The sequence below is a fragment of the Hylobates moloch genome, unplaced genomic scaffold, assembly GCF_009828535.3.
Source record: "Hylobates moloch isolate HMO894 unplaced genomic scaffold, HMol_V3 SCAFFOLD_4, whole genome shotgun sequence".
Classification (NCBI taxonomy): domain Eukaryota; kingdom Metazoa; phylum Chordata; class Mammalia; order Primates; family Hylobatidae; genus Hylobates; species Hylobates moloch.
Genome location: NW_026652279.1, coordinates 155,408,723 through 155,532,952, shown reverse-complemented (window position 1 = coordinate 155,532,952; position 124,230 = coordinate 155,408,723). Strand labels below are relative to the sequence as shown.

Below are 124,230 nucleotides of genomic sequence, written 5' to 3'. Positions count from 1 at the left end.
AGGAAGGAAGGAAGGAAGGAAGGAAGGAAGGAAGGAAGGAAGGAAGGAAGGAAAAGAGACAGAGAGAAGGAAGGAAATAAATAAATAAATTGTTATTTAACTGGGCATCTTGTATTTTATCTGGCAATCCCAGGTGGGCACCTGAGCTCAAATCAACTGGGAAGGTCCTGGATTGGGCCGGAGCCTCACCACTTTGGAGGGGGTGAGATGTCTGGCATGAAGTGATGGAAGAAGGGTATAGGTGAGTTGAGGTAGGAGGGCCAGGAGCCCAAGATTACTGCGTGGCTTGTTGACATGATTCTTTCATGCCATTGATTTTGCCTAAAGCAAAGTTTTGCAGCACATTAGTCAGAGGCTAATTTCAATTTAATATAACTTTTCAATTAATATAAAAACCTGAGAAACATTCTCAACAAATGCATGAACTGTAAACTCCAGCAAGATTTGCTAATTTTCTTGAAAGATAAGTTTAAATAAGGCCTTAGTGGATAAAGTATGTGTATGTTCAATCTCTGCTTTCCACTTGGCTATTTTACCCAGAATTGGCCCAGTCTGTCACTGTACATGTAGAGGTACTGACAAATGCTGTTGTGGACTGAATACATGTGCTCCCCCGAATTCACAGGTTGAAGCCTAAATCCCCATTGTGATGGTATTTGGAGGTAGGGCCTTTAGGAAGTGATTTGGTCATGGGGTTGGAGACCACATAAATAGGATTCATGCCTTTATATAAAGAGACCTGAGGGAGACGATCTCTCTCCCGGCCATGTGAGGATACCATGAGAAGACAGCCATCTGTGAACCAGGAAGGATGTCTTTGCCAGAGCCGGGATCACCAGACCCCTTGATCTTAGACTCTCCAGTCCCCAGAACTACAAAAAATAAATTTCTTTTTGCTTTTTAAAACAGTCTCACTTTGTAGCCCAGGCTGGAGTGCAGTGGCATGATCTCGGCTCACTGCAACCTCTGCCTCCTGGGTTCAAGCGATTCTCCTGCCTCAGCCTCCCAAGTAGCTGGGATTACTGGCGCCTGCCACAACGCCCGGCTAATTTTTTGTATTTTTAGTAGAGATGGGATTTCACCACGTTGGCCAGGCTGGTCTCGAACTCCTGGTCTCCAGCAATCCGCCCACCTCGGCCTCCCAAAGTGCTGGGATCACAGGCATGAGCTATCGTACCCAGGCAAAAAATAAATTTCTGTTGTTTAGGGCACCCTGTCTAAGACATTCTGTTATAGCAGCTTGAATGGACTAAGACAGATGATGTCTGGAGCAACAGAAGGTACTGGCAGGCTGAGCTGCCCTATGGAGGCATTTGACTCAACTCTTGCCTATTACAGGGCTGTTCACTTCAGCCCCTTGGGTAGTCTCACATAAACCTCTCTGAGTAGCACATATAATTTAGCCTTTTCAGATGTTTGAGTCAAGAAAACATACTAGTCTCTGTTTTGTAATATTTTATTTAGTGTTAGAAATCATATAATTATACAATCACCTCCCCCCGCCCAGTGGTTATCCCCACAGAAAGTATATATGTCACAAGTTTGCTCGTAACATTTAACTGGTAGCTTTTTGTTAATATACTGTTAAATATTATCACAACGTTTTTCATTCCAACCACAAAACAATCTAGAAAATATTACAATTCAGCTATCTGGGGAAACTAGGAAGCCAGAAGTTTAGAAAATAACAACAAAAAACACCATCAAAAATACACAAAGTAACTCACAAAAGAATATCTGCATTCCATATGCTATGGGGGAAGTGTGTCCATTTCCCAGAGCAGCTGTAACAGAGGACCACCAACTAGGTGGCTCGAACAACAGAAATTTGTTGTCTCACAATTCTGGAAGCCAGAAGTCTGAAATCAAGGTGTCAGCAGGTTGATCCCCTCGGAGGGCTGCAGGGAGAATTTCTCCCAGGCTTCTCTCCTGCTTCTGGTGGTTTGCTGGCAATGCCTGGTGTTCCATGGCTTGCACATGCAGCCACCCGATCCTCTGTCTTCACATGGCCTTCTCCCTGTGTCCCTTCATATTATCTTCCCTCTATGCATGTTTTCTCCTTTTTATAAAAACGACACAGTCATATTGGATGAGGGCCCACTCTAACAACTTCATCTTAACTTGATCCCCTACAAACACCCTATTTCCAAATAGGTCACATTAACAGGTACTAGGGGTCAGGACTTCTTCAACATCTTTTGGGGAAGACAATTTGTATTACTCCATTTTCACGCTGCTGACAAACACATACCTGAGACTGGGTAATTTATAAAGAAAAACAGATTTGATGAACTCACAGTTCCACATAGCTGGGGAGGCCTCAGAATCATGGCAGAAGGCAAAAGGCACGTCTTACATGGTGGCAGACAAGACAGAATGAGAGCCCAGCAAAAGGGGAAACCCCTTATGAAACCATCTGATCTCGTGAGACTTATTCACTGCCACGAGAATATGGGGGAAATCATCCCCATGATTCAATTAGGTCCCTCCCACAAGAAGTGGGAATTATGGAACTATAATTCAAGATGAGATTTGGGTGGGGGCACAGCCAAACCATATCACAATTCAACCCATAATGGGGAACTGAACAATAATGGAAAACCTCTGGGTTTAGAAAAAAAAACAGGCAAATAATGCTAAGCTGGTACTATTTTCTTAACCTCGGTTTTGATTACTAAGGGGTCTGTGTTTGAGTCCAAAAGCATCTTAATCTATGCAGTCCCAGGAAGACAAGTTTTACACTAGATGACATGATACAAGATGCTGTTTCAGCAGACAGTCACCGGGGAGCTGATTACAACTCACCCTCCTGACCCACTGACCAAAAATCAATGATCAAAAGCTTCAAAGGGACCCATTTTAAAAGCTAGAAGTAGTCTGATTTTTGACAAATCAAGATTCCATAGAAAGATAGATTGCTTAGTTATGCAGTGAAAAGCTCTGGCTCCCTGGTTTCCCCAGATAGCTGATGGCTTTGGTTTTGGGCAGATATTTAACTTTTCTTTTTTTTTTCTTTTTTCTTTTTTTTTTAATTGAGACAGGGTCTTGCTCTGTTGCCCAGGTTGGAGTGCAGTGGTGCAACCCTGGCTCACTGCAGTCTTGACCTCCTGGGTTCAAGTGATCTTTCCGCCTTAGTCTCCCTAGTAGGTGGGACTACAGGCATCTGCCACTACACCCAGCTAATTTTTCTTTTATTTTTAGAGACAGGGTCTCCCTATGTTGCCCAGGCTGGTATCAAACTCCTGGGCTCAAGCAATCGTCCTATCTCAGCCTCCCAAAGGGTTCAGATTACAGGCATGAGCCACTGCACCCTTTTCTGTCTCAGTCTCCTCATGAGGGAAGTAGACAATGACCCCTAAGTTCCTTCCCAGACCTATGTACCAGTCACCACTGAACACTGAAAGCCGTGATATGATGTGTTCATGCATACCCGAGACAGGGAAAGAAGTAGCTCTGTCTCATACTCCAGAGTAAGATCTTCAGGCCCTAATCCATGTCTGCACCCTGTATGTTCCATTGACTTAACATGTGCCTGCCAATAAATATGACATTAACTCCTACACAGTGGTAATGTGCAGGAGTTGTGGAAATATCAATGCACCAATTACAGGAAATGGAAGAACATAGAGAAACTCTTACTAGGCAGCACATCTCTGTGCTCCCTTTGCCCTGTATAACTTCCTCTCCACCCACTCAGAGACATGGGGGAGTCACTATGTGAACAGTGTTACAAAAAAAAATAGGGACCAAGGCCTTTGCCTTTGAGCAATTTGTTGGTCCCTGTAGAAGGTTTACCAAACAAAGGCATAAATGAACTAAAAGGAAAACGAACATTGAGAAGTAGCGATCTAAGTATAGAGGAAGAACCATTCTAAACGGAGCAGCAAGGCCTGGGACACTAGCCACACTCAGAATGTGGACACTAGCCACACTCAGAAATGCCTAATGGCAGGATTGAGAGACTGTCTTTTGTCTTTTCAGAGCAAGGATCTTACAAAGTGCTTCATAACACACACATTTGTGTGTGTGTGTGTGTGTGTGTGAATGTGAACACACAAATGGCAGTCAGTAGTGGAACTACTTCTTTAACATGTTTTCACAAGAATTTCAGCTCACAGAGTGTGGAAAGTGTCTTGAGAGTCTCAGAAAAGTACCCCAAATATGACTCCTTTTTATTCTTCAATATGTCCTCAAAATACAGAAGATCCAACTGGATCTATGTAGATCTGTGGATGAAGACTTGGCAAGATCCTCTTTGTTTCATCTTGGCTCGGTTAGTGCTAGGATTTTTGTAAATCTATCTAGAAAACTATGTCTTTTCACCTTCATTTGGCTACACATTATTGCAGAGGAAGGTAAATCAAATTTCTTGATGGTGATTGCTCTAGAAGGATGGGGATGAAGGTGAGCTTGGTTTGGCAGACTTCTTTGCATTTCCAAGAGGTTATGTAAGACTTGCTTTCCTCTGGCAATGACTATTGGAAGACAGACTCCTTTCCTCTGAGAAGCAGTAACTGCTACTTCCCTATCCAGTACCACATTTGAAGGGGCTTCTCTTTGAGCAACAGTCACGAAGCTTCCAGCATTCCCTAAAGGGAAGTAACTCTTTTTTGGCTGGATGTTTGAACTGGCTCCTCGGATATTCACATGGGCAGACATTTTTCTCTGAGAATAAGTTGCTGTTTTCTGCTGAGTGAGGAGGTTAGAATGAGCTACCTCATGTCACTACTTGCATCAGTAAAGCTGAGATTGACAAATGATTTGCTCCCGTCACTAGGATAGCACGTTGATGCTGTTGGCGAGACTTTCCCAGCATGGGGCACGCTGCAGAAATCAGCGTTGAGTGTGTGTGTATTTGTGTCTGTTTTATAATTTGGCTCTTTTGGGACATACCATTATATAAATAGAAAGGCTCATAGTGTGGAGAAGTAATCTGCTAAGGGATTTGTTGCACCTTCTTCCTCATCAAACATCTTTATCAAATGCTGAGCAATGCTGTGTCAGGTGTGTTTTGGGGTTTGCAAGGGGGCTTTAGGCTTAATAGCCAAAAAACAGGCCACACCAATAGACACGGGAATCCTTTATGAACCTCTGCATATATAAATCCTGAGTACCCTATTCAAAACAAGCTGGTGATGTGTTTTGTCAGTTGCCATAAACTAATTCCAGCTGCAAGTGTGTGCAACTTATCCCCGTTACTTCCTCTGTCACTCAGCTTACCACAGCAATGACAGTCACTGATTATAGATGCACTTCAGGGGTGGTTTACGCATAGAGGTAGCAGCATACTAAATGTTGCTTTAGGGAGGAGGAACTCATGATCATTAATGGCAAGGATAATAACGGTAGGTGTAAGGCAAAGTTGGGGTTTATCATATTTCTTAGTGAAAGAGGAAATAGTCCTTTATCACCAGCTGATCTGTCCCGTCAAAGACAAAGGGAGTCCTTTGGATGGGAAAGTTAAATGGGTTGTCATCTTGGCTGCATCTCACCCCATGCATGGTTCCATTTATCTTTTCTCCTGACATTGTCTGTAACCTAAAGACTCCCATCCACAATAGAGACTTCAAATGGGTAGGGAGGAGAATTAAGAGCTTATCAGACATCTGGTGATAGGCAACTTGGGTTTAGGTTTAAACGTTATAGGATCTCCATTTAGAAACATCAAAATGTTCATTTTGTGCCAGTTTGAAATGTGACTTTCAAAGATGACCCTAATCTTAGGGGAGTAGATAGTCTGTCTGACATATGTGAATTTCACTAGACAGAATGGTTTTGCTTCCCTGTGAGGAATTAAAGTAGATATGCTAAAAGGTTGTACCTCTTTCAAAGCCGATTCTCCCTGTAAGAAAGTGTTAAACCGCAGTTGGCGATGGAAATGGCTGATAAGGCGTCTAGTCGGTGCCACTGCCTCCGTGGGTGGCTGCTCTTTTGACTTATCTGAATTCGAAGTGAGGGGCTGTTTGTAACAAAGTCTTATGGACCAAATTTACCTGGTCAGAAAGGTTTATAATATAACGAACATGCTTATCATCACTAGAATCTTTACAACAGCTTGGATGACTTTTTAATTGTGGCTTAATATAGTTAATTATGGCAACCCTTCCCCATTTTCCAGGATGATGAATTAATATTACAGATCATTAACGTTACTAAATTGGCATAATGATATAGTAGATTTAATGTCCCAGTTACGTTAAGACCTGCTTTATAATTTGGCTCTTTTGTTATTTGCCTTAAACAGGAGAAGCATGCAATGTACTTGCCTCTTACAGTAGGCTGCATGTAACCACTTGTACTATTTTCCTTAATAAATTATTGATATAGAAAATCCCAAACGGAAGACTTCTTCATATTCAGACTCCATATGAAGCCAACATTTTCTTTCTAATATCCACTTCATCAGTAATAAAAGTTAGAAAGCTCTGGCTCTTCAGCCAGGTTTTATAATTAGACAAGACTGTATTTTACATCTGCAAAATACTCATGCTTAGTGGGAAAAAAAATGAGAAACGTGATATGTTCCATTCTGTTGCAATGGTTATACCATTTTAATCTCTTAAGTTCAATATATATCCTCTAGCAGGCTATACTTCTAGGATTTCATTTTTAGATCCTTAAGGCTGCATATATCTGTCAAACTGACATAATGAATTTAAAGTGCTAATGCCTAGAAGACCAGAAAAACATTGAAATATATCCTTGGTTGATTAAATTACCACCTCCAGCTACTTTACATCCTCATGTCCAAATAGATTTTCTTTTTACTTACCAAGTGCCGGATCTGCAAGATGTGGAAGATGTAATTTTATGGTAAAAACATGCACATGTCTTTAGACAAGAGCATTTTATTTAAGCATCTTTTTAAAGTCTGTACAGTACTTCTGTGATAGGACTTGCAATTTGATTATGGTCCTTTCAATTATGCTCAACCTGCAGGTTAACCTTAGGATCTAACATGTAACTTACAATTGTATACTTAGAATGAAATTTATGTCAAAAATCTGGGTACTAATATCCAAATGTTCGTGATAACAACATTGAAAATAGGTCAACTTGTTTTGCAAAAATAAAAAGGCAATGATGAATCATGTTAAAAGTTGATTGTTCAGGAAGTGCTTAGATTGAGAGACTGACAACTCAAGGCAGCAAAAATGACTGAGAGGCATTCCTTGCTCCCAAATGGGGTTGCCTGGTCATCTAACTAGTCTGTCACAAAAGGGAGACCTGGTGGAAAATCTTATTCCTGCCTGTAAAAGTAGCAGTCAAAATAATCCTAAAATAAAAATGCTACGGACCTGAGTGGGGAGAAAATATTGGTTTTCCACCCAACTTTTACTTCTGGAATTTAGGGTAGAATCAAAGCTGAAAGATAATCATGTCTTTCTATATGCCTGTATTCACAGACCTACACTGCCTTAAATAACTCCACACAACTATGCACACTGTCACAAAGTCTAATTCACACACATGTACAAACACACATGTATATTCAAGCAAACCATCACAAAACTCATATATACACATTGTAGTATCAGTAATCACTTTCTCACCATATTTAACAGGAAAAGTAACAGCAAACTCAGCAGCAGTTTTGAGGGCTCGTTTTCTATTGGAAGATGACCCATTATAAGTATCAACTACATGACACCCTGTCCTGACCATGAGCCACTGGAAGGACCAATTCTGACCCATCGGTAAGTTCACTGTCCATACCAGTCTGAACTTGACTAAGGGTGGAAGAGAATGATTCTGCCATTTCAAGGTTAAGTTTCTAGAACCTTGTAGTGCCAACATACAATGCAAAGACAGTGAGTATCAGTGGTTAGACATCAGGGTACTGTGATGTCTGGGGTGAAACTAAAGACCACGATGAATGTGAAATAAAATGACAAGTATCAGAGGAAATGGGGGAAGGTACTGAAGGCAAGAGAGCAGATTTGTAGTGCTTTCAAATGAAACATTATAATCCCTTTGACAATCCTGTTGACTACGAGCTATAGCACTAGGAGTACAACACAGAAAAAAAGATGCATTGTGGGATAAACAGCTTCTTATAAGGTAAAACTGAATGGCCAAAATAGATTAATAAGGAGACACAAAGGAGAGAAAAAAAAGAAATGAGTCAGTGGCAATATAAGAAAAAGGTAAAAGTGAACAGAGGACAGAAAGGCAGGAAAGAAAAAAAAATGTAAATGAGTGAGACAAAAAAGCCAAAAGATGAAAAAGAAAAAGAGAACAAGAAGGGGAAAGAAGTAATATTTTCCTTGATAAAAATGCACAAAAGGGAAGATGAACTTTGTTCTTTTTCTCTTTCTACTCTCCTCTCTTTTTCTGCTTTTCGCCTCGCAGCACGCCAGCCTAAGCTGAGAGCTGTAATGTCATTAAATTGCAAATGCTTTTTCATTTCCGACACACACTGTTTACTTATCTGGCAAAAACATATGTTGGAAGGAATCCGTTAAATTCTGCCCATTGCCTTGGGTAAAAGTGCAATGGAAACGGCCTCACCGAGCGTCCTCTTTCTTCTTCTTTAGCACTCCCCTTATCTACAAGACGGCTTCGCAGAAAACTGGCTAGTTCAATGAAAAATGAAGATACAGCGGGAGATTAGGGAAGAACACTGAGCACAAAATTCCTGGAGAGAGGGTCACTCCATTGCAAATGATTTCACTCCTCTAGATCTGCATAAATTACTATTTTTAAGGCATCTCCAAAGTCTGTATATTTTTCTCACTCTGTCAAACATTTAATTTCACGCCCCGTGTTCTGAATATGCTAAAATGCATATCTCTGATGCACCTTTAAGCCAGAAAAACGAATGCAAAATTGAAGATAAAATGATGTGATTTGCACTACAAGCCTATTACTTGAGGTATTTACATATAGTTTACCTCTGCAGTTCTGAGGATGATTTATTAAAAAAAATCTGGATTAAGCTCATATAAATATGTATAAATCTTTGTTTAGAAAATAGATTTTGCAGCTGTTGTGTCAAAAAAGTTCTTTAAGATTCTGTGAAGAATTTTCCTTTTAGCACGCTTTAAGAGGGGAAAAAAGGGGGACAGAATTTGACATTCTGCTTGGCGGGGAGAAAAAAGCCTATTCCACCATTCGGCAGTTATAAAGATTCCTTTTATTGCCCTTCTTTGCCCAAAGCAGCTGGTTCCTCCTTGCTCTTTTATTATACTCATTTCATTTTCTTCCCCCCCCCCCCCTTTTTGCTTGGGACCAAATAATAGTGTCCTGGATTACAAAGCTCAAATTAAATATCAGTGTTTAATGACTGAAACAATCATGAGTTTCTGAGATGTACCCCCAGTTCCTGCTCTCCTTTTTCCAAACAGGCTGCCTTCTGCTGCTTCCCACACAGAGCCTCTGCACTGACACCGAGCCTTGGAACTGCTGAGGGAGTCGACTTCTAGCTACTGATTTGAAAATGATTATTAACGTAGGGCAAGCAAGATATCTGATCCGCTGGAGAAGCAATTCTAAAAACACTGGAGTTTTGTTTAAACAATCTCCGCATGTGCATTTCAGCATCCCCTCATTTTTTTTTTTAACTCTAGAGTTTTGCCTCTTTGTCTGAAAAAAAAAAAAAAAAAAAAAAAAATGCTTCATTTAGTCCGGCCTCTCACATCCTCCCTGATCCCCATCCCTCCGTAATTATTATGGGGGAATTACTCTTTGCTATTTTCTTGTTAGGCTTTGGGTTTAGGAGAATTTAGATAACAAAGTTGGCTAATTCAGGACTGAACACACATTGGACTCTGCAAATATACCGCCCGCTACATGATAAGGGCAGGGCCCAGCTTCTGGGCTGCACCTGCCGTGATGCTGTGGGAACAGCTGCTTCTAGAAGCAGGTAGTGGGAACAGCTATTACTTCAAAGCCCACAATAATCCTTTTGCAATTAAAACTAGAAAGGGATGTTTACAGGCATTTGATCGCTTTAGGTGGAGATATGAGTTTGCTTACAAAGATTGAATTCCAGTTCTGGTGTGCTGTGCCTGCTTAAAGTTGACTAATGACGATTTAAAATAATGAAACTGCAGTCATTTTCAAAAGTTGAGTCATTATTTTTGCACAAAATGGCTTAACAATCCCCCCTAGTGGTCTGACTCTTGTTACTATGATTTGTGAATACTCTCCTTTCCAAAACTGCCCTCTTGGTTTGTTTATAGGTTCATAGCAAAGAAACTGCAGATAAAACCAAAGTCAGATCATTTAGAATTGAACTGAGCTTCCACTAAATTCCTCCTTTTTTGCTCCTAGACAGTGGCTATTGCTCTTAGAGCAATCAGACTAAAGATTCCCACAGAGCCAGCTTTATATCTTGAGGGTTTTCTTAAAACTGATGAATAGGCCGGGCGCGGTGGCTCACGCTTGTAATCCCAGCACTTTGGGAGGCCCAGGCGGGCGGATCACGAGGTCAGGAGATCGAGACCACGATGAAACCCCGTCTCTACTAAAAATACAAAAAATTAGCCAGGCGTGGTGGCGGGCGCCTGTAGTCCCAGCTACTCGGAGAGGTTGAGGCAGGAGAATGGCGTGAACCCGGGAGGCGGAGCTTGCAGTGAGCCGAGATTGCGCCACTGCACCCCAGCCTGGGCGACAGAGCGAGACTCCGTCTCAAAAAAAAAACAAAAAAAAAACTGATGAATAAACTCAGGTTTCCCACATTCACACTTTCATTGCTGAAATCAGTGAATAGCGGGGTGTAATGCATTCTATCTTCTCAATATTGCTGGTGGGAGATTTGAGTTTCTGAAGGGAAAATGAGTAAATCACAGAAATGTTCTATGTCTTGTTTTCAGGAAGGTTTGGCCCAAACTGGATTATTTCAATCCTTTAGGATAGAATTATCTTTAAATGATTGAAAAACCCTATATGTTTTTCAAGTGTAACCTCCAAGAAAATGCCTGGTCATCGTTGCCACACCAGTGTTTAATCCTTTTTCTTCACTCTGCATACAAAGGGTGGACCATCCATTTACTTCAGTGTTTACAGGTGAGATGAACTCTCTTCTGCTTCCTTCAAGGCCCCTGTGGACACCCAAGGGAGGCTGTAACTGAGCTGAAGCCATCTGAATATTTTAAGCTGAGAACATGGAGACAGGGAGAGATTTCCAAACCCGAAGGCTAACTTCCTTTCCTTTGACAACTTTGCCAGTCACATTCCTCTTCTGGAGTATGCAGTTTTGGAATCTAGCACTTCCATTCATCATGGAAGGGGCTATACAGTTTTCCCCCTTAATAGCTCACATGGAAACACTATCAAGATTTCTTACATTACTGGAATATTAGAGAAGAATATTAGATATGTACTAAATGTGCATCTACAAAAAAATAGTGCAAAATATCCTAAAACCCTAAATCCTGACCTGCAAGAAGCTTATGACGTTAGGAAAAAGTAACATCAAAATGAATCCATTGCCAACCTCTGCACTTCAGCCTTGAAAACTTGCAGACCTTTCAGTCCTGTTTTCTTCCACATATTTAGACTATTTCCTTCAAAATCACTTGGATATGACTTCATTTCCTTCCTTTCAGTTTCTGCAGTCTCCATCCTGGTCCACAAAATCATCATTTCTTGCTACAAATATTTCTAGGAGCCCTAGTACCTACTTTTATTTATGGATTAATTAATCTTAGACCTAGTGGCAAGAAATTTTTCCCTAACCATGCAACTTTCCTTCTTAGAAATCTGCTCCAGTTCCCAATTTACATAATCATGAAACTTAATCTCCTTAGCTTTTAGGACCCCTGAAATGATCGGCCTTTTCAATCAATCAGTTAGTAATGTAACTGTCATTTCCTCTATCTGCTAGCTTTCCTTTCCCACCCTAGTTAGTTAAACCTGTTTGTACTTCCTTGAACCACCACTTGGGATTTTGCACATACTCAGACCTCTCCTGCATAGGCAGATCAACCCTGAAGCTAACAAATCTTAAGCTTCAGGGCCTTGCTTGCAGCAGCTAAGACCTTATGCCTAACTTTGCATTTGTTTTCTTAAGAGGACCCTTATATAAATTGTATAAGCTTCACTTCCCACAAAATCAAGATCCACTCCAGCCTTTCTCCTTTATTATTTCACCTAGGTGTGGACATCTACTCAGTTCAGAATGTTCTTAGGATATACACACATGCCTGTTCATTCTCTCTCTCTCTCTGAACTATGTATTGCACTTGTGTGTGTATGTTATCAGTTTTAGGAGCCTGAGGGTTTTCCTCCCTCCAATTGTGCTATCTTTCCCATTAGATGATATCATAAGCCATTCTAAAATAGGGAATATTTCTTATTTATATTCTGTAAGAGTACTGAGTACCAGAATATAAGAGCATTGGTTTAATATTTTAACATATTGAACAAACATGTTTACCAACTGCTTCTTGAGGAAGCTTGAAAATTGTTTACTTGTGTCTATTTTAAAAATTATTAGAGGCTAAACCTATAATTTCACAATAGCAAGATCATTCAAACAGAAATCAAAACAAACATTCATAGAACATGTTCATTGCTGTATCTTTAACCCTAGCATGGGCAGGTAATAAATACTTTTTGAGGCCACATGCAGTGGTTTATAGCTGTTATTCCAGCATTTTGGGAGGCTGAGGTGGGAAGACTGCTCGAGCCCAAGAGTTTGAGACACGCCTGGCCAACAAGGTGAAACCCCATCTCCACTAAAAAAAAATACAAAAATTAGCAGGGCATGGTGGCAGGCACCTGTAATCCCAGCTACGTGGGAGGCTGAGGCAGGAGAATCGCTTGAACCTGGGAGGTGGAGGTTGCAGTGAGCCCAGATCACGCCACTGCACTCCAGCCTGGGCAACAGAGCGAGACTTCATCTTGAAAAACAACCAACCAACCAACCAACCAAACAAACAAACTTTTTGAATAAATTATACATAAGTCAGGACTTGGAGTGAGAACAGAGAGACTTTCTCATTGGTTTATGTAACTGAAAAGCCAGGGGCTTTCACTGGCTCCTGGCACAGCTGGATCCAGAAATCAGTCTCTTCCCCCATTTGGTGCTTCTTTCTTCTGTGTTGAATTCACTCTAAGGCAGGTCTACTTCATGCAGTTGCATGATGACCTTCAGCACCTCTAAGCATCCTATTGGTTCAGAAGCCACAGAATAAAAAATCAAAACAAAACTTTCCCAAAATTTCCAACAAAAGTTGCAAAATTGAGTCTCACTGGGCTGACCTTAGGCACAACCTAGGTCATGTGTCCCTGCTGACCTGTGCTCAGAATAGACATGCACCTTTGGGGATGGGGAAGGGAGTGAACCTCATTGAGACTATGGATTGAGAGAGTGGCTAGAGGTGATTCTCTAGAGGGAAATTGAGGTGCTGCTTCCAAAAGAAGAGAACAGATGCTGGGTAGGCAAAAATGATCATACCTGCCTCCTGGCCCTCATGTAGCTTTTAATCTAGTTGGAGAGGAAAAGACAAATGCCTGAAAAACTAAATAACAATATAAATAGATATGTAATAGATATGTAAGTAGTATTGCACAGCAAACAAATGATGTACTCACATGTGTGAGTAGGAATGAGATCATCCTGAAGAAGTCCTTAAAAACGAATTCTAAAAGGCACCTATATAAAGTATCTTTGTCATTCTAGGCCACTTCCATTTCTTTACAGAAAAATATGATGAATACTTAAAAAGAAACAAAAATTTCTATAAATTGATGGTTGGGGTATAATTTGGTAGAACCACTGTAGAAAATAGTTGGGGATTACCTTGTAAGGTTGAATATATGTGTCGTCTGTGACCCAGTGGTCCCACCCCTCAGTGTATGTCTTAGAGAATTGCTTTCATAAGTGTACAAGAATATCCAATGTCTTTATCATCAGCACTGAACACAGTCACAAGCCAGAGGTTGTGCCAGACATGCACAGATGTGTCTTTAGCCACTGTGTTCCATGCATTGGCAACAGCATATACAGCATCCTTCACACTAAACTCCTTTTCAAAACCTTTCACACCCACTTCTTTTCACTGCTCCTAGCATGCTGTTCAATAAAGTGTTTTTATATTTACTCCTCATTCACCTAAGCATACCCTGGTTTCATGGCTGAATTAATGAAGTCACATATTGGGGAAAGTATATGGCATAGACATTATTTCTGAGAATTTCAGCTGGAGAATGAGATTATTTGTCAAGGAACAACAAAATCTTGCAGTCATCATCCAGTCCAGCCTCCCTGCAGTGAGCACAAGCTACTGGTAAAAAATCTTTGTGAAACCAAAAAAAAAAAAATGTCCCTGTGACTCATACCTTTCTGTAAGCATACTAATGGACTGGTAAGAAATTCACTCCTTGAAAACAGCAAGGATGCAAGTATTTTACTATCACAGCAAGTTTACATTTATGCATGCCTGCTGCATTAACACATCCCAGCACATTTGTTCTGTCCTTGGCCTTCTTAATCCTGTAAGGGCTGTCACATCAGCTATAGTCAGTGTCTTTCTGGGGCAATAAAAATGAAACAGTGATGTTTCATCAGCATTATAGACTTGTTCAGCATCAGGTTTGCATCAGTGATGACCTTGGCAAACCCATCAATGAATTTCTTATTTTTATTTATTATTATTTTTTAATTTATTATTTATTTTTATTTATTTCTCACTCCATCATCCAGGCTGGAGTACAGTGGCATGAATACAGCTCACTGCAGCCTCAGCCCTCTGGGCTCGAGTGATCCTCCCAACACAGCCTTCCAGTTAGCTAAGAAGATGAGTGCATGCCACCATGGCCAGCTGATTTTTTAAAATTATTTTTTGTAGAGACAGGTTCTTGCCATGTTGCCTAGGCTGGCCTCAAACTCCTAGGCTCAAGCAGTCTTCCCACCTTGGCCTCCCAAAGTTCTGGAATTACCACAATGCCCAGCCCATGCATCAGTGAATATCTTTGCTGCTTCATCAGCAGCAGATGCTTTAGCACCACAAATATTTAAATATTTAATGCTGTGTCTTTTCTTATATCTGCAACCAGCCTGTTGAATATTCACAAATCCCTTCAATTTTCAGTTCATCATGATAGATATTTGCTTGTTTCATGACCAGCATACCAATAAGTGGCATGTGTCTACCATAATGCAGACAGATCCACACTTTCAATACACCATCAAGATCCTCATTTTTAGTTTTATGCAGCATTTCTCTATTTTTCAATTTCTGTTCATCATTTTCAACACAGAACTTCAACAGTTCATCCTTCCGTTTCTTCAGGTCCTATATGGTGGTCACTCCAATATCATACTCTCCTGTAAGATGCTTCTCATTTACACAGCTGTCCAGTTTCTCCAACATCTTGACTGTCTATGCTATAGATAAACATAAATGCTTTTTCTTATCACTGTTACCCAGAGGGGTATCTGCAGGCCTTTTTTCTAGTACTTTCAACAATATCTTTACACTGTAGAGGACAGAATAAGTTAAAAAACAGGCTGGGCATGGTGGCTCACACCTGTAATCCCAGCACTTTGGGAGGCCAAGGCAGGCAGATCACCTGAGGTCGGGAGTTCAAGACCAGCCTGACCAACATGGAGAAACTCTGTCTCTACTAAAAATAAAAAATTAGCCAGGCATCATGGTACATGCTTCTAATCCCAGCTACTCAGGAGGCTGAGGCAGGAGAATCGCTTGAACCCGGGAGGTGGAGGTTGCGGTGAGCCGAAATTGTGCCATTGCCCTCCAGCTTGGGCAACAAGAGTGAAACTCCGCCTTGAAAAAAATAAAACAAAAACAAAAACAGAATGAGTAATGCACACAGGTCTTGGCCCCATGTGGGGCATCATGGGGAACCTGCCAGTGGAGCATCCACCCTGCACATATACCATTTTATTACCCTTTGTGGGTGTGTTTGCATGGGGGAATTTCAGTGTGTGTTAAAAAGATACAACACAGCTGAAAGAGGGTGGGAAGGTCTTTTTCCTTTGGGGACACTGAGTAAATTCTATGTGTGGCCTTTGTTTTGACTGCAACCTGTCACATGAGACCCAATGTGGAATTTTTTACTTGTGGTGTCACATTGGCACTCAAAAAGTTTTGGATTTTGGAGCATTTGGGATTTTGGGTTTTTGGATTAGGGATGCTCAACTTGTAGTATATTCATACAATGAAATACTATACAGTGGTGAAAAATGAAAGAACTACAGAGACACACAACAACAAAATGTATCTTGAAAACCTGACTGAAGAAGTCACATCCAGTATAACACCATTTTTACAAAGCTCAAAACCATGAAAAATGAAACAATATGTTGTGTAGGGGTATTGTTGTCTCTATATAAAATATTACACAATAAAAGGTTTTAAGTGCCTTCAGTCATAGCTTCAGGAGTCAAAAAAGGTAAAAATAAAAAAGAAAAATCCATATACTCTTATATTTGTGCTTCCTAAAAAATTTATTTATGGATTATTTTCTTCGAAAGGAAAAAATCCTCTCAGTTTTGTTAGCCATTTAATATATTTTTAAAAAGTGATTGCAGAGAATTTTTAATCTATAACAGTAGACAGAGTAGAACAGCAAAGCCCCATGTACTTATCACCTAGCTCTAGCAGATATTAACCCATGGCAGTTCTTCCCCATCTACACCTCCATCAACTATCCCTACCCTGTGTATTAAGTTGAAGCAAATGTCCATGCATCATCATTTCATAATGACACTCATCCATACATATTTCAGTACGTAGCTCCAAAAGTGACACTCTTAAGAAACCCACAATATCATTCTTACACTTTTTGAAAGCCACAATTCCTGGCTGGGCACAGTCGCTCACGTGAGCCTGTAAACCCAGCACTCTCTCAAGCTGAGGAGAGCAGATCACCTGAGGTCGGGAGTTCAAAACAAGCCCGGCCAACATGTTAAAACCCCCTCTCTACTAAAAATACAAAAGTTAGCCAGGTGTGGTGGCACTCGCCTGTAGTCCCAGCTACTCGGGAGGCTGAGGCAGGAGAATCACTTGAATCCAGGAGGTGGAGGTTTCAGTGAGCCAAGATCGAACCGCTGCATGCCAGCCTGTGAGAGAGAGTAAGACACTGTCTCAAAAAATAAATAAACAAAAAGCCACGATTCCTTAACATCATAAAAAATATCTAGAATTCAAATTTCCAATTATCTCTTTTATGTCAAAAAGTTGTTTTGGTAGGGTTTTTTCATTTTTTATTTTTGTTTTTGAGACAGGGTCTCACTCTGTCGCTCAGGCTGGAGTGCAGTGGCACAATCTTGGCTCACTGCAACCTCCGCCTCCCGGGTTCAAGCGATTCTCCTGCCTCAGCCTCTGGAGTAGCTGGGACTACAGGCATGCCCCACCACGTCTGGCTAATTTTTGTATTTTTAGTAGAGACAGGGTTTCACCATGTTGGCCAGGCCGGTCTCAAACTCCTGACCTCAAGTGATCCACCCACCTCCGCCTCCCAAAGTGCTGGGATTACAGGCGCGAGCCACCGCACCCGGGTATTTTGGTAGTTTTTTAAAAGCAAGATTCAAATAAGGGACACTTTTTCTTTCTTTTTTTTTTGTTTGGTCTAGTTGATATATCTATTGAGTCTTTATTGTTTTATTTTGTTTTTCTGTAGTCATCTTCCATTTCTTTTTTCTTTGCAATTTTTTTAAATTGAACAATCTAAGTTGTTCTGTCCTGTAGAGTTTCTCTTCTTCTGCATTTTGCTGATTGCATCTTCTGATAAGTCTATCCTGTTCCTTTGTCTTCTGTTTTTCTAGGAAATTGAACGTTGGATCTACAGACTTGATCAAGTTCAGGCTGTATTCTTTGACAAGCCCACTTTGTTGGGTGGTTGTATCCTTGTATCAAAAAGCACCTGATCTTTGGTTATTTTTGTGATGTTAGCAGGCATTGATGTTCAATGCATAGATCCATTCATTATTTGGAGTTGCAAAACAGGAATAGTTTCTTGTCCCATCCCTTCTTCATTTATTAGCTGAAATACTTGCATAAAGAGAAATGTCTGCTCATTCACTAGCACAGTTTATGCAGGGAAGGCATGATAAATGTTTGATTATTTTTCCCTTTATCAATCTTCAAAATTATGATTTGGTTTCCTTCAGTGACTATCATTTTTGGTATCATTACGAACTAATGTATTTAATCTTGTTTGATGCATTTCAATTCATTGCAGTAACTATTCTTGTCCTTCATTCTTTTTTTTTTTTTTCTGTATTATTTTTTATCCAGTGGAAGCAGTTACTATTTTTACTGATGCTGAAGTTCTCCCATCTTTGGTTATTGGGAGCCTTTTCAAACCGACTCCTAAGTCCATTAGACAAGATCCCAGTAGTCTTTGATTATGTCCTTTCTTTCTGGTTTGACAAGATGTTCTGGCATCATCTTATAAATTTCCTGCTCCAAACCTGTGACACATGCAGCTGGCATCCTGGGTGCTAGAGGTGCTCACTGTTACCAGACTCACCATTGTTTCTTGGTTTTTGCAGTGGACGGCACTAGGAAAGTATACATATTAAAAATAAACTATGTGTAGAGTTCATAGCAATACTTCTAGTTTAAATTCAGAGCTACAGGGTTTTACTCAGTCTTGGCTGTCTTTTATTGGTAAGTTTCTTTTTCCTTGTTAAGAATGGTGGTTCTCAAAACATTTAATATTTAGTTTAAAAAACTTGCTTTAGTAGTTGATCATTTTTACTAATTAATAAATTTAATTGGCAATGTTTCAGTTTTTGTCACAGTTCTAATTAAACTCCCTTTAAAAATTACCATAAACATAGGATTATTTTCCTAAAGAAAATTTTAAATTATAATATTTTATATCTGACTAGTTCAAAACATTATTGGGACATTTCATGTCTTTTCTAGTAGTGTTAGTAATACGTAATGTTGGTAATGTTAGTATTTTCCAGTTTGGGGTCTGAAAGTCCAAAAAATGGTTTTTGACTTTTGAACAGTCAATAGTCATCCAGCTTGCTTTGTTTAAACACTCCACGTTTTGTTCATGTGAAACGTGATACTCAATCAGAAAAGTTATCTAGTCTTGCATTTTAAAAAGTGTCTTGTAAGAGAGCTTAGTGATGGCTTAGAATGGCATCATCATATGAAAAGATAGGCCCAAACATTCAGTTGCGTCTAGTAAGATAAAGATATTATCAACCCTAACTAGTAGGTTAGTGGGGAGCTGGGATTAAATGCCAATCTAGGATTAAATACTTGAAGGGTGCTTCCCAAGTAGGCTCTTCTCAATTCTCTCTTCATAAAAATATAGGAATTGAACAACTTGTCCAAAGTCACACCATTACTTGATAGAGCTGGAGAGATCCTTGACTATAAAGGCCAATGTCCATGCGTGTTCTTTCCACCAAGACAAACTGTTGTGACTTTAAAGTACGTGAACTATACACTTGACTAGATCTCTACAAACTCATCGTTTATCTTATTTGTGTGCATATGTTTATACACATCTACATGTGTATATGTGCATAAAAATATACATACATATATACATACGCACACACATATATAAAAAATGTAAGGGACGAGTATGTAGAAGGCTAAGCATGTATATTACTCACAGGTATAACCAATATACAAACATGGCTGACACAGCTTCTTCAGATAATGAGTTCTATATATTTACTACAGGTTTTAACAATTTGTCTTTGAAGTACATGCTTAATTTGGATCATAAATCCAAAGACCAAGTTTACTTTCTAGTCTTGACCTTGTTTAATTCTAGGCTTGTGCTCAAGAAATATTAAATTGTGGCCATACCATACCATGCCACCCCGAATGCATCCAAGATCAGACAACATTGTCTGATCTGGGAAGGTTAGCAGGCTTGGTTAGTACTTGGATGGGAGATCTCCTGGGAATACCAGGTGCTGTAGGTTAAAAAAAAAAAAATGTGGCCATGGTCGGGCGCGGTGGCTCATGTCTGTAATCTCAGCACTTTGGGAGGCCAAGACAGGTGGATCACTTGAGGTTAGGAGTTGAAGACCAGCATGGCCAACATGGTGAAACCCCACCTCTACTAAAAATACAAAAATTAGCTGGGCACGGTGGCACATGCCTGTAAACCCAGCTACTCGGGAGGCTGAGGCAGAAGAATCGCTTGAAACTGGAGGCAGAGGTTGCAGTGAGCCGAGATTGTGCCGCTGCACTCCAGCCTGGGCGACAGTGCGAGACCCTGTCTCAAAAAAAAAAAAAAGTGGCCATAATGTTACAAGAAACAAAGTGAACAACTCAAAATCAAAAGTCATATCAAGGGAAAAATTAAATAGGTCATTTATGGAAAAGTAAGCCAACAGTCATTCTGATCTCAAGTTTTCCAAGCAAAATAGATTGTAAGAAAAAGAACGATGTTCCAATTAGGGCATTGTTAAACATACTACAGTAAATGTTCTGATTTCTATAATCTTTACTTACATAGCTGTCTAATGGAGGAAAATCTAGCCCTTGTATTATACATTCCTAAGGCAAGGTGGGCAACTCAATTCTAGCATTTCAGTCATTAACTTTAAATTTCTTTCAACTCTAATATCTACTGGATGTACTTGTTGGCAAACCTGTTAGCTTTTCAAATATATTACACATCATACCTAGTAACTATGAGGACTCATTTGTCACAATCTGGCTAAAGAAACTGGTGCTAACTTTTGTGCTTCTGGGTAGATGAAAGGAAAGTGAGCTAAAGTGTACAATTCCAATACCATTCCACAAATGTGGAAGCCAACGGGTGAATACTAAAAAATATGAAATGAGACATATCTGAAAAGTAGCTGCTGTACTTATGAGCTAATCACACCTCAAAGCATAACATTGTTTTTTTAAAAAATAACAGAAGCAATAAAATCCTATTATGGATTAATCTTGTGCCAAATTTTGTTTTTTAATCAAATCTATTTTGAGCTAAAGAAAATACAAAAATGCAAATGAGGGCCCTGATCCTCCAGATCTTGCAAACATGTAAGGGCTGATACACTTCAAAGATTTTTTTTAACTCATAAATTTAAATCATTATACGACACAGCAAAACATACTTATTTGTAAACCTTTTAATTTTGTATTCCATGTAAAGTTTCAGCCTAATAGAGGTCTTTAGGAGAGAGAGTTTTAAAAATCCTAAAATTAGATGTTTGCTCAATACATGCTGATTTAATTTCTCAACAATGTCCTATGCTCCTAGAGTGCGAGTGAGAATTCAGTTGTTTCACAAGACAAGCAAAGCTAAACGACAACAGCAAAACCATGTTTGAAAAGAGTCGTTGCCATCAAATATGCAGCCCCATCCTCTTCAGATACACACACCACTTGAACACAAAGGGTGAGCGAGTTCATGGACCGGTTGTTTGTGCAATATTCCCCTGTGTGCTTTCTCCATCTGAGATGAAATATTCATTAGTAGACCTAAACAAACTCTTCGGAACATTTTTATCTCAAAGTGAGAAAATGCTATTCAAATAGGCTGCTAATGAAGCCATCTACCATCTTGTTTGATGTTATTCTTGTAGTTAAAGAGTGTCTCAAAGGCTTCAGGCAGTGCCTCCTCTCAGTTGGCAACTGTTTTAACCTTTGTAGGGCAGTTGTATAGCTTTAACACAGGCTTTTCCTATAAAATGCCAACCCACGTGCTGTAAATGTAAATATGGCAATATTCACCAACGTCAACTGTGTAGTATCAGGCATCACATAAACTATATTTTACTGCATGAGATTACACTCTGTAGCAGTACATAATAACATATCATTATAAAGATACTTTTTCTTAAAATTCAAAGCATAAGAAAGAATGTGTTTTGGTTTCTGTCCTGAAGCCAGAGAATCCATTAGTATTGGGGAATAAATGTATACTGTTGGTAAAATATGTAAAAGAAGAATTTTGTACATATACCTTTCACAGGAATATCTCACACTACCTGCAAGCAAATATGTAATGTGAAACAATTTTACTTTATTTCAAGATGTGTGTCTATGTGTGTCATAGACACAAAACTATAAGTGAAGTGAAAGCATATAAGACGAAATTTTTACATTAAGATTGTAATGATGCAGAGACATTTTAAGATGCTCGTCATCCATGCAATTACTACTTTTGTTCCATTGGGTGACTACAGTGATTAGGAAGATGATTTTGTAGGATTTGAGCTGACACAAAATGTGTGCCACAGCCCATAGGTACTATGTAGAAAGTCACCAAATACAGTATTCTCTACCACATGACACAGATATTTCAAACAATATTCATTTGAAGACAAAACTCAATATTTAACCCCAGTGAAATTGCTCCTCTTCATGTGCTTTCTGTTTTAATTCATGACACACTCTCTGTGGTAGGCAGAATTCTAAGATGCCCCCCAGGGACCCACACTTTCGAGTATAAGCAGGACCATGAATGTGATGAGAGAGCAGTCCAGTGATACCCCGTGTGGCAAAAGTGAAGGGATCATGCAGATGTAATTCAAGCTCCTCCCTGGCTGGCCTTGAGTTAATCAAAAGAGAGATAAGCCTGGGTGGGGCTGATCTAATCAGGCGAGCCCTTTAAAGAGGGTCTAGAAGTAAACTAAACTCTAGAAGTCAGAGAGATTCTCCTGCTGCCCCTGAAGAAGTAAACTGCTATGCTGAGAGAGGACCTGTGAGAGGGCCACATGGTAAGGAACTGGGAGCAGCCTCTAGAGGCTAAGAGTGGCCGTGGCTGACAGCCAGTAAGAGAACAGGGACTGAATTCTGCTAACAACCACATAGGCTTGGAACAACATTATGGGCTGCAGAAAAGAACACAGCCATTCTGACACCTTTGCTGAAGCTTTGTTAGACCCAAGGCAGAGGACCCAGCTCACTTGAGCCTAGGAGTTCGAGAGCAGCCTAGGCAACATAGTGAGACCTCATCTCCACAAAAAATTTTTTTAAATGAGGTGGGAAGCTCATATGAGCCCAGGAGGTTGAGGCTGTAGTGAGCTGTGATTGTGCCATAGCACTTTTGCCTGGGTAACAGAGCGAGATCCTGCCTCAAAAATAAATAAGTAAATAAGAAATAAAAAATAGGCCAGGCAGGGTGGCTCATGCCGTAATCTCAGCACTTTCAGAAGCCGAGGCAGGTGAATGGCTTGAGCCCAGGAGTTCAAGACCAGCCTGGCCAACATGATGAAATCCTGTCTCTACCAAAAATACAAAAATTAGCCAGGTATGGTGGCAGGCACCTAACGTCCCAGCTACTCCAGAGGCTGAAGCACAAGAATCACTTGAACCCAAGGAGGCAGAGGCTGCAGTGAGCCAAGATTGCAGCACTGTACTCCAGCCTGGGCGACAGAGCAAAACCCTGTCTCAAAAATAAATACATAACTACATGAATAAAATTTGTATTCCTTAGTCTGTTATTCAAAAGGCTTTTTGACTGACCACCTTGCAAGCCTCTTCTGGCACTCTCCAAATTGTACCCTGCCCTCTGGCATTACCAAACAACATGTATTTCCCCAAATAAGCTCATTCAAACCTCTGCTTTGCATGGGCCATTTAGTTTGCTTGGAATGCCCTTCCTTCCTTGGGCCTTCTGGTAAACTTCCTGGCTCATTCTTCAAGATTCCAATATTTTCACTTTGCCTTTCAACACCATGAAGCCCTCTCTGTCCATCATCAAAACCCTGCAGTTGCTTTCTCCAGTCTTTCCATTAAACTGTGTGCAGAACTCCTCTGGTACTTACTGTAATGCCCATATCTGATTCCATGCCTATCTGTTACCTGTAAGAGCTTCCTGAGGACAGAGCCTCCATCCCCTTTCTCATTCCTTTGTATCTTCACCTCTAACACACCCCTTGGGACATAGCAAGCGTAAGTAAAACTTCACGAATGAAAAGATATAGTAGGAACTCAATAACATCATCAAATGTTATTTATGAAACTTCTAAAAATGCTTGGCATTGTACAACGTGCTATGTAAAGTTTAAAAGGTACAATGAATTGAGATCATAAACTAATATTGCTGATAAAGATAAACCATGAAAACACTACAGGCAGGAAGGAAATTAAAACAAACTAAAATTAACAGCAGAAATACTACATTTGTGCTATGAATAAATGAGTGTACTGCAAAGTAAAAAGGTTAATTTGGGCATGAAACAGAAATCCAGAATTGAATAAGAAGTACAGAATTTCACTACAGAGGGAAAGGCTACTATCCTGGAATCCTGCCCTTTCTCTCCTTTGCTGTCTTATAAAACTCACCTAGTGCCTACTACATGCCAGATGGAGTGCCCAATAAAACAGGTCCACTCCAGTCTAGCAGAACTTTTAGTGAAGATGCATTTCTGTTATGTTACCTTCCCCTTTGATGAAAGAGGATACTTGCCTTTACAAATCTGTAAGAAATGATTTAGCATTGTTTATAAAAATGAAAAATCCACATGTCTAGGAATTCGTTAAATAAGTTATGTTCACACAGTGGACTAGTGTTCAGGCATTTTAACTGGTGCTAAAAATTAATATATCCTGAACATGATGAAATAGTATTATAGAATTATCCCATTTAATATGTGCATGATGTTTATATTATACTTAACCTTAAGGGGAAAAATCTGCAAGAATATACACAAATTTATTAACAGTGGTGTCTAGTTGGTAGAGATAGGTTTTTCTGTTTTTTGCTTGTAATATTCTTTGCTTGATTATACTTTCTAATTTTCCCCTATTAAATTCCTCTCATTTTCTTGTGTATTTAGTTTTACAATGGAGTATGAGAAAAAAGGAATTTTCAATTAAAACGAAAAAATACTTCTTTTTTCTTTTGAGACAGGGTCTCTGTCACCCAGAGTGGAGTGCAATGGTGTGATCATGGCTCATTGCAGCCTTGACCTCCCGGGCTCAGGTGATCCTCCCACCTCAGTCTCCCAAACAGCTGGGACTAATTTTTTAAAATTTTTGTATATTTCATATTTGCCTAGCTAATTTTTGCAGTTTTTGTAGAAATGGGATCTTACTATGTTGCTCAGGCTGGTCTCAAAAACTCCTGGGCTTAAGCAATCCTCCCACCTCAGCCTCTCAAAGTGCTTCATGTAGCCGTTAGGAAGTCATTTTTCCCATTAGCAAACTTATTTAGGCCGGTGGTCATCTTTCAACAAATATCTATTGACAACCTGTTATGTGTTAGACTTCCTGCTAAGTTTTGAGAATAGACTAGTGATACAGTTCTTGCCCTCAAGGAGCTCAAAGTGTAGAGAAGAGGAAGAAAATGGAAAATTGAAGTGCAGTATGGCAAGGCAAGAACCACAGGAGTATAAGGGAGGGGTATCTAACCCACCTGGGAGCCAGGGGAGCCAGAGAGGCTTCCCAGAGGAACTCACACCTAAGTTGAGCCCTGAAGATGAAAAGCCAGGGGATTCTTATTAATCATTTTCTTAAAAATTAACAAATAGCTTCCTTCCTTCCATAGTTGATGAGAGCCAAAATGAATGAGGATGTGTACTGACTTAGAGTTTTTTTTCATGGATTCCATTAACTAATACTCTCAGACGTCCTGTGGTCCCCAACTCAGGGCTGAGAGAGGCTGTCAGTGGCCAGTTGTCCTTTCCTTTGTTTCCAGGCAGCACCATCAGCATTGGACTATGGCGACTGACTTTTGGCAGCGGGGAGCATGCCCAATCACTAAGTTCTTTCTAAAAGTCTAACCTAAATTGCCTTTACCATAGTTTTGAATTATTGCACATAATGCTGTTATCTGTGAAATATAAAAGAGCTGTGTCCTCCACATCACACAATTCCCCTTCATTTACTTAAAAAAAAAAATAGAATCGGGGTCTTGCTCTGTTGCTCAGGCTGGAGTGCAGTAGGGTGATATCATAGCTCACAGAAGCTCTAACTCCTGGGCTAAAGTGATCCTCCCACCTCAGCCTCCTGAGTAGCTGGAACCCAGGCGCTTACCACCATGCCCAGATATATATGATGTTGGTTACATGGATGTATACATCTATCAAAATTCACCAAAATGTATACTTAAGATCCACGCATTTTACTCTATGTAAATTTTACCCAAAAATATTTGTTAAAGATGGCATTGTAATCACAGTTATGAAGGGAGCTGACAAATAAAGTTGTTCCACATAAGATGGGGGCATAACTAACTAGGCACAAGGCATAGAAGCAAAATTCATATTGGACTTTAAATCCAATGACTAAGTTATAGACTAGTGATACAGTATATCACTAGTGTATACTAGTATAGACTATACTAATCTACTAGTGTGTGTATATATATATATATATATATATATATATATATATATATATATTTGTAGAGATGGAGTCTCACTATGTTGCCAGTCTGGTCTTGAACTCCTGGGCTCAAGCGATCCTCCCACCCCAGCCTTCCAAATTGCTGAGATTGCAGGTGTGAGCCACCTCACCCAGCCTCATTTACATTTTTGTTTTTAAGAAGTCCCCTCAGCCTTTTCTTTAATCCTTGTAACTATCTGTCGTTTTACATTTCCTCATAGGATCTACTTTACATTGTTTTAGCTAATTTTCTTCTACTCTCTTCAACAGTCCTCTCAAAATATTAAAATCCAATTTAATCTAACATTCCACTGGGTGTAGCCTAGCTAGACTAAGTAAAACAAAATAATACATTTCCAGTTCTTCCACATAATGCTTCCATTTAACATATTCAGGTCTTATAAAGTAAAATCTACTCTATAATTTAGTCATTGGATTTTAAGTCCAATATGAATTTTGCTTCTATGCCTTGTACCTAGTTAGTTATGTCCCCATCTTACGTGGAACAACTTTATTTGTTAGCTCCCTTCGCAGCTGTGACTACACTGGCATTTTTAAAGATATTTTTAGATAAAATTTACATAGAGTAAAATGTATGGATCTTAAGTGCACATTTTGGTGAATTTTCATAAGTGTATACATCCACGTAACCAATATTCAGTCAAAATAAGAATATTTCTAGCATCCCAGAAAGTTCTCGTGTCCCCTTCCAATCAGCTCTCACTGTTCTTATTTCTATCACCATAGATCAGTTTTGCCTGTTGTGGTCTTGGTTCTGCTTCTATGTGACCACGTGTTTTCAGCAAATTTTTATCCCTGGAGGCTTTAGATTCCTGGTCAGTAAAACAAGGGGATTATTTTAATAGAATCTCTAAGACTCCTTTTCAGATCTAAGATTTTTTTTCTTTTTTTTTTTTTTTGAGACAGAGTCTCACTTTGCCATCCAGGCTAGACTGCAGTGGTGTGATCTCGGCTCACTGCAACCTCTGCCTCCTGGGTTCAAGCGATTCTTCTGCCTCAGCCTCCCGAGTAGCTGGGACTACAGGCACACGCCACCACGCCTGGCTAACTTTTGTATTTTTAGTAGAGACGGGGTTCCGCCATATTGGCCAGGCTGGTCTCGAACTCCTGACCTTGTAATCTGCCTGCCTCGGCCTCCCAAACTGCTGGGATTACAGGTATGAGCACTGCACCCGGCCCAGATCTAAGATTTTAAGAATTGCCACTCTGATCTGATCAAAATAGTCAAATGTTTAGGATAAAACGTTTCACATCCCCTTGCTGCACTCTAGCACTTAGGGAAGATGCTAGGGCTGTCAAAGTACTCTTCTATGTACTTGTAAAAAAATGACTAGAAAAGAAAAAATAAAAAAATAAAAATAGGCCAGGCGTGGTGCCTCACACCTGTAATCCCAGTACTTTGGGAGGCTGAGGCAGGCAGATGACCTGAGGTCAGGAGTTTGGGGCTACCCTTACCAACATGGTGAAACCCTGTCTCTATTAAAAATAAAAAATTAGCCAGGTGTGGTGGTGCATGTGTGTAATAATACCAGCTACTTGGGAGGCTGAGGCAGAAGAATCACTTGAACTTGGGAGGCGGAGGTTGCAGTGAGCTGAGATTCCACCATTGCACTCCAGCCTGGGCAACAAGAGCAAAACTCCATCTTAAAATACATAAATAAATAACTAGATAATAATCTTTGATTTTTAAATATTAAAATTCTTTTGCAATTTTTCTCATTAGAAAGAGTAAAACATGATCTTTGTAGAGTATTTGGAAAATGAAGAAAAGGATAAACAAGAAAATCTAAATTCCACCACCCTGAGATAATCATCAAGATTTGGTTGTATTTTTTCAGTTCTTATATAATACTATATATAGTAGCGCAAAGTTGGAATTGGAGAGTGTTGGCATATATGAAGTTTTCATTTTTTTTAACTTAATGTTTATTTTATCATGACAATTTGTACATCAGTATTCTTCAAAAATGTCTTTGCAGGGTGGACTGGAACAATTTGGAAAAAGAAAATGTTGGATCCCTACCTGACCCTTTACACAGTGGTTCTTGAGTCTGGTTGTACATTTCAAGTCACTTGCAGAAATTCAGAAACAATACAGTGATCACATCCCACCCTCAGAGATTCTCGATGAATTAGTCTGGGATGGAATCTAGGCATGAATATTTTTTTTCTCATGTGATTCTAATGCATAGCCTGGATAAGAACTATTGTTTTATATAAAAATAAATTCCACGTAGATTAAAGATTGATTGTAACAATTGAAGCCATGGCATTAGTGTATACAGATGCCAGTGAAGATGGAATCTTGGGTACTGAAGAAAACCAAACGCAGGAACCCCAGAGGAAAATATTCACATACTTGATTACATGAAAGCCTTAAATTTCTGTATGCCAAAACAATTATATAAAAAACTGAAAAGCAAATCACAAAGCAGGAAATATATTTTCAATATGCATTGTAGGCACAGTTCTTAGAAAGTGTAAAGAAAAAGATGAAGAGCTAACAGAAAAGGCCAACCATACGCAAATAACCCAGAAAAAAGTCATTATATATATGGAGATAAAAAGCATTTCCTTTTCAAATAAAAAATAAGCTGATCTTCACTTCAGAATCTATTCCTATTTTTCTGACTCCTCTGTGGCCACCACCTCCGCCCCCACCACTTATAACCCAGGGGCTGTACAGCAGTGTTTACATTCCTGCCCAGAAGCTCCTTAAAAAAAAAAAATCAAACTCAAAGCAGATATATTAAAACTAAAACATGAATATATAAAGAAGAAAGTCACACTGGACACATAAAGATCTCATAAAACCAGATGCAAAGGAACGTAGCATCATGTTATTACTGCCTGAGTCCAGCTTTGCACAGGTTCAACTTGCAATAAAAGGAAGTCTTTTCAATCTGCTCTAGTGACTTTACCCTTATTAGAATGCATACTCATTATTTTCTGATTACTCCTCTACATAAAACATATCATTTTGTACCTTGGTTTCCACACCCCTAGTATGGTATTTATATTTTATCTCTAGAGATTGTAATAAATCACTTCAAACACAATAACCCATTTAAGAATGGATTTCATAGGCAAAAAGGTGCACCTTTAGTGATGTGATTGCAATCATCAGATGCTCCAATTCTCCTGAAGCATGTATTATACAGTGTGTACACAAATGCTGCAGCAGTGTAGAAGAGGCTATTACAGGCTGAGTGAGTCAACTCAACTCAGTATGTACTTCCTAGTTTCAGGATGTATCCATAGGAACCCTTTGAAATGTTTTGTTTTATTAATTTGGCTCCTTTCTAGTTTTCACTAGAGCCAATGCTTTCAAGATAATGCAGTTTAGACATGTCACAGCTGTTGAAATTCAGCATAAGCTTGAGCTGACAGTGGTGTATCATCAAGAATCAGAAAAACCAAAACAACATTATGATAAAGAGGAGAAGTATGAAAAATACGGAGAAGACAAAGGGCAGGAAATATTGCCTTACCGACTTAAAGTAGAGCCCTGGAGGGAAACATCTGGTTTGGAGCAAACGGTGATCCTTTTAGCACACTGAAGAGTTCTCACTGGATACAGTGAGGAGTGGCCGGATCTGAGAGAGGGGTTCCTGGAAGCTGAAGAGCTGGCAGGGTAATGTTGCTCTCTGGAAGGGAATTCATATTTTAAAAGGTGAAAGACCTATGACCTTAAAATCTAGATAGAAGACATAATCTGCAATTTTTGCTATGTGTTTAAAACCCGACCTTCCTCTGCCAGGAATGTTTTCCATCTTGAATTCTCAGGTTAACTCTATGAACCACTCTACATTCTTTGAAGAACAATCAAAGATAGAATTCAAAGGGATTTAAACGGATTGCTAGTTTGGAAATATCAAAATTTAGCAACTACCGGTATCATTTATTTCCACAAAAGCTGCTGTCTTTACAAAATGAAATAAAACATAGTCTACTAATTTGATGAGGAACATAAGTTAGAGCAATTTGTGGTGTACCCAGAAAGAAACCACTTTGCACTGAAACAATCCGTCTCTTACTTCCCCTGGCTCCCTTGCAAAAAAAAAAAAAAAAAAAAAAAAAAAAAAGCCTTTTACAAACATTGAGTTCTGAGTAAGTCTTAAAAACTAATCTTCTGAAAGATCTATAAGGCTCACAGGCTAGGCAAGAGATTTAAAAGTTTATTTTGTGTGGGAGTAACTTGGAATGCAGTCATGTGTGAATTAGATAGAACCTTGAACATATCCCAAACACACCTACTTTCTGTTCTAACCACATATGTATGATTATTTAAAACAAACACCTCATCTCATGGACATTTAAATATTATCTCCACGAACAGACAGATTAGGAAGAACATCAGGCTCACTGAAAATTTTACACACAACCTTCAGGTCTATAAACAATGAGCATAGCACTGAGTGGGAACAAGCACCATACATAATCTTTACAGCAATCCAATGACCTCCTAATATTAGAACTCATCTCTCAGATCTGGCCACTTCTCACTCTATCTTGTAGGACCCTTTCTTGTACTAAAAGAATGACTGCTCTGAAACAGATTACAAATAAGAAAATCATTGAAAAATGGCAGAGCCAAGATTTGAATTCAGGTTTGTCTTGCCACAAACGCCATGCTCTTTTCCAGTATATCATTAATAGATTCTAATTGTGAAAGGTTTCAACATCTTTTATACCTAACCAGCCATAATTTACAGCACCTAGGCAATAAATCTGAAATATAAGTGATGTAAAAAGCAAAAATTCAAACAGTACAACTTGCCGGGTGTGGTGGCTCACGCCTGTAATCCCAGCACTTTGGGAGGCTGAGGCGGGTGGATCACTTGAGGTCGGGAGTTTGAGACCAGCCTGGCCAACATGGTGAAACCCTCTCTCTATTAAAAATACAAAAATTAGTAGGTCATGGTGGCGGGAGCCTATAATCCCAGCTACTTGGAAGGCTGAAGCAGGAGAATTGCTTGAACCCGGGAGGCAGAAGTTGCAGTGAGCTGAGATTGCGCCACCGCACTCCAGCCTGGGCAACAGAGCAAGACTGTCTCAAAAAAAAAAAAAAAAAAATACAGCTGATTTTAAATAGACTTTTCAAAGCAAACAGATATGACTTGAGAGTGAATCTGAATGTTCTCATTCTTCATACTGCTAGAGTTTATACCCTATTAAGTACCCGGATTTTTTTTTTGAAATGGAGTCTTGCCCTGCCATCCAGGCGGGAGTGCGGTGGCACGATCTCGGCTCACTGCAACCTCTGCCTTCTGGGTTCGAGTGATTTTCCTGCTTCAGCCTCCCCAGTAGCTGGAATGACAGCCACATGCCATCATGCCCGGCTAATTTTTGTATTTTTAGTAGAGACGGGGTTTCGCCATGTTGGGCAGGCTGGTTTCGAACCCCTGACATCAAGTGATCCACCTGCCTCGGCCTCCCAAAGTGCTGGGATTACAGGCATGAGCCAGCGTGTCTGGCCTTTCTTTAAAAAATCTCATCAGTTTGGGATGATAAAATTTTCCAAAATGTATTGAATGATGGTTCTACATCAGGAAATCTATTACTACTGCTCACCATATTAATAGAACAAAAGAGAATAATCATATCATCATACTCTTGGATGATGAAAAGGCATTAAACAACATCCATTTTTTATTTTATTTTAAAAAATCATGAGTGAACTCCCATTCACAACTGCTTCAAAGAGAATAAAATATCTAGGAATCCAACTTACAAGGGATGTGAAGGACCTCTTCAAGGAGAACTACAAACCACTGCTCAACAAAATGAAAGAGGACACAAACAAATGGAAGAACATTCCATGTTCATGGATAGGAAGAATCACTATCAGGAAAATGGTCATACTGCCCAAGGTAATTTATAGATTCAATGCCATCCCCATCAAGCTACCAATGACTTTCTTCACAGAATTGGAAAAAACTACTTTAAAGTTCATGTGGAACCAAAAAAGAGCCCGCAATGCCAAGACAATCCTAAGCCAAAAGAACAAAGCTGGAGGCATCATGCTACCTGACTTCAAACTATACTACAAGGCTACAGTAACCAAAACAGCATGGTACCAACAGCATGGTACTGGTACCAAAACAGAGATATAGACCAATGGAACAGAACAGAGGCCTCAGAAATAATACCACACATCTACAACCATCTGATCTTTGACAAACCTGACAAAAACAAGCAATGGGGAAAGGATTCCCTATTTAATAAATGGTGCTGGGAAAACTGGCTAGCCACATGTAGAAAGCTGAAACTGGATCCCTTCCTTACACCTTATATTAAAATTAATTCAAGATGGATTAAAGACTTACATGTTAGACCTAAAACCATAAAAACCCTAGAAAAAAACCTAGGCAATACCATTCAGGACATAGGCATGGGCAAGGACTTCATGTCTAAACACCAAAAGCAATGGCAACAAAAGCCAAAATTGACAAATGGGATCTAATTAAACTAAAGAGCTTCTGCACAGCAAAAGAAACTACCATCAGAGTGAACAGGCAACCTGCAGAATGGGAGAAAATTTTTGCAATCTACCCATCTGACAAAGGGCTAATATCCAGAATACAAAGAACTTAAACAAATTTACAAGAAAAAATAAAAACCCCATCAAAAAGTGGGCAAAGGATATGAACAGACACTTCTCAAAAGAAGACATTTATGCAGCCAAAAGACACATGAAAAAATGCTCATCATCACTGGCCATCAGAGAAATGCAAATCAAAACCACAATGAGATTCCATCTCACACCAGTTAGAATGGCCATCATTAAAAAGTCAGGAAACAACAGGTGCTGGAGAGGATGTGGAGAAATAGGAACACTTTTACACTGTTGGTAGGACTGTAAACTAGTTCAACCATTGTGGAAGACAGTGTGGCGATTCCTCAAGGATCTAGAACTAGAAATACCATTTGACCCAGCCATCCCATTACTGGGTATATACCCAAAGGATTATAAATCATGCTGCTATAAAGACACATGCACACATATGTTTATTGTGGCACTATTCACAATAGCAAAGACTTGGAACCAACCCAAATGTCCATCAATGATAGATTGGATTAAGAAAATGTGGCACATATACACCATGGAATACTATGCAGTCATAAAAAAGGATGAGTTCGTGTCCTTCGCAGGGACATGGATGAAGCTGGAAACCATCATTCTCAGCAAACTGTCACAAGGACAGAAAACCAAACACTGCATGTTCTCACTCATAGGTGGGAATTGAACAATGAGAACACTTGGACACAGAAAGGGGGACATCACACATCAGGGCCTGTTGTGAGGTAGGCGGAGGGGAGAGGGATAGCATTAGGAGATATATCTAATGTAAATAACGAGTTAATGGGTGCAGCACACCAACATGGCACATGTATACATATGTAACAAACCCACACGTTGTGCACACGTACCCTAGAACTTAAAGTATAATAAAATCATGATACAGTAAAATTGACTTCTTTAATGTACAATTCTTTTAATTTTAACATACACCTAGACTGAGATAACCACTACACAGTCAAGATAAAGAAGAGTTCCATCACCTGCCTCAAAACTCCTTGGTGTTACTCCTTTGTAATCATATCCTGTCCTCACTTGTAACTCCTGGCAACCACTGATGTTTTCCCCATTACTGTAGCTTTGTCTATATGAGAATACCATCTAAGTTGAATCATACAATAACATGTAACTTTTTAAGACTAGCCTCTTTCATCCAACATAAGGCCTTTGATTCTCATGCAAGTTGTGTGAATCAATAGTTTCCTTTTATTACTAATAATATTCCTTTGTAGGGATACATCATACTTTATCAATTCAGGACATCTGGGTCATTAACAGTTTTTTATAATTATGAATAGAGCTGCTATAAACACTATGCACAGGTTTTTGTATGAGCCATTCATTTCTCTAGGGTTAATACCAAGGAGTGGAATTGCTTGGTCATATGGTAATTTAACTTTATAAGAAACTGCAAAACTGTTTTTCAGAATGGCTCTCCTATTTTGCATTCCCACAAGCAATGTAGGAGAGTTCCAGCTGCTCCACATCCTTTCCAGGACTTGGTAATTTCAGTATTTTTATTTTAGCTATTTTAATAGATGTGTAGTAGTATCTCTCCATCCTTTTAATTTGCATTTCCCTAATGACTAATTATAGTGAACATCTTCTCGTGTTAATTTGCTAGCTGTATATGTATTCTTTGGTGAAATGTCTGTTCAAGATTTTGGCTCATTTTTTAATTGGGTTGTCTTCTCACTGTAGAGTTTTAAGAGTTCTTTATACATTCTTTATATGGAATCCTTTATTAAACTTTATCATATTTACAAATATTCTCCCAGACTATTGCCTGTCTATTCATTCTCTTGACAGTGTCTTTTGCAGAATGAAAGTTTTTCATTTTGAAATCAAATTTGCCATTTTTTATCTTCTGTGGATTATGTTTTAGGTGTCTAAGAATTCTTTGCATAACCTCATCACAAAGATTTTCTCTTGTGTTCTAAAAGTTTTCTGGTTTTGTTTTACATTTAGATCTATCCTTCATTTTATGTTAATATTTGTATGAGGTATGATATGATTTGGCTGTCCCCCCATCCAAATCTCATCTTGAATTGTAGCTCCCATAATTCCCACATGTTGTGGGAGGGACCCAGTGGGAGATAACTGAATCATGGAGGTGGTTTCCCTTATACTATCCTCCTGGTAGTGAATAGGTCTCACAAGAGCTGACGGTTTTATAAGGGGAATCCCCTTTCACTTGGCTCTCATTCTCCCATCTGCTGCCACATAAGACATGCCTTTTGCCTTCCGCCATGATCATGAGGCCTCCCCAGCCACATGGAACTATAAGTCCATTAAACCTCTTTTTCACTGGCCAGGCACGGTGGCTCATGCCTGTAATCCCAGCACTTTGGGAGGCCAAGACGGGCAGATCACGAAGTCAAGAGATCGAGACTAACCTGGCCAATATGGTGAAACCCTATCTCTACTAAAAATACAAAAATTAGTTGGGCATGGTGGCACTGGCCTGTAGTCCCAGCTAGTTGGGAGGCTGAGGCAGGAGAATCACTTGAACCCGGGAGGCGGAGGTTGCAGTGAGCCAAGATCATGGCATTGCACTCCAGCCTGGGCGACAGAGCAAGAATCCATCTCAAAAACACAGACACACACCCCTCTTTTTTGTTATAAATTACCCAGTCTTGGGTATCTTTATCAGCAGTGTGAAAACACACTAATACAAGGTGAGAGAATGAGGTTGAGGTTCATTTATTTTGCATATGGATGTCCATTAGTTTCAACATCATTTGTTGCAAAAGCATCAAAAGCATTCCTTTCTTCACAAACTTGCCTTTGCACTTTTCTCTCCCATCTCTTCTATTTTTCTGGAATAGATTGTGTAGAATCAGTGTTATTTCTTTAAATGTTTGGTGGAATTTACCCATGAAACCATCTGGGACTAGAGATTTTTATTTCAAAAGTTGTTTAAGAATTCAATTCCTTTAATAGTTACAGGACTATTTTGGATATTTACTTCTTGAGTGGGTTTTGGTAGTTTGTGATGTTGGGAGAGGCAGTCCACCATCCTTTTGCATCCCTGCATGTTCCTAATGGGGAGACCAAGAATACAAGGCTCTAACTACTCTTTATCTAGGCCATGTCTCAAGGTTGCATATACAGTGAGCAGGATGAGGAAATGTTTCCCCCTTGACAAAGAGCCAGTTATAAAGGAGATAAACTGTCTAGGTTCAGTGTTCCTTGGGTGCAACACAAATCCACTGCATGTGGAATATTCATGTAGTCCTGCCTGTATTGCCTCCATAAACTTCAGATATATGTATAACCAATGTAAACCAACATGAAGCTCATGGTGCTTGCTGTAACAGGTTAACTAGTTAGCTTGTAAGTATGTAAAATCTCAGACCTTTTATAGTTCTTGCCATATAGTCTTCAGAGAATTGGTTATTTCATCTAAATTGCCATATTTATGTTAGTAGAGAATTTTGTTTGTTTGTTTGTAGTATTTTCTTCCTGTTCCATTAATGTCTGCAGTCTGGTATCTCCTTTTATTCCTGATATTAGTAATTTATGTCTTTTTTCTTTTGTCAGTCTTGCTAGAGGCTTGTAACTTTTACTAATCTTTTCAAAGAATGAGCTTTTGGTTTTGTTAATTTTTCTTTATAGTTTTTCCGTAATCAAGTTCATTGATACCTGCTCTTTATTATTTCCTTGTTTCTGCTTGCTTTGGAGTTTTCATTTTTAAGTTGAAGGAGCAACAATTAGAGGTAAAAAATTGAATAGAAAAGACAAAAATGATGATTATTTGCAGACAATACGGTGTTTGCCTAGAAAACACAAGAGAGCCAACCAGAAATTTATTACAACTGTTAGAAGAATTCAGTTAGGTGACTGGGAACAAAATTAGAATACAGAAATCAATAGTTTTCATGCATAAAACAAAAGCCATATGCAACATATAATGAAAGAAAACATTAACATATTCATATAAAGAAATGTACAAGAGCTATATAAAGAAGTCTTTAAAAGGTGATTGAGAAACACATACTTCTGATTACTTACTATATAAGTATATATAATATGTATTATATATGTATATAAGTTTTAAAAAGTCAGAAAGGCATTTCGTACTAATTTCTTGGATCACTATGGGAAAGACTAGTTTCTGACAATTGATAATATGCTTGGCTGAGGAGTCAATGGCATGCTACCACTTGTGGGTTTAACACTCAACACGTTAAGAAAGTCAAATTTCCCTAAATGGCTATGGAAATTTAATTCATTCCACTAAGAATACTAAACAGGATTTTTTTTCTTTTGAAAATCAGAAAAATTGATTTCAAAGTTTATATAAAAAATGAGCAAGACTAATTGGAAAATTATAAAAAACAAAAACACTTAGCAGAAAATTATCCCTACCAAAGAGTACAGCAATTTTAAGACTACAATAATTGAAATAGTGTGGTACCAGATCAACAATTCATCAGCTAGCCTTAAAAGTCCAGAAATCAATTAACAACGAATCAGTAAAGATGGATTATATAACATATGATATTGCAATAAGTGAGCAACCATCTGAAAAAAATTAAGTTGGATCTCTAATTCATATTTTAACAGCAAAATAAATTCCAGGTGGATGAAAAAAAACATAAAAAAACCATAAAACCACTAGATGAAAATACAGGGCATTTAAACATAATCTCAAAGAGCTAAGGCTTTTCTACCTGTGAAACAGGTAGAACACAGAAGAAAAAAATAAAAGACTGATAATTCCACCTGCATTAAAAAAACTACAAGAAAAAGATACCATTAAAAAAGTAAAAAGAAAAATCACAAATTGAGAAACACAGTTCAGACTCGTATCACAAATGACTAATTTCTGTTATAAAGAGTTTTAACAAATCAATAAGAAAAAGACAACCAACCCAATAGAAAAGTGGGAAAAATATGTTAACAGATCGTAGAACTGGAAAGAAAATGGTTTTAAAACATATAAATTAATAAGAGAAATGCAAATTAAAACGATAATGAATAAAAGTTATTTATCAGATTGACATCTAGTACAATCCATGGAAAACAAAAACACTTAACAGAAAATTATCCCTACAGAGAGTACAACATAATTTTCTGTTAAGTGTTTTTGTTTTGCACCGATAATCAGGATATTTGCAATGGCTTCTGACACCAACTACCTGAAGTTAAGCCAAACTTCACAGGTTAAGGGCCCAGTCCTCCATAAGACTGTCCTCACTTCAGAAACTAGCAACTTTGGGCATTCCCAGGGCCATCCTTACTTCTGACCAACTGGCTGCAAGTTCAGGGGTCCCCACAATACCTTCAGGTTCTATAACTAAATAGAACAACTCACAGAACTCAGCAAAGTGCTATGCATACAATTATAGTTTATTATAGCAAAAGGATACAAATCAGAACAGCCAAAAGAAGACATACATAAAGCAAGGTGTAAGAGGATCCCAAACACAAAGTTTCTGTGTCCTCAGGGACATGTCACCCTCCTAGAACACACCAGAGTATTGCCAACCAGGGAAGTTCACTTGAGCATCACTGACCAGAGTTTCTCTCGGGGTTTCATTACAGGCATGATTAATTGACTCAATCTCTATATAAAGCTGAACTCGATCTCTAACCCCTCTTTCCACCTCAGAGGTTGGGCTAATATCATATGACTCAAAACTCCAACCCTCTAACCCAATGGTTGGTCTTCTGGTGTGGCCAGCCCCTACTTGAGTCATCTTGTTAGCGTAACTATCAGAGCTCACTATGAGTAACAAAGATACTTCTATCACCTAGAAAATCCCAAGGATCTAGACCTGGAACCTGGAGTGGAAGCATTTTGGGAGAAGGGGAGGAAGTCTTGGCAAATTCTTGATTACAGTCTTAATTTCAGCCTTGTCTGTATTAGCAAGACTGAAAACCAACAACATGCAGTAACAGGACTGATTCTTTGAAAAAATCAAAATACATCCATATAATGGAGCTCTATGCAATTGGCGAAAAAAATGGGACAATTCTAGGTAGGGCTACAGAATAAATTGCCGAATGTGCAAAAGTCTGTATGGTATGCTATAATTTGTGTTTCATATATGTTCATATGTGCATGGGGCCATTTCTAGAAAGATAACTGGTAACAGAGGTTGGATTCAGGGAAGGGAAATGAGTGAGAGAAGGACTTCTTTTCCCCACCTTTTTCAACTTTCTGATTTTTGTACAATGCGCACGTATTACCTGTTTAACAAGAAGAAAATATTAGAAGGTTTTCGCGTACTTCTTGGAGGCTACTGAACATAATTATAACTTAATATTTTCTTAATTACCATCAGTCACTGTCATGAATACATTGAACAACAAATCTCTTAAGAGTCTACTGAGATACACAACACAGGGCTGCTTTCACCTACACTAAATGACCCCAGGCTGCTGCAATTTGAGTGTTATTGTCATTTCTAGTTTTCCTATCTTTTCCCAGCTGCTTCCGACTACTGTCAACATTCCCTCCTCTAGCTGACTAGAAACTTCTCTTTTAAATTGGTGCTTCTAGTTGTGGCAGGCCAGAAACCAGACACATGGTCCTATTACAGGACTACATAAAGAGAAACTGCCTCTGTGAGAATTTGAGAAATCCTCTCGTAATTGATGTTTTATGATAACTACTTGACTAGTCAAGATTTTTACACACTACCAAGTTCCATACAATTGAACAAAGAATAGGCAAGGCATTATTGAAGTCACTATGGGCACTTCTATTATATAATTAATACTACACTGTTAAGTACAGATTTGGAAATTTTTCAGCATTGCGTTCATTCACTCAAAAATATTTTGAGCATCTAGTATGCACCAGGGAGTGTCCTAGTATTAGGCATACAGCAATGAACAATAGAGACAAACTCACTTAAAATTTATATTCTAATTTGAGAGATGACAAAGATAAACCAGCTCAGTAAAACAAACAAAAAAAGGGATAATATGATAGAACTAGGATGGGGGAATAGCATTAGATAGGATGGTATGGTTAATCAGGGTCTGATCAGAAAACAACAACTAGGATCTAATACACATACACATATCTTAATATTCAAAATAAGGGACTTACAGGGATTATAGGAGGTGGTTTCTTTTGTGTCTGGCAGCTGGAAAGGGAAGACATGGGAAATGGGGGAAGCAAGGAACTTGCTAGGATGAGTAGAACCTGTGGGAACTGAGTGGAACTTGTCAGGATGGACTGGAAGCCATACAGGTCTCTCACTGCCTCTAATCCTCCAGTGTGAAAGATGGAGTTGTCCAGCAGAAGCTGGCACCCTTTGTCAGAGTAAAACGCACACCTGGCCCAGGAGCCAGAGAAGCTGAAGGAGCCATTCTGGCAGGAACTGGTGTTCCTGTGGGCCTGGCTGTTGTCCCACAGGCCAAGATGAGCCAACAGATAAGCAATAATGTGGATAAGCTGCAACAGTGCCTTGTGCCTTGTCTGGCGCTTCCACTTATAAAAAGAATCCAGATCTGGCTGCTACTTTACTTCTGCCTTCTATACCTTGTATCAAACATTTCTTATGGCCTACATTGTCCTGAAATTATGCATGGAAAAGAATTCTGCGGAACGTATCTCCAGGTTGATTAAACTGCACCATATAAATCCACCACAGATGGTGTGAGTTCTCTAAAAGACATCTGAGCTGAGAACCTGAAGGATGAGGATTCAGCCTTCCAACCATGCCAAGATTTGGAAGAGAATGTCCCAGGCAGAGAAGATGGCTAGTGTCAAGTATCTGAGGCTGTGATATAAGCTAGATCTTTTTTTGATGAAGGATAATGAGGCTGGGATATGTGTGTGAGAGAGTGGTACAAATTAAGAGATAACCAGAATTCATATGGGCCTTGCAGAACATAGTAATGAGAGAGGACTTCTTTTCCTAAGTGTAATGAGAGGCACATGGAGGATTTTTGTCAGGGAAGTAGTAGTTTGGTATGATTTTTAAACTTTTTGAAATAATTTCAAACTTACAAAAAAGTTACAAAATTAGCACAAAGAATTTCTGTATGCTCATCATCCAGATGATTTCCATTTTTAAGAGACTGTTTTGGCTACACTGTACAGAATGGCCCTAGTGGGCAGGACCACTTCTTTCCTCACCTCCAGGCTTCATGGTACTCCTACAGCACAACACATATGATGCCCCTGGAGCTGTGCAGAAGGCTGCCCAAATGTGGAGGTGGTAATATTACTTGGAGACCTATTGCAAGAAATCAAGCTACGGTGCTTCTACCACACTACTTTCAGATCACAGAGGAAAACCAATCTCACTATTTTAGTCTCAATTCACAAATACATGTTGGAATAAAAACCAGTATTACCTCTTCAAATCTGGCTACTTCTAACAATCATATCAATTCTCAAAACAAACAAAAAACAACCTCAATGATTTGACAACACAGAAGCTAAGAAAATGTTTCGCAGATAATTCCAGATTTTCAAATTCCAAAGAATGTGCAGTCTCCTAGAAGAAACATGCTGAAGGAGCCCATGCTCATGTTGATACATAGGTTCTAGTCTCATTATTTTAGAGATGATCTCAGATTTGTGTATCTCCTATGTTCATCAGATGTGACTTACTTTACTGGAGACAATAAATAATTACCCTAAAGCAAGCTCTTCTGCCTACACTAACTCTCCTGCTAGTAATACTGTCTGGCTAAAAGCCAGGTTCAAATTCTGAAGTGTGCTGAGGTCTTACAGATATTCAAGCTCATGTTCTGATTTTAGCACAATTCCAGTTTTAATGTTCAAATCAACAGCAAAAATTATGATGGATAGCAATTCATTCTCACTAAGACACAGATAATATGTGTTCCTTAACTCATGAAGGTAAAGTGGAAAAACTAAATAGTTTGGTGACCTTAGAGAAATCATTTATTCTCTCTTATACTCAGTTAAATGGGAGCTTGGTTATTACAATAGAGATTAGTAATAATGAAGGTAAAAGGCCCGGTAAAATGCATCACAGTAGGCACCCATCTTATTATACACACGTCAATAAAAATAAACATCTATTTTTTAAGGGAAGAAAAGAAATGCTTCTTAATAAAGCTCTGGATGAACCATTTATCTTCTTTCAAAAAATATAAAAACACATAAAAAAGCATTATCTGACAAAAAAAAGTAGAAAAGATTTTTATCTTTAATTAGAGTTTGCAATATACACTTAACTTTCTGTAATCTGCAGTGATGAATCTCTGTGTAAACATTCAGAAAAAGAGGGAATACTGTGTCATGACTTATGAACTATAAATTTTGTCCCTGATTACTAGTCAAGAACAGTTTTATACATTTATTAACAACTACTTTCCACCACTTAACAATGGCTCTTGAATAACAAAATAAATTATCAGCAATTCCAACCATAAATTTAAGAATTAAAGTTTAAAAAACTGGTTAGTTTCATAAATGCAAGCGGAGTAATAAATTTCATATATGTTAATCACAGTTACTTATGTTCTTTGAGTGAAGTAACACAAAGATTTTTCCCTTCCCCTTTTGGCAAGTTCACAAAATTTACGAAAAGGCTTCACCTTTTTCTTTTTTGCTTAATTTCTTTTTTGCATCTCAGCTGAACACAACAGACAATAGCTGGGGTTATTAGCGAGACATGATAAAAGAAAAGGTTATGACCACTCAGATGATCATGTATACCTAAAACATAACTCAGACTTTCTAGTCTTAACCTGTAGCTCTAATGTACTAAATGATTTACAAAGAACTAACAGACGATTTAATGAGCAGATTGAACCTTGTAACTTTGTCATTTTGGGTCACAAACACATATTCTGCCCTGAAAATGAGGCAGAATACTAGTCATTTCCAATGAGACTAGGTACAAAAGAAAAACAAAAACAAAGCCATAGATATTTTTAAGTTGCACTACATTATTTTAACTATTTAATTAAAAAATTTAACTACCAGATCAGTGCACTGTTTCTTGCTTAAACACAAAGTAAGTAGATAAAAAATATTTTTAAAATAAGCCAGAAGTAAAAAGGAAAAGGCCTGAACAGCTTGACAAACAGCAACAGAATAATTTCCAATCAGTGACTATTAATGGGAATACTCATTTTATACAGCGAGTATTGACAACCATTTAGCAATTCTTTAATCAGGCACTTGATATTTTTTAGCTAGCATACTCAATACTGGGGCATCACACACACACAAAAGTATGGCTTTATTACAAAGGATTCAAGATGGCAACTACTTAGAATCCAGTGCCAACACGGATTATAACAAATCCAGTGAGTGTTTTGTTTTTCAATTATTCATAGAAAATTTAATCCTGATTAAGTATCCTTGGGCAGGAATTCATGGGTAGTTGATGACTGAAACCAACATTTTTGTGAAATGCTTCTGTTAATTTAATCTGTGTATACGGCTTAATTATGATTGGGGATTCAATGTAAGAGAAATGAATTCTATTGGGATCAAAATTTCAGTACCATATCACATAGTACGTTTTCCCTTCTTTCTTTTTAAACACATAAACCTGCTTGTCCCTTCACCTAAGTGCTCAGATTTTAAAATCCTTTGTCCTTACAACCCATGTAATGTATTTAAGTTTTATTTTTTCATAAACTGTTTGTCAAAAACCTTTGCTAATCAAGCTAAAACCTGAACTAGAGCCAAAAATGGCAGAAAAAACTGGAGAATAACTCCATCCACAAATAAACAACAGCTTATTCATTTAACTGTGAACATATTTTATATTCATTTCCTGAAATAATTTCAATTCCTTTAAACTCAAACATGAAATACATTTTCCTTAAAGCATAAAAAGCAGCAGTTTTTAAAATCAATGTATTACACTGATTTCATAACTGGACTAGTTTAGATATTTATAAGCAAGTAATCATTTAACTGATTACTTTTTATAAGACTATTAAACCTGAGTTAGCTATTAAGATGAGGCATTATAAGTGGTGAATATTTTACCAAAATATCACAGTTATTTTTCACATTTATTTCCATATAGAAATCGCTTCAGTCATTTTATAACAACACTTTCTTCAAAGTTTGTTGTTTAAGTATATTTCAAAACATTTCATTTATTACCTTTTTTTTCAGTCTTGGTACTGCTTAAATGCAGTTATATAAATAACATGCTCTGCTTTCGCTGTTCAAGTTTTCATACTAAATGTATGAAAAAAAGTCACTGTATTTGGATCCTTATTGCACTCTTTTAACCAATTCACTTTTCCTCTCAACAAAAATCAAGCATCAGAAATGAGGGCGACTTTTGTGTCCAGATGGTATGGTCAGTGGTAGTGTTACTGAAGAAAGTGAAGAAACTTCCCAATATAGACTGTGAGATAGAAAGAGTCTGTAGAGAATAACCATGGAAACAGACTGGCAAAGGATAACACCTATTGTAATAACCTGAAAAGAAAAGGAAAGGAATGCTTTTACTGCATGCAGAAATAGAGAAATAATATTCAATATATCATGAATCTATATATGCTTTTTATATAAATACAATACTCTGTCTTTCATCTTTATCATAGGTACATTTCATCAAAAAAATTTTCTGACTAATGTTCAGAAGTCTGATTGTTTAAGGATAAAAATCCCTTTAACAGTTATTTTGTAGATGACAAAGTAAGGCACAAAAGAATAACTTGCTAAACTATTCTCTCCTAAGGGTATGCACTACAGACAAGAGTTTCAGTAAATAAGAAAAATCAGGTTCCTAGCTAATTTAGTAACAGGAATAAAGCATGCTCCTACCTGAACTTTAAAGAGTACTCTAAAAGCCCTTTCAAAAATTCTCAAGTTGCTTCTCTATTTTTGTAGACTACTGTCCTATCTATTCACCCTTTGTAAATACCTGAGGCTCAATAAACATTTGTGCATTCAGGCACATACTGCATTGCTTGTAAAGGGCTCCTGGCAGACCTCTATTTTGAAATGATGGAGCCATTCACCTAAGAAGGTAGGTATCAACACAATCAAAATGCATCATACTTGAGCATGGCACTCTGGTTTGTAGTCTGTTAAATAACTAGACTGATTTTTACAAATCTTGATTTTTACTATTATGTAAGAAAAATTTTAATCATTTTTTAAAAGACGTATTATAAATTCTCTAATTTATAAAACAAAATTTCTATTTTAAAATTCTCTATTGTAGTTTCTAAAATAAGCTAAAATAGAATCAAGAAAAGCCATTTCCACCATTTTGCTTATAAATATTTTTAAAATATTTTAAACTTCAAATTTATCCACTTACTGGTTTACTATTTTGTTTCAAAGTTTTAAATAACCCAGAAAACGTCTTAAAAAATAAATAAGTCCCTCCTATTTAAATATTCTCCCAATTAAGACAATATTTTCATTAAAAAAACTACTTTGATCATGTATATTTCTTACCTTGTCTCTTTGGTAGTCGCTAAAAATGACAGAAATGCATGCAAGAACTGGATGGCATAAAAACCACAAGATACAGCCCTGAAACAAACGAAAAAGGGAAATAAGTACAGCTGTGTATTTTTTTTTTTTTCAGAATGTACCAGATAAAAACATGTTACTAGCATTTTTAGGTTCTGATTAACCTCAACAGGCCTTTAGAGTAGAGCTTGCAATAAAATGTAGAAATAAATTTACTGTTTCTAACCAAATGAGTATTTTTGGAGTATTTATAATCTTATGTTTATAAATCTGTTGCATACACATTTTGATACACTACAAATTATTAATGTAAGTAACAAATTATTAAGTGATAAAAGCAAGGCACAAATGTGTAATATTCCTGTAAAAAGAAAAAAGAATGCACATTCATATTTGTATGCTGATACACAAAGAAATCCTGTAAAAATACACATAAAACATTAATAGTCATTACCTGTTTGAGGGGTACAAGAGAGGAGGGGGAACTGGGCAGGTAAGAATGGGTAACTGTTTATACTTTTCAAATATTTTTCTATTTTTCCTTGAACCATGGCAACGTATTCTCTTTTCCAAAATTAAATTTGAAATAAAAAGTAAGTTAATAAATAGTAGCTGTTGAAATGTTTGGTACATTGAAGATATAGGGAGAAAAAAACAAGATATAGAAAAATGTTTAGTATGTTACTATTTGTATAAAAAGGAAAGGAAATATATATAGACATATATACTTAAAACTCTCCAGAAGAATAAATTAAGAACTAATAGCAGCAATTGTGTGAGGTGGTGAGACTAACTTTGCTACTCCTTAAATACTTTCGGATGTTTGATCCTATTCAGAAAGTTAAATTAAAACATAAAATACTTTAAACTTTGCACTGCTTTAAGCATAAAGCAAAATAAGAGGCTGGGAGCGGTGGCTCATGCCTGTAATCCCAACACTTTGGGAGGCCGAGGCGGGCGGATCACCTGAGGTCGTGAGTTCCAGACCAGCCTGACCAACACGGAGAAACCCCATCTCTACTGAAAATACAAAAATTAGCCAGGCGTGGTGGCACATGCCGGAGACTGAAACAGGAGAATCGCTTGACCCTGGGAGGTGGAAGTTGCAGTGAGCCGAGATCGTGCCACTGCACTCCAGCCTGGGCAGCAAGAGCAAAACTCCATCTTAAAAAAGAAACAGGCCGGGCGCGGTGGCTCACGCCTGTAATCCCAGCACTTTGGGAGGCTAAGGTGGAAGTATCACGAGGTCAGGAGATGGAGACCATCCTGGCTAACACGGTGAAACCCCGTCTCTACTAAAAATACAAAAACTTAGCCGGGCGTGGGGGTGAGGGCTGTAGTCCCAGCTACTCGGGAGGCTGAGGCAGGAGAATGGCGTGAACCCGGGAGGCGGAGCATGCAGTGAGCCGAGAACACGCCACTGCACTCAGCCTGCGCAACAGAGTGGGACTCCATCTCAAAAACAACAACAACAAAGCAAAATAAGAAAACTTAATGCCTAAACACCTCAAATACATATTAACTTATCAAACGAGCACTACTATCCCTGTGAAAAACTCAAAGGCAGGATGACATCTTCTTGTCTTGTGCTCAGAAGCCTGAAGGTGGTTCCTAGGGCTGCAGCAGCAGCTTTGGAATGCTCAACACTAGGAATAAAGCAGGAATCTGGCTCTCCTTCCATAGCTGCCTCAGAATAACGGTCAATAACTCTGGACAAGGTGGGCTGACTGAACAGAATCAGTCTGATCAGAATGCTGGTTTGCGGTGTTAAAATGAAGGGGTATGGATTCTCTCAATCTGACAGAAAAATGAAACCTTCTAGGGAGGGAGGGTTCTATAATGTTACTGCTCTAACCCTTCTCCTGTATAGAAAAAAACCGCATTTGCTTTTAGATCTCACTAGCAGAAGAAGGACAAAGAAGGAGGACTAAAGTGACACGATCTCATGTGGATGGACTGAGGCTGGCTGAAACACATGGACTCAGCCTACTGCCTCCAGCTGCTTATGCTGAAGGATAGCTCTTAACAGTTTGTTATAAAACACTGCGTAACTCTGAGAATAACAGTTTATAGTCAATTAATAACTGTTGAGAAATCCAAACCATATTTGATTTTAAAAATTTAAAATTCTGTAAAAATTACAGAAAAAAATGTAAAATCCCTATTGGTGAAACTATGAACCAGGCAAAACTGACCTGCAAAGAGTATATGGAAAATACTGTCTCACAGGTCTTGTAAAATGGGGATAATACCTACATCACATAAGTTGCTAAGGTTAAATGAGTTGAACCACATAAAGAACTTACGGTAGTGTCTGTCGCATAATAGAAGTGTTTTTTTAAAAAGAAGGTCTAGCCCTGTTACCCAGGCTGGAGTTCAGTGGCCCAATCTTGGCTCACTGAAGCCTTCAATGCACAGGCTCAAGCAATCCTCCCATCTCAGCCTCTCGAGTAGCTGAGACAACAGGTGCTCGCCACAAAGCCTGGCTAATTTTAATTTTTTGTAGAGATGGGGTCTATGTTGCCCAGGCTGGTTTCCAACCTGGGGGCTCAAGAGATCCGCCTGTCTTGGCCTTCCAAAGCACTGGGATTACAGGAGTGAGCCACCATGCCCAGCCCAGAAGTTTAATAAAAGTTAGCATGTAGTTGTTTATTAACTTCCCAAAGAAACCAGAATGAAGTGGATAATCAGAATAAACCATTTTCTTTCCAAACCCATACTTTGGCAAATGTGATGTAGAACTCCCTTTTGAGTGTACTTCTCTCCACTGTGATGATCTGATAGAGTCCACAGCCTAATGACAATGCTAGGCAAATTCTTAGAATGATTAGGAGGATCCCTGCTAAGTTGTGGTGTGAATGGTAGCTATGATGACTGGTATCTTCAAACTGTTCCCAAAGTAGCAAAACACTCTGCAAAAGAAAAACAATATTACATTTAAGAAAAAAAAGATCATACCTAATTACAGTATTTTTTTCAACTCTTTAGTAAACATCCCTTTAAACGTTATATAAACATACCTATCAGACCACAGAGGTTGTTAATTAATAAAGTACAGTCTTCTCATCACTCTAATACCCTAAGCTAGACAAAATGAATTTTTATCAAGTGAGACTACAGTTAAGAGATTTTTAAAAAATTCTGTTGCTGCCAGGAGCAGTGGCCACGCCTGTAATCCCAGCACTTTGGGAGGCCAAGGCGAGTGGATCACCTGAGGTCAGGAATTTGAGACTAGCCTGGTCAACATGATGAAACCCTATCTCTACTAAAAATACAAAAAATTAGCTGGGCGTGGTGGCAGGCACCTGTAATCTCAGCTACTCGGGAGGCTGAGGTAGCAGAATCACTTGAACCCAGGAGGTGGAGGTTGCAGTGAGCTGAGATTGCGCCACTGCACTCCAGCCTAGGCAATAAGAGTGAAACTACATCTCGAAAAAAAAGGAAAAAATAATTCTATTGCTGTCATGATTCAAATAAGATATCTCTAAGGATAAAAATGAACTGAAAGGGTTAAAAAAACAAACTTCTAAATCCATTTCCTTTTTACTTCAACAACATTATTGAATGTAAACCGTTCTGCATTCAAACCGGCTATCTCGGGGTAACTTTCAAACATTTCAGTGTTTTTTTGTGCAATTCAGTCAGAACTGTTGATTTCAGACTTTATTCTTTTTCACGGTAATCCTGCCTCAGCCTCCTGAGTAGCTGGGATTACAGGCATACGTCACCATGCCCCGCTAATCCCTTGGTAAAGGACAGCATATTTTTAATATTCACTATAAATCCTCAGGGCACTGTTATTCATCACTGTTTATTGACCTTTTCTCCCATGTTGCTAACAGTAAAAAGCTCAGCTAGTTCCTCATTAAGCTATTCTGTTTATTACTATTCAAAAGAAATTAGTGTCCATGTTGCCTCCATCTTTACTAAACATCAATCACTTAACTTACTCTAATGTTTTAACCATTACAACACATGTCTGTAGCTCTCTGCACTTCTTTCCTTTGTCAATTGAGCCAGCCCTCAGAATTGAGTCTTCGGTGACTTCCAAGAACTTTTGGAAGACATCAAAACTCAATATCAAATCCAATTATTAAGTTTTATGGGGTTTACCAGCAACCTCTTGCTTTCCTCATTCTCACATCCTCTACGCTAATTTTACTCCTGCTACCACTCTTGTTAGGTAAACTCCTTTGTCACTATAACATGTGAAACTCCTTCTTGGGCTCAATATTTGCTCTGTTACTGAAAGTGTTATTCTTCCAAACCACAAAATTATACCCATCTGATTTCTTTTTTTTTTTTTAGACAAAGTCTCACTCTGTTGCCCAGGCTGGAGTGAAGTGGCACGATCTCAGCTCACTGCAACCTCCACCTCCCAAGTTCAAGTGATTCTCCTGCCTCAGCCTCCTGAGTAGCTGGGATTACACGCATACACTACCATGCCTGGCTAGTTTTTGTATTTTTAGTAGAGATGGGGTTTTACCATGTTGGCTAGGCTGGTCTCGAACTCCTGCCCTCAGGTGATCCACCCACCTCGGCCTCCCAAAGTGCTGGGATTACAGGCATGAGCCACTGCGCCCGGCCTCCCATCTGATTTCTTAACCCACATTTCTAAACTTCACTTTTGCAACACAGAAGTGCTACCACAGAGCTACCACAGCCCATGGTTCATATTTTTACATATTCAAACTTCCCTGTTGTCATATACATATGCTAATATGTGATCTGTATAAAATATGTATGTATTTGTATAGTCTCTGCCGGCCTGTCTGATCTGCCTTGTCTGGGTTGTTGTTGAAGATCAGAACTATGTTTAATATATTCTTCATAAATGCTCGTATAAGCTCTAGTGTAATATCATCTCCGTTCTCAATTCATACTTGTCTATGACAGTAAATTAAAACTATAATGAAATAATAAAAATGAAATTTTTAAAAAGTAAGTGAGAATTTAACCTGACATTGACACTACTCTCCATGAGTCCTGGCTCAAAAGCATTAAGTTGGTAGAATCTCAACCTTATTTTAATCAAGTCTTCTAATTCAATTATTTCTGGTCATCCCCTTTCCTGGCACTACCTCCTTTACTAAATATCACCACCTGTGATATGGCCTCTTTCTCAAATCATTTATGTAAATTCAATACTCCTATTCCACTCAAAAACTACTATATTAAATAAATACTAGGGATAGAAAGATGAATAAAGCACTGGCCCCATCCTTAATTAATACATTTTTCAATTTATTTAATGCATTACACTTACATTATAATGTCCTTTACAGAGCCTAAGTATATAGTTCATTTTCATCTATAGCTAATGCTCATCAAAACTCAGTACAAATTTTTATCTTCCTATCTTTCTTCTTAATTTTTACAAATCCATTGAACATAGGCATATGGATATCTTAGAATGTCAATACTATTAATAAAGAGGAAAATAAAAAAAAGGCATGCAGGACCTTTATAAAAGACCGGTTTTGTTTTTGAATTTGCTTTCAAAAACAAGATCCCATTCTTTTTTAGTCTATATTTTGCCTTTTAATTAATCTTAGATAATCACCTGAATTCTTTTATGTACAAAGTAGCCAATCCTAAAGATTCTTGACAATGGATAAATCTCAAATTCATTGAATCACTCATTCAGTGTTAAGTACTTACCATGTGCTAGAGAAATATGAAAGAAAGGTATTATTAAGTAGGAAATAAGACTCTAACCTAGTATTAAACATACTGTGCTTAAATAAGCTGATAGGAAGCTCAAATTCAGGTAAATTATAATTAAATTCTATAGTCTACATATAGTAGCATCCAGATAATTAAGATTATTTGATGTAACACTCTTTAAATTCATACTTTAAATGACACAAATTGTAGAAGCTCAGAAATTTCAAGAAAAAAAAATGACACAAATTCCTCATGGGTCCTAGGTTTCAATTTTGAAATGAGGTATGCTCAAGTTTGCATTTCTGAGGATTACTAAGCAGAAACACTGAGTATCAACACTCACCTGTGTCATGACAATGAATACTGCAATGCCAGTGGATGCAGGCGTAGAATCCCACTGGAGAGGTCTGCTTTGAGACTTCTTCATTCTGACTATTGTCCAACCCATGCATAGACTCAAAAGTAAGTATAACATCTGAATTTGGGAAGCGATGTCAAAAACTAATGGGACATGAAAACCAACGTCAACCAAGTTTTCACAATATAAAAAATTTAGTGCTTTTTGCATTAAGATGAGAACATCTTTTTTTTTTTTAAACCACAAAAAGACAGCCATTTTCAAAGAGACGCTAAGGAAATTCATTAAGAGATATTCGCATGTAATAATTCTAAAGATTTAAAAACTGCCATAAATTTTGTGTATATTTATAAAAACAGTTAAAAGCAGCAATACTATTTAAAAATACATATATATGCCCATACCATATGTCCATTAAGTCCAACCTTAACTCTCTTTGTTTCCCATTTTTCTTAGCTTTTCTAACTACATAATCCTGTTCTCTATAACTCACTGCTTATTAAAACAAATTCTAAATATGATTTCTGCAATGTGGAGAATACTAGTACCTTCATTTCTGGGTTAATTTTTTTTGATGGGTGAACTATAATGTGAAGAGTATTTTCTAAAACTATTAACAAGAAACAATACAATGAAATGCATAGCTCCAAACATTGGCTTTACTTTCAGAATCCTGAAGACAAATGAGAAGCTCCATGCATTAGTGTGATGTGCCACCAGGTGGCCATCACCTACACTGCAGGAGAAGCCTGCTACTTCAAACAGAAAAGATGTATCAAAACCACCTGTATCCAGGTTAACACTACAAGAAAACAACAAAAATCTATAAATGCTTCAAGTTCCATATATATATATATTTATTTTATGAGGTAGTATTTAATGATTTTTAAGAAAGCTTATCAGCCGGGCGCGGTGGCTCACGCTTGTAATCCCAGCACTTTGGGAGGCCGAGGAGGCGGATCACAAGGTCAGGAGATCGAGACCACGGTGAAACCCCATCTCTACTAAAAAATACAAAAAAAATTAGCCGGGCGTGGTGGCGGGCGCCTGTAGTCCCAGCTATTCAGAGAGGCTGAGGCAGAAGAATGGCGTGAACCCGGGAGGTGGAGCTTGCAGTGAGCCGAGATTGCGCCACTGCACTCCAGCCTGGGCGACAGAGCAAGACTCCGTCTCAAAAAAAAAAAAAAAGAAAGCTTATCACTTTTCTTCACAGTGTATTTTGATGTGAGTTTTAGGCTTTGGGTCAGAAATAGAAAAGAGTGAGTTATAACAGAGAATGGAATTATAATAGGAAGAAAACCTTCAGCTTTGAGGTAAGAAAATTTAGGTCTGAGTCTAGTCTCTACCACTCAATAGCTGACTGACATTTGGAAATATGTTTCACATCACTGAGCCCAGATCCTTTATCTGCAAAATGAGGATATGCAGACCACTTTTCTATTGAGGATAAGATGAGAGAATGTATATAAATATGCCTAAAAACAATGAAAAGGCAGAGTGTGGAGACTCATGCCTGTAATTCCAGGACATTGGGAGGCCAGGGCGGGTGGATCCCTTAAGCCCAAGAGTATAAGGCCAGCCTGGGCAACGCAGTGAGACCCCATCTACAGAAAAGGAAATTTAAAAATCAGCCAGGCATGATGGTATGTGCCTGTAGTCCCAGCTACTGGGGAGGCTGAGGCAGGAGGATCACCTGAGCCTAGGAGTTTGAGGCTGCAGTGAGCCATGACTGTGCCACTGCACTCCAGCCTGGGCTACAGAGTAAGAACCCTGTCTCAAACAAACAAACAAAAAAACAATGAGGAGCTGTACGCATTACCTATTATTAAGAAGAAACCAAGTAGGACATATGGGAACTTAAACTATAATCCTGTTCTGTCAAGCTGATTTCTAAACAATTTTCGACAAAAAATTTATACTATGACAAGAAATAATTTTAAAAAAAAGCAGATAGCAAGTGTAAAAGCTTTTTAAAAAATGCTCAGAAAGATACTCACATTCTGCCAAACTTCCCATAAATGGTACCCCTATTCCATCTTTGGAGTAACTGAGGAATTGAAGAAGATTAGTGTAAATTACAAATGTGAAAAAAAATTGTTCATAATCAAAGCAAGCATAATTTTGGTGGACTAATTAGGATTAATTAGATGTAATGATGAACACAGTTTTAGTGGTTTTGAGTTACCTGGAGAAATGAATGTAATTAGCTAAAGCTGAACCAGCTTGTAACAGCAATGCAGTTGTCAGAACCTTTAAAATCATGTGCATGGGTCCTCCTTTCTTAATAGCCTGCCACAATGATTGAGCATAAATGCAAGCAATCACAAAGTACACTAGGACTAGGAGGAAAAAGAACTCATGTAACCCTGTGAAGAGAAGAAAGGGAGTTTGCTTCAGTAAAACAAAGCCAGTTATCGTATTGGGTTGCTTTCAAATCTCCCTGTCAATATATTTCTAGAACTTGTTTTTTAACTGGAGTCATAGCATTCACCTTTGTAAGAGAAAAAAAATTATTAAAACTTAAACAATTTTGTACCTTGGGGCAATATTTTAACTACAAGAAAGCAGATTAAACCAAACTAGTTAAGGTCAATCTGTACGAAAGCATAATGGTCAAGGGAACCCAAAGACTCATCATAAAATCAGTTTTGTTTGAAAAAAGTAAATTAAAATAATGATTTCAGCATTCAGTTAGATATACGTTTTACCCCTAACGTGAATTTCTTTTGTAAAAAATTTAGAAATAGATTACCTCAGTCAATAATAGTTTAATACACCCTGACAATGCATCTCAAAGTGTGTTCTCTTGCCCAGCAGCATCACCAGGGAACTTGTTATAAATGCAAATTCTTGAGTGCCATCCAGTTTTTGATCTACTGAATCAGAAACTCTGAGTAGAGCCCAGTAATCTGTGCTTTAGTAAGCCCTAAGCATGATTCTGATATAGCTAACACGTGAGGACCACAGCTCTGGAATGTCCCAGTACCTTGAATTTCCATTTGGACAAACCTTCAAAATATCTGTCATGTCCAGAGATCTCTTCTGAGATAAACTGTCTGCAGCTCTTGCCAAAAAAAAAAAAAAAAAATCCTGTGGCGATCATGCGACTCCATGCCAGAATTGGCTGAAAATTTTAACACCTAACCAAATGGCTACCAATGCAAGGGGCCAACAACGTAACAATTCTGAAAGCTGTTAGGCTAATCATCTCTTAGTAGATCAAACTATAACTATAAAGCAGAAAGGAAAGAGGCCATAGAGATTGAAGTTGAAAGGAGATGATGTTGGGACAGGCCAGAGGAATCAAACTGAGCCATGATAAAAACCAAAGTTTTGAGGGAGTAGAAATTACAAGTGAGGAAAGACAGATGGCTGGCAAAGAATAAAGAATGTGCAGACTTTATATTAAAAATGGAACCAGTCATTACAGCAGCCTCTAGTGCCTACTAGCAGCTTTTTAGTACAGTCTTCATGTAACCTTATTATGAATGTCACTTTTTCTGTGTTAATGTGAAATCTTTTGACTGAGTCTCCATTTTTCAGAAATTTCAGAAAATTTTTATAATAAAGCAGCAGGCTAGCTTTCAGTTTAACAGCTAACATTTACTTGGTTACATGTCAAGACAGTCCCTAATATTAATGCCTTTATATTCTATCTAACACCAGACTGCTCTAACAGTGGTGTGAATAGAGCTGTCTTAACTGAGTCTATGGATGAACTTTAATTCCAATAGTGAACACCAAGGCTGCTCTAGTTTCCCATTTGGGTAAACTCCAATTAACAGTCAGAGAAGAAAATATTTCTATTATGTGGAAAATAATTTTGTAAAAGCAATTAGAAGACACAAATCATAAGAATCAATAAATAGCTCAATCATGCTTTTGGCCTGGTTAGGGGGAAAAAAGCAGCAAAAAGTATTTCTGCCACTGGGTGTCTCTCCTGCTCTATGAATATAAATGTGGACAGTTAACTTTTCTAGTGCAGGTGAAAAAGCATGTTTAGACTTCAGGAAGGGAAAAGAAAGAACATATTTTCTTTTTAAACTCCTTACATAGAAAAGCATTCCAGCCTTAGAAATAATGGCAACATAATCCTGGGATTATTATAGTACTGGAACAAGACAGAAAATACAAATGCTACATATACTATAAGAACTGTGGGTCAGTAAAGTTCCTTATGCTATCCTGTGTTTTGAATCTTAGTTTTTATCTTTCCTTCTTAGTATTAAAGAATTAAACATGGCATTCAATTTAAAGTTTTATTTATTTATAATATTTTACAGAATATCTTTAAAGTTTCTGACTTACAGGATAAAGTTTCTGACTCCATTAAGTTACAACTCTACCATGAAAAGAAAATCCTCAGGCTATTTACTGAGGAATCAGAATAATGTAGAAGGAAGGGACTCTGGAAAATAAGATATATGTCACCAGCAAAAAATGTTTTAGGATTATTCAAAGTTAATAATCTTTCAGAAAAAGCTAACATTATAACGAACACAAAAATTATTTCATTGACATATTAAATAAATTGAACTGGGTCTGTCCCACACTTTATTCCCTGAGTTTTAGATGATTCTTACCTTGAACCTGTACATAAAATGCTTAAAAGATAAAATGCTAGCTCTGCACTCAATGTTCTTTTAAACAAATCATCTCTTTAAAAAAGTCTGGTTTTTTTCCTCTCTTCAGCCACCAATTTTTTGTTTTGCCACAAGCAAAAATTGTTCACTTTGAAATTAAACTCAATTTGTGTTCACTTTGTTCACTTTGAAATTAAAATCTAATTTTAAAACAGGTGGATACTAATTGTTAAATCTTATTATACTTAAGACTTAACAATATACACTAAAAAAGTATACACTGAAGAAGAAAAATACTCTTAATGAGCATACAACAGGTGGTGAACACTTGTAAGGAAATGTGTAAGGTTTAAGGCAAGCTTAAAGGAAGCAGCATTGGCAAAATAAAGTAGCAAGAAAACTTGAGGACAGCTTCAACAAATGTAGCCCCAGCTAAATGATGGTAAATAAGAAAGGAGGAGAGCCTAAGCGGAAAGGGTCCTTGGGTTCTGGGGCAGCACCTGGAACAGACATTCCCGCCTCCCCATGATCCTTGTCTCAGAGCCCCAGTGGTCTCCCACACTTAAGTGTCTCAAGATATATCCTGATGAGTCTAAATCAATCGGAAATTCCCATACCCTTACCAGTAGGAGGTAAACCTAACCCTTTTGACATATTTGTCTACTTTTATCTTTCTTTCATGTCAACTTACATTTCTCTTATGATACTATGACCCAGTTCTGAAAAAGGAAATGTGATAGGAAGCTTCTGGGAAAGACTTCCTTCCTCCTAAAAAGTGATACTGAATATTGCAATCATCTAGACATGATGCTCAGAACTGCCACAGCTAACTTTGAACTTGAGGCAGCTAGCTTAAGAACAACACTGATAGTCTGAGGATAGCAGGGTAGAGAGACGCTAAATAAACCACCCTGGAGAAGCCTCAAAACTGCTTGTTGTAAGATAATTCATTTCATTACTGTCTACACCACTTGCATTAGGGTTTTCTGTTACTTTAAGCCAAAAACATTCCAACATGTTACCAGCAACACATTACTGAAGCTAAATGGAAGATCCAACCCATTGTCTTTTGGGACATGGAGGAAAAGAGGGATAACACTAAAGAATGAACATAGCTGCTAGAATTTTAAAAACAGTGAGATGGCAGATGTGGCAGAGCCTGTAGTACTATTCCAGTGAAAACCAGTCTATATGCCTTTAGGTAATAACACTCTCAGGATTCTGAGTACTTCTTGGTCTCTAATTAGAGTATAAATATAGTTAACAAGGATTCTAATCTTTTAAAGAAGCAGTTTTATTTTACTTTAAAGTATTATAATCCTATTTAGTACTTTGTCAAGTGGCATCACACTTGCCTTACTTTCTTTGTTTAATCTAGACCAACTCTGTAAAATAGAGGATTAACCAAAGTCTGGTACATATAAAATACATAATTGATTTGAAAGAAAACAAATTACAAAATTTAACCAGAATAACATGTAACATTAATTGCAACTATTTGCACCAGGTTATTCTAATTCAAACCTCTGAGACATGTGGTAACAGTCAATTTTCTGTAACAAGTATAGCAAATCAATTTTTCCTACTTGGAGCAGATAATTAGACAAACTAGCATAAGTTTCTAAAATGAATTGAAGATTTTCCCTGTAAACAAATTCCATACCTGAGGCTACAAAGTAGGAAGAATCCCTCTTAAGGCTGTATTTTAAAACACATTACTAAAACAATGTGAAATATGGACTTTAGATCAGCAGTTCTGTACATAAGAATCAACTTTAGAGCTTTAACTGGCTTCCACTCCAAACCAAATCTATCTGAGTCTCTGGGTGTGAATATCTGAATTTTTGTTTTAACCCTCATAACCTTAAACCAGATGCATACAGTGATGGGTTAAGAACCACTCATTGATACTTCAATGTAGAGTTATTCACAAAAGCTTTTAAGCATTTTAATCAATAAAATGATGTGATGTTTAAAGGAAGCTACATAACAAGGCTGGATGCTTTTGGGTACTTCTGGCACTTTCTAATGATTAATCCCCGAAGGTTAGCCTTGATAGAATGTCATGCTTAATGAAAATACATACGATTATAGTGAGGTTTTGCCCCTTGTTTAAATATTGTTGCTGACATACTCAATGTAACTTCCCCATTGTAGCATAAGACAGCTTTTAGACACAAGAGTAAGCATAAAATCAAAATCAGTCACAAAAATCAGGAAAAGGTAGGTCAGAAGGAGTCAGAACTAAGAACTGAATCACAATAGTTAGTATGGATCATAAAGAAAAGCTAGCCACAACTCAAGATGTGGAGGAAAACACTGGAAGATACAGGCAAGGTTCAGGAGAAGGCAAGGTATGACTGGCATTCAGTGGTCCAAGCCTGGCACAGGGCACAAATGTGATCACTTTATAGCCTGGGATAAAAGTTTACAAGCCAAATTGGTGATGAAGAAAAAGACCAAAAATGGAAGCCTGGATAAGGAGGCAAGTAAAAGCATATGGGGATCCAGAAAAGTCTCATGGATCCACTCAATACATAAAACCACCCTTTGAGGAAGGCAGGAGAGGAAGTGCTAATTGATCTGGACTCCACTAGAGGCAGCAGGGTTTACACATGCAACAACTGCAGCAGAACATTACTTCCTAGTGAGCCTTGACCAGTCCTAAAAATAACTGTCATATGAAATAACGAAGTCTTACAGTTAAAAAGGACCTGAAGGCTGTGTGCGGTGGCTCACGCCTGTAATCCCAGCACTTTGGGAGGCCAAGGCAGGCAGATCACCTGAGGTCAGGAGTTCTGGCCAACATGGTGAAACTTCGTCTCTGCTAAAAATACAAAAATTAGCCAAGTGTAGTGGTGGGCGCCTGTAGTCCCAGCTACTCAGGAGGTTGAGGCGGGAGAATTGCCTGAACCCGGGAGGCAGAGGTTGTGGTGGGCCGAGACTGCACCATTGTGCTCCAGCCTGGGCGACAGGGCAAGGCTCCATCTCAAAATTAAAAAAAAAAAAAAAAAAAAGGACCTGAGGAGCGATTTAGTCCAACCATCCATTCAATGCTCTTAGTAGACCTGGGTTCCATCAATGCCTTTCCAAAATACAGAAAAAATTTGGCATCTTTAAAAAGATTAAGGAAATGGAAGGACTAAATTAACTTCCAGTAATGATCTATACTAGTCAAAGGTATCATTAATGAAATTTAACCTTTACATTCATCTGCATTCAGAAACAACTTGAGTAGCTTACACTATTTCATTTCTTTCACAGAAAGAACTTCAAATTAACCACTTGAAAACATTTAGGGCCAAGTGCAGTGGCTCACGCCTGTAATCCCAATACCTTGGGAGGCCAAGGTGGGAGGATTGCTTGAACCCAGTAGTTTGAGACAACCTGGGCAACATGGCAAGACCCCATCTCTAAAAAATAAAAATAAAAAAAATTAGCATGCCATTCTGTCACTAGATATACATTTTTTCCAAACAAAGGATATTTTAAAAAGTTTATCCCTTAAAACATTATTTGTGACCTACTGTCACAATTCTCAAGTTGCTTTTTTAGCTGTGACAAATTTACACTTTGAACTAAACAATCAGTTTAAGCTAATGTGGCCTCACTCCTGCCTCACACCTCCACCCACCCCACTCTATGGCCAATGGGATACAATGGAATTAAATTTTTCTCTTAAGCAGATCAACTCTTTCAAACAGCCAATGAACTCATGAAGAGGTAAACCCTTAATGCTTTTCTTTGACAGATGGCCTACAAATCCTTACTCCAATATGTTAATTTACAAATCAGTTATGCTTCATAGCATGTTTATCATGATCATAAGAAGTCATTCATTTCTGCTGGGGCTAGGAATCTTACCTCAGTAGGACAGAACACAGTTACCTAACATTTTCATGAAATATTTCATCTGAGTAAATCTGATTCTGAGAAGTATTATGGACTCTGATCATCCCTAAATTGTTGTAAGCTTCAATGAAGGCAATCCCTAAATCTGTTCAAACAAGCTAGTAAAGAGTTAACCGCACAAAGTAGTTGAGTTTCTAATCTCATTTAATCATTGAGTTTACAATTTAAATTGTTCAATTTATTACCATTTTTCTGTTTATAAAAATAATGCAAGGTTATCATAAAAACAAAAATGTTTAGAATGTATAGAGGAAACTAAAAACTACACAAGTTGTTTCCTGTCTGGAGCCAAAACAAACAAGCAAACAAACAAAACTATACAATTCTACCAACCCAGAGTATCAAAATAATCTGTTAATATTTTTGTGCTTCTTTCTGTTTTATTCTCTGCAGGTTTTAATATACTCAAATAATACTCTGCTTTTAAAAATTAATATGATGGCTATCAAAATGCTGTAAGAAGATTAATTTAACCATTTCTCTACTTTTGGACATATAGGTTGTTTTCATTTTTGATTTTAAAAATACATGAATATATTTGTACATAAATCTTTTCCTGAATTCAGGATATATTCAAATACATATTCTTACCAGATTCTCCAGCACTAAAATGATCGAATGGATTCCCTTCGGCATCTGGGTTTAGTAACACCATTTCAAATGGGATATCTTCCACCTGAGAATTCTCCTTGTCATCTTGGCACGTATACTTGTCTGCATAAAACACATGCCACGTTTGTGGAGATGGAATCTGGGACACTGTCAGATTATGTTCGGTCTGGTTCATGGTCACTTTAAAGAGAAAGAAAACAACACCTTTTCTCAAAACTCTCAAATGTGTTTCATTGTTTTAGTCATATAATCAATTTGAGGTTAGGACAATCTTTTGTTTAATTTTTATTGTCTCAGAAATCCAAGACCTTGTGTAGTATTTGGAATAAGTCTTGTAAACCAGATACTTACAGAATAAATCAGAATTTATCTGCAAAGGAGATAAAAATGATGTTTTTAACCAAGGAATCACTATAAAAGTATGACTATAAAACACCACAAGTAGAATGGCTTCACTGAAACTCTGAATTTTTTTTTTTTTTTTTTTTTTTTGGTTTTCACATTCGTATTGGGAGCCATGGGAGGGGCCTCCTCTGTCAGTGGAGGTGCTCAGTTTCTTCAGCCACTCCAAGCTGGGGCTCTGGGGATCCTGGGGATGGCTAGGCACGTTGGGCATGTTCCCATCATCGTGGATGGGCACTGGGTAGTTGTAGGGCATGGACTTGTTGATCATGATGAAGTACTTGGTGTAGGAGCTGAGTAGAGGCAGAATTACAGCTAGGCTCCGATGATGAAGGACACGACCAGCACTGGCTCCTTGGCCCAGGCATTCTTGAGGAAGGTGCCGAGTCTCGCCACCACCTTGGTCTCGGCGGCTGAAACTTTGAATTTTAATTTTCGATATTTTCACAGTTTCCAGGTGGGTTAATGACATTCAAAAAAATTATTGTGGTAAAATATACACAATGCTAAATGTATCATTTTAAACATTTTTAAGTGTACAGTCTATGGCATTAAGCATATCTACAATGCTGTGCAACAATCACAGTGACATTTTTGAAGATTACTCGAGTTAAATTTAAAATGGAGCATTCAACTTATGAAATCATTATATCTAAAAACTATGTATTTTCAAAAGATTTTCCAAAATCTTTTTCTGATTGGTTGTTCTTTAAAAGGGTATAAAAAGCAGAAAAAATAGAAATTACAGGAATGTAGAAGTTATTATACTGGATCAGGCCCACATGAAGTAGTATGATATAGTCAGGGGTGGGGGGTGTGTGGCATCATTCAGATGTATGTTTGAATCCTGGCTTCAATACTTACCTGTTGTGTGACCTTGGGTAAGTTACATAAGCAATGACACTCACTTTCTTCATCTGTAAAATGAAGATACTACCTACAGCAAAGGGCTGATGTAAGCACTAAGTTATTTGAGTCACCTAGCATGGTATCTGTCACAGAGTAGGTGCTAAATGTCAATTCTGCTTTTCTTTTCTTTAAAACAAGGTAGTTATATTAGTAAGTGGTTCTCAATCCAGGGTAATCTTCTTTCCTCCAGGGCATCTGAAAATGTGAGGGGATAGTTTTTTGTCACAATAGCTGGTTAGATACTTGGAGGGGGGCTGTGTTGAACCTCTTGCAAAGAATTATTCCCCCTAAAATGCCAACGGCACTCCCTTCTCAGAAACACAAAATGATGTCTAAGATTCCTTCTGGATCTAAAACTATTAGGTGGGTGCAAAAGTAATTGTGGTTTCTGAATCTGACCTGACCTAAGAGGCACTGACTAACACTAACATGAAGCTGCCTAGGAGAGGAGTGTCTCAAGTTCTGGGTATAACAAAAAGAGTAGAGTTAGAAAAGCGAGTCTTGGCCTTGTGACTCAGCAAATAAATTTACAAACTCTCTAAATTTGTTTCTTCAATAGTCAAATAAAGATACCTGCCCTGCTAGCTCAGAGTTCTTGTGAGGGGCAAATGAAAAGTATATGGAAAGAGCATGATTCTACACAAAGTATTTTTAAAACAGTATTATGATGGGACCAATTCCCAACTCTAGATTGCCCCCACAACATGTCAATATTTAAGGACAAATTAGTCTTAATCTTTTTCTCGATTGTAGAAAAAAACAGTTTTAATAAATAAAAGACATTTCTTGAGGTAACTAGAAATGTGTGTATGGAATAGATTTCAGAGGACATTATAGAATTACTCATTTTCTTAGGTGTATGATAGTTAAACAGATGAATTTCTTTACTCTTAGAAGATGTATGCTTAGGTATGGAGGGGCAAACTGTGATACCTGCTGCTTATTTTCACATGGTTCAATTAAAACAAAAATCACATACATATAGACATAAAGCAAATTTAACAAAATATTAACAATTATTGAGTCTAAGCAGAGGATATACAGATGCTGGTTGTACTATAATGTAAACTTTTCTGTATGTTGGGAAATTTTCCTAGTGGAAAGTTGGAAAAATGTTATTTATAGGTTGTCTTTAGGAATGAGATACAGATGTAGTCAGGATTTGAATTTTGAGGACTTGGACTGTACAACTGGGAATTTCATTCATTGGTGGTTAAATTGAACAAGAGGATCTGATTAACATCACCATGGCATTGCTTTTTTGGCTACTATAAGTTAGCTGACACTTAAACTACCTTTAAAAAAAATAGTTTCTGGAAAAATGTAGCAAAGACTCTAGTTTCTGTTAAATATTGGAAGACTTTTAATAAGAATTTAATATATGATCAATAAATGATTCAGAAATAAGACTGTTTAAATGTGCAATTTGCAATTATATAATCCGATCTCATTATATAAAGGCTCTGCTGTGTTGCTGTTTTTATCATTTGCCCTTTTTCTCTTAGATAAAATATTTTAAAAACCACACTTTTACCAGTATACTTTCGATGTTTCATTTTAAATTATGTCGATTTACTTCAAACAGAAATAAAAGTGTGCTTCATAAAGTGATACCGACCTTTAGTTTTTGTCTTGCTGTCTTTTCAGCAAGCCTGGGAAACAAGCCTCTTGACAAAACTGTGTGTTCATTGTTTCTGAGACAAAAGACTACAGCACAGCATGCATATTCTATGCTGGTGTAATTAGTACCTCAAATATTAACAAAACTTGAACTGCTGAGAATGGTGTTGAATAGCTAATTGTCCAATCATATTATAAAAGGAAATTAATACTGTTAACCAAAACATACAATAGAATACTAACATCTTTAAATGATTTATAAAATATACCAAACTACAAAAGGAATCATATGCATAACATGTAAAAAGACAACACTGAAATGTTTTATATACAATATTATATTTAGCTCCTGTAATCTGATAGAAAATTCCTCCGAATCTCCTCATTAAGTTTTAGATAGAAATACATAAACTCATCATTTTCAGTGCTTTTAAATATCTTGTTTGCTTGCTTTAAAAATCTAAAAAATAGTTTTTAGTATTTTTTAAATCAGATTTTTATGACAGAACAAAGAGATGACTGAAAAATAATTTTTCAAACATTAATTTGGGAGAGTCCAGCAACATTCAACACTGAGATTCTTCCAATCTGCTAGTCTTTTCATAGTACACAGCAGCAGCAGGGTTTTACGTAGGAGCTGGGCAGAGTTACTGAGTTCATTACCAAATAGGTGAAAGGCTGTTAACTCTTAAGTCTCATTAATAGCTAAGAAAAGCACTTGCTATAAGGAACTATTCTTAAATATGTGTTACTATTACATCATGAATTTAAGGATATACTTTTTGTTTAAATGTACCTAAGCTCCTAAATAACATGCCATAAATATGACACTATATAAAAGTTAGAGACTTAAGATTTGGATTTTGTTATTGGAAAAAAAAATTGGTGAAGTAAATACACGTAGAAATCAGTATTAAATTTATTTTAAGCCCCAAAATTTGACAAAACAACCTTCATTCCTCTAAAATCCCTGTTTCCTGATATCTTCCATTCCACAATTCCAAAAAATACCTCTGCACTTAACAGAACAGGGAAAAGAAAGAGAAAATAGAAAAAGAAACAACAGCAGAAGGTGTCGTTAAGTTGTAGTCCTATACATAAGTAACTCCATCCTTAAGAGTTACAATAAGAATGGCAGCATTTTGGAACTATCATGAACCTTAGGGAAACCTAGTCCAACTTGCCTTTTGTACAGATAAGTAAAATGAGGTTCAAAGATAACGAGTTCTTGTTATAAATCACTAGCAGTGATTCTCAGTTTTGTGGTCTTCCCATTGCACCACACTGTCTCCCTGTATTCAGAAGTTCTGGGAATACAGGGATATGACTCATACAAAAATGATGTTTTTAAGTGTATAAAGTACATAAATACTGACTATGTGATACAAGAGAACAAATCAATATTCCTATAGCTCAAAGCTTTAAACTGCCTAGTAAGTTTTTGTTGGAGACAGAAAAAGTCTTTGAGATGCCAAACACAAAAAGCCAACAACCAGCCAAACAAAAAGCCCTTAAGCACGAAGGTCTACGACTATTCATTCTACAAATACTTAGTAAAAACTTAACTAGGCCGGGCGCGGTGGCTCACGCTTGTAATCCCAGCACTTTGGGAGGCCGAGGCGGGCGGATCACGAGGTCAGGAGATCGAGACCACGGTGAAACCCCGTCTCTACTAAAAATACAAAAAATTAGCCGGGCGTGGTGGCGGGCGCCTGTAGTCCCAGCTACTCGGAGCGGCTGAGGCAGGAGAATGGCGTGAACCCGGGAGGCGGAGCTTGCAGTGAGCCGAGATTGCGCCACACCCCCCCCGCGGGGGGGAAAGGGGAAGCCCCCCCAAAAAAAAAAAAAAAAAAAAAAAAAAAACTTAACTAAGCACCAGGGTATCATCAATTCTCATTCTCATAGTGCCATATAATTAGCATTCATAGTACTTATCACAATTGCAATTTTACATGTATTCACATTCATCTGATTCATTCTGGTCACCTCCACCAGCCTTAAGGACATTTTGGTCACTGATCTATCAACAGTACCTAGCACAGTACATGAAACAGTGGAAGCGCTCAGCGAATGAACACACCAAAAGAGCCCTACTGCTCTCACTGACTGATTTTATAATAAATAAATAAAATGTGAAGTGGTAACTACAGTAAGTGCTATTCAGGAAAGCAAGAGGCTATAAAAACTTAGGTGTTAACTTAATCGAGGGAAGAGCCAGAGGGGAGGCTGAAGAGGAAAAAGCCTATGCAAAGGCTCAGAGTAGCACTGAAATAAAATGCTGTGAGTGGGGCAATGCCCTGAGATGAAACGGAGAGGTAAGCAGCAGCCAGTCTACAACGGCTTTGCTGGTCAGGTTAAGGAGGCCTGATCAGGTTAAGGGAAACAGCTTTGCTGGTCAGGTTAAGGGAAACCATTTATTTTAAGGATGTGGTGAGGAAGTGAATGTAACATAATCAAATCTGCTATTTAGAAAGATCTAGTTACAGAAGGGGGACCAGCATGGCTATAAAATAGCCAGGTAGGAGACTGTTGAAATAGCAAAGGCAAGATGAACTCAAGAGAGATTTAAAAGTAAAACCTCAAGACTTAACTGATGGATGGGGGGGTAGAAAGGTCAAAGAGGGGAGTATTAGAAGACACCTTGGTTTCTCAACTGTTTACTGGATGGATAGTGGTGCCAATGCTTAAAACAGGGAACATCAGAAGAGGACCAGATCTGGATGGGGAAGATGGTGAGTTCAGTTTAGACACCAGAGGAATTGGGAACTGAAGGACATGACCTTTTACACATACGTGCAACACTTAGATGAGCAAACTGGCAGAGAAAGGAAGAGATAACTGATCAAGAGAATCTGCATATATTTCCCAGATAAGTTTTGAATTCAGGGTCAAAGTAAATAATTGTATGTAATTGTCATTCATCTTCAGGATACTATCTTCTCACAATATCATCTCACAAATCTACATTAAAGATCCCCACAATGGGTGGCAAGGATTGGGGACCTCTGCTCTTTTCACTGATCTAGCTAGTTGCCTTATGAGGGAATCAGACAGCTGATAAGATAAAGGCCAGATGTTTAGAAATGAATGCTTCACTAGACCAGGCTAAGAGAAGAGACTATCATGTTCCATATATGGATGAGTCCCTCAATAATAAGAGGAAAAAGGGAAGAATCATTCCCATTTTTCCTCATGGATGCTTCAAATTTCTAATGTCTTCTACACCTAATTAACTTGCAAGGTGTGAAATGGAAACAATGGCACAGGTTCTTCATTTCCGTATTTAAAAAAATTTTCACTCACTCTGGATGGCTAGCACCCTAATGCACAGGACAATGTCGATAAGAATGAATGGGATCACGGATTTAAGCCACTAGATTAGGATTTAAAAAGTACAGCCTCTCTAGAGGCAAATCCAGAAGCATACAAATGATGTGGTGCTGGTACATCTCAAAGTGACTTTTTTGAGACAAAGTCTCACTCTGTCGCCCAGCCTGGAGTACAGTGGTATGATCTCGGCTCATTGCAACCTCTGCCTCCCAGGTTCAAGCAATTCTCATGCCTCAGCCTGCCAAGTAGCTGGGATTACAGGCGTGTGCCATCACACTTGTCTAATTTTTTTTTGTATTTTTAGTAGAGACGGGGTTTCACCATGTTGGCCAGGCTGGTCTCAAACTCCCAGCGTCAGGTGATCCACCCACCTTGGCCTCCCCAAGCGCTGAGATTACAGGCGTGAGCCACCACACCTGGCTGTCAAAGTGACATATTTTATCAGCATATAACTAAGTCTCATGTTCAAATGACATGTTGTGAAACAGCATCACTTGAGCTAAATTACCCAATTAACTAAGATAATACATTGGCATTTAGCTCAGTGCTGGCAGATAATTAGCATTCAACAAATGTTACCATTCATTCCATGCTGCCACTGGGTCAAAATATATTTTCCATATTGGCATAAATTATGCAAACTGTAAAGAGTCTGAATGAAAGAAAGGACTCCTATGTAAATTATCTGGATTTTTTTTTTTTTTCAAAAATGATGAATGATAAAGAGGGGAAAGGCACTGTTAAAACTCAGCTTAAAAGGTACTAGACAAAGTGTCATCACAGTGGGATGTATGCTGTCAGGAAACATAACATATGTACATATGGTACTATATTTCAACATTAGGAGGAAAAAAACTATATCTAATGATCAAAGAAAAAAGGATATACTCACTTGTCAACTGAGCTTTGGATAATTTTTCACTACAGCTATAACCATGACTGCTTTGCTGTAGCTTTAGCCATTCCTGGGCTTGGAACAGGTAGAGTTTAGCTTCTTTTCCAACAGCTACTGGTATGTTGTTGATTCTGACACACAGAAGAGCATGGTGACCTTGACATTAAAACAAAAATCATCAACTAGTTTGGTCTTACATGAAACTGAGACATGAGGACAACTCAACATCTCTACTTACCAAAATGGAAATTTAAAAAGCACAATTCTTCTTAAATCTCGCTTAACTAGGTAAATCACATCAGAATGAACACCACATTCAGAAGCAAGAGATTATTCAAATGAACGTGTGGTATTTCCTTGAAATTCAGCTGATAACTGATAATATTTCACTCAATAAACAGCAATATCTGGGGTATTTGAACACTGTATTAAAATTTTTGCCTCACTTTACAACCACTTCACATTTTACATTTTATTCATAATCTATAGAAATGTCCCACCAAAGTTTCTGTTTCTTAATATGACATAGGTGTTAATATTTAATTATACTCTTAATATAAAAAATAAACATAGCTAATAGCAGGAAAGTTTAAATGTATGTGTTCTGGGGTAGACACATTAACACCTAAAACAAAATCTGGTATCTATGACTTTTACAAAAGAACTTTCAGGGGCTGGGCACAGTGGCCACACCAGTAATCCCAGCAATTTAGGAGGCCAAGGTGGGTAGATTCCCAGCCCAAGAGTTTGAGACCAGCCTGGTAAGCAAAGTGAGATCCTGCTGCTATTAAAAAAAAAAAAAAAAATTAGCTGGGCTTGGTGGCTGAGCCTGTAGTCTCAGCTATTCGGAAGGCTGGGATGGGAGGATGGCTTTAGCCTGGGAGTCTGAGGCTGCAGTAAGCTTTGATTACAACACTGCACTCCAGTCTGGGTGACAGAGCAAAACTCTTTTTTTTTTTTTTGAGACAGAGTGTTACTCTGTCACTCAGGCTGCAGTGCAGTGGCGCAATCTTGGCTCACTGCAACCTCCACCTCCCAGGTTCAAGCGATTCTCCTGATTCTTCTGCCTCAGCTTCCTGAGTAGGAGTAGCTGGGATTACGCGCATGCGCCACCACACCCAGCATCACCACATCCAGCTAATTTTTGTATTTTTAGTAGAGACAGGGTTTCACCATGTTGGCCAGGTTGGTCTTTTTTTTTTTTAATTTATTTTTGAGACATATTCTCACTCTATTGCCCAGGCTGGAGTGCAATGGCACGATCTCAGCTAACTGCAACCTCCGCCTCCCCGGTTCAAGCGATTCTCCTGCCTCACTCTCCCAAATAGCTGGGATTACAGACACCTGCCATCGTGCCTGGCTAATTTTTGTATTTTTGTAGAGATGGGGTTTCACTATGATGGCCAGGCTGGTCTTTAACTCCTGACCTCAGGTGATCCGCCCGCCTCAGCCTCCCAAAGTGCTGGGATTACAGGTGTGAGCCACCACGCCCAGCCACCAGGTTGGTATTGAACTCCCGACCTCAAGTGATCTGCCTGCCTCTGCCTCCCAAAGTGCTGGGATTACAGGCAGGAGCCACCCACCGAGTCTGGCTTCTTTTTTAAAAGAAAGAACTTTCAGAATATGTTGTAAGATGAATACAGAATGAACCTGGTTGCACACACCAACTACATTTAAGGCCCAGAACAGAAATGGCAATAAGTTATTGCCTCTAGGCAAAGGGATTCCGGGTGAAAGAGCTAAGACAGGAGACTGTTTTTCATTTTAAGATCTTCTGTTCTCCTGCAAATTTTTTTTCTATGCTTTTGTTACTATAATTACCACTTTGATTAAACATTTTAAATATATTTAAATATACAGTATATATATCAAAGAATGTGCAAGTCTCTTACCTAAATTGATTACATATTTTGAACAGTCTTAAAAGAGACTCTGAGGCCCAATTGACACTGTAAATTGAATTCCGTTCATTGTTTCAGTATAGTTTTTGCATTATTATTTTACTGAATTGAGATTCATGAAAATTGGTAATAACTATATATGATTTTACACATATGAAAGAGAACGAATGTACTTGAAACACCTTATCCCCAATCTGTCTTGAGAAATCCGAATCTAGTACATGTTTCTCCTCCACGTTTACCAGATGATCATCACGAACTATGAGGTCGTCCAAGTCTCTCTGCTGGTCCTAAGTAATAACCCACGTCTTCTATACATCCCAATTTTCCAACACTGTCCACATTGTGCCATTTAAGACAGTAGCTGTCAATACTCAAAGTATGGTTACAGTCCGTTGAATGAGAAACTCAAAATGTGACCAAAAAATAATAAAATTGTTTCTAGTGTTTCTTCTTCATTCACCCAAAATATATTCCCCATTGGATTTTGAAAAACTGGGTTGCTGAAACTCCTTTTCGTAGCTATCTTAAAAACTTCAAAAAAAAAAAAAAAAAATCTGGATCCCTTCCCGTTATTCTGTCAATTCTGTAATTTCCCAATACTTTAAATTCCTTTTCTCACCAAAGTAGTTCCTAGTTTCTATTATCTTCTCCTAATAATATTTTCTAGGCCAATATTTTGATGTTCATCGTTGCATCTTTTAATGCTGAAGACTGTACAAATCAAAGTTCCTAATGTCATCAAGGCAAATAATTATTTGAAATACAGCACTAGTCAAATTAAGAGTACCAAGAAAAACACTTAAATTGTGAGGGTGCAAATGAGACCAAAATTAGAATGAATTAATTGCAAATTCATTTATTGAAGGAATAATTACTGATTTTTGAGGAAGACCAAAAGGTAATAATCAAATAATCTCTGATTTCAGAAGAGCCACACAGAACACAAATTAGGGAGCTTCCGGATGCTACTTAAATGCAATTTTCATCAGCTTAATTCTAGGCCTTACTGCCCATAGTAAATCTACTGCCCTAGTAGCCAAGTAACCAAACTGTTCAATATGACAACTACATTATCAAGTGTTTTACTTAGTTTCCAAAACCACTCTGCTGCAAGCAGGTCTCAGCAAATTGGTCTTTAAAAAAAAAAAAAAAAAAGGAAATTGAAGTTCCTAGGCTTAAATTCTCCCGTACGTCAGTGTTCACAGTGTGGCCGAGACAGGAAGGAGCAAACGTGCTTCTTTGGGGAAAGAATCTGGAAAGATGCGGCCCACCAGTCATTTGCACATTCGCTTGCAAGGGGAGGGTTGTGGAAATGGAAACCGGCTTTCAGGTGCGGAACACGATCACTAGTGGCGAGTGGCCGCTGCCTGGGGCTGGGAAGCCGCACTAGCGAGGTTGGCAAGGAACGCATCCCACCATTCGCGGCAGCTGCGGCGACGCTGGAGGTCCAGGTGAGGCTGGGGAAGTCGCTGGCCTCGCCCAACGTGGCAGGGAGGGGCCGGGGAGGAGCGGCCCGCGGACCCCGCCGGCGGGATAGGCCAGCGCGCCTTCATCCCTCTCCCCGCCCCCAGACCTACCATGGAACTCGAAGTGGCCGATGCGCTGGCCCTGGGCGTCCTGGGCCGCGGTGCTGCTGAAGCTGCCCCGCAGGGTCTTACCCTGGCTGCCCTGCGGCCACCAGCAGCACGTGAGGGCCACCGCCAGCAGCCGCAGCCCCCCCATGCCCGTCTCCCGCTCTGCACCGACGCCTCGGCTCACAGCCGCCAGCCGCTGCCCGCCCAAGTCGGCAGCTGGGGGAGGCGGGGTCGGCGCCGGAGACCTGCTGCTCTGGAGCCTGAGAGCCAATGAGGCGGGTTTCTCTGCCATGAGCCAAAGAAATTCACCAATCAGAGGCCGAAATGGGCGGGACACGCAGATCCGAGCGTCCCATCACTCCCCGGCTTTTGACTAGTTCCCGCCTTTTTCTTTAATAAGGAATCGGGAGGATGTTGCTTCAGGTTACGGAAAACTCATCTCTCTCCTCATTGCCTAGCACGTCTTGCTACTGAGCATGCGCGGGCGCGCTGCCACGACTCCTCGGGGCCTTCGAGGGGCATGTGGGATTCGGAAAAAACTTAAGAAACGCAGGACAGGACTGTTTCTGGTCGAGAGAGTTAAACTCCCGCAAAGAAAAAACCGTGTTCTTATGCAGATTTTCTTCCTCGGGGCCTGTATAACCTACAGGACGTGTCCGATTTAATGTCTCAAAGACACTTAGCTCCGCATGACCACAATTTAACGCATGACTTCCCTTGGCATCTCCAGCCGATTTTTCCCCCCTAGGTTCTCTGGCTTCTCGAATTACATTATCTCCCACCCCCACTCTCCGCAGACCAGACCGCTGGGAATTGTAGCCCCTCGCCCCACCATTCAATCAATTCAATTACAAGTGTGGATTAGCCCCTCTTCTGGTGAGGGTGGGAAGCAGCGGCCACAGTCCTACTCAGTTCATCACTTTCTTGGCCCGTGGCAAAGGCCGTCTCTACAGTCTTCATTCTAATTGGCTACAATCCATCTCTACCCTACAGCCACAGAAAGCTGTAGGAAACAATTTGCTGCACTTGCCTTCAAAGGTTCTCAACTGCCTTTAGCACACAACCCAAACTCGAGAATACGGCTCTTTCAAATGTCTGTTTTCTCATCTCCATCCTTACTGCCGTTGGTTTCCTAAACACTCCCAAGTTCTCCCTTCTAGGCCTATATCACTCCCTGATCCCTCTGGCTGGAATACTTCTGCTTATTCCAACACTGGACCTCCTCACCTTCCTTTTCCTCCTTTACTCCTCCTTCCCAAGGCACTTTAAGAAGCCTTTCTCAAACCCCTAAGTCTGTAGTAGATGCCCCGGAACCAGGATCCCTTACTTCCCTACCAGAGCACTCACGCACTGTACTGTAAGTATCCATTCATGTGTCTGAAATCTCCGCCTCTACTGTCGGATCCAGCTGGTCAGCGACTATACTTCTTTATTTATTTATTTATTTTTGAGGCGGAGTTTCGCTCTTGTTGCTCAGACTGGAGTGCAATGGCCCAATCTCAGCTCACCGCAACCTCTGCCTCCTGGATTCAAGCGATTCTCCCGCCTCAGCCTCCCGAGTAGCTGGGATTGCAGACATGCGCCACCATGCCCAGCTAATTTTTTATTTTTAGTAGAGATGGGGTTTCTCCATGTTGATCAGGCTGGTCTCGAACTCCCGACCTCAGGTGATCTGCCCACCTCGGCCTCCCAAAGTGCTGGGATTACAGGCGTGAGCCACCATGCCGGCTATACCTGTCTTAATGAAAGTGAGGCAAGAGAATAGGACCTGGGGGCAGGGAACCTAAGGCCTTTTCACACTGACTTCCTAGAACTAAATTTAAAGGAAAACCCTAACTTTCCACCCTAAGTAACAAAAGGACCAGAGGCTATGCCCTTTGCAAAATCCCCACCTTTTCTGTGAGGCAGATAAGAAATTGGCTGTCCGTACCCAATCAGACTGATTGCCAGCTGAGTCTTCGTTTGCATAGAAGGGCAACTTTGTAATTCTGTAACATTGCTTTTTGCAACCAATCAGATGTTTCCACAGGAGTGTGACCTTTGTAACTCCACTTCAGCCTCTGATTCATTGCTTTCCCCAAGGAATCAGACCTAATGGGGGCCACTACTTCATTTATATGAGGTGAGCTCCAAGTGGCCAATGGGAAACCTCTAGGGAGTATTTGGACCCAAGATGATTATGTATCCAGGCCCTTCTGCGCTGTGTACTTGCATTTTCTTTTTTTGAGACAGAGTATCACTCTGTCACCCAGGCTGGAGTGCAGTGGCACAATCTCGGCTCACTGCAACCTCTGCCTCCCAGGTTCAAGTGATTCTCCTGCCTCAGCCTCCAGCTGGGATTACAGGTGTACACCACCACACCCGGCTAATTTTGGATTTTTAGTAGAGACGGGGTTTCACTATGTCGACCAGGCTGGTCTCCACCTGCTGACCTCAAGAGATCCACCCACCTCGACCTCCCAAAGTGCTGGGATTACAGGCCTGAGCCATCGCGCCTGGCCATGTACTTTCATTTTCAATAAATCCCTGCTTTCGTTCTTTCGTTGCTTCATTCTTTTGTTGCTTCATTCTTTCCTTGCTTTGCTGTGCATTTTGTCCAATTCTTTGTTCAAAATGCCAAGAAACTGGACAACTTGCAGTCAAGACCCTCCACTGGTAACAAAAGTAGGAGCTCAAAATTATTTCATGAATAAATGTATATAAATTATTTTCATTTAACAACAAGCTTCTATAACATATAAGCAAGTTCTCATAACAGACCTCACCATTTAGAAAAAAAAAAAATCTTGAGGGACCACCTCCTACCATATACCCAGCATTTTCAGTATTTCTGGCTGACCAGGAATATGCTGGAAGTATTAATATTTTGGGATTTAAAAAAAAAAAAACTGCAAGGGTTCTTTATTATAAAAGTAATCCATGTGTCTCATAAAAAAATTCACAGTCAAAAGTATATAAAGTGGGCTGGGCGCTGGGCGCAGTGGCTCACACCTGTAATCCCAGCACTTTGCGAAGCGAGGTGGGTGGATCACCTGAGGTCAGGAGTTCAAGACCAGCCTGGCCAACATGGTGAAAACTCATCTCTACTAAAAATACAAAAACTAGCCAGGCATGGTAGCATGCGCCTGTAATCCCAGCTACTTGGAGTCTGAGATGGGAGAATCACTTGAACCTGGGAGGCAGAGGTTGCAGTGAGCCAAGATTGTGACTCTGCACTCCAGGCTGGGCGACAGAGCGAGACTGTCTCAAAAAAACAAAAGTATATAAAGTAAAAATTAAACTCCCCATTTCCTCCTTTCCCTGCCCATATCTCATCCCTAAAGGTAACTTACTTTAAGAGTTTAGGGTGAATCCTTTCAAGTAAACAATACCACGAATACATGTGGTATTTGTAAACCAAGGACAGGAATAAAACTGGTCCTGAAGAAAAATCATAACTCAGGCCTTGCATGCTGTTAGGCCTCTCCTATCTTTTCTTTCTTCTCAATCAACTTTGTTTTTCTTGCTGTGAAGACAGGCGTTTTGGCTCCTCAGTTGCTTTGAAAGAACACGGCCACCAAAAAGTTCCAGCTTTGTAGGACCTCAGAGTTCAAGTGGAGTAACCAGACTATACTAGCACCTTAGTCGAGTTCTAAATCCCAAGAAGAGGCTTCAGTTGGCCTAGAGTCAGCCAGATTCCATTCTGTGGCCTGCCTGGGTCAACTTGGGGAGATCATAAAGGACAGTGGGGGGAGGAGTCTGGTCAGAAAAAAAACTGTACGTATCAACTGCAATATATTTTGGTCTTCATTCCATGCTGGTACATTCTTTTTAAAGGCTATAAAACAGTTTACTGCATTTTAAAAGTTAGAAGACATTATACACATTTAGATTATTTCCAGTGTTTCATTATTGCAAGCAATGCAGCAGTGAACAATTATCTATATTATACATCATGGAATTTGGGGGGTCATAGAATATGAACATTTGAAATTTTCATATATATTACCACTTTGCCTTGTAAAAAGGTTGTGATATGATACTTCCACATATACACCTGTACTGGACGTTTCCATTCGTTTTCAGCTTTGCCAAACATTATATTGGGGAAAAAAAAGATATTTATTTATCTATTCGACAATATTTAATGGTCATTTATTCTGTGCCAAGTCTCTAAGGACATGCGATTACAGCAGAAAACAAAACAAAACCCCCATCCTCATGGAACACTAAACAGAGGGCAGTGACATCAATGTAAATGTTGAGTGCTAGGAAGAAAAATAAAGAAGTGTAAGATGATTCAGCAGGGTTGGGCAGAGCTCGCTATTTTAATTGTGGTGGTCAATAGGATGCCATTCAAGCTGAAAACAGAAGTAACGGCAAAAACTAGGCAGACATCTGGGGAAAGACCATCAAGGTCCCGGGGAAGTAGCATGCCTGGCACATTGAATGAAGAGCAAGGAGGGTGGGGAGGCTGGGGCGGAGTGAGCAAAGGGGAGAATAGGATAAGATATCAGCGTAGGACCTAGGGAATATCTTTATCATGATTGCAAGCCTTCTGCGCTGTCTGTAATAATAATATTATTTTTTTTTGAGACGGAGTTTTCCTCTTGTTGCCCAGGCTGGAGTGCAATGGTGCGGTCTCGGCTCACTGCAACCTCTGCCTTCTGGGTTCAAGCGATTCTCCTGCCTCGACCTCCCAAGTAGCTGGGATTACAGGCGCCCGCCACCACGCCCGGCTAATTTTTGTATTTTTAGTAGAGACAGGGTTTCACCATGTTGGCCAAGCTGGTCTCGAACTCCTGACTTCAGGTGATCTGCCCACCTCGGCCTCCCAAAGTGCTGGGATTACAGGCGTAAGCCACGGCGCCCGGCCTGAAATAATATTAACAACAGCAAAAGATCATTTTGCAGGCCAGGCACGGTGGCTCACGCCTGTAATCCCAGGACTTTGGGGGGCTGAAGAGGGAGGTTGGCTAGATCCCAGGAGTTCGAGACCAGCCTGGGCAACAGGGCGAAACCCATCTCTACCAAAAATTAGGCGGGCATGGTGGCGCACGACTGTATTCCTAGCTACTCAGGTGGCTGAGGTGGGAGGATTGCTTGAGCCCGCTTGGTCGATGCCGCAGTGAGCCGTGATCGCACCACTGCACTCCAGCCTGGGTAACAGAGAGAGACCCTGTCCCTGCCCCACTAAAAAAAAATCATTTTTAAATTGCAACCTCCCATCTCCATCTGCAACAACTCCCCGTTCTCAGCTCAACTGATAGGTAACCTCTAGAGATGGCTGTAGTACAAGAATGAAAGAAGGTACTCATTCATAAATCTGATCCATAGTGGTGGCATTTCCGGGAAAAACGTTCCATACCCCCTACCATCCGGGCGACCCCAATTGCACCTGGCGGACCAGGCAAGGGAGGAAAGGAGCAGCGCCTGCGCGTAGTGAGCGAGGCCCCGCCCAGCCCGCTAGTGGGCGGGCAGAAACTGGCCACAGAGCAGTCTCCGGAAGCTCCGCTGGCTACTCTGCTAACGTGTCCCGCGAGCGAGGCGCGTCGCAAAAGGTCGCGGCGGAACTTCCCTACGCTTTTCAGACCATACGCTTTACGGTACTAGGCATTGCTGAGCTGGGAGATGTCGGCGGCGGGTTGGGAGGAACCGTGGGGTCCTCCCGGCAGCTTTGCGAAGCGGGTGCTGGTGACCGGCGGTGCTGGTTTCATGTAGGTAATGGCGCCGCTAGCCAAGCAGTGGCTCCCCAGAAACCCCTACCTTTTCCCACAGCTCTGCTTGCCCTAGGCAATTTGGGTCCAGCTTTGAAGGGTCCTTATTCTGATATGGGGAGGGTCCTAATGCACGACCCGGACCAGCTTTTCTCTCCCTGGCCTGCAAAGAAGTGGTTCCTTTGAAACTGTGACTTCTTTAAAACGCCTCTTCCAAAGCTGTGTTACTCTCCGCCCTTCTGTGGCCGGAGGTGCTCACCACGTCACTCCTTGAGTGCGTGCAAGATACCCTAAGCTGCTCACCGACTGCTTCCCACCCGCAGCCTAGAGCACCCGCACACCACGATGGGCCCTGGACGTATAGGCACCCCCAAAACGATTTGAGGACTATAATAGGACATCCATGTAATCAGCAAACTTTTACAAATCCACTGTTGACACCCTTTTCTTCCTCAGACCCACATTCGATCAGCAAGTCCTCTCTACTTCCAAAGTGTATCCTTATGGCCACCACTTCTCACCACTTTCCCGTTTCCACCGTAGCCCATGTTTACCGTCATCTTTTGCCTAGACTGCTGCTGTAGCCTCTTGGTTGGCCATAACCGCGTCCACTCATATTCCTTTAAAGCCTGTTGCTCACATACAAGTCAGTGTTTCTTAAGTCAATCAGATCATGTTAGGAGCAGAATTTTACTTCAGTGGTTCCTGCCACACTTAAGAGTAAAGCCCAAACTCTACCATATCTAGAAAACTCAAGTGCCCAAGCCCTACTTTTGCAACCTGATCTGCTTTTCTGTACCTGCCATGCTTCCGAACTCTTAGTTCTTGGAACACACCAGGACACACACTTCTGTCTTGAGGCCTTCGCACTTGCTTCCCCTTTCCTTAGGCTGTTTGCACCACTCAATTTCTGGTTTTTGTTCAGATATCATCTCAGAGAGTTCTTACCTGACCACCATATCTAAAATAGCCCCTCTCCCAACTAGCACACTTAGCTCTACCTGAAATTATATTGCGGATTTGTGTCTGCTTGTTTATTGTTTGTATCCCCACTCTAAAATGCAAACTCGATAAGAACAGAGACTACTGTTCACTCAGCACCTGGAAGAATGCCTGGCCCATTCTATATAAGTCTTTAGTAATTGTGGAATGGCTGAATGCAAGAGTAATAAACAGGAAACTCTCCCATCCTCCCCTCAAGGAACTCAGTGGCTAGTGGAAGAAGTGGGAATGTGAGGATTCCTGTTTATGGCCATTTGCACATTAAATCACCCCTTCTAATCCGACTAGTCATTTGGGGGAGAGCATCAGGCTGGCATGTTTCACTTAATGAGAAAGAGGACTATGGGCATGAAAGGGTGATACTTGTGTGAGAGTGCGGGTCCAGGAAGGGTGCGACTTAGAAAGTGCTGTAAAAGGAATGCCGAATACAAACTCCAAGTTCATAATTTGGTCAAGGGCTCCCCTTTCCTGGGAGCCCAATATTTTAAGTATATATGGTAAATCTGGTAGATCATTTCACTGAGATATGCCTGTGATTCCCCTTTGGGGTCCTCTGAAGCCCAGGACCCACTGTGGATATCCAACTCAGGATGGTTTCAGCTGTTATTAGCCTGGGAATCCTGGGTTCAGTCTAGAAGCCTCCTGAGGATTCTGGTTTAACATTACCAAAATCTTATACCAAGAAATAGCAGTTGCAGAAGTTACTATTAAATATAGACAACTGTCTATGCTCATAGTAATTTAATTTTTACATACTTATATCTGCAGTTCCTGAAAAGGCATGCTACAGGCATGTACAGTTGTGCTGACTAGCTCCCATTTATCGTTCCACTTTACTCCACACTTGTGCCTGTATGGATGGCATCATTTGGTTAAACTGACTTTTCCCCTATACCCAGAACCAGTACATTCTCTCTTCTGCATACTCTAAATGGAATGTAAAACTTTTGTTTATAGGTACTGTTGAGAAGTTTGGTAAAAAGTTTGCATGTGTGTATATTTAGTGTAGTTATATTGTTTTCTGTTATCTTAGAAAAAATGAAAGTTATCTTTGAGTATTTTCCTAGTACTCAACACCTTAGGAAAATATTCAAGAATTTAGGGAAGTTAAAGTTTTTCACTAACAAGATACACTTTTTTTCAATAGTGCATCACATATGATTGTCTCTTTAGTGGAAGATTATCCAAACTATATGATCATAAATCTAGACAAGGTGAGTTTTATAAAAATGAGCTTCATGCACTGAAATTACATTTCAATTTATGTTTTTTAAAAGTACTAGAATCTTGTCATGCTGATATTTTAATTATTTAGTCATTTTAGCAATTCAGAGGCTCTGTATAGTAATGTGCTTATGTTGTATTTAATCTTATATAAAAGTTTTTGAAACTTGCATTTCTTATGGTGGTCCACAAAATAAAGTTTTTGTTTTATTTTGTTTTTTCAGTTGCTACTTTGCAAATGGACTTTTTGGATTTTCATTCAAAAAAACTATAAGAAAAATTTATAAGGCAATTTGGTGATTATAAGCCTTAATTGGATTTTTTTCTATTTTTTAATTGACATCTTAGTTGTACTTGTTATGGGGCATATGGTGATGTTTTGATACATGTATACAATGTGTAATGATCAAATCAGGGTAATTGGGACATCCATCATAAGAATAACCCTTAACTCTTATGAAGCTTTGCCTGACTTGCTATTATGGACAGGAATTTTTTTCTATATCACCAATATACCGACAGTTTGAGGAATAGGTATAATGAATTATAATATGTATAACACAGGTGTAATTATTTTCAATCACTAATTCCTTTTCTGTAAGAAATGGTAAACTTTTCTAGCACCAGTGGCTACAGGCAAATTTTGGCAGGAACATTTTTTTTTTTCTTTGAGATGGACTCTCGCTCTGTCGCCAGGCTGGAGTGCAGTGGCATGATCTCAGCTTACTGCAACCTCCATCTCCTGGGTTCAAGCGATTCTCCTGCCTCAGCCTCCTGAGTAGCTGGTATTACAGGCACATGCCACCAAGCCCAGCTAAATTTTGTATTTTTAGTAGAGATGGGGTTTCACCATGTTGGCCAGATGGTCTCAATCTCTTCACCTTGTGATCCGCCCACCTCAGTCTCCCAAAGTGCTGGGATTACAGGCACGAGCCACTACCCCCAGCTAGGAACATTTTTGAAGTAGAGACTTATGAAAAGGTTTTTGTTTTGTTTTGTTTTTTTTGGTACTTTGAAAAGGTAACAATTACTTGTTTTTTACTTTTAAGATATCAGAAACTTAAAATGTGTAAAAACAGGCTGGGCGCCGTGGCTCACGCTTGTAATCCCAGCACTTTGGGAGGCCAACGCAGGCGGATCACAAGGACAGGAGATCAAAACCATCCTGGCTAACATGGTGAAACCCTGCCTCTACTACAAAATACAAAAAATTAGCTGGTCCATGGTGGCGGGTGCCTGTAGTCCCAGGTACTTGGGAGGCTGAGGCAGGAGAATGGCGTGAACCTGGGAGGCGGAGCTTGTGCTGAGCAGAGATTGCGCCACTGCACTACAGCCTGGGCAACAGAGCAAGACTCCGTCTCAAAAAAAAAAAATAGTGTAAAAACAAGGAGCAAACACGCTTTAAGAGGACATGTTTTTGTATTGTAACCAGTAACATCTGTAGTCTTTAAAATAAATTGGTATTTGATTGGAAAAGCTAATGTCACTTTTTGTGTTGCCCCTTCTGTGCTCTTTTCTTTCAAGCTGGATTACTGTGCAAGCTTGAAGAATCTTGAAACCATTTCTAACAAACAGAACTACAAATTTATACAGGTATGAACATTTTCTTGTAACTGTACCATGCCTCTTTAGTCATGCAGAGATTATAGTATCTTTGTACTTTACAAACTTGTGTAATATGGGCTTGAAAGGAACACTAATTAAAGACCTTTTAAAAGATCAGGTAATTAATTTCCAAAAGTACCATGTGCTGTAGAGGATACTACTTTCGATTGACAACACATACAAAGCTACATTTGATTTTTGGTACCTTCGCAGATCTACCAGTAGCTGATGAATTCACATGGTTTGTATTTTAGTTCCTCCCTAGTCTGTCCCTATGAAGGTTGATTGACTCTGGAAGTCTCACTTTTAGACAAGTCCAAAGTATAAGCCACAGGACCAGTTCATTAATTTGCAAAGGGAAATGTTATTGTCAAATGAAACTATTTAACTCATATGTTTTTTTAAAGTTATTCTATAAACTCTCTTTTTAACTACAAAACTTAAAGAATATACTAACAACCTTTTCATAATTCTATTCTGTATGAAAGTGTTTTGTTCAGTTACTGACGAATTGTCGAGAATACATATTTTTAGAAGAATTAAATGTACATATAAACATTAGAAGTACCATAATTTTACTTAAACAACAAATTCCAGTTGTTACAGTATATTTCTTCGAGACAGAGTCTGCTCTGTCGCCCAGGCTGGAGTACAGTGGCATGATCCCAGTTCACTGTGACCCCCGCTTCCCCAGTTCAAGCAATTCTCCTGTTTCGGCCTCCCGACTAGCTGGGATTACAGGCGCCTGCTACCATGCCCAGCTAATTTTCATATTTTTAGTAGAGATGGAGTTTCACCATGTTGGCCAGGCTGGTCTCAAACTCTGGAGCTCAAGTGATCTGCCTGCCTCAACTTCCCAAAGTGCTGGGATTACAGGCGTGAGCCACCACACCCAGCCTAAGATACATTTTAATAATGGTTATCTGAAAGGTTTTTTAAAAAATGCTAAAAAAGTTTTGTATTAATATAGTGGCCTTGGGTTGGCAAAAATGTTGTGGACAACACTAGCATGGTACTTAGTAGTTGTTGGTGCTCATTAAAATATTATTTGGAAAAATAGTTTGAATTGAATATCTAGTATCCTAAGATGCTGGAGAAATACATCATTGGTATCCTTGTTTGAGCACTTAGTTGAATTTTTAAGATATTCTCTATTAAACAGGGAGGTGGGAGGTAGAGGGATGTCATAGTAAAAATGGTTATGAATGAGAGTGCTCTATGAAACTTAGCCCTTTCATGTTTGCTTCTTCATATAGGGTGACATATGTGATTCTCACTTTGTGAAACTGCTTTTTGAAACAGAGAAAATAGATATAGTACTACATTTTGCCGCACAAACACATGTAGGTAAGCATTGTTTTATGTTACAGTTATGATTGGCAGTCTCTCCCTGCCCTTGCCCCCCCAATACTTAACAATACTTATATTTGAAAGAGGATATATATCATACTGTACTAGAAAAACAAGCCCACGGTGACTGTGTCATCCATAAACTCAGCACTTTTTAAATACTTTTATTCGCATTGCGAGGCTATATTAGTGAAATATAACCTTGAATGCTGTCTGAAAACTTGAGTTTAACCAATTCAGGATCGTGAAGGGGAGCAATGGGGAGATGGGCCGTCAACTGTATTTTTTTATGTTGTTTTTCTTAAATTTTGTTGTGGGTATGCAGATGGACATTATTTATATCATTTTGTGAATTTTAGATATTTTCTAATAATTTGACAGTTTTATTATGAAATATAACATATTCGAAAGCATTTAGAAATACAGTTAAATAATGATAATGGAGTACCCATGTATCTATCACCTGAGCAAAAGACAGAATGTTGCTGAATCCTCTTCAGTAGTAAATACTACTGCTGCCTATTTCCAGATTTAAAGTTATAATTTCTTTTGCTTTTCTCTACACTTTTGTTGTCTATATATTTATCCCTAAACAATACAGCTTAGTTTAGGCTGTTTTAAAATATATGTATATTTAATATTATATATATAAATATATATACTTTATGTTAAATATATATTTTATATATATATATATATATAATGATATGTAGAGTTTTTTTTGTTTTTTCAGAATCCATGTAGATTAATCCATGGAGTTGGATATAGATATAGTTTGTTTGTTTTCAGTGTCATAATATTCCAGTCTAAAAATACATATATACACATACACTGTAGTTTACTTAATATACTTGATTCTTGATGGTCATTTGGGTTCTTTACACTTTGGAGCAATTTTGAACACTACTACCTTGAACATGTATCATGATACATAAGTATATATTACATTTGGCTATATAACAGATCATAAGATCTGCATACTTCACGTTGAGATAATGTCAAAACATATTCCAAATTATACCAACTTCCACTCCTCCAGAAGTGTGTGACTTCCTGTTGCTCCAGATAACACCAAAGCTTAGTTTTGTCAGTCTTTCCATTTTTGCCAATTTCAGTGCTATGTAGTGGTGTCTCATGTTTCTCATTTGTATTTTACCTGATTACTAATAAGATTAAGTACTTTTCATATGATTTTTTGTAATTTGGATTTCTCCTTTGTGAAATGCCGTTGAAATCTTTTGTCCATTTTGGCCGGTTGCGGTGGCTCACGCCTGTAATCCCAGCACTTTGGGAGGCTGAGGCGGGTGGATCACGAGGTCAGGAGATCGAGACCATCCTGGCTAACACGGTGAAACCCCATCTCCACTAAAAATAGAAAAAATTAGCCAGACGTGGTGACAGGCGCCTGTAGTCCCAGCTACTCGGGAGGCTGAGGCAGGAGAATGGCGTGAACCCGGGAGACAGAGCTTGGCAGTGAGCTGAGATCACGCCACTGCACTCCAGCCTGGGCGACAGAGTGAGACTCCGTCTTCAAAAAAAAAAAAAAAAAAAGAAAAGAAATCTTTTGTCCATTTTAAAATGGGATTGTTTACCTTTTTCTCATTGAAAGAGAAGTTTCAGTGAGAAAAAATGGCAAGTAGAGTTTTTATATATTCAGGACACTAGTTCTTTATCATTACGTATGTTACAGATGCCTTCTCTGTATGGCCTATCTTCTCACTTTTTTGACAGTGTGTTTTGATGAACAGATGTTTTCAATGTATGTGTTTTCCTTTATGCTTAATGCTTTTTCGGTTCTTAAATTCTCTCCTACCCCAAGGTCATGAAGATATATTTTTCTGTATTTTCAAAGCTTCATAATTTTGTCTTTTATGTTTAGATTTGTAATCCATCTGAAATTAATTCTTATATAACCCCAATTTCATGTTTTTCCATGTGAATACCAATTGTTCCTGTACCATTTATTGAAAAGTTCACCAGTTTCTACCCTGTCATATCAAATTTATTTTTGTATCTCTGTCTCTCTTCATTTATTTGTCTCTGCCTGTCTGATTACGCACTATATTGACGAATACAATGATTTCATGTCTGTTAAAGCAAGTCCTTCTACTTGGTTAATGATAAAAGCAGTTGTGCACTTCTACCAGCAATTTATGAGATGCTTGCCAACACTTGCTGTGCCAGTTTTGTGGTTTTTTTCCCTGATGAAGTTAAAAACCTTTCCATTTGTTTATTGGACTATTCTCCCTCTCTTTCTTAGTATATCCTCTTGGAAAATTTCTATTTAAGTTTCGTGGCCATTTCCTATTAGGTTGTCAGTTTTTTCCTTATAGATTTTTATAAGTCTTTTATATATTTTGGATCCAAGCCTTTTGCAGCTACCTTTTTTTCAGTCTGCTTTGCCTTTTTCAATTCTTTTTTTTGTTTTGTTTTGTTTTTGAGACAGAGTCTCGCTGATTGCCCAGACTGGAGTGCAATGGCACGATCGCAGCTCACTGCAACCTCCACCTCCTGGATTCAAGCAATTCTCCTGCCTCAGCCTCCCGAGTAGCTAGGATTACAGGCATGTGCCACCACGCCTAGCTAATTTTGTATTTTTGATAGAGATGGGGTTTCACCATGTTGGCCAGGCTGGTCTTGAACTCCCAACCTCAGATGAGCCACCCTACTCAGGTGATCCACCCGCCTCAGCCTCCCAGAGTGCTGGGATTACAGGTGTGAGCCACCACGCCTGGCCTTTTCCCATTTTTAATGGTGTCTTATTATTAGTGAAAGTTCTTAATTTCAATGTGGGTTAATTTATCTTTACCTTTTTCTTTAGGGTTAGTGCTCTTTCTGTCTTTTTTTTTTTTTTTGAGACGGAGTCTTGCTCTGTCACCCAGGCTGGAGTGCAGTGGCGCAATCTCAGCTCACTGCAAGCTCCGCCTCCCGGGTTCATGCCATTCTTCTGCCTCAGCCTCCCGAGTAGCTGGGACTATAGGCTCCCGCCACCACACCCGGCTAATTTTTTGTATTTTTAGTAGAGACAGGGTTTCACCGTGTTGGCCAGGATGGTCTCGATCTCCTGACCTCGTGATCCGCCCGCCTCAGCCTCCCAAAGTGCTGGGATTACAGGCGTGAGCCACCGCACCCCGCTCTGTCTTGATTAAGAACTTGTTTCCCACCTCCAAGCTCGTGGACATGTTGTCTTATAATTCTTTTCTTAAAAGTTATTGTTTTTCCTTTTACATTTAGATTTCTTCCCCATATCCATATCAATTTGACTCGAAACCATTTATTGAAAAGACTTGACTTTTCCTCATTGTCACTGTTGTCATGGTCAAATGTTTATATATGTATGCTTCTGTTTCTTGGCTCTATTCAATTCTGTCGGTCTTTGTCTGTGCTTATACTATTATCACACCATCTTAATTACTGTAGCTTTATAATAATTCTTTATACCAGCAAAGCAAACCTCCCACCCTGTTGTTCCAAAAACAACATTTTACATTTGACATTGTTGTTCCAAAAAAACAATCTTTGACATTGTTGATCTTTTCTTACGCGTGTTTGTTTTCTATATAATGAATTTCTGGTCTTACCTTTATTATTTCATTATTTCTACTTTGTTTAGGCTTACTTTCTGTTCTTTTTTCTAATCTTTGTGATATATTTAGCTTATTAATTTTCACCTTTTCTCTAATGTATACATTTTAGACAATAAATTTACTTCTAAATACTGCTTTATCTGAATGCCACAGGTTTTCATATGTATTTTTTCATTATCTTTTAAGAGTTTGATTTCTTGCTGGGTGCAGTGGCTAACACCTGTAATCCTAGCACTTTGAGAGGCCAAGGCAGGCGAATCACTTGAGCCCAGGAGTTCCAGACCAGCCTGGGCAACATGGTGAGACCCTGTCTCTACAAAAAATAATAATAAAAGATAAAGCCAGGCATGATGGCATGTGCCTGTAGTCCCAGCTACTTGGGAGGCTGAGGTGAGAGGATCACTTGAGCCCAAGAGGTGGAGGTTGCAGTGAGCTGAGATCGCGCCCTTGCACTCCAGCCTGGGCAATAGAATGAGACCTTGTCTCTAAAAAATAAAAATAATTTGATTTCTTCTTTCATCTGTGGGTTACTTAGACATGTATGTCTTAATTGCCAAACATGTATGGGTTTTCTTGTTCTTATTGAATTCTAGCTTAATTGTATGTGATTAGATAACATACTCTATGATTGTAGTCCTTTATGCTACAACTTACTTTTTGGCTCAGTATATGGTCACTTTCTGTAAATTGTATGTGTATTGAAAAGAATGTTAACTTGCAAACATTGGGTTCGTTGTTCTTTACACATCCATTAGGTTAAGTTGGTTAATGATGTTCTTTAAATCTCTTGTATATTTCCGGTGAATTGAACCTTTTATCCTTATGAAGTGATCTTTTTTTCCCTGGTGATGTGTACTGCTTTAAAATCTATTTTGTTTGACATTAATATAGCTGTGTTACTTCCTTTTTGGTTAGTATTTTCATGATACTTTTTCCATCTTTTTATTTCCAAACTTTCTCTAGTTTTATGGGTTAGCTGCATGTCTTGTAAACAACATGTATTTGGATTTTGATTTTTTTAAACCCATTCTGACCCTCCTTGATATTTACCCTCAGTGTTTAGTTTGTTGCTATATTTGGATTTATTTCTACCATCTTATTGTATGCTTTCTTTTCTCACCTGTTCTGTTTCCTTGGTTGCTGTTTACTTTTTTTAAAATAAAGAATTCTTCCTTTGTAAAAAATTGTTTATTTAAAAAAAATTCTTGCTTGCTTTTTTTAAGGACTGACTGAGGAATTTTTCTTATTCTCTTTTTCTCCCTCTTCTAGTTTGGACATTATATGTTCTGTTTGTACTCTTGGAGTGGTTACCCTAGAAATTACAGATGTGTAATTAGCTTATCAAAGTGTAAAGTTCATCAAAACCTTTGCCCTCTTCCCATTTAATTTCCAACTCCATTTTTAGCTATTTTTAACTCGGTTTTTATCTGGATTTTTTTTTTTTTTTTTTTTTTTGAGACAGAGTCTTGTTCTGTCACCCAGGCCAGAGTGCAGTGTTATGATCTCGGCTCACTGCAACCTCTGCCTCCCAGGTTCAAGCAGTTCTCATGCCTCAGCCTACCAAGTAGCTGGGATTACAGGCGTGTGCCACCACGCCCAGTTTATTTTTTGTATTTTGAGTAGAGATGGGGTTTTGCCATGTTGGCCAGACTAGTCTCAACCTCCTGACCTCAGGTGATCCACCCACCTGGGCCTCCCAAAGTGCTGGGATTACAGGCATTAGCCACCATGTCCTGCCTGGAATTTTAAATCAATCTTATTTTATTTTGTTTTTTTATTCCCACTAGATGACATTATTACTATTTTATATAGTCAGTAGTCATTATATTAGGGGTTTACAAAACGATATTCTAGTTATGTCATTCTTCATTTATACCTGGAATATCTACGTAAAAAAATGTTTTCCGGCCAGGCGCGGTGGCTCATGCCTGTAATCCCAGCACTTTGGGAGGCTGAGGTGGGTGGATCACCTGAGGTCAGGAGTTCAAGACCAGCCTCGCCAACATGGTGAAACCCCATCTCTAAATACAAAAAAGTTAGCTGGGCGTGGTAGTGGGCACCTGTAACCCCAGCTACTCGGGAGGCTGAGGCACAAGAATTGCTTGAACCTGGGAGGCAGAGGTTGCAGTGAACTGAGATTGCGCTACTACACTCCAGCCTGGGCAACAGAGAGAGAGAGAAAAAAAGTTTTCCTTACCAATTATTTGGTTACCTTGAGATTTAATTGTTATAGAAAAGCCAGATTAAATGCCTGATTATTTTTATTTATTTAGTAGATTTCACTATAATGAGTTGGTTTCCAAGCATCCTCCTTTTTCTTTTTTCTTTTTTTTAGTATCGCTATGAATTTGTAGATTTTAACACATTTGATTTTTTTTGTTTTAATCACTTGCAGTTATTTTTCTTATTTATGTTCAAAATGACTCACCATTAGCCATTGAGAGGCTCTTCTAGTTGCTTCCTGAGTTCTTTTTGACATGACCTTAGCAGTCTTTGACAGCCATCTAACTTTCTGGTTTGATAGGATGTTTCAGTTTTATCTTCAGTGTTTTTTCCCCCTAGATCTGGAATCAGCCCTTTCTCTCAGGAGCCATTGTTCCTTTTGGTGGGAAATGGTGTTTAGAGGCCACAATCTGGGCACTGGGAGTGCTTATTAACTGATTGGACATTGTTTCAAGGCTTTTTCAGTTAACAAAACTGGGGAATATTATTTGCCTATTTACTTAAGATTAAATATGACATGGGTTTATACTGAAATGTCCAGTCCAGATTGAGAGTTTTTGTTTAAGTTCATCAGTCTTTCATTTATATCATCTTTTCCATACCCTGAACACCTTGGTTCTCAACAGCACCATGCTAATTACTCATTTACTTTATTCCAAAACACACAATGAGTCCACATTTCTTCTTTTAAGGACACCAGGTAGATTGGATTAGAACCCATCTTAAAGACCTGATTTTCACTTAATCACCTCCTTAAGAGCCCTATCTCCAAATATAGTCACATTCTGAGGTTCCAGGGTAAGGGATTAGGCCTTAAGATGAATTATGGGGAGACCACAGTTTAGCCCATAACTCTGGGTTAGAGTTATGGGCTATGTAATTTGACTAGCTATGTAATGCCTGTGTAATTTGACTAGATATTTCCAAGTTTCCTTCCTTAGGGATTGTAAACATTTTACATTGTCATTGTCAGCATACAAAGTGTCTTTTGCCTAACAGCCTCAATAACTAAGTGATTTGTCAAATTTTTGAATTTTTGCCAGTCTGATAAGTAAGAAGTGGTATCTCTGAGTTTTTAATTTGGGTTTTTCTTACTGTAAGTGAGGTTGATCATCATAATCTTAAGGACCCATTTATATTTCTTCATCTAAACTGTTTATGTCTCCTACCTGTTTTACTGTAGCATTGTTCTTAATTTAAAGTTCTTTATAAATTGATGATACTAACCCTTTATCTCTGTAATTTCACATGGTTTTTCCCAGTTTGTCATTTTTGTCTTTTTAAATTGTTTTTAGTTTTTTAACCATGCAAAATTTTTATATGGTCAAATTTATCAGCCTCTTCCAGTATTGCTTCTAGATTGTGATTCATCATTAAGGAAGTTCCTTCCGTTTCCTGGTTATAGAGGTTTAGTTCTTTTAAGGTGAATTTATTTTTAAATAACTCATTCAGCATTTATTGCTTTCAGCAGTAACAGATTGATCTTAAGCCCATCCCTGTAATTCATAATTTTTTTAAATTTAAGAACATTTTAAATTTTGATGTATTATTTTTAAATTTTCTTCCTTATAGAATAAAAAACTTTCCTGCAAATTTAACACTGATAGTTTTCTGGCTTCTAAGAATTTACATGTACTATGTAATTTAGGTTTAAAGAAATCATAAATATCACTGCCTGTGTATGTTATTATTATAACTGTTGCAGCCATGGTAAATGAAGAGCAGTGAATAGTACTCTCCTTAAACCTGAGTCCATCATTTGGCATTTGTTTTATCCGTTGGGTAGACTTGTTTTAGCTTTTCACTCTTTTTATTTTTAGATCTTTCATTCGTACGTGCCTTTGAGTTTACCTACGTTAATGTTTATGGCACTCACGTTTTGGTAAGTGCTGCTCATGAAGCCAGAGTGGAGAAGTTTATTTACGTCAGCACAGATGAAGTATATGGTGGCAGTCTTGATAAGGTGAGCTTAGAAAATGTATATTTTACCTACTTAACCATGTACCATGATACAATTTTATTAAACCTACACTGGGCTTTTTTCATCCTCAAATTATATACACTTGTGGCACTCTCCAGAGTGTATTAGGGTTCTCTAGAGGGACACAACTAATAGAATAGATAGATATATAAAGGGGAATTTATTAAGTATTAACTCACATGATCACAAGGTCCCACAATAGGCCATCTGCCAGCTGAGGAGCAAGGAGAGCCAGTCTGAGTCCCAGAATTGAAGAACTTGGAGTCAGATGTTCGAGGGCAGGAAGCATCCAGCCTGGGAGAAAGATGTAGGCTGGGAGGCTAGGCCAGTCTAGTCTATTCATGTTTTTCTGCCTGCTTTATATTCTAGCCACTCTGGCAGCTGATTAGATGGTGCATACTCAGATTGAGGGTGGCTCTGCCTTTCCCAGCCCACTAACTCAAATGTTAATCTCCCTTGACAGCACCCTCACAGACACACCTAGGATCAATACTTTGTATCCTTCAATCCGATCAAGTTGACGCTTAGTGTTAACTGTCATAGAATGTTATTCCATTGTCTCCTCTGTTCAGATCAAGTGATACCTCCCCAAATGGGGAACAACAGCCTAGTCTTGGTAGAGACTTATTCATTTATTTTTTCATGCCCCGGAAATCTCTTTAGGTACAGATTTATATGTAATTTTGCAAGAGAATTGCAGATCTCACCTTTTTGTCCCACTCTTACAAATATGGTAAATGTCATTCCATGGACCAAAGCATTAAGTTAGACTGCAGCATACTACCTGCTCATCTTTCCCTTTCAGTCAGGAAAACATATTGGAATGTCAAGGAGACAGTGTAAAATTCTTGTAAAAACCAAAATCTATTTTTTTTTTGAGACAGGAGTTTTGCTCTTGTTGCCCAGGCTGGAGTGCAATGGTGCAATCTTGGCTCGCTGCAACCTCCACCTCCTGGGTTCAAGCAATTCTCCTGCCTCAGCCTCCCGAGTAGCTGGGATTGCAGGCATGTACCACCATGCCCGGCTAATTTTGTATTTTTAGTAGAGATGGGGTTTCTCCATGTTGGTCAGGCTGGTCTCGAACTCCCGACCCCAGGTGATCTGCCTGCCTTGGCCTCCCAAAGTGCTGGGATTATAGGTGTGAGCCACTGTGTCCAGCCTTAGAATCTATTTTTTTAAATAAATCATGCATAAATATTATACTTTTTAGGCAAAGGAGACTCCATTGTCCAATCTATAATATTTATAATTGGTGTCTGCAGTGACCTCATTTTGTTTATTTTATTATTTATGAATTTACTTATTTTACCAAGACCACATACATAGTGAAAATCAAATAGTCCGAAAAGACTTACAGTGAGAAAATGTAAACCTTGACCACGTCTCAATTTTCAATTCTGCTTCCAAGAAGTAACCATTTTTCAATTCTCTGCAATTTTTATCAGGTAAACTTCTTTCTTCATGCACCCTGCCACCCTACATCAGATCCGACACAGTAGCCAGAGTGATTTTTAAAATGTAAGTCAGACCTGGCATTACTCTGCTCAAAATCAGTCATTGTTTTATGGTGGCCTTCAAGGTTTTGGCCTTCCTCTAGCTTTCTGACCTCCTCTCCCACTGTCTCTTGCCTCATATCAGCCTTCCTGCAATTCCTTTGGACACGCTTCTATCTCAGGGCCCTTAAACTTGCTGTTCTCTCTCTCTGCTATATAGGATTGTTGTGCACATTAAAGAAGTTACCACATGTCCTTGGGAAAACACCAGGCACATAGGATTTAAGAAGTGGCTTTAAAAATTTGGTGATTGACATTTCAAGTTTTAACGTATGCTCTGACTTTTATACTTAAAATATGCATAACACTTTTTTAAATATATATTTTTAAAATTAGGAATTTGATGAATCTTCACCCAAACAACCTACAAATCCTTATGCATCATCTAAAGCAGCTGCTGAATGTTTTGTACAATCTTACTGGGAACGATATAAGGTAAGAACTGATTACAGAAACTCTTGAAACATTTTCCTTTGGACTTAAGTGTTAAAACTCCAAGTCGGCTTTTTTTTTCTTTTCTTTTTTTCTAAAGATTTTTAAGTTTTCTATTTATTCTTCGGAGACAGTCTCGATCTGACACTCAGGCTGGTCTCGAACTCCTGACCTTAAGTGATCCGCCCACCTCGGCCTCCCAGAGTGCTAGGATTACAAGTGTGAGCCACGTCCAGCCCAAGTCAGCTTTTAGCAGCATGCTTAAAGTAGAAGGCATAGATTGAGAAAATTTACATATTATGGAATTTTAAAAACTAATTTCCTCTATTGTGTGGACAAATTAGGACCGACCTCTTCATATTCAGTTCATCATTAAAGGAATAACTTGAATATACATTTTTTTTCTATTTCAGTAATAGATAGAGTGTTACAGCTATAGTCAGAGTGAGGTTGGAGTCCTATGAGTGGAGGAAGACAGAGGGAAGACAGATCCCCTTTCTGCCATGTGCTTCTCTCTGCATGTTGGCTTTCATGGCTCCTCATGAATGGCAAGTAGACTTGTCCCTGGTGGCTCTGACAGTGTCAGTATGGGAGCCTTACCCCATATGAATCCTCACCTTGAATCTCCTGCATTTGGCTTCCCACTGCTCTTTGTGAGTTTTTAGGGACTGGGTCAGAGAGGCAAGCCTTGGAATTCCTAAAGATTCTCTGACCATTTGAGTTCTGGTGGCATCAGTGCTTTTCACTTTCATAGTAGCTCTTCTTATTTGTAGGGATTGGTACAATGAAGAGAGCCAGCTTAAAGAGTCCTTGGGGTGGTCTTTAAAATAATCCACTGGAAAGTTCTTCAGAGTGTTTTGCTATCAGTCAGACTTATAAACCTGTGCCATCTGTGTTTATCTTCGTGTACTAATAAAAGAATAGTTCCTCTTCTTTCTTTTGGAACCTTTGCCTTTATCTGAATCCTATTCTCTCCTTTTTAGAAACTTTACGTTAGAAAAAAATCTCTGACCTTAAGGTGTGTGGAATTATTTAGGCAAAGGTGCCCATATTTTGAAATTCTGCTTATCTTTAAAATAATCATTATTATTAGACCTTTTCAAAAGCCTTAATGTTGAATATTCTTTTAAGTTTCCAGTTGTTATCACAAGAAGCAGTAATGTTTATGGACCACATCAATATCCAGAAAAGGTAAATTTTGCTTCTTAATTCATGGTGTTTTTCAGTGATTTTAACTTCTCATTATTTGAAATAACCTCTTTTCAGTTATTTGTCTAAAATAATATGTTGTAAATTATACATAATTTTATATGCTGTATAACACCACTTGCAGATTGCTTCAGACTTAGAGTTTGAAGACTTGAGTTTTAAGTCTCAAGCTGGCTGACACTCACCAGCTGGCTTCACCACTTAGCAGGGATTTTGAAGGATCCAACGAGAATGATATATGTGAAAATACCTTGTACTTTTAAGACTCTAAAGCACTATAGAATACTTCTACCTCTACTGTCACGCTGCAGTTGACTCCCTGTTTGCAGTCAGACCAGTATGTCAGGGTATACAGAAAGTCAAAAGCTGGCTAGATAGTGATGCAAGAAGCTTGTATACATTAACTGTCTTAGTGTCAGCTGGCTAACTGTGCCTCAACTCATCTTTATTGTGTAGGCATGAATATCTTCCAGAAAGTACTACAAGTAATGAATAAAAAAATGTAGTTTAGAGGCTGAAAATGCCTGTGCAGTTGGTTCTATATCATCAAGCCTGATTTTATATAACTTCGGCCACTCTGCCTAAATTTGGAGACTGGGTTTTCTTGCTTCCCGGCTGGTCACATTGATCTGTTTGCCCAAAGGAAAGGGCCATGTCATGACCTGCGGGTATTAATATTTATTTTGCTTAATTTTTCTTTGAATCCAAGAGCACTGGAATCTATAAATTCCTGAAGCACTTAATGCATAGGTGCTATGTGTAAAGCAATAAGTAAGATACAAGTATCTGCCCTTATAAAGTCAGCACAAAGGTGAGTTTTATGATGAGACCAACTATCGGATGAAGACTTTTTCTGCATTTTTCCCCTATTTAGATCATTTTATCTTCAAGTAACCTGTCTTTATGAAATAGCAAACTAAGAGATCTTTTACATATCAAATACTAAAGTAGGTTTTTTAATAAACTGATAAAAATAATTAGAAGCAATCCATATGCATATTTCTTAATAATCTTTTAATCTTGGTATGAGTTCAGATTCATACTAATGAGTAAATTTCCAGTCTGAAATGATATTTAAATATTCTTTTAGGTTATTCCAAAATTTATATCTTTGCTACAGCACAACAGGAAATGGTATGTTATTATTACCTTTTTACCCATACGCTTTTCTGGTATGTTAGAGTATTTGGTGACACTTTCTTGAATACTATAAAGTCTTAAAGGCCATAGAATTGAATGCCCCACTAAATTTAAGAATCATTTCTCCAGTGTAATAGTTTTTAAAATGATCTGTATCTTATTTTTATAATTGTTGAGATAATTTCAAATCTTAATGACCTATCATAGAACTTTGAATTATAGCATTAAAATTTGAAATCTATTTTTATATAATTTTACTTTCTCAAAGGACTTATTTAATTCATAGAACTGTAGATATTTCTTTAAAATGAACTTATGGCATAAAATTGAACACACATTTCACAGGGGTCACTAATATGTTTGCCGCTTTCCTGCTGAGTACCCTCAGAAGGTTTGGAGATTAAGAAATATGAACAAAATTTAGAAACGCTATGAGAATTTGTATTTTCAGTAAAAGATTCAGGGATCCCCATGGGAATTACCTTCTCTGGAGTTGTGGTACCCAGTCAATGCTTTAGGAGAGTTTACCTTTTTACACTTAATGATTTCACTTCATTTAATCTCTCTAGTTGCATTCATGGGTCAGGGCTTCAAACAAGAAACTTCCTTTATGCTACTGATGTTGTAGAAGCATTTCTCACTGTCCTCAAAAAAGGGAAACCAGGTGAAATTTATAACATCGGAACCAGTTTTGAAATGTCAGTTGTCCAGCTTGCCAAAGAACTAATACAACTGGTATGTATCTATTTTAAAAGGTTGGTATTTTCAAAATTGTTAGTGGCAGTGACCATTAGTCAAAATCAGAAGCATACAGCTTACTTAATTTAAAAGTAAGCAAGTAGAAAATGAAATTAATGATTATGTGTACCATATGTGTCTTAATTTAAGTTGTATCACCTATTTAGTAACAGCTTTTCAGGAAAAAATAATTCACTAAATGTGCATTCCCTAATTGTAAGACATAAGTCATTTTCAGAAATATAAAATTGTGTCTTAAAACAAGTAACAGTGATATATAAAATAATTACATTAGTAGTTATGAATGTCCATATATATTAGGGGACATCAATTGTAAATCTTAGTTTAATAGAAAGAGGGACTAAATAATAACCAAAATCCAATGTGTATATCTGAGCTTCAGATGGAATTTAGGTTATAAAGTATAGAAAGTGTTACTAAAATTATATTCATTTTAGCTGTCTTCCCTGCTATGAGGCAGTTGTTTTCTTTTTAATCAGCCATTAAATACCATTGTTATTCTCTGATCTCATTTTATAATTTGACTCAAAGCTTTCTCCATTTTGACAGATCAAAGAGACCAATTCAGAGTCTGAAATGGAAAATTGGGTTGATTATGTTAATGATAGGTGAGTAACAAGTTAAAACATTGGGGAAAGGTTGTGAAATCTTAGGTACTTTTAAAATTATAAAATACGTGGACTTGACCAATAACTAGTTTATCTGTTTTGAATTTTCTGGTAAAACATTTTTTTCATAATCGTAAGTACCATACAGATTAAGTATAGCATTATTACTTACTAGCTATGTGACTTAAAAAATTATTGACCCTTTCTAAGTCTGAAGTTTCAAACCTCCGGTGTGAAATAGGGATAATAACATCTTTTTTTTTTTTCTTTTTTTTGAGACAGAGTCTCGCTCTGTTGCCAGGCTGGAGTGCAGTGGCACAATCTCAGCTCACTGCAACCTCTGCCTTCCCAGGTTCAAGCAGTTCTCCTGCCTCAGCCTCCTGAGTAGCTGGGACTACAGGTGCATGCCACCACGCCCAGCTAATTTTTGTATTTTTAGTAGAGACGAGGTTGTACCACATTGGCCAGGATGGTCTCGATCTCTTAACCTCGTGATCTGCCCTCCTCGGCCTCTGAAAGTGCTGGGATTACAGGCATGAGCCCCTTGCCCGGCCGATAATAACATCTTTCTTATAAAAGCATTTTTTTTTTTTTTTTTTTTGAGGCAGAGTCTCGCTCTGTCGCCCAGGCTGGAGTGCAGTGGCGCAATCTCGGCTCACTGCAAGCTCTGCCTCCCGGGTTCACGCCATTCTCCTACCTCAGCCTCCCAAATAGCTGGGACTACAGGCGCCTGCCACCTCGTCCGGCTAATTTTTTGTATTTTTAGTAGAGACGGGGTTTCACCATGTTAGCCAGGATGGTCTCGATCTCCTGACCTCATGATCCGCCCCGCCTCGGCCTCCGAAAGTGCTGGGATTACAGGCATGAGACACCACGCCCAGCCTGTAAAACCATTTTAACACTTATTTGTAATGTATATGAAATACCTGCCCCACAGCCTGGCATATGAGTCCTAATAAGTTTTTGTGTATTTGTTTATTTAGTCATTGAACATTTATTGAGTTTTTTTTTATGTGTCAGATACTTCACTTATATCTAGATTGTGGCTGAAACAAGAAGATAAGACACAGAGAGGGTTAGGCACCTGGCATTATGGGTGACTTTTTTTTTTTAAACATATACTTGATTTTACAAACTTTCTGCAGAAAACCTATTGGGAATTTTTGTAAAGAGAAAAGTTGGGTTGTGGTAAAAATGCATAAACACATAACTCCTAGTATCTAAATTTATAAATATATATCTACAATATTATTTTAAATCTGTTTTGTTTTCTAAGACCTACCAATGACATGAGATACCCAATGAAGTCAGAAAAAATACATGGCTTAGGATGGACACCTAAAGTGCCTTGGAAAGAAGGAATAAAGAAAACAAGTATGTTTTGAATTAATCATTTGGGGGCAAGTCAGAAAAATTTAAAGGAAAAATAACTTATTTCCAGAACGTTATACAAACCAATGGAATATTATGTTGAATCATTTGTACTTTTCAAATTGCCACAATTTCATATATTTCTAGTAACAGTCCTGTGTTTCCTAAGCATCTTGAATTTTATAAACCAACTTCTGATCAATCTTCCCATATCTTGTTAGCATTAATCAAATACCTATATTATTTATTCTGAGGTACATATTTTTTCACTTTCTTCATACTCCTAAAAGGTATGTGTTTTTATAATCACTGGTGTCTTATAATTATTATTGTAGCTTTTTTCTTTTTTATGTGTATATAAAATAATGATCCATCACTGGCATCTTAGAGTTGGTGAAATATAGATGCAGTCTTTTTTGTGTCTTGAGGCTTTTTATATTGAAACCAACAAAGGAAATAAGTTTTAGTATGTGCAGAAAAATCTGTTAAAATAAGTGCATATAAAGTCTGTGTATACATGTTAAAGCTCTATTTAGAAATATATTCATGAGAAAAGCTTTACCCAGATGTAGAAAAAAAAGTTTTGATTCAGAGCTTGAAATTCAAAATACTTAAGTCAAATATTAAAAAACAAAAAATAGTTTAAAACTATCAGGTTTCTTTAAACTAAAAAAGCTTTTACTGATAATATAGCAATATAAAATAATTTCACATATTAATAGAAGGAAGGTGCTGAGCATAGTGGCTCACATCTGTAATCCCAGCACTTTGGAGACCAAAGTGGGAGGATCACTTGAGGCCAGGAGTTCAAGACCAGCCTGGGAAATATAGTGAGACCCTGTCTCTACAAAAAGTAAAAAAATCAGCAGGGCATGGTGGCACATGCCTGTAGTCCTAGCTATTTAGGAGGGTGAGGTAGGGGGATCTCTTGAGCCCAGGAGTTTGGGCCTATAGTGAACTATGATCACACCACTATACTCTAGCCTGGGTGACAGCGAGACCCCATCTCTTAAAAAAAAAAAAAATGCAAGGGAGTTCACATCAACTCATTGTGCCTCTGATGCAGTGTTACCATATTTATATGACCAAACACTGTATTATACTTTTTTATATAAAATAACCTTAAAACCAGGGCAGATGACTTATTTCCTGTACCCCAAATTCCTTAAAATCAGAATCTTAAATATTTATACCAACAAGTTCAGTATTGAATGACTTTAGAAGTTAAAAAGAAAAAAATGGTTGATTTTTAATTATAAATTTTTTAGGTTGATTTAAATGTCTTCTGATTGACTTCATTGTTAAGTTCAAAATCAAATTGTTTACATCATTAGGCAGTGCTTGTCTGCTGCTTAGCTGATGGGCAAGACTTAGCTAGCAGAAACTCAGTAAATGTTGGTTAACTGATGTTTAGTTTTTCTTTCTTTTCTTTTTTTTTTGTCTTTTGTTTTTTCCTATTAGTTGAATGGTACAGAGAGAATTTTCACAACTGGAAGAATGCGGAAAAGGCATTAGAACCCTTTCCGGTATAATCACCATTTATATAGTCGAGACAGTTGTCAAAGAAGAAAATTATCCTACCTCGACAAGTGGTATGAAATTAAGTGACCAAATGAAGTGCTCTCTTTTCATTTGGAATTAGATTCATGACTTTTTATATAAAATTCAAATGCAGAATGCCTCAATCTTTGGGAGAGTTTCAGTACTGGCATAGAATTTAAATGTCAAAATTCTTTCTGAAACCCTTTCTCCTAGAAACTAGGAAATAATAGGTGTAGAAGACTCTCCCTAAGGGTAGCCAGGAAGAAGTCTCCTGGTTTGGACAACCATGAAGGGTAATGGTGCTAGGCAGATGGCAACCTTCACTGGTTTTGAACTCAGTCAGCTTCCCAGCCTTTCCCAGTGCCTAAGAAAGTCTCTGAAATGTTCGTTTTTAGGCAATCTAGGATGAGTCTTATGCCCTAATTCACCATTTCTTTTTTAAGATCTGATATGCTATCATTGCCTTAATAATGGAACAAAATAGAAGCATATCTAGCACTTTTTAACTTTTGATAATTTTGTAAAATTGATTACGTTGAATGCTTTTTAAGGATGTAAAGTTTTTATATTTTCACAATTAACGTATGTAAAACCTTGTATCAGAAATTTATCATGTGTTTACTGTTTAAAATGATTTTATTTATAAAATTGTCAGTATCTTAATGTATTTAATGTAGAATATTGCTTTTTAAAATAATGTTTTTATTTTGCTGTAGAAAAATAAAAAAAATTTGATTATATATTTTTAATCCTTCTTTGCCCTAAAGACTTTAAGATGACTTGAAAAAGTAACTGATTGGCTATTGGGGGTTGAGAAAGGGAAAAGAAACTGGGTGACCCTCTATTAAGAATGCAGATTTTGGTATGGAGGCATCATAATTCCTCATTAGAAAGTCTTAAAAATACCCTTAAATACCAGCCTCCCATTGTGCTTAGGGATCCCCAAGTCCATACCTCTTCTCTTCAATTTCTCCAATTTCGCCTTTCTGGAGAGAAATAGAGGGAAGACAGGTGTGTCAGTTGAGTCTTACAGGAAGCAGATGCTGAGAGAAAGTAATGACTATAACGATAAAAGAAGGAGGAAGCAAAATTGGTCAGGCTGTGCGGGCAGAAAGGCAAACCCAACCCATGTGGAGAAAATGTCTATGTGAGAATCAGCTACAGGCCCTTTCACAGTGGAAAGTGCTTAGTGGAGTTCATGTCCCACCAGGTAGCTGGTGGGTTTCCTTGAAGAATAGTGCCATATTGGGGGCTCAGTATTTGTCTCTATTGCCAGCAAGTTGGATATTCACAGGTGACAATAGCTACATTGGCCGTGGTAAGTGAGAATTCATGCTGTGCGTCCCAAGAGTAGGGACCATCTGTACAGTGAGGCCTATTCCATTCAGGTGCCCATCATGGTAGTTCTGGGGTGGCTGATGATGAAAGCTGGCTAAAGTTAACTGACCAAGTCATTTTATCTACTGGGTGGTTCAGTGCCTCTTGCTATGGTGGTTGCTTTCTAGTGAGTGTTAACATGGAATACACAGATCTTCACACTCCCCACCCTCTCCCATAGATAGGCCTATCCATGCTTCTCCAACCTTTACTTCCTTGTTTCCTGCCCCTCTAGACTTTTTCCTTCTAAGCCCCAAAGTAGCTAGCCAGGCTACTGGTTATGACTAAATGTATATTCTCACCACAGGTCACTACTATACATAGTGCATGAGCAGGGATACTACTTGAAGCTTTTTTCTTGGAAAGGTTTTCTCTTTCCACATTCTTTTTAAGGCTACCCCTGCATGGTTTTCAGGCAACAACCCTCCATTTTTGGCTTGCACCCACAGAACAGGCCAATCCATCTATAAACTAAGATCAACTTTTCTTCTCCTTTCAGTTGGTTGTATGGGACCCTCTATATAGCCACAGGTATAAAGAACTAAGGTGGTGACATGGGAGTCTGGCCTACCTGCTCTTACAACTTACTTGTGCTCTCCCATTCTGCTCATGCTCGATCCCAGATGTGCCATTTCCATCTTCCAGTGGACTGCTGCTGGCTCCACCTGACTCTGAGTGGGTGGGCACATTACTCTGTTAGAACTGCCATAACAGAATATCAGAGACTGGGTAGCTTCTACAGCATAAATTAATTTTCTCACAGATCTGGAAGCTAGAAGTCCAAGGTCAGGATCAAGGTGTTGGCCGGGATGGTTTCTTCCGAGGCTTCTCTTGGTTTGCAGGTGGCCATCATCTGTCCTCACATGATCTTTACTCTGTGTCTAAATTTTCTCTTCTTATAAGGACACCAGTCATACTGGATTAGAGTGTATTTTAAAGATCTCATTTAATATACCTCTTTAAAAACTTTATTTCCAAGTATAGTCACTTTCTGAGGTACCAGGGGTTAGTACTTCAACGTAAGAATTTGGGGGAGACACATTTCAGCCCTTAACAGTGGGTCCAAGTGAACTTAGTACATATGGGCAGTTCTAGATGCATGGTCATTTGGTGTCTTGTCTTCAAGCATCCTGGGTCTACCATGGCACAGTAATTTATTTTCCGAAGGCATGATTCTCCACTGAGCCTGAAATGGTCTTTCCCAGGTGTAACCATGGGACCTGCATAGTTATTCTCCACTGGGGCTCACCATAAAACCCACACTACATCTGTCTCTACCACTGACACCACCAACACCATAGGGTTTACCACCTCATATAGCCCAAGTGGCAGGAATGCTTACACCCCAGCTTGGACCTGCTGTAGACCTCTTTCCCGCCCCAGACCCCTCAAAGCTGGCAGCCTTTTCTGTTGCTCAGTATATAAGCTGGAGCAGTATCCCTAAGTGTGGAATGTGTTCCCTCTAGAACCCAAAGCCACACTCTGTGTTTCCTTCTCTGAGGAAGGGGATATAAGATAAAGCAGTTTGACTTTTACTTGGAGGGCATGTCCTGGCACACCTTGATTGACTCCTAAAACCTTTACTGAAATCACAAGTCCTTGAATCTTCATCAGGTTTTATCTCCCACCTTCTGGGGTGAATGTGAATTACCAAAGCCATCAGGGTGCTAGCCACCTTTGCTAATTCTGCCTGCCTGATCAGCATGACACCATCAATGTGATAGATCAGTGTGACATTCTACAGGATGTTCAGGAGACCTGAGTCTCTTAGGAGGGCAGAACTTACATAGCCCTCAGGTGAGACTGCAAATGCTCCTGGTTTCTGATCGTCATGGTTGAGATGGAAAAGAACACATTCAGCAAATCAGTGGCTGGATACTATGTTCCAGGGGCCTTCTAATCCACTTCAGCAAAGAAGATGCCACATAAGCACAGCAGGTGCCATGAGAACCTGGTATATAAGTTTGGATATTTGTCCCCGCGCAAATCTCATGTTGAATTATAATCCCTAGTGCTGCAGGTAGGGCCTGGTGGGAGGTGTTTGGGTGATGGAGGAGAATCCCTCATGCTTGACATTGTCTTCCAGATAGTAAGTCCTTGTGAGATTTGGTTGTTTAAAAGTGTGAGGCACCTACCCCCCATCCCCCCTACTGCCTCTCTCTCTTGCTCCTGTTTTCACTGTGTAATGTGCCTGCTCCCAATTTGCCTTCCAGCATGGGTAGAAGCTCCCTGAGGCCTCCCTAGAAGCCAAGGGATGTCAGTGCCATGATTGTACAGCCTGCAGAACCGTGAGCCAATTAAACCTCTTTCTTATAAATTACCTAGTCGCAGGTATTTCTTTACAGCAGAGCTGCTCCTTAATTGAGCTGGCCTTGACTGCAGTCATTTCACCAGGATCTACTCAGTTCTAGCAGTGGCCAGATTGGTGAATTAAATGGAGCTTTGGTGGGGGCCTCTCTGTATCCTTGAGATCCTCAAGGGTGGCATCATCTTCACCTTCTCCAAGGTGTGATTTTGTGTTTTAAATTGAGACGGGGGGGTCTCACTATGTTGCCCAGGCTGGTCTGGAACTCCTGGACCCAAGTGATCCTCCTGCCTTGGTTCTAAAATGTTGGGTCATGGGGGCGAATCCCTCTTGGCTTCTTGACACTGTCTTCGCAATAGTAAGTTCTCATGCGATCACTGCTCCCAGCTGTGATTTTGTTTTTGATTTACCATCTCAGCCAGGGCAGAGGCCCAGCTGAGGTAGGTTTGTTAAGTTTGCTTCAGCCAAGGTTAGGGCGCTGGTTGGGAAAATCTAGGACCCTGACACAAAGATGAGACTGTCTGAGTGGATTCCTTTAAAGATGTCTGCAGCTTTTAAACTATTAAATGCTGAGTTTGGTCTTGGGCTTCTTCTGTTCTCCTACCTCATGATAAGGCCCTCACACTTAGTTGTCACTTATTTCTTGTTCTCAGCTTTTCATTACTCTTCTGGAGGGCATCAGTACAACTTATTAAAGCCCAACAATTCCACTGCCCTTGTAAGACTTGTTCTGAGCTTTTCAAATGCCTGAATTATTGCAGTAAGCAGGGCAGGGTGGTCCCCTTCCCAGAAACATTCCCCCGAGTCACCACCATGAAAGTTTTAGCAACTGCATCACTACCTTATTATGCTAGGGACTGTTTATGCCCCCTGCCTCACCCAGGACGGTACTGTTATGACCAGCCAGGCAGAAAGTGATCCAGTCTAAACCCATCTTATCAACTGTTTTGTTAGACCACTCTTAGAAGTGACTGTGTCATTTGGGTCCTCTGGGAAGTAGTGGCTGAGGCCAAATTAGAGGTGCCAGCAGTTTATTAATAGGATGGGGAGTTAATGCTTGTGAAAGATACAAAAGGGAGGATGCATAGTTGGGCAGAAGAAATCTTCAGGCTGCAGCGTAGATCAGACAGCTGTAAAAAGGAAAGGGTGAGCAAGAGGGTTGCCAGAGTGAGCTTCAGAATCTCATCTCCTGGAAAAAAAAGCCCCACCTGGGCAGAAATGACTGGGTTCCCTGTTTTGCTCAGCCATTGGCCAGGGGCTACTTAGAAATGGCCAGGTGGATCCTGAAGGCATTGCAAGTGGAAACTGCTGGCTAACTGTACTCGTACCAGCTGAATGGCAAGCTTTTTCTTAAAGGGAAATGGAAATGATAGACCTTGATAATTGCCGTTTGTAGGGGAGGAGGGGGTCTTGGAGTTTAATTGCTCTCTATACAGACTTTCAACCAAACCACTGGTTTTGTTTGTTTGTTAGATAGAGTCTCACTCTGTCACCCAGGCTAGAGTGCAGTGGTGCAACCTTGGCTCACTGCAACCTCCACCTCCCGGGTTCTCTTGCCTCAGCCTCCCAAGTAGCTGGGACTACAGGCATGTGCCACCACACCTAGCTAATTTTTTGTATTTTTAGTAGAGATGGGAGTTTCACTGTGTTAGCCAGGATGCTCTCGATCTCTTGACCTTGTGATCCGTCCACCTCCCAAAGTGCTGGAATTACAGGCGTGAGCCACTGCGCCCGGCCGCACCACTTGCTTTTTATCCAATGCCTTACCCTCCCCTACCTCCCTTACCTCCACCTTCCATTGCCCCAGTTGCTTCCAGGTTCTGTGAGATCAGCTCACCCAATCTGGAGGTTCCTGGAAGGCTCACTGGAGATGACATTTGAGCTGTGGCTTCATGAATGAGAGTTAGTGAGGAAACAGGATGATTCTAGGCAGAGGGATCATCAGAGTGAAAGCACCAAGTTTTAAATAGTGCTGTGTGTTCAGGGAACAATAGGCCATCAGTTTTACTCTAGCATAGTGATTCTGAAAACGTGCCTCCATTTCATTAAGGAAATCAAAACTATAATGAGATATCACCTGACACCCATCAGGATGGCTATTATTAAAAAAAAAAAAAAAAACAGTGTCAGTGAGGATGTAGAGGAAATTGGGACCCTGGTGCATTGCTGCTGGGAATGTGAAATGACGCAGCCTCTGGAAAACAATATGGTGGTTCCTCAAAAAGTTAAACATAGAATTATAATATGATCCAGCAATTCCACTTCTAGGGATATATCCAAAAGAAATTGAAGGCAGAGACTAAGATGCCTGCACACCAATGCTCATGGCAGTAGTATTCACAATATGCAGAAGGTGGAAACAACACAAATGTCCATCAGCAGATAAATGGATGAAACAAAATGGCTTGTACAGTGGAATATTATTGGGCCTGAAAGAGGAGTGGAATTCTGACACATGCTGCAACGTGGATAACCCTTGAAGACACAAAAGGACAAAAGTGGTATGGTTCCACTCAAATGAGTTTCCTGGAGTAGGCAAATTGACACAGTATCAGAGGTTTACCAGTGGCTTGAGGGAGGAGGGAAAGAGGAGGTATTGTTTAATGTGTACAGAGTTTCTGTTGGGATGATGAAAAAAGTCCTGAAACCAGATAATGGTGATGGCTGTACAACATTGAGTCTACCTAATGCCCCTGAATTGTACGCTTAAAAGTGGTTGAACATGACTTTTACATTATGTATATTTTGCCATAATAATAATTTTTTAAAATGTGGCCCTGGACAGACAGCATTCACATCACCTGGGACCTTGTTAGAAATACAAATTCCCAGACTGACAGAATCAGAAGCCCTGAGAGTGGGGCCCAGTAATTCAGAAGCCCCCTAATGTTTGAAAGCCACTGTTCCATAACGTGAGATGGGGAGGTGAGGCTGGAGAGGAATGTGGTAACCAGGTCATGGGGGCCCTTGTCTGCCATGGTAAGATGCTTGGACTTTATCCTGCCAGCCAAGAGCTAATTCTGGATTTTAAGGAAGAAATTGACATGGTTAGATTTGCAGGATTTATCTTTTTCCTAGTTTCAAAAATAATGTGCTTATTACAGAAAACTTGGAAAACTAATGAATAAAAGAAAATCAGCCATAATCTAACACTGGAAGATAATTCCTGTTAATATTTTGATGTATGTCATTTAATTTTTTTGTGCATATATCCATACATTTTAAAAACCAAGTAGAGGATCGTGTTGGACATACCGTTGCATACTGTTGTGGAGCCTGGTTTCTTTCATGCAGCAGTATATCATGAACGTTTTTGCATATTAGGAGATCTTTTGCCATTTTTATTGACTGCAGAATTACGTTTTTGATAGCTTTTTCTGGCAATAGCATGGAAGATGAATTTAAGGAAGACAAGAATGAGTTCCTGCAAGGATTGAAGTTACGAAGCTGTTGCAGTAAATCAGGCTGGCGATGATAAGGCCTAAAGCACAGCACCGCAAACAGGGAAGGGAAAGTCTGGGACAGACATGAGAATGTTTTAGATTTAAAAACTTACTGATTGATGATACATTGGAGGTGCTGTTTTTTGACATGAGTGGTATTTTAAGATTTTCAGTGTTGAATTGGAAAGAGTGGAGAATGGTGGATTACAGTTAGGAGATGTTGAGCTTGGAGAGATGTTGAGCTTTAAGGGTCTGTGGAACATGTTAAGTGGAGATACCTGGTGAACAGTCAAGTATGTGAATGTGAAGCTCAGATTGGTGGTCAGGGCTCAAGATCTAGACATACATATTTGGGAGTTAAATGACTATTAACATCTGAAAGTGGATTAAATCCCCCCCAAGGAAAGTATACAAAATGACAGGGTTGGTGGTGGGTGGAATGATTTACAGACAAGCCATGAGAAACACTAATATGTAAGTTGCAGGCAAGCAGCCCAAGGAAATTAGGAAGGAATGGTTAAAAAACAAAATTACGGGCCAGGTGCGGTGGCTCACGCCTGTAATCCCAGCACTTTGGAAGGCTGAGGCAGGCAGATCACCTGAGGTCAGGAGTTCAAGACCAGCCTGACCAACATGGAGAGACCCTGTCTCTACTAAAAAAAAAAAAAATACAAAAATTAGCTGGGCGTGGCGGCACATGCCTGTAATCCCAGCTACTTGGGAGGCTGAGGCAGGAGAATTGCTGGAACCCAGGAGGTGGAGGTTGCAGTGAGCCGAGATCGCGCCATTGGACTCCAGCCTGGGCAACAAGAGCGAAACTCCGACTCAAAAAAAAAAAAAAAAAAATTACTCCCACAAACTCCGACTCAAAAAAAAAAAAAAAAAAATTACTCCCACTGCTTCACTTGACTAGCCTTAAAAATCAATCCATCAATCAGTCAATTTTGAAATAAAAAAGAAGGAATGGGCAGGGCACGATGGCTCATGCCTGTAATCCCAGCACTTTGGGAGGCCAAGGCAGGTGGATCATGAAGTCAGCAGTTTGAGACCAGCCTGGCCAACATGGTGAAACCCTGTCTCTGCTAAAAATACAAAAAATAGCTGGGCGTAGTGGCGGGCACCTGTAATCCCAGCTACTCAGGAGGCTGAGGCAGGAGAATTGTGTGAACCCAGGAGGCAGAGGTTGCAGTTAGCCAAGATTGCGCCATTGCACTCCAGCCTGGGCAACAAGGTGAGACTCTGTCTCAAAAAAAAAAAAAAAAAAAAAAAAAAAGGAATAGTCAGAGGAGTGGAAGAAAGGAAGAAATAATGCCACCAAAGCAAAAGGGAGAGACATTCAATAACCAGCAGATGGCCAGCTGAAGTTCAGTAAGGCAAAGACTAAGAAGTGGCCACTGGTTTTGGGCAATGTGCAGTTAAATTTTCTAGTGTGGGGAGAGGGAGAGAGCCTCTGGATTATGAAGATTGAGTAGTAATTAGGAATCAAGGGATGGAAAAATGGAATTCAGCCTTTCAATGAGCTGGGAAGAGTCAAGATAGGTCCAGCCCTAAGGAAGGCACAGGCTTAAGGAAAGGTCTTCAGAAGCTGCTTTGTTTTGTTTTTAGCACAGAGTGGACTTCTGTGTAATTATAAGCTGAAGAGATGAGCAATAAACGAAGAAAGAGAAATTATATTCAGGAGTGCATAATGAATGGAGTACAGTGTCCATGGAGATGGGCTCCCTAGGGAAAGACTCGCTTTGGGATAGGGTTGATCTCATCTTTCTGGCTTAGTAATGGCAGGAGTTGAGATGAGATTGGATACAGTGACTTTTGGGGAGGGACGTGAGGGAATTCACCATGGCCTCAATTTTCTTCCTGAAAGTCAGGGAGGCAACAGGAGAGAAATGAGTTTTGTAGTGTCTCAGAGGAAAATGAGAGCAGCAGCTCTACCACCGCTCAGTGAAGGTGCAGCCACGTTTGAAGGCCATGAATTTATACTTTTACAACTATTGAAAAAATGCTGCATTGACTATCTCAATATACACCTGCGTGTACACAGGAGCGTGTATTTCTGAAGGATTAATGCCTAGATTTGGTATATCCGGGTCCAAAAGCACATGTGCTTAAAATTTGAAAGATAGAGATGAAATTTCTGCACTCTAGCAAGCCATGGGTATTAATAGACCTTTAATTTTTGCCAGTACAAAAGATGCAAAAATTGTTTTATTGCACTTCTAGAATCTTTAGCTAGCTTGAGCCTCTCTTTGACCTCACCTGCAGATGTTGAAGTTCTGCCATCTATATTACCATTGCACTGTACTCATACAATTTGTTTATAGGTGTGCGTGTTCCACTAAACGTGGAGCTCCTGGGGGTGTAATCACCTCCCTGGACACTCAGCATCTCTATTCATTTGCAGCTTTTTTAAAGAGCAGAGTCTTTGCCACTGTCTGTCTGTCTCTCAATTTCTCTCTGCCTCTCTCTCCCCCTTCCTCCTCGCACATACATTTCCCCCTCCCTCCTCACCCCAGGCAGAATCTCTTGCATTTTCACCATTTGTAGTCAAACACCATTTGACTACATAAAGCTCACTGTCTTGCTCAAATCTCACACTTTAAGAAAGAGGTGAACCGGTTTTGCAAGTCTTATATCTGATTTCACTTATATTTTGTTGTTGTTTAGAAAGACTGATCTTTAATTCTCACTTTGGTGCTTCTTTATAGAAACTTCTAACCTTGAATAATTGTTCTAGGATCCTTCCTTAGTTTTAATAGTATTTTTAATACTGTTGTGTTTTATAGCTAAACTCACTATGTTTTAATTGGCATACTCTTAAAAATAATGTTACCCGGTGATGGAAAATGTTACATTTTACCAATGTGACCTTTCTATCCCAAATTTAGGAAGTGGAAGCCCCCTTGTGTTATCTCTACTTATGTCAATTTTGAAGAGCAAAAGAAGCAATTCTAGTGCTTCATCTTTTCCCCTTGACTCCAAACAACAGGCATATATCATTTTATGGTGCTTCACGTTATTGTGCTTCGCATATAATTATGTTTTGTATAAATTCAAGATTTGCGGCAACTCTGAGTCGAGCATCTATCGGTGGCATTTTTCCAACTGCATGTGCTTACTTCTTATCTCTGTCACATTTTGGCAATTCTTATAACATTTCAAACTTTTTCATTATTATATCTATTATGGTGGTCTATGATCAGTGATCTTTGATGTCACTAGTATAATTGTTTGGGGGCACCACATATCATGCCCATATAAGATGGCCAACTTAATTGATAAATGTTGTATGTTATGTCTGGTCCACTGATAGGCCTTTCTCCCATCTCTCTCCCTCTTTTTGGGCCTCGCTATCCCCTGAGACAATATTGAAATTAGTCTAGTTAATAACCCTACAATGAGCTGGGCATGGTGGCTCACACCTGTAATCCCAGCACTTTGGGAGGCCAAGGCAGATGGATCACCTGAGGTCAGGAGTTTGAGACCAGCCTGGCCAACATGGTGAAACCCCGTCTCTACTCAAAATACAAAAATTAGCTGGGTGTGGTGGTGGGCATCTGTAATCTTAGCTACTTGGGAGGCTGAGGCAGGAGAATCGCTTGAACCCAGGAGACAGAGGTTTTAGTGAGCCGAGCTCATGTCATGTCACTGCACTTCCAGCCTGGGTGACAAGAGCAAAAACTCCATCTCAAGAAAAAAAAAAATTAGCCGGGAGTGATGGCACACCTGTAATTCCAGCTACTTGGGAGGCTGAGGCACAAGAGTTGCTTGAACCCAAGAGGCAGAGGTTGCAGTGAGCCGAGATCGCGCCACTACACTTCAGCCTGGGTGACAGAGCAAGACTCTTTCTCTAAAAAACAAACAAACAAAAAACCCTACATTGGCCTCTAAGTGTTCAGGTAAAGAGTTACACATCTCTCACTTTAAATCAAAAGCTAGACATGATTGAGCTTAGTGTGGAAGTCATTTTAAAAGTTGAGAAAGACCAAAAGCTAGGCTTCTTGTACCAGTTAGCCAAGTTGTGAATGCAAAGGAAAAGTTCTTGAAGGAAATTAACAGAGATGCTCTAGTGAACACCTGAATGATAGGAAAGCGAAACAGCCTTATTGCGAATGTGAAGAAAATTTGAGTTTTCTGGATAGAAGATCAAACCATCCACATTTCTTTTTTTTTTTTTTCTTTTGTAGATGGAGTTTCATTCTGTCACCCAGGCTGGAGTGCAGTGGCACGATCGCCTCCCGGATTCAAGCAATTCTCCTGCCTCAGCCTGGGATTACAGGCATCTGCCACCACGCCCAGCTAATTTTTGTATTTTTGGTAAAGACAGGGTTTCACCAGGAGAGACCAGGAGTTAGGCTGGTCTCTAACCCCTGACCTCAAGTGATCCATCTGCCTCAGCCTCCCAAAGTGCTGGAATTAGAGGCGTGAGCCACTGCGCCTGCCCCAAAACATTTCTTTAAGTCAAAGCCTAATCCAGAGCCAGGCCCAACTCTTCAATCCTGTGAAAGCTGAGAGAGGTGAGGAAGCTGCAGAAGAAAAGTTGGAAGCTAGCAGAGATTGGTTGAGACTCAAGGAAAGAAACTGTTTCTGTAACATAAGTGCACGGTGAGCAGCAAGGGCTAGTGGAGAAGTTGTGGCACATTATCCAGAAGATCTAGCTAAGGTCACTGATGAGAGTGGCTACACTAAACAACAGATTTTCAATGTAGACCATACAGCCTTCTGTTAGAAGATGCCATCTAGGTCGGATGCAGTGGCTTGCGCCTGTAATGCCAGCACTTTGAGAGGCTAAGATGGGTGGTTTGGCTGTCAGGAGTTCGAGACCAGCCTGGCCATCATAGTGAAACCCTGTCTCTACTAAAAATACAAAAAATTAGCTGGGCGTGGTGGCGGGCACCTGTAATCCCAGCTACTCGAGAGGCTGAGGCAGGAGAATTGCCTAAACCCAAGAGGCAGAGGTTGCAGTGAGCCGAGATCATGCCATTGCACTCCAGCCTGGGCAATAAGAGTGAAACTCCATCTCAAAGAGAAAAAAAAAAAGAGGAAGATGTCATCTAGGACTTTCATAGTTAGAGAAGAGAAGTCAATGTCTGACTTCAGAGTTTCAGAGGACTCTCTTAATGGGGTCTAATGCAGCTGATGACTGTAAGTTGAAGCCAATACTCATTGACCATTCTGAAAATCCTAAGGCCCTTAAGAATTATGCTAAATCTACTCTGCCTGTGCTCTAGAAATTATACAACAAAGCCTAGATGACTGAAAGATTTCTTTCAAAATATTATTGTTCATTGACAAGGCACCTAGTTGCCCAAGAAGTCTGATATAGATGTACAAGGATATTAATGTTTTCATGCCTGCCAACACAACTTCCATTCTGTACCTCATGGGTCAAGGAGCAATTTTGACTTTCAAGTCTTATTATTTAAGAAGTAAATTTTGTAAGGCAATAGCTGCCATAGACAGCGATTCCTCTGAAGGATCTGGGCAAAGGGAATTGAAAACCTTCTGAAAAGAGTTCACCATTCTAAATGTCGTTAAAAACATTCATGATTCATGGGAGAAGGTCAAAATACATTAACAGGAATTTGAAAGAAGTGGATTCCAACCCTCATGGATGACTTTGAGGGGTTCAGGATTTCAGTGGAGGAAGTAAGTAACTGCAGATGTGGTGGAAATAGCAAGAGAACTAGATTTAGAAGTGGAGCCTGAGGATGTGACTGAATTGCTGCAATCTCATGATCAAACTTCAAAGGATGAGTAGTTGCTTTTTATGGTTGAGCAAAAAAAAAGTAGTTTCTTGAGATGGAAACTCCTGGTGAAAATGCCGTGAGCGTTGCTGAAATGACAACAAAGGATTTAGAATATTACATGAACTTAGTTGATAAAACAGCAGCAGGGTTTGAGAGTATTGACTCTAATTTTGAAAGAAGTTCTACTGTGGGTAAATGCAATCAAACAGCATGGCCTGCTGTGGAGACATTTTTCACAAAAGAGAGTCAATGCAGCAAACTTCATTGTTGTCTTATTTTAAGACATTACCACAGCCACCTCAGTCTTCAGCAACCACTGATAAATCAGCAGCCATCAACATCAGGGCCAGACCTTCCGCTATGACTCATTAAAGGCTCAGATGATTGTTAGTATTTTTTAGCAATAAAATATTTTAATTAAAATATGTACATTGAGTTTTTAGACGTAATGCTATTGCACACTTAATAGACTACAGTATCACGTAAACATAAATGTACTGGGAAACTAAAATATTTCTGTCACTCCCTTTATTGCAATAGTCACCTTATTGCAGTGGTCTGGAACTGAACCCACAATATCTCCAAGGTATTCCTGTTCTGGAAAGCTCTCCAATTGCGTGTCTAGTAACAGCTCTATACTTTGCCTAGTCCCTCATCTATTGACTTGGAATGAAAGCATTGCTCTCTTAATGAAGATTGTTGTGAGAATTAACTGTAGGCATAGGAGAGGAGGGAAAGCACATTTTTAGGTTATAAGGCTGAATGGAAATTACAGAGATGAGAAATCGTACCTAAAATAAGCCAAATAAGCTCTTGAAAAAAACATTTCTATTTCCAGAAGATTTTAAAAATGTAATGGCTCTGGAGCTCTGCCCTTCACATTTTTTAATTGAATAAACTTAAGGGAAAATATAAAGCAATATTTCTTTGCCCAGAAGAAAAATTTCTAAAGGAAAGTGGTCATTTTAGCTATTTGGATAGTAGATGTCAAATGAAAGCTCCATGTGTTAACATTTAGAAAATGCACATTTCTCTTAAATTGATTTGCTGCTCTGCGGGATTTTCTTTTGCTCTTGTAATATTCTAAATAAGTATACTACCTCTGACTTATTCTGCAGATATTTCAGCAATCATAAAAAGGGAATAGTGTACCACATAGCTCAAATTAAATCGGTTTAAATTTCTCAGGAGTTGAAATTGTGGTTGCTTAAGCTAATGGACTAATCAAACCATAGTTTTAGATGATGTTACTACAGTATTCTAATTACTGCAATCTGATTTTCCTTAGTAATTGTGAAGGTCAAAACTCAAAGCCTGTTCAAAAAGGAAATTAAAAGTTAAAAATAAAAGACAAGGAAGACATTTTTATCCTCAAGTACATTATGGTAGATTATTAAGCTGACCTTGTAAAGTTAAAGATTTTGCTGTAAATCACATTGGAGTTGACTACAAGCCATGGAAACTGTATATTTGAAATCCTTGAAACAGCGTAATTTCATTTATGTGATTTTTAAATAAAGATGATTCATTATTAAATAAAAAATTATATCTACAAATGTTTTGATTTGTATGCTTTTGTAAGGCTTTCATATGAGTAAAAGCAGAAGCAAGAAAAAAAAATCTTTTGCCAGACCACATATCCTGACTTGAGAATTAAAAGTGTTATCTTGGTATGTACAAGACAAGCCTTAGCAATAAAGAGATAAAGAGGCTACTTAGGCCGTTTGTGGATTTGGGGAAGGGTCTGTTCATTTTCACAAAATGTATCTCTAATCACCTTTCCATGCCTAAAATCCTATTAATAAGAAGGAAAGTTCTTCAGTCCTTAATGGAAAATAGGATTGAAATCCAAAAATTTCTAGGATCTGTAGGACAAGACTAATTTTTTAAAATTTTTATGAAAAATTTAAAACATACAGAAAAATTGAAAGATGTATTTCTCTACCTGAATTTAGCAATTATTAACATTTGCCATATTGATTTTTTTGTATGTATGTGGAAATGTGTGTGTGTGCTTGAAAATAAGTTGATGTCATGACACTTCACTTCTAAATACTTTAGCACAAATATTCTGAAACCAATAGCATACTCCTACCTAATGACCATATTATTTTTATATTTAAGAGAATGGAGTCATATATTTTATTCCCTAATATCTAATATACATATTCTAATTTCTCCATGTTCCCTCAAAATTATCTTATTTACAGCTTTTTTTTTCCATAGCAGGATTCAATAAAGGTTCACATATTACTTTCGGTAATGTATTTTCAGTCTTTTAAACATGGAGCTGTCTCTCTTTTTGATGTGGGTTTTTTTTGTCTTCATGGCACTGACATTTTTGAAAACAGCAGCAGGCTAGATGTCTTAGAGAATGCCTTGTATTCTAGATGTATCTGGTTATTTCTTCACGGTGTCGTCTAACTCATTTCTCCATTTTCTCAATTTCATATAAACTGGAAGTTACGTCTACCTGGAGGCTTAAGTAGTTTCAGATCAAACATTTTTAGCAAGAAAACTTCATAGGTAATGCTATGCGTATTACTTTACAGTGTATCAAAAGACCCACCCAAAAATGGGTGGAAAGACCTCTGTTTACACTGAAGTATAAATAATTCCTAGCGTGTCCTTTTCTGGGCCCCAGATTTTTAATTGAAAGTAATTAGGCCTCAAGATTCTCAAAACAAGTGTTAACAATGGAGGGTGTCCAGGTTCTTGACATCTTGAACAAAGAATTGAACAAAACGCACAAAGTAAGAAAAGAAGGAAGAAACAAATGTAGAGATTTATTGAAAACAAAAGTTCACTCCACAGGGTGGGAGCCCACGATAACAGAGTTTTCTGGGATTTAAATACCCTCTAGAGGTTTCCCGTTTGTTCGTTTGTGTACACCCTATGTAAAGAAAGTAATGGTCTGTGATCAGTCTGGTTGGTTGCAAGAAGGGACCAATCAGAGGATGAAGCAAAGTTACAAAGTTACACCCTATGCAAACTTCTGACTGGTTGTGGAAAGTGACCAATCAGAGGCTGAAGTGAAGTTACAACGTTATACTCCTATGCAAATGAAGACTTGGCCTGCAACTAGCCTGATTGGTTGTGGGAGAGGACCAATCAAAAGTACTTTCAGTTTTTTCGTCTGCCACGCAGAAAAGTGGGGGTTGCAAAGGAAGTAGCCTCTGTTCCTTTTGTTACTTGGAAGTGGAAGATTGGGGTTTTCCTTTTGATTTATTTCTAAGAAGTCAGTGTGAATTGGCCTATGTTCCCTGCCTTCAGAGCCTATTCTCCTGCCTCACAAGGTTGGCATAGAAATTCTTCATGGGCTCAGGGAATGCCCCAGTTTAGTGTAAGCAGCAAGATTCAGCACTGAGTAAAGCCAGGAAGACCATTTGCCACGAAAATTAATATCCCCAAAGTATATGTTATCATAAATTTAAGCAAACTTCTATTCTGATAAGGTTGGTCTTATGCAGGGACAAACAAACATAAACAAGTATAACAACTCTGACCTGGGATCTGAGACCTAAGTTCTAGTCCTACCTCTGTCACCAGATAACTGGGTCACACTGGGAGTCATTAACCCCTCTGGTCTTTCATTGATTCATCTATGGGGTAGAGGCATTGTCTCTTACATTTTGTAAATATTACACAAGCACCAATATGATTGAATATCCTTGTATATTTCTTATTAGGACAAAGAACAGCACTTGGATTTTATTTCTTGCATTTTTTTTTGGAGGGGGGGAAGCATCAGTCATTCCCAAATTGAAGCATTTCTCCTTATCCAACTAATTAGTTAATTATTGTCGTGAGGGTAAAATGTGCTGTCTGGATAGGGTTCTTTGGCCTGTGGTTTGATAGATTCCCTCCTGCCTGTCGGGAAAGAATCAGGAACCAATGGCAAAGACATGTTGAATGAGGGGGTTGGGTTGCAGTTTTATTCCCTTCTGAATTGTATGTAAACTTTTGTGGTTGGGAAAATCAGAGTCAACTTTTCCAATTGCAAATGAGGAGAATAGGCTAGAGAGCTGAGTGTAGAATCTGGGGCTAGGGCCCTGTTTTCTATCCCACTAATTGGAAGAGTCCTGGACATGTGCCCTGACCATTCCAACCACAGAAGGACTGAGGACAGTGGGTTCAGTGAGGCTTCCCTTAGAGTCCTGCCTGAGACCTGACCACAGAAAGCGGCAAAACTCCACTATCCCCTCCTGTCACCCTCTCCTGCCCATACACTAAAGTCCTCTAGAAAAACCCTGGCCTGTGTATGCAATGAAGATAGGGAGGAAGGGTGGAGAAGAGCTGCCTTGTCTCCAAGACTTTTATACTAAACATTACATTTCTGAGTAAAAGTGAGGTATGTGGGTCGGGCACGGTGGCTCACGCCTGTAATCCCAGCACTTTGGTAAGCTGAGGCGAGTGGATCACCTGAGGTCAGGAGTTCAAGACCAGCCTGGCCAACATGGTGAAACCCCATCTCTACTCAAAATACAAAAATTAGCTGGGCGTGGTGGTGGGTGTCTATAATCCAAGCTATTTGGGAGGCTGAGGCAGGAGAACCGCTTGAACCCAGGAGGTGGAGGTTGTAGTGAGCTGAGATCGCGCCGTTGCACTCCAGCCTGGGCCACAACAGGGAAACTCCATCTCAAAAAAAAAAAAAAAAAAAAAGTGAGGGGTGTGAGGAATAGGCCAGTGGGAGGAGATGGAGTTAAGGGATACAAATAAATAAATAAACAGGACTAGAGAAATGGATGAAAGCAATGGAAAGTGTTGGAAAGATTTCCCCTTTACCTTTAGGGTTCAGTGGGCGGCGGGAGGGGCTGTGAATTAACTGAAAAGAGACAAATTAATAGAAGAAAAATTTTAACTCACATGCATGTGGGAACATTCAAATGAAGAGGCTGGCTGAACAGCTAGGGATAAGGGTTTATATACCTGTTTAAGAGGGGGAAAGAGGGAGAGAGAGGACTTCTATGGGAGATAAATGAGCTTTTAGGAGAGACAAATGGCTTTAGGGAAACAAATGGAAGATAGGACAGTTTGTGATAATGTTTGTTTATGCAGTTTTGTATCCCAGTGCTAATAGTCTCCTTCCTTGCTGGAAATTCCCCCAGAGACAGAGAGGACCTATGGCAGCTTCCTTCTTGGAAGGCTGTGCCTTTCCTCAGATAAGAGAAGCTCAGAAAAGGCTTCTTGCTGCATCTGTTGTATCTCAAATGTCTTCAGTTTAATCTTTATACCATTTGGTAAGTTGCAAGTCCCTACAAAAGTCAAGAATGTGAAGCCACCGGGAGGCTGAATGGAAAACAGAACCAAAGTGCACAGGCATCTCTGAGTCGTGGCCTCCTTTTCTGAGCCTCTGGTCATTGAACATCAGCTGTGTACCTCACTGGGTTAACAGAAGAGACTGGTTGATTTATGCTTTCTGACATTTCTTTTTTGAATTATTAAGGGATTTAGGAAACTTGTGTTAAATTTATTTCATTTGATTTCTCTAGGTGAATAATCAGGCCTTATCCTTCGTGGTTGAATAAGGGTAGGGTGGGAAGATGAGGAGATGGGGACAGAAATGCAGTTGGGAGTCTGGCCCACTTCATCAAAAGGCAGAGACAAGCAATTAAGCTAAGAAGTATTTAAAAAGCATCCAAGCCTCTGAAACTCAGGTTCTAGAATCCAAGTTTTCTGGCCTGTAGGGTATTGTGCAAAATCCACATGATTAGCTAGGCGTTTGCTTGATGGATGTGGGAGGACTGGATTAGAACATATGAAAAGCTTGGTAGGTTGTTTCTGAGTATAATTTACTTAATTGTTTCTGGCCTGGTAAGTATACCCAGAGGCTTGATATTGATGTCTGTGATTCAACAAAAACAAAAAACAATAAGGTCTTTATGGAATTGTGGTTTAATAGTTTTAAATAAATTAACTTCTTTTGGATCAATTCAGCACACTGATGATCTTTGCAAGCTATTAATTTTTTTAAATACTTCTCCCCTAAGTTACAACTTTAATATATAGCTTTGGAGGAATCGCTTTGTATCCATCAAACAACTTCCTTCAAAAAGCATACACATGCCCATAAAAAAGCATCTGCAGGAAAAAACTAGGCCCTAGCCCTAGATTCAAGTTTGGGTTTTTGATTCTCATGCCGATTTTTCATTGAAACAGAGTCTTTATGAAAAATATTAAGAGTATTTGGTGCAAGGTAAAGAGTATGCTCTATGGATCAGCCGTCAGCGCTGTATTAGTTTGTGTAATTGCTGTGGACTAAAAAATATTTCCCCCCAAAATTAATATGTTGACACCCTAACCCCCATGTGACTGTATTTGGATATAGCATTTTCGGGAGGTAATGAAGGCTAAAGAGGTTGTAAGCGTGGGTTTCTAATCTGATTGTGGAAGTCTTCTCTCTCCACACGCATACACACACGGAGGAAAGGTCATGTGGGCACACAGAGAAGGTGGCTTCGGCAAGCCAGGGAGAGAGCCCTTACCAGGAACCCAATCCTCCAAAGCCTTGATCTTGGACTTCCCAGCTTCCAAAATGTGAAAAAATAAATTTCTGTTGTTTAAGTCTCCCAGTCTATGGTATTTTGTTATGGCAGCCCGAGAAGACTGATACGGTAATCTCAAGCAAGTTACTTACTAGTGTCTCCGGAGGGTTAGCGTAAAATTTGTGGTCAGGCAAAATAAGTGCTAAATTCTCTTCCAGCTCTTAGCTATAGTATGATTCTAACTGAAATTGTCTTGGCTCAAGAAGACCGCCAAACATTTTTTATTTTTTTTTTTATTTAAAAAACAAATCTGAGGGTTGTTTTTTTTTTTTTTTTTTTTGACAGGGTCTCACTGTGTTACCCAGGCTGGAGTGCATGGCGTGATCACAGCTCACTGTAGCTTCTCCCTCCCAGGCTCAAGTGATTCTCCTGCCTCAGCCATTCAAGTCACGTAGCTAGGACCACAAGTATGTACCACCACACCCGGCTAATTTTTTAATTTTTTTTTTTTCTTTTTAAGACAGAGTCTCTCTCTCTTCCCCAGGCTGGAATGCAGTGGCGTGATCTCAGCTCACTGCAACCTCTGCCTCCCAGGTTCAAGCGATTCTTTTGCCTCAGCCTCGTGAGTAGCTGAGATTACAGGTGCCGCGCCACCACGCCTGCCTAATTTTTGTATTTTTAGTAGAGATGGGGTTTCACCATGTTGGCCAGGTTGGTCTTGAACTCCTGACCTCACGTGATCCACCTGCCTTGGCCTCCCAAAATTCTGGGATTACAGGCCTGAGCCACCTCCCCTGGCCTAATTTTTTTTTTTTTTTGTAGAAACAGAGTTTCCTTATTGTTGCCCAGGCTGGCCTCAAACTCCTTGGCTCAAACGATCCTCTGGTCTCGGCTTCCCAAAATGTTAGGATTATAGGTGCGAGTCACCATGCTTGGTCTGAGTTTCAAATTTTTAGAAAAGTTATAAAATGATACAGAAGAGTTCCATATACCTTTTACTCAGATATGCCAGATTTTAATATTTGTTTCTATTTTTTTATATTCTCTTCATATATACACATGCATGTGTGTATATGTTTACATATATAATAATATGTATGCATACTATTATTTATTTTCAGAATCTATTTGAGAGTGGGTTGTCTCTCATCCCTTAATAGTTCACTATGTACTTCCTGAAACAAGAATATTTCTTACCTAACTATGGTTGCCAACTTCAGGAAATTTAGCATTGATAAAACACTCTCATCTAATCTGCAGCTCATGTTCCAATTTCATTAGTTGTCCTAATAGCACCCTTTAAAGCATTTTCTCCTCCAGAATAGGAACCAGTCTGGGATTACACATTGCACTGAGTTGTGTTTCTTTCACCTCCTTGCATATGGAACAGTTCCTCAGCTTTTCTTTGCTCTCGTGACCTTAACAGTTTTGAATAATACAGGCCATTTATTTACTAGGATGACCTTTACTTGGGGTTTGTATAATGCTGCTCCATGATTAAACTTAGGTTCTGCTGCCCTGCCTGGAACACTGTGTGTGTTGTGTCTTTTACAGGGCATCACAATAGAAGGCACGTGATGACCGAATATCCTACATTGGTGATGCTAATTTTGACGACCAGATCATGGCATTGTCCGTTTTCTCCACTGTGCAGTTTAAGCAATCTGTGGAGAAATACTTTAAGGCCATGCAATGATCCTGCTCCTCGTTTAACTGTCCCCCCCTTAGACTTAACATCCACTGATGATTCTTGACTGAATCAATCTTTACTATGATGTTTGGAAAATGGTGATGTGCAGTGCTACCACTACCTCCAAGTTTGTCAGTCTGCACAATTCATTCAGCTATAAGAGTCCTCAATTCTTCCCCTGCATCCACCACACAATTATTGTACTAAAGGACTTTTATTTTATTCAAAGGGTAAATAATCCATTAATATTCTTATTTATTTTGATGCTCAGATTGTCCCAGTTTTGGCCAGTAGGAGCCCCTTCAAACTGGTTCCTAGGTCCTTTTGACATACCCCCATCATTTTAAAAACACTTTTAAGAAATATTGATTAAAATCAGAGGCCCCCAAAAATGTGTGGGGATGTGTGTGTGTATGCATGTGCACTGTGGAATCCCAAGGAGCAAACTGAAGGAGAGATTAATTAACAGCCATTTAAATTTTTATCAGAAGCGGGGCACAGTTGTGTGTGTCTGTAATCCCAGCTACCTGGGAAGATCCCTTGAGCCCAGGAGTTTGAGACCAGCCTGGGCAATAAATGAAGCAAGACTCCCACCTCAAAACGAACAAAAAAACCCACACAAATTTATTAGCTGTTATAACTATATGCAACATACTCTCTTTAGTTTTATTATTCTCAGATCTGCTAGTTAATTCTCATAATTAGTTGTTTTTTTTAATCATAGGTAATTAGACTGGAGTTGGCCAAAATCCGCGAGCTCATTTGGAAAACAGGACTGCAGCTTACACAGTTTCTTTTCAACACAGAGTCTTCTTCAACATCTTTATCCTCATTTTGAATGCCAACTTCTTTATCACCTGTCTCTTCTTACTATGATGTATGTGCGCAGATTTTCACTTCACTTTATTTAGCCTGTGGCGCTTGGTCTCCTTGGATGTTCTGATGGTTCTTCTTTGTGCTGCAATCTTGCTGAGTAAAGCAAGGTTTTTCCCAAACTCATAATAATTTTTTTCACCTTCTCTGTTCACAGACAGCTCTTACTGTCTCAGTAATTTTTTCCAGTGCCCCCAGGCCAAAAGAAATGGCGAACAATTCCTTTTATTAAGTACTCAGGTCCAAATAACTTAATAAGGATTTATGTCCAACAACTTCATAGCCACTTGAAAAAAATTATACATATAAATTGAACGAAAAGTTACATTCTTATTTCATTATTATTATTTTTTTTTCAAGGGCAGCCTCCCAAGCCAGAGTAGGCTCAGAAACTCCCTAATTTCATTCTCACCACAGTTAACTTACTGGTGGGATGTGTGTATCCTGGACAGTGTACAATTTCTCAAGCTTGGAAACAGATTGGACATCTCAACCCTAATTTCATATTCCCTATTGATTCATGGGTACTTTTTATCATGCTGAAAGAGATGACATCACTGATAGAAATGTAATCTCTTGCCGAAACAATGAACTACTGGGTAGTTTGCAGAGTGTCCCACAGATGCCAAGCATCCCTGTGTTTCTCCCAAAAATGTAAAATATTCTTCAGTGCCCCGGGTGGCTGCAGTTTTGGGACCATGGCACTAAGTCCCAGAAACTTTCGGTCTGCTTTGTAAAACAGGAACAATAAATATTGGGTTGATGTTGAAGATCTTTTCACTAACAGGAAAACCTGGGGAGAAACCTGGAGAGCATCAAGCTGAGGCTTTCACAAAGTTATAAAGTAGGTGATCACATTGTTTATTTATCTTCCAGTCATTCCAAAACACTTCTAACTATTTTTTGTTGTTTTGTTTTGAGACAGAAAGTCTCGCTCAGTCGCCCAGGCTGGAGTGCAGTGGCGCAATCTCCGCTCACTGCAACCTCCGCCTCCCAGGTTCAATTGATTCTCCTGCCTCAGCCTCCCGAGTAGCTGGGATTACAGGTGCGCGCCATCATGCCCGGCTAATTTTTGTATTTTTAGTAGAGACGAGGTTTCACCATGTTAGCCAGGCTGGTCTTGAACTCCTAACCTCAAGTGATCCACCTGCCTTGGCCTCCCAAAGTGCTGAGATTACAGGCATGAGCCACCGTGCCTGGCCTTACTTTTAACTGTTTAACAGTGAAGAGGCTACTACCACGGAGAGTTCCGGGACAACATATATAGACAAGGACTTTCCTGGATACCCAGCTTATCCATGACATCTCTCACAACACTTACTTTCTAAAATCAACTTTTACTAAACAAACGATCACTATGACAATGTAGTGTCTATTATCTCACAATTTGCCAAAGGATCTCATCACATTAAATCACGAAACAATGTTTCTTGGTTGCACTCTTCCTTCTCCTCTCTCTCTTACCCTGTTCCTCCATTTTCCATTAGATCACGCTTGGACCTTTGCTAGCCATCCCCACCCCCAGCCTAAATCCCATCAAAACTTACCTGCCACTTTCCTAGTTACCTAGGATTTCATTTCCCAGGTGACAATGCACGAAGCAGCTGGTTTGCAGGTGTGACTAGAAGACCAAGAAAGATAGACACTAACGCCATGTCCCAGCCCATACGTGTGTTATCCCATCACTCTCTAACACATATTTTGAGACTTCCTAGATTTGATTTTAACCTAAAGACACAACTTTTGTAAAATTTAAGAAGCTGAGCTATCTCATGATTCAATCCAGTAAGGAACAGCCAGCCAGCAGCCCAAGAGTTGTTGAAAATAATTCGTCTTGCCTGCAGTGTTTTGAGGAGAATGGGAAAGGTAGCTACATTCATAACACACAAGAAAGCCTGTTAAAGGCCTCTTTCCCCATCTCTTTTTAGATGTACGATCCTCACAGGGCGGCTGCCCAAAATTTCTCCCTCTTCCACTCCAAGCTCCCCAAACCCTTCTCTGAACTCTGTCCAGCCCCAAGCTCTCTTTGATCTCTCTCTCATCCTTAGCTGCTGACTTCTGTTAAATCTCAAGCTCTTCGGTTTTTTTGGGTTTAAAAGGCAGCTATGCTAACCACTATACCATCAACGCCTTGGCTCTTTTTTGGATTTGGCTCAATAAAGGAACCCAGAAAGAAACTCTCTTTCTTATAAGGGAGGAGGCTTGGCGGAGAAAATAGAGATTGCAAAAATTTCTAATTTTGTATTTCTTTCTCGTTCGCATTTGAAGTCAGCCATCCATCCATCCATCCATCCATCCATCCATCCATCCATCCAAATTGGCTGTGAAGCTTCCACTTAAATGCAAAGCTCTAAAGAGCAGGGTAAGATCCCTGCCTTGAGAGATTACAATTTAATTGGAGACAAAAATTAAAAATGGAAAAAGTAAGATGTTTGGGAAGTAAAGAATGTCTGTGCCTGGCACGTAGTGGTTGCTTCAGAAACTTTTGTTGACTCGTGTGGGAAATAGCATTGACTGAGTAATCATCTTTAGTGAGCTCACCCAGCATTTATTTGCCAGTCAGGCTCCATGCAAAGAGGTGATGATTAAGGTGGACATTTCCCGGGCCCCGGAGCACGGAGAGGCTGCAAACTCCTCTCCAGAGGCCAGTCTGACGATTCCTGCCCCGTACACTCCTTCATCCAATTGTATTGGACCTACACGGCTCGTCACCTGGGGCCTGGAACTTTTCGGAGAGCAAGGTGACAAATGTGGATAGTCACAGGCAGGGGCGGATCGACGGGAAGGGGCTACCAGGCCTGGGCAGGAGCTCGCAGAGGCGACCCCGTTGCTCCGGATCTCGCAAGGACCGGCCCTGGGAGGACGGAACCAGCATCCCGAGGAGCCGCCATCGGTGGCCTGGGCCCAGCTCCTGGGCCTTGCGGGCTGCGCGCGCCCAGAGCAATCTAAGAAAGTAAGGCGCGTGTGCAGTGCGCCCAGTGGCAGCGTAGAAGGAGTGAGGAGGAAGAATTCCAACGACACCGTTTAACAGGACAAGGAAGAAATGCTGTACATGATCACCAGGAAAAGACAAGCAAGCCAGTTGGACGCAAAGCGTTCAGTGATAGTTTACTCAGAAGATGACAAACAGCGTGCCGAAATAGCTCAGTTGGGAGAGCGTTAGACTGAAGATCTAAAGGTCCCTGGTTCGATCCCGGGTTTCGGCAGTTAGTTTTAAATTCTGACCTCAAGAACTCAAATTTTGTAAGACTCTCCGTCCACGATACCCTGGCCCATTCCTTCAAGCCCAAGCAAACACTGAGATTTGAAGGGTGAAGGAGAAAATGAAACAGTCGTTCCCAGCCACCCCCAGGAGCGAGGCCGCGCCGCATAGCCGCTTCCGGGCCGTCTCCTGGCGGGGCTAGAAGAAGCTGCCGCGCGTGCGCGTCACGGAACCTGGTGCTGGGACCCAGAGGCACTCTCGGCGTCCGGAGACGCGAACGACCCAGGCCGCGGTGGCGAGACGGGGCCGCGCGCCGCCTGGGGGGCTGGTGTGAGACCCTTGGCTCCAATGGGAGGAAGTCTGGTCTGTCCACGGGGCCAGCAAAACACCCTCGTCCCAATTTCATCTCATTCCTTCTAAGTATCCGAATTTGAAGAAAAAGCAAAACTGTTGAGTGGTCAGATGGCCCCCACCTGGCGTTGCCGGTGAGCGGAACCCAGTGCTGGTTATTTCTGGTTAGAGGCGCACCTAGGCCGGCCCTGGGTCTGGCCCTGGGGTGGCGCCACCAGGTTAGTTGCCCAGGTTACTTGTAAAGGATGGCAGCTTTACAGCTCCCGGACGCATCAGACTAAAGAACGTTAGCCAGGGTCTGCACCGGTGGTTCTCAGAGTGCGGTCCCCAGATGCGCAGCATCAGCACCGCCTGAGAACTACTTAGAAATGCACATTCTCGGCCCTGGATAGGCAGCTCTGGCGGTGGAGCCTAGCAGCGAGTGTTGAAGCAAGCCACGGGTCTAGACGTTCCTTTCTG

The 124,230-nt window shown here is 39.3% G+C and overlaps 2 protein-coding genes and 1 non-coding gene across 5 annotated transcripts; 2 read left to right on the top strand and 1 right to left on the bottom strand.

Annotated features, from left to right (window-relative positions):
- Positions 1-16,925: 16,925 nt before the first annotated feature.
- Positions 16,926-71,234, bottom strand: GPR180 (G protein-coupled receptor 180). 3 transcript variants are annotated; one of them, XR_009213306.1, is made up of 11 exons: positions 71,020-71,196; positions 67,536-67,694; positions 60,362-60,562; positions 53,461-53,641; positions 53,273-53,322; positions 51,261-51,418; positions 47,971-48,162; positions 45,233-45,310; positions 43,919-44,242; positions 29,759-29,914; positions 16,926-17,035 (listed from the first exon to the last, which is right to left on the bottom strand). XR_009213306.1 is itself a non-coding variant. In XM_032151106.2 (9 exons), exons 1-9 carry the CDS (start codon positions 71,162-71,164, stop codon positions 44,084-44,086), a joined length of 1,323 nt encoding a protein of 440 aa, XP_032006997.2. In that variant the 5' UTR covers positions 71,165-71,234; the 3' UTR covers positions 36,289-44,083. The 3 variants fall into 3 exon arrangements, 1 of the variants encoding a protein (XP_032006997.2); XR_004247782.2 differs by lacking the exon at positions 16,926-17,035 and having other exon boundaries at positions 29,723-29,914; XM_032151106.2 differs by lacking the exons at positions 16,926-17,035; positions 29,759-29,914 and having other exon boundaries at positions 36,289-44,242; positions 71,020-71,234.
- A 5,326-nt stretch (positions 71,235-76,560) lies between these two features.
- Positions 76,561-99,038, top strand: TGDS (TDP-glucose 4,6-dehydratase). The gene is made up of 12 exons (XM_032151104.2): positions 76,561-76,712; positions 78,862-78,928; positions 80,463-80,531; positions 81,800-81,890; positions 89,524-89,666; positions 91,574-91,672; positions 92,801-92,860; positions 93,969-94,012; positions 94,588-94,753; positions 95,327-95,385; positions 96,662-96,759; positions 98,218-99,038. Exons 1-12 carry the CDS (start codon positions 76,627-76,629, stop codon positions 98,286-98,288), a joined length of 1,053 nt encoding a protein of 350 aa, XP_032006995.1. The 5' UTR covers positions 76,561-76,626; the 3' UTR covers positions 98,289-99,038.
- Positions 99,039-123,351: 24,313 nt separating this feature from the next.
- Positions 123,352-123,424, top strand: TRNAF-GAA (transfer RNA phenylalanine (anticodon GAA)). The gene has a single exon. It is a non-coding gene; the product is annotated as a tRNA-Phe (tRNA).
- The last annotated feature ends 806 nt before the right edge of the window (positions 123,425-124,230 follow it).

Coding starts and splice junctions, on each gene's coding strand:
- GPR180 (XM_032151106.2), bottom strand. CDS start 71,164: ATGGGGGGGCTGCGGCTGCTGGCGGTGGCCCTCACGTGCTGCTGGTGG. Junction 53,642..60,361: donor TTTTAGTGCTGGAGAATCTG/GTAAGAATATGT, acceptor TTCTCTTCACAG/GGTTACATGAGTTCTTTTTC. Junction 48,163..51,260: donor TATTCATTGTCATGACACAG/GTGAGTGTTGAT, acceptor TTTCTTTTGCAG/AGTGTTTTGCTACTTTGGGA.
- TGDS (XM_032151104.2), top strand. CDS start 76,627: ATGTCGGCGGCGGGTTGGGAGGAACCGTGGGGTCCTCCCGGCAGCTTT. Junction 89,667..91,573: donor ATGGTGGCAGTCTTGATAAG/GTGAGCTTAGAA, acceptor TTTTAAAATTAG/GAATTTGATGAATCTTCACC. Junction 94,013..94,587: donor CTACAGCACAACAGGAAATG/GTATGTTATTAT, acceptor TAATCTCTCTAG/TTGCATTCATGGGTCAGGGC.